Source organism: Lagenorhynchus albirostris, chromosome 18 (assembly GCF_949774975.1).
Source record: "Lagenorhynchus albirostris chromosome 18, mLagAlb1.1, whole genome shotgun sequence".
NCBI classification, from domain to species: domain Eukaryota; kingdom Metazoa; phylum Chordata; class Mammalia; order Artiodactyla; family Delphinidae; genus Lagenorhynchus; species Lagenorhynchus albirostris.
Window position 1 is genome coordinate 76,741,540 of NC_083112.1, and position 113,043 is coordinate 76,854,582.

Sequence of the window (113,043 nt, forward strand, 5' to 3'; positions counted from 1 at the left end):
ATTATGTGGAGCTGGGAGGTCTCTTGTGGACCAGTGTCCTGAAGTTGTCTCTCCCAGCTCAGAGGCACAGCACTGACTCCTGGCTGCAGCACCAAGAGCCTTTCATCCACACGGCTCAGAATAAAAGGGAGAAAAAGAAAGAAAGAATTAGTAGAAGTAGAAAGAAAGAAAGGACGAAGGGAGGGAGGGAGGGAGGGAGGAGGGAAGGAGGGAAGGAAGGAAAAAGAAAGAAAGAAGATAAAGTAAAATAATATAAAATATAATAAAGTTATTAAAATAAAAAATAATTATTAAGAGAAAACAAAACAAAAAAAAAACCGACGGATAGAACCCTAGGACAAATGGTGGAAGTAAAGCTTTACAGACAAAACCTCACACAGAAGCATACACATACACACTCACAAAAAGAGGAAAAGGGGAAAAAAATCATAAATCTTGCTCTCAAAGTCCACCTCCTCAATTTGGGAATGATTCGTTGTCTATTCATGTATTCCAGAGATGCAGGTACATCAAGTTGATTGTGGAGCTTTAATCCGCTGCTTCTGAGGCTGCTGGGAGAGGTTTCCCTTTCTCTTCTTTGTTCTCACAGCTCCCGGGGCTCAGCTTTGGATTTGGCCCTGCCTCTGCGTGTAGGTCGCTGGAGGGCGTCTGTTCTTTGCTCAGACAGGACGGGGTTAAAGGAGCCGCTGACTCGGGGGCTCTGGCTCTCTCAGGCCTTGGGGAGGGAGGGGCATGGAGGGCGGGGCGGGCCTGCGGCGGCAGAGGCCGCCGTGACGTCGCGCCGCCGTGACGTCGCGCCAGCCTGAGGCGCGCCTTGCGTTCTCCCGGGGGAGGTGACCCTGAATCCTGGGACCCCGGGAGCGGCGGGCCGCACAGGCTCCCGGGAAGGGGGGTGTGGACAGTGACCTGTGCTCGCACACAGGCTTCTTGGTGGCGGCAGCAGCAACCTTAGCGTCTCATGCCCGTGTCTGGGGTCCGGGCTTTTAGCCGCGGCTCGCGCCCGTCTCTGGAGCTCCTTTAAGCAGCGCTCTCAATCCCCTCTCCTCGTGCACCAGGAAACAAAGAGGTAAGAAAAAGTCTCTTGCCTCTTCGGCAGCTCCAGACTTTTCCCCGGACTCCCTCCCGGCTAGCCGTGGTGCACTAACCCCCTGCAGGCCGTTGGTGTTCACGCCGCCAACCCCAGTCCTCTCCCTGCGCTCCGACTGAAGCCCGAGCCTCGCCCCGGCGGGCGAGCAGACAAGCCTCTCGGGCGGTGAGTGCCGGTCGGCACCGAACTGCTGTGCGGGAATCTCTCCGCTTTGCCCTCTGCACCCGTTGCTGTGCTCTCCTCCGCGGCTCCGAAGCTTCCCCCCTCCGCCACCCGCAGTGTCCGCCCGCGAAGGGGCTCCTAGTGTGTGGAAACCTCTCCTCCTTCACAGCTCCCTCCCACTGGTGTAGGTACCGTCCCTATCCTTTTGTCTCTGTTTTTTCTTTTTTCTTTTGCCCTACCCAGGTACGTGGGGGGTTTCTTGCCTTTTGGGAGGTCTGCGGTCTTCTGCCAGCCTTCAGTAGGTGTTCTGTAGGAGTTGTTCCACGTGTAGATGTATTTCTGGTGTATCTGTGGGGAGGAAGGTGATCTCCGCGTTTTACTCTTCCACCGTCTTTCCGGCTTTTTTTTTTTTTTTTTTTTTGCGATACGCAGATCTCTCACCGTTGTGGCCTCTCCCGTTGCGGAGCACAGGCTCCGGACACGCAGGCTCAGCGGCCATGGCTCACGGGCGCAGCCGCTCCGCGGCATGTGGGATCTTCCCGGACCGGGGCACGAACCCGTGTCCCCTGCATCGGCAGGCGGACTCTCAACCACTGTGCCACCAGGGAAGCCCAATGTATTGTTTTAGGGAGGATGAAAAGGTTTGCCGTACCATAAATAAATAAAATAACCCACAGTTATTTTAGAGCATTATTCGTTTAATCTTTAACTCAGCCTTTAAGCATGTTTATTGTTGTGTAGGTTTTAAAATATAGGTAATATGTTAGCACGGCCATGCTTATATATGGTTTAAAAATACATAATTATGTAAGGAGAGTTTGCTTAGCTATTTTCACTTTTGGGGATGTGAGATCAAAAGTATTCTTAGACCACGGCTCTGAATCCAGGATGACTTGAACCTCAGAGCAAATGTTTTATATGTGTTACTTCATTCAATTCTCACAACAAAAAGAGGTGAGTCTTCTTTGTGAAGTGATAGTTGTCCCCAGGTTTTAGTTCAGGAAATGGGAGGCTGAGAGAATGTAGGAAGTAAACGTGTGGTTTAAAGTCAGGAAGGGATTTGCCAGAACTGAGAACCAGCCTCGTGTGTCTTCCCCCCCGCGCTCTCCCTCGGCGTGAGTCTGTCCACAGGCGCCACGGAGTTTCTAAAATGGGCTTCCCCTCAGTGTGGAGGCTGAAACCGTGAAATCATCTTTCATCCTCACGGGCACCTTTGTTGATGCCCTGTGTGCTGTGTCCAGTAGATGTGGAACTGGGGATCTGAATATCAGGACGTGTAAATATTCACCAAGGACAGTGGTGAACATTTAACTGTCTGCCTGCGCCCCGAGAGAATCAGCGCTGTGCTAATCTGTGTATGAGGTCGTTCGGTGCCCATGTGCGACGACACTATTATGCTTACCTTCCGCTTTCTTTTGGGGAGCCCCTGCACACACGCTGGCTCATAGCATTACCACAAGAACTCTTTAGACAGGTATTATTTACCCCACTTTTCCTTGTGTGCAGGTGGGAGCGGGCAGCGTGCTGGGGACTGAGCGAGGACCAGCCTCGTGGGGCGCCGTGGCCACTCCAGGAGCATGAGAGCGCCGGCGTTTACACCAATGAAGTTGGGGGGGGGCGGAAAGAGGTGATTCTGAGTCCCCAGTTTGCAGAGAATTGACTGAGGCTCCGCAGGGGAAGTTAAATGACTTTCTCAGGGTCACACAACTTGTAAGTGTGCCCCAAAATCCATTCTGAATCTACTGTATCTTTCTGTCTGTTACTAAACGCTTCGTTCAGTGGTTCTTACCAGGGGAGGTTCTGCCTCCGAGGGGATCTGTGGGGACGTTTTTGGTTGTCGCAGTGATTGCTGGTATTTAGGGGCAAGGGCCAGGGATGGTGAAGGTTCTGTAAAGTGCAGGGGGTCCCACACAGTAAGAAGTGTCTTATGGCTGCCCAACTTTGGTTTTACGACATGTTTGTCGTTATCTGGACGCAGAATGTAGCACCACATTGCGGTGCGGAGCTGGACAGCCATGGAGGGGTGCCCATCCTTCTCCCGTGGTTCATGGTCAGGTACCAGGACTTCCCAGGGAAGGGATGCTGGGGCCCAAACTGCTGGGGAAGTGGGTGGAAAGCTCTGTGTATATTTCCTCTTCCACATTCTCCTTGGAGAATTTGTTCTTTGGAAGTATTTGTTCATTACCTCTTCGCCCACATGCAAAACACTTTTAAAAAGTCATCATGGTGTCTCGGGATGTTTTGTAATCAGACGTCTCTGGTTCTAATGCTGGTCTTCCCCCTTGGGGGCAAGTTCCTAAACCTCTCTGGGCCTCGGTTTCTTTGTAAAATTGAGTAGAATCGCAGCCTCGCTTGGTCGTCCAGGAAACCAGACGAGGCAGAGCCTGTGCCTAAGGCACATGGACCATTCGTGCCCCGTCCGCTCCCTTCCTTCCCTTTTCTGCTACACGAGGAGTTCAGTTTGCCTCCTGTAACGTATCCTTCATTTAAACAGAAGAAGTGTTTTCTTCATCGAGAATGTCTTTCTTTCTGCAGTTGTTCTTGTTCAAAACAAACAAAAATAAGTAAATGCATGGCTACTATTCTGAGCATCACAAGGACTGTGGCCTACTTTGAGATTCTAACACACATCTCCCCGCAGGTGCACAGACACACCTGCCCATGCACTTCTACAGGTAAGCCTGGCTCCACCTAGAGAGGCAGGGTGGGTGTGGCTCCAAAGGATGCCTGAAGGCTGCTCTGAGTCGTGCTGAGCTGGGGCTGCACCGAGACCTGGCGTGGAACCGGGCCCCAGGGCACAGGCAAGATGGCCTTTGGGCCGACGGGCTGCGGGCCCGCAGCGTGGAGAGACAGGCCGCTCACAGACGGACAAAGCTTTCAACTGCACACGCAAGCACCCGCAAGTGCCCACACTGCCACCTTGATTGCCAGGGCCGACCCCCGTCGTCCTGTCCTCCCCTGTTACTGAAGCATCTTCTGGGGCAAAGAGGAAGCTGCTGTGGTCAGGGTGTGTGAGAAGCTAGCACCTTCGTTGTCAGTTTCACCACTAAAAGACCTCATTAAGTCAAGCATTTGAGAGTGACCAAGTGGAATTATTAACTTTGGGGATTTCCAGTTTGGTCTGCATTAGACCATGACCAGAGAAATTCACGCCAATGACAAGCCAAGAGCTTGAGTTTTCCCTCTTAAACGTTACTTTTAGGCAGAAGCCATGATGCTCTTTCCACGGAACTGTTACACGATACTGTGCAAACTGCAGGAGTTTTCCAAGTGAACACTTGAAAGCAGTGGTGCCTGGTGGGTTGGGATTGCTTGGACAGAGAAACAAAAGAAAATGTGTCCTAAAAATAAAGCCCAGATAGGGAACCTGATTTTCCACGTGGAGGTCGCCAAAAAGCATGGTTACGAATCTGTATTGGTTTTTCAAGGTCTTTCCAGGGAAAGAAATGGAGGAGGGAGGTGAGCTTTTGCTTCAAGCGGCATCAGAGTCCTTGCTTCTCTTTTGTCCCAGGTCTTGCTATGATCCCTGCAAGTTTTCACTGGTGGTTTACAGCCCAGACTGCCTGGCCCTCGGGGGGACGCTGAGCTGATGGGATCTGCAGGCAGGACCCGCGCATGGACGGCGCTATCTTGCCCTGGTCACACTCACACACAAGGTGAGTCTGAGAAAACAGCCAGGAGAGAGAGGGGTGTGCTTCCTCATGCAGCGTGACCCCCGGAGAGGCAGCGAAGGGTCCTGGGTGAACAGACGTCACCTGCAGGGCCGGGATGAAAACTCCTGACTTTTAGTCCCAGTGGGGAACTGGGGGTAATCAAACCAAATCCTGTTCTGCCCTTTTCCGATGTTGCAGAGTTGTGGCAGGTCACATGACCCAGCAATGGCCCTTCGGCGATGACCGTGGCCAGAGGGATGGCTGAGCAATGGCTTGGAGGGAACCCGGGCTCCTCCTGCCCAAGCGCAGGGAGCACAGCCAGTGTTGTTTATAAAAGCAAAAATGATGGCAATAATCTAACACCTGTCAGTGGACTGCTTCAAGAAACGTTGCTGCAACCGAACAATAAAATATATAAAACTATTTCAAAGAATGAGGATGCTCTATATGTACTGAAATGAAACCACTTCCAATATATAAAACAACGAAACAAAAGTACTGTGAGGAAGTTTGATTCCTATGCTCTCGTTTGTGTAAAGTAGATGGCACTCGTGTATATTGGGTATGGAGATGAATATACTTTTACACAGATGATGCAGTACGTAATACTTGAGATGTCAAAAAACCAGTAACAGAGCTTGTCTCTGGATAAAAGAAACACGAGCCTGAGGAACAGAAGTGATATCAGTGCTCTTATTACATATGCAAAGAATGTCACAAAAATAAAAGAGTAAAACAATGGAAAACTTCTCATTTTTCCTTTTGACCATGTTTACTAACTACCCCACAGCTTACCCTGCGTTAGCTGATGGGATGGGACAGAGAGTAAGACACCAGGTTTATAGCGAGCATCGGGCCAGGAGGCGAGGTTGAGGCCTGGGTGGAAGGGCTTCCCCGTGCAGCCGGGAACCCAATGCGGTGCAGCGTCGGCCCTGGGACGCGGCTCCAGGGGGAGGCCGTGCAGGTCCCTGCTCCCGTGGGCTGTTGGGAGGCCCTGGGCTGGCTGGGTGGCTCTGCATCCATGGGGTCCTCACCTCGGGGTCCTGGCATCCATCGGGTCGCCTTAGGGATCAGCTGGCTGGCAGGTGAGGAAGCTGAGGCTCAGAGACATTGAGTGATGTGCCCAAGGTCACACAGCCGGCTGATCAGAGACTGGGATGCGGGCCCCCGTCGCCGTGTCCGTGGCTGAAACAGCACACGCACGTTTCTCTGATTCTGTGGTCGGGAGGCTGGGCACGGCTTTGCGGGGCCTGACCACGCTGGCCTCTGCCTGCAGTTTCTGTCTCCTTTCCCAGCCTCAAACCTCCTGCCACCCTGATCCTTCTTCTTTCATGCCCCTCGAGTTGCTCCTGTAATGCTGCTGGGTCCTTTGTGTAGTAACAACGTGATTCTTTCACAAGCAGACGTGTTTTTACAGCGCTGCTCAATAGCCCACCTCCTGCATGGGACTTTCCATCGATTCCTGTCGGGAAGTCTTCAGGGTGCCTTACAGATAAGTGGCCTTTTCAAAAACATCGCAAAAGACAGAAGGACTAGTGAACGTATTGCTTTGGGGCCCTTCTGTGCCCTTGTTAAAAAGAGAGGAAAGAGCTTCATTTCTGAGCATCCCAGGTCCTTTTCCTGTGGCCACAAGGTGCAAATGTATCCGTTTGGATTTACTTAAGGAACGGTGTTGCTCTAGGAAATGACACAATAGCATTCCAGAAACAACCGGTCACAGATCCTTCGGGAAAGCGATGTCCTTCCATCCATCTAACCTACACATGAGGTTCTCAAGGCAGGGGAGGGAATGAAACAAAAACAAGAAAGCCCTCTACACTGGAGCATTTCCATAATCAGGCTACACCAAAGATGCGTGGCATTCTCACTCCCCAAGTGACAAAGCTTGGACACACAGACAGCAGACATACAGATAGCAGGGCCCACCAAGCTCCCGTTCTCTCGAGGTGGCCTTTACATCAGCCTGGCTCCCGAACGACCTTCACCGATTTACCTAATCCCTCTGCAGCTTCATCCCGACGGCACACTGGGAACAAGGACCCGTCGGAAAGGTGGAGGGCAGGCTGCTGTCCCCTGGGACACGCCTGTGTTGTGTATGACCTTGCTCTGATGGGACCTCCACGTTTCAGGGTCTCCCCAGTCTTGTAGGCTCAGAACATCAGTAGTTATTACAGGAGACAAGGAACTGATGTCAAATGAGCTCCCCCAAACCTGAGGTCACGTTATTAGTCTACAGCAAAACTAAATCCAGTGGGCAAAATGCAAGTGTTTGCGGATCCCATGTTCCCTCCTGTCTCCATTCCAGACGGGGTGGCTTTTGACAACAGGAGTCTGTCTCTCGCAGTTCTGGAGGCTAGAAGTCCAAGACGAGGTGCCGGCCGATTCCATGTCTGGTGAAGGCCGGCTTCCCGGTCCATAGACGGCTGTCTCTGGCTGTGACCTCACATGGCAGAAGAGGGGAGGGACTGTCTGGGGTCTCTTTTAAAAGGGCACAAGTCCCATTCATGGGGGCTCCACCCTCATGACCTCATCACCTCCCAAGGGCCCACCTCCTGACACCATCGCATTGGGGATTAGGTTTCAACATATGCAGTTGGGGGGACACAGATATTCAGTCCACGTCAGCTCCTTAAAGGCAAATCTATGCGTGGAGACCAGGCACAATCCGCGGGCTGCTTGGAGCATTGGACGGAGCCGGGCGGGGCTGGGCGGGGGACGGCGGTAGTGGTTGTGGTCCAGCTATAAGAACGGGGCCCCCACTGGCCTGGCAGGGAGGTACCACCGCGCACTTCGCACGTTGTGGTGCCCCCAGGGGGGCCCCCTGACTGCTGGCCTGTGACTCTCCCGCAGGGCAGGATGCGTCCAGCTGACTCCTGCGAGCTTCCACACGTTTGTCCTCCAGGCAGGGTGATCTCCATGACTTTTCCTTAGAGGTTCACCAGCTACGTATGTATCACCATAGACACACAGCGTTTGGTTTTGTCGTTTAGGACCCCTAAACAAATGGAACTGCACATTATGTATTCTCCCATGATGCCTCTTGCTCAGGACACATCATGTTAAATTTGCACAGCTTTGTCTCATTCTTTACGACAGCTGCATAGTATTTTTTTACGTAACGCACCACAGCTTACTTATCCATTTACTCCTGATGGATCGAGGCCCAGCCCTTCCCTCCCACCAGCGGCTGGTGTTGCCTGCCTTCTGACTGTGAAGTGGTAGCTCAGCTGGTTTTAAATGCTCTCCATTGCTAGTGAGGTGGAGACCTCCACGTACGTTTATGGGCCATTTGTGATTCCTTCTCTGCACACTGTCTGATAGTGTTTTCTGAATATTTTTCTATGAGGTTATTTGTGCTTTTCTTGTCTGTGTGTGTGAATTCTCTGCATATTCTGAATAGTAACTGTTTGTGAGGTACATGTGTTGCCAGCATCTTTTCCTAATCCGGGCTTGTCTTTTTATCTTTTTTTTTTGTTCAAACAAAATTTTTTTTTTTATGGTGGTAAGAACTACCCTCTTAACAAATGTAAAGTGTACAATACAGTATTGGCAACTATGGGCATCATTTTGTAGAGCAGATGTCTAGCGCTTACTCATCTTGATGGTAGCTTTTGATGAGTAGAAGTTTTTAATTTTAACATAGTTCAGCTTATCAGTTTTGTTCATGATTGTGTGTGTCTTCAGATGCAAATGCACCCCATGGTTGTAGAGTCTTTTTATTATCTTGTAAAAGTTTTACAGTTCTTTTTTGTATTTCAGTCTTTAATCCACGTGGAATTGATTTTTTAATATGGTGTGAAATAGGGATATGACATCATTTTCCTCTGTGTTTAATGTATTGCCAGGGTACTGCTCATTAAATGGTACTTACTATTATCAAATAGGGCACACCTGCGCCAACACAACTCTGTTTCAGGTATGAAGGGGCTTGGTTCTTGGCTCCCTTTGCTGTCCTGCTGTCTCTGTGTGTCCTCTTGCCCACCCCACGCTGTACTAGCCACTCAGCTCCCTGAGTTGACCTCCTCCTGGGAGGGTACCTGCCCCAACCTTGCTTTTCTTCCACACAGTCTCAGCTACACTGGGTCCTTCATTTTTCCATATAAATTTGAGAATCAGCTTTTCAAGTTCCATAAGAAATAAAGCTCGTTGTGATTTAAGTGAAATTCTATTGAATCTACAAGTCTGTTTTTACGTTTTTATTGTTATTTTCTAAACATTTCCCCTCAAAACCGGAATTCCAGTTCCATGTAGAAAACTGGAAAACCCAGTAAAACAAAAACAAAGAAAATCACTAAAGCAAATCTCACCACTAGAGATAAGCACTGCTACCGTTTTAATATGCCATTTTATCATCTTTTTACATACAGTCTATTATATACAAAATACCTATTGAATACATGTATACGTATACAGAACATATATAAATATAACACATATCTCTATATACAGAATATTTATATATGCTGCAGACCACATATTATCAACCCCCAGTGCCCATTTTTTTCTCTTCTCTGGACTCAGGACGCTCTGTCTAGTCGCCCTGGGCCAAGCAGACGTCTTGCCGTGTCCTCTCCTGCATAGGACCTTGCAGGCAGAAACACTGCAGAGGCAGGGCTGGAATGCCCTTCATTCCATAGACGCGGCTTCCCTGCATTGCTGCCCTTGTGGAAGTGTCCTGAGGAGCCTGACGTGTGCACCCCGGGGTGGGATGCGGTTTGGAAGACAGACTCTGAACTTGACAAAAGGCAAAGGAAGCTTAACCACTTGGTTTTGCCTTATTTCCCTACTTAGGTATCCAAAGAAGTGATATTTGATAAAAACCCATGTCTAAATAAGACAAAAATAGCTCTTTTGACAAGTACAAAATGAAGATTCTAAATGTTGGTACAGCATGCTTTTTCATTGAGTTGTGAACACTTTTTTCCCTCTTAATTGGCCATAGAATGATGGGATGTACCGTGTAGACTGTGGATGGGCTGGTACAGTCCACCGGCATTAGCACTAGGGTCAGCTCCTATGGGGCGTGATCCATCCGCCTAGTCGCCTGGTTCACAGCAGGTGAACAGATGGAAACCCTTTCCTCCCTCCCAGAACTGGGAATCAGCTGTGGTTCTGTTTTGACTCTGACATGAGTTATCAGCGACTCCCCCGAATTATCGCGTCCAGATTGAGGTTTGGTGTTGTGTTTTAAGTACCATGTGTGTTATCAAAGATGCACCCTGAACTCCCCTTGCCTTCTTTGGGATGGGAGTTCAGTGGACATCACCAGGTGGCCAGGAAGGTGATATAGAGGGTGCTGCTGCCCCCTGCTGGTGGAGATGGACATTGCCAACCATCAAAGCAAAGGCAACCAGAGTTTCCCATCCCAGGGTTATCTTTTTCCCACAAGCCACACAGCTAATTTGATGCAGAATCTGGGATTTTCCTGTAACACTGAAGTAAAAACCACCTGGGTACACAACTCCAAAGCAATGGTGGCATTGCTACTAGAGTTAAGCTATTCTCAAGCAGAATTTATTTTTTTCCTACTGCTCACCAGGTATTAAATATTTTTGGTGAAATTTTGCTTTTCCTGGACACTGTAACTATTTAAAATGTATTATTTTGTTATATACTGTGTATTCACTTCTATTAGAGTATTTTTTAAACATGTACTATGGCTACCTTTTAAAAGAATCATTTAAGTTTTTTTTTAGTCTGCCTTATATTTTGTACCAATTTTTAGTAGTACATTTGCTCTGTCGATAGGAGTTTTATATACATTTATTCTAATTTGTTTCACGTTGTGGCTTGCTTTTTATTTATTGGTATTTCTTGAAATACAATTCCCATGTTGGCTTTTAATGGTACGTGAAGCATTTGTAAATTTACTAGTAAATTTGTTGTGTTTACTTGTGCCCTATTTAACAAGACTTCAAACACAATATATTTATGTTTGGCTCTATGGCTTTCCATTTTTCTTCGTCAGGTTTAAATCACTGTGATTTAAAAAGTGTCATCCCAACTGGACTCTAATGCCCAGTATAGCTTTATGTAGGTTTGCTCCTGTCATAACCCTTGAAAATAGTGTTCCAGACATAAATGATAAAAAAATGCTTAAGATTTTGTTTTTCAAAAATGTCCTTGTTGGGTTAGGAGCCCATATTCTGGGTATGGGTGGACGGGCCTGCCTCTCCGCCTGCTGCCCCGTGGGGTTACGATGGGAAGGTGATGTGTCGCCTGAGTATGGCGCTGTAAATGACCTTTGCGGATCAAGGGCTTTGGGGGCTGCCTCTCTGCAGCAGATGGCCACTTCCTGCCACTTTCCCTAGGGAAATCCTCGGAAATAAGGAATTATTGTCTCCAAGAGTTTGTTCCATTCAGAGATAAATACATACTGGACTGGGAACACAGGCGTGCAAAGGGCCTCCGCATCCCAGGGACCTGCTCTGGTTTCTCTGAAGTGTGAGGTGTGCAGACCCGTGGGAGCGCTTTCTGGCTCAGAGTTCCCGCTACTGAATGTTCTAGCCACTTCCCACCCGCAGGGGACGGCACGGGTGGACCCTGCTGGGGACTGGAACAGGGCTTCCCCTTCTGCCGGTTGGTCTCTGCATGTGGTTGAACCAGTTCGTGTAAATCAGAGACCAGCGAAAGCCAGTTTGGGGAGAGATGGAGAATCCAGCAAATGGGGAGAGAGGCGGAGACTGAACCCTGAGCGCTGTGTTCTCAGCAGCGTCTGGTTGCAGGGGCTTCCCGAGGCTCCGGTGCGCCCCAGCGTTTGTGTCACCAGCCAGCCCTGTACGAAACGTCATTGCTGCCTCGTCTTGCCTCCGGGGGCCTGAGCTTGCCTCCAGTTCTGACAGCCCCAGTACACGAATGGATACAGTGACTGAGGCTTGTCTGACGCTAAAGAAACATGCCTTGTGCAAGAAATCAGGTCGTTTAAACATCGTCAGCTCCCACTATTAGGTATCACAGGTTATTTTCATAATGGATGATCATTTATTATAATTTGAAAAACTAAACATCAAACCCCCAGTGAAGTGACTCTGATATTAATGCAGTAGCATCATTGGGTGGGAATATTCTGGAACCTTGGGCTGTTTGCTTTTTGTTTAACACAAGAAAGCAGCTGAAGGAGTACGGACTTATTCGGAAGATGGGCCGGCCAGCAAAGGGAGCAGAAACAAGGAGGTTCAGAGTCCAGCCAGTGCGTCCTGCCCAGGTTCCCTGGGCGTGATCCCCCTCCTCTGGACAATCTCCCCTGACGACCCCACCACCCGTCCTGGGGGAGCTCATCCCCCGTGGGCCCTGTACTCCCCCCTCGTGGCACAGAATCATAATTCCCTGTTTACTCGTGTGTCCCAGAAGCAGGGTGAGCTGCTGGAGGTTAGGGGACACTGTGCGCCCTTCGCCCTGCCAGCCCGCACCCGTGAGGGCTGAGAGCAGAAGGAAGCCTGGCTTTGTGCAGCCCTCCGTCCTGGCCGTCTCCGTTCTCTGTTAAATATATCCACATCCTCAACACAACCGTGTGGGTCACTCACGCACCCACTGGCTAGTCCGGCCGTGCGTGGCTCGGGGCCAGACCCTGAAGCAGGCGCCTGGCCCCAGTTCACACGTCTGGGGCCGCCCGAGGCGCCCAGGCCACAGGCCTCTTTGTCACGTCCAGACCTCCCTAGGAGCTTTTCATTTGAACTTCCACCAGCTTCCAGGGTTTCTTTACGAGCAGCTCGGGTTTCTGACAGTGCTTTTAGAAATGTGATGAGTAATTATCACGCTACCATACATTCTGCGCTGTTCTGAGAGGAGAAGCCTCAGAACAGCCTGAATGGTTTATTCAAGGCCCCGTCCAGCCCCAGGCTGAGGCCAGGATGGTGCCCAGGAGTCTGAACTGTACAAATCAGGGTTCTCTGGGAAGCAGAACCAGCAGGATTTATACACACACAGAGACTTGTTACCAGGAGTTGGAGAGGGAGGCAGGGCACCAGGGCAGATCCTCCGAAGCCCTCATGGTCATGACCAACCGTTGATTTGCATGTTCGGTCTGGGGGTTTGATTTGTTGGTGGTGAATTCCACAATGTGGTGTTTATTGGTTAATCCATTTAAAGGGGGATGACCCCCAAATCCTGAGACTAGGTTAGGACCACCACCTGTGACAGGCTGATTATGACTAGTGGGGACGGAGGCTAGCGTCGCTGGAACGGTGTAACCCACCAGAACTTGTGGTGGGGGGTGGCCGCCTTTCCGCCCGGCACCCCGCTGCACACCCACGTGCCGGAAAAGGGCACCCAGGCCCCGCTCCCCCGGCCCCGCACGTCCGCAAGTCCTCACATCCCCGCCTCCTGGGCCTCCTGGGGAGAAGCCGTCCTTCCTCCTGGGGCCCCCAACAGCCTGGCCTGAGGACAGCCGAACCAGAGCCGTGGGCGTCGTCCCGGGAGGAAGACCCAGGGCAACGGGCTGCGGTGCGTCCCTCTGTCCCCCAACCCAGGGGCATCTGGGGCCGGAGGGGAGGGCGGGCGTCGAGGGCAGAAACTCAGACCAGCACAGGGGCCAGGACTCCGGGCCGGAGCAGCCAGCAGGCCCGACTGGAGGAAACCGAGTCCACACAACAGCATTCGCTCGGAGGGCCCTGGTCCTGGCCCAGATGCTCACAGCAGGGGAACGGGGAGGGGCTGGTGACCTGACCTCCTCCTCACATCACATCTGGGACTCTCCCGAGGGACGGCGACACGGACAGCCTCAGCACACAGATTTTGTAAACTCGTGACCTGAATTGGATTGACTGTGACCAAAGGTCTAAGTGTCTCAAATGTAAACGGTAATGGATGGGCTGCTGTCTGAGGTGCAGGAATTTGAGGGCTTCTTTCTCACGGCATCTCCATAACTGCCTGGTCCCAAATCTCTCTTGGCTGTATTTCTTTTTCTTTTGTTTTTGTTTTTGCGGTACGCGGGCCTCTCACTGTTGTGGCCTCTCCCGTTGTGGAGTACAGGCTCCGGACGTGCAGGCTCAGCGGCCATGGCTCACGGGCCCAGCCACTCCGCGGCACGTGGGATCTTCCCGGACCGGGGCACGAACCCGTGTCCCCTGCATCGGCAGGCGGACTCTCAACCACTGCGCCACCAGGGAAGCCCTTCTTTTCCTGTTTCTTTATGGCCATGCGGTGTGTGGGATCGTAGTTCCCGGACCAGGGATCAAACCCGTGCCCCTGCATTGGAACGCGGCTTCTTAACCACTGGACTGCCAGGGAAGTCCCTTAGCTCTGTTTATTTACATCAGGGCATTGGGTCCCTCATTAAAACACGGTGATTATTGGACTTAGGTTGCGTTTTCCTAATTTACAAGACCTGGATCCATCAGCTGTCCAGTCTGTCTCCTGTGGCTTGGAGTCCCCCCTCCCTACCGCCTGGTTCCCCCCAGGTAGAAGCCGGCCAAGCCCTCAAGTCCTGAAGGCCAACTCCTCCCGGCCCCCTGCCCGTCTGCACTCGCACCACGTGGCCCTTTCTGTCTGAGGTCCCCCACGTCCCTGGGGAGTTAGTGTGAGTGACAGCTGCCCTCCCCTCCACGTGCTCTGCAACCGCGCTGCCTGACTTTGGTCCCTTCCTTCCACAAACGCAGCCTTGCACGCGCATGGCCCCTCTGCCCCCCGGTTTGATGGGGCACTCCTCCCGTCTGGCCCTCCTGGACCTTTCGGCAGCTCTGGGCCCCGCCGGGCGCGCCTTGCCTCCTGAAAGCTCACTCCCCGTGTCCACAGCCAGCGCATGGTGCTCCTCCGACGTGCCTGCCCAGTCTTAGCGCCTTCTGCCCAGGCGCCTCTTCCTCTGGCCTCCTTTACATTCTCCTTCCTTTCCTAGCCTCGCTAGGTGAACTCACCCATTCCCATTGTCACCTAGAATCTGACCACGTCTCAATCCATATACCTTCTTAGGTCTTCTTGAGTCTCAGGCTGAAACGCCCATTTACTCCCCGTCAACTAGATATATATTTTTCTGTTTTATTGGAGTGGAGTTGATTTACAATGCTGTGTTAGTTTCAGGTGTACAGCAAAGTGAATCTGTTACACATATACATGTATCCACTCTTTTTTTAGATTCTCTTCCCATATAGATCATTACAGCGTACTGAGTAGAGTTCCCCGTGCTCTACAGGGAGGTCCTTATTAGTTATCTCTTTTACATATAGCAGTGTTCAACTAGATATTTCCACACGGCTGTGTTATGGGTTCAGTTGTGTTCCCCCTGAAAGAGGCTGCAGCCCTAACCCCTGCTACTTGTGCATGTGACCTTATTTGGAAATAGAGTCTTTGAAGATGACCCAGTTAGAATGAGATCATTAGGGTGGGCCATGGTCCCATATTTCTGTGTTCCTATAAAAAGGGGAAATTTGGGCCCAGAGACAGGTCCACACGCCCAGGGAGAACACCATGTGAAGATGAGACAGAGATTTCTGAGCCGAGGAGAGGGGCCTGGAACAGACCCTTCCCTCACAGTCTGCACAGAGTACCAGCCCTCCGGCACCTTTGTTTCAGACTTCCGGCCTCCAGAAATGGGAGACGATCTTTTCTGTTTTCTAAGCCTCCAGGTTTGTGGTATTTTGTTCTGTTGGCCCCAGGAAACAGGCAGTAATAACTAATGCTCACATGGTGCTTTCCAGGAGCCAAGCACCTTTTAAGGATGTTCCAAGCATTAACTAATTTAATTCTACACCAGTCCGTGAAGCAGATACTGATTCCCCCATTTCACAGCTGGGAAGATTGAGGCGCGAGCCCCGGCTGTGTGGGTCCCCAGAGCCTGTGCCGTAGCCCTTCCGCTCTCCCTCTGACGCTCCAGACCACCCTGTCCAGGTGGCTCTGAGCTCCCGCCTTCTCATGCCCCCTCCCCACCATTGCCTGGGAGATGAGTCAGGTGACATAGCCCTCAGTTTCACAGGAAGGGAATCTGCACTCAGCTCTTCACCAAAAGGCCCGAATCCACCACTATCACAGCTGGACTTGGATGTTAGAACTCTCAGTGGTGTGGAAGTTAGGTCGACGGTTCAGGTGAAAGAGAGACGCAGTCCGAGAAGAGGCCATAAAAGGCTGAACGAAGGCGGCCTCGTGGGACGGAGGGGAGGGGGGTTCCGGAATCACGCAGGATTATCATCGCTGTGACACGGCGAGTGGCTTGAGGGAGGGGGTCAAGGGCATGCACGTCCTCCAGCTTCAGGAGCTGGTCCATGGGGTCCCCATTGCCAGGACAGGGGACAGGAGGATGACTGGGTTTGAGAACCTTCTAGAAGGCTGATGAATATTTGGAACTGAAGCTCAGGAAGGGGTTTGGGCTGGTAACCAGAATTCAGAATCCTAAGCAGTGTTCGCAGATGCAGGGTAAAGTGTCCAGGGAAGACGCTGCCTGACTTGTTACCCCTCCTCTTAGCTTCTCCGCCAGCGTGCAGAGGGGCAGGCAGCTCGTAGGGACGGCGATGCTGGCCACTGCCTCCGTCGAGCAGCCCCACCAGCGCCGAGAGCCTGTGGAGGGGCCCCTGGCACACGGTGGCGTGGGCGCCCCACTTTTCCATCTAGAGAAGGGGAGGGGGCTTACAGGCCAGGGGTGGTGAAGTTGGCTGTTGCCCAGCTACTTAAGAAGAAAGAAGATTTCTCCTCCGTGCTGGGCGGGTGATGCCCCTCCAGATGGGACCGGGGATGCTCCCTCTACCCCTGGCCGCCCTTCTGCCCTTGGATTCATGCTCATGCCCGCAGGGGCCCCTGTTATGAGTCTCTGAGGCCAGCAAGTCCATCCCGCTTTCAGGACACTTCCACAGAGGCACTGCCCCTTCTCCGGACCCTCCCTGCCTTGGGCCGCTTCCTGGAGCCTCCAGGCTTCCGCTGGACAGACTCTGATGGTCGGAAGAGGCTCCCTGGGTGCACCTGGGCACTCTGCTCTGCCCAGCCTCCCAGATGGGGCAGGTAGAGGCTGCGCCCGGTCCTGGGTCCCCTGGCTCCGCTCCAGTCTTCACTCCAGCCGAGTGTAAGGTCCTGCTCGCTCCTTGACCGTGTGACTAAGTCAAACATTTCTCAGATGCTGCTTGTGACTTTACTGAGGAAAGAATATTCCTTCTATGAGCAGCTTCCTGACCTCGCGCTGAGGCAACAACGGGACCTATTGGGACCCTGAGGAGGACGGCGCTTTTTGCTGCTCTGTCTGGGGATCCGTCAACGTCGCACAAGAACTGCACCACCTTGGTTCTGTTTTCACATTTTCATCGAATCGCAGCACATGTGAAAGGCGCAGACCACCGTTGTGTGGCTTGAGAACAGCAGCCAGGAGACTCGCCTGTGAAGCCATCATCCTGGTATAGATGTAGAACGTGTCCCCAGGAGCCCCCTGTGCATCCTCCCCGTCACTCAGATTAGATTAAAAAGAAAACAAAATGAACCTGAACTATATTATTTTTATGAGACAGTCAAAAGAGTAGTCAAGAAAGAAAGGAACAGGCAAACGCTAAACAAAGAGGAGAGGCCAAGTGGAATTCAAGGTCCTGTTAGGGTGACAGGACACGCACGGATGGCAGCCTCGGGTGTGGATCGCTGGAGGAGGGCTTAGGGACAGGACTGTGCACCAAGGTGGGACAGTGTCTTGGGCACCACGGGGGACACTCGGTGGCTGCCGACCGCAGGACTGTGCTTTCTCCAAGTTTTGAAAGGGTGGGGGAGGGCGGGTTATGGGGCCCAGGGGGACAGAGTCAGTGGGAGGGGCCACCGAGAGGGGGCAACCCGAGGCAGACCCACAGGCAGGGGCTGCGGGATCAAGGCGGGGCCGCCACCCCCCGAGGCCCACCCAGGCCGGGCGCAGAGCCTGGAGGCCGTCCATGGTGGGTCACTTCCACGGAAGGGAGGGGGGCCGGGGGGGCTGGACGGATGCTGCATCCACGCATCCGCTGGGCTAAGGGGTGTGTCGCGAAGTTAAAAAGAATGGTCCACTTAAGAAAGGAAACAGTCAGTGCACCAAGCCAGACACATCAGGCAAAAGCCCCACAAATCCAGGGAGAATCTGTAAAATCCCAATCCCAGGGGGAAGCTGTTACCCCTCTCTCAGAACCTGACCAGTCAAGAAGGAAATAAACAGACATTCAGGATTCAAAGAAGAATCAACGAGCCAGGGTCTGTGTGAGCGCACATGTGTGTGAGAGATTCTCTTCTTGTGAAAATAAAAATTTCCCAATTTCTTTGATATCAAAGGAGTTTTTCATAAATTGTGAAAAGTAGAGTTCTTACAGACCACACTAATCTGGAAATGAATAATAAGAGGCCAAACTATTTATCCACTTGGAAATTTGAAAAACACTTTAGGAAATGATTCCCAGATCAAAAGGCAAATAACTTCTAAGTGACTAGTTATGTAGAAATCTGTAAAGGGAGTATATTTCATCTTAAAACCTTTAAGATGAACCTAAAGTCATAATTAGAAGAAATTTTGTAGCTTTACCCATAATTACTTTTATTGTTGAGCAGGAAACGTTTGAAATGAACAAGTTAAGCATTCACTATTAGAAACCAGAAAAAGAATGAATAAAAGAGAATAAGAAGGATAAAATTGAGAGTGACTAAATTAATAGAGTACAAAAAAAACCCTGGACTAATAAAAAATACCAAAAGCTGGTTATTTAAAAAAATATATATTTGGGAAAGACAAGTTCCTGGCAAGCCTGACTTTTAGGAAAACCGAGAGGGAATATACACAATCGAATTTAGGAGTCAGAACAGGGATGCAACGCCAAGAGATGCAAGAGACGAAAAGAACTGTAAAAGCTACCTGTACAATTTTTTTGTCAATAAATTTGAAAATATGGATGAAATTAATGACTTTGTGGAAAAATTCACCCGCGGAGTGGGAGTGAGCCCAGGTAGATAGCCTGATAACTACATAATCCCGTGAAAAGCATAGCAAAGACTCACCACCGAAAGAAGGTGAAAAGCTGCCCAAGTCAGACGATTTTTCAAGTGATTTTACCAGATATACAGGGAACATGTAATCCCTGTTCACACAAACTGTTCTAGAACAGAGAAGACTCGAGTACCAGTCATTTCATAAAAGCTTCACAAACCACTTAATAAAGATCCCCCCCATACACAGTAGAGACATTCCTTCCTCATGACAAGCAAACACACCACGTAAGTCACGAGCAGACTGAACCCAGCAGTGACACGTTAAGAACTCAGACTGCGGTCAAGAGGGGTTTATTCCAGAGCGTGGGGACTGCTTCCCCCCTGAGAGGTCTATCAACACAGCTTATCACATCCCACGTTCCAGAGAAGAGAACTCAGGGGATTTTATCACTGCACGACCAAAATGCAGCTGAGAACATCAGATTTCCTAATCACAAGCTTGGTGTAAATAGAAATAGAATAGAATTTCAAGACTGTAACAAAAAGTGTCTTCCAGAAACCAACAACAAACACGACCTTAAATGAGGAAATACTGAAGGTGTTAAAGGCAGAAACCATTTAGAAATGCCCATTCATGTAATATCGCTTCAGACATGTCAATCAAAGCAACAAAGCAATAAAACTGAGTATACAAATATTGCCAAAGAAAAGACAAACTATCGTTACTCTCATTTTTAAATAATGGCTAAAAATTAACTTTATTTTTACCAGATTTATTGAGGTATAATTGGTATATAAAAAACTGGACATATTAATGTATATAATTTGGTGAGCTTGGACATATGTATAGACTCCTGTCACCATCACCACGGCCAAGGAAATGAACACATCCATCGCCTTGGAAAGTTTCCGTGTTTCAGTTTTGTGTCTTTTGTGGTGATGACATTTAACAGGGGAGCTACCCTCCTCGCAGATTTTTAAGTGCACGATACCTTTTTTTTTTTAAGATGGAAGTGCTGAATTTTATTTTATTTTATTATTGTTTTAATAAATTTATTTATTTATTTTTGGCTGCGTTGAGTCTTCGTTGCTGCGCGTGGGCTTTCTCTAGTTGCGGTGAGCGGGGGCTACTCCTTGTTGCGGTGCGTGGGCTTCTCATTGTGGTGTCTTCTCTTGTTGCAGAGCATGGGCTCTAGGCATGTGGGCTTCAGTAGTTGTGGCACGTGGGCTCAGTAGTTGTGGCACATGGGCCTAGTTGCTCCGTGGCACGAGGGATCTTCTCGGACCAGGGCTCAAACCCGTGTCCCCTGCATTGGCAGGTGGATTCTTAACCACTGAGCCACCAGGGAAGCCCCACAATACCTTCTTCTTACCTTTTGGCACAAACTGTACAACAGATCTCTGGAACTACTCATCTGGTGTAACTGTAACTTTACACCCATGGCGGCCCCGCCCCCTTCCCCATAACCGCTGTTCTGTTGTCTGTGTCTATTTCAGGTGCATCTCAGCAGAGGAACATGAGGCTCTTATCTGGTGGCGGGTTTATCTCACTCAGCATAACATCCTCCAGGTCCGTCCACATTTCTGCCAATGGTAGGAGTTCCTTCTTTTGCAAGGCTGAATAATATTCCATTGCATATATATGCCAGATTTTCTTTTTCCATTCACTTGTCAATGGACACTTGGTTGTCTCCATACCTTGGCTCTTGTAAATAGTGCTGCAATGCACATTGGAATGCAGACAGCTCTTCGAGATACTCATTTCAATTTTTTTGAATATATACCCAGAAGTGAGATCGCTGGATCGTACTGTAGCTCTATTTTTAAGTTTCTGAGGAATCCCTACACTGTTTTCCATAGTGGCTGCACCATTTTACATTCCCACCAACAGAGTACAAGGGTTCCAATTTCTCCACAACCTTGCCAACACTTAAAAAAAATACTAACAAAAATACTCATCTTAACAATGTGAGGTGGTGTCTTATTAAAGTTTTGAATTGCATTTCCCTGATGATTAGCAAAAAAAAAAAAAAAAAAAAAAGAGCACCTTTTCACATACCTGTTGGCCATTAGTATATTTCCCTTGGAGAAAAGTCTATTCAGATCCTTTGCCCATTTTATTTTTTATTCACTTAAAATTTATTTACAACTTAATTTGAAAACAACTTTTCAAGCATGGTAAGTTCTGGGGATGCAAAGTCAAGGAGTTTTTAGACTCACAGTGGATACAAGTAAGTAAACAGTGTGACAGTGCTGTTGTATCTACAAGAGCAACCCAAATAAAATGGAGAGATGTAAATAAAATTTACCTAAAATATTTGTACATTTTTTCCTGTGATTAGATTCCCTACCTCTACCTTCTACATGTACACAGAGTATAATGTATGTTATCAACAACAAAATTATGGGCTCACTCACAAAGTCCCATTTTTAGAATGCATCTATACATGTAATACAAAATTAGAAAAACCAATTCTCTTTTGTGTAATGTGAGACAAGCAGAAAGCAGTCCTGATAGGTTATTTTTATGTGTTGCTACTTTCATCTCTTTTTTTTTTTTTGCGGTACGTGGGCCTCTCACTGTTGTGGCCTCTCCCATTGCGGAGCACAGGCTCCGGACGCACAGGTTCAGCAACCGTGGCTCACGGGCCCAGCTGCTCCGCGGCATGTGGATCCTCCCGGACCGGGGCATGAACCCATGTCCCCTGCTTCAGCAGGTGGACTCTCAACCACTGCGCCACCAGGGAAGCCCCCTTTTATTTCTTTTTCTTATCTGATTGCTGTGGCTAAATCTTCTGAAACTATGTTGAATAACAGTGGTGATAGTGGGCAACCTTGTCTTGTTCCTGATCTTAGTGGAAATGGTTTCAGTTTTTCACCATTGAGAATGATGTTGGCTGTGGGTTTGTCATATATGGCCTTTATTATGTTGAGGTAAGTTCCCTCTATGCCTACTTTCTGGAAGGTTTTTTTTTAATCATAAATGGGTGTTGAATTTTGTCAGAAGCTTTCTCTGCATCTATTGAAATGATCATATGGTCTTTCTCCTTCAATTTGTTAATTTGGTGTATCACATTGATTGATTTGCGTATATTGAAGAATCCTTGCTTTCCTGGGATAAACCCCACTTGATCATGGTGTATGATCCTTTTAATGTGCTGTTGGATTCTGTTTGCTAGTATTTTGTTGAAGATTTTTGCATCTATGTTCATCAGTGATATTGGTCTATAGTTTTCTTTCTTTGTGACATCTTTGTCTGGTTTTGGTATCAGGGTGATGGTGGCCTTGTAGAATGAGTTTGGGAGTGTTCCTCCTTCTGCTATATTTTGGAAGAGTTTGAGAAGAATAGGTGTTAACTCTTCTCTAAATGTTTGATAGAATTTGCCTGTGAAGCCATCTGGTCCTGGGCTTTTGTTTGTTGGAAGATTTTTAATCACAGTTTCAATTTCAGTGCTTGTGATTGGTCTGTTCATGTTTTCTATTTCTTCCTGGTTCAGTCTTGGAATGTTGTGCATTTCTAAGAATTTGTCCATTTCTTCCAGGTTGTCCATTTTATTGGCATAGAGTTGCTTGTAGTAATCTCTCATGATCCTTTGTATTTCTGCAGTGTCACTTGTTAACTTCTCCGTTTTCATTTCTAATTCTATGATTTGAGTCTTCTCCATTTTTTTCTTGATGAGTCTGGCTAATAGTTAATCAACTTTGTTTATCTTCTCAAAGACCAGCTTTTAGTTTTAATGATCTTTGCTACAGTTTCCTTCATTTCTTTTTCATTTATTTCTGATCTGATTTTTATGATTTCTTTCCTTCTGCTAACTTTTGGGGGTTTTTTGTTCTTCTTTCTCTAATTGTTTTAGGTGTAAGCTTAGGTTGTTTATTTGAGATGCTTCTTGTTTCTTAAGATAGGATTGTATTGCTATAAATTTCCCTCTTAGAACTTCTTTTGCTGCATCCCATAGGTTTTGGGTCATCATGTTTTCATTGTCATTTGTTTCTAGGTATTTTTTGATTTTCTCTGATTTATTCAGTGATCTCTTGGTTATTAAGTAGTGTATTGTTTAGCGTCCATGTGTTTGTACTTTTTACAGATTTTTTCCTGTAATTGATATCTAGTGGTCAGAAAAAATGCTTGATACGATTTCAATTTTCTTAAATTTACCAAGGCTTGATTTGTGACCCAAGATATGATCTATCCTGGAGAATGTTCCATGAGCGCTTGAGAAGAAAGTGTATTCTGTTGTTTTTGGATAGAATGTCCTATCAATATCAATTAAGTCCATTTTGTTTAATGTGTCATTTAAAGCTTTTGTTTCCTTATTTATTTTCATTTTGGATGATCTGTCCATTGGTGAAAGTGGGATGTTAAAGTCCCCTACTATTCTTGTGTTACTGTCAATTTCCCTATTTATGGTTGTTAGTATTTGCCTTATGTATTGAGGTGCTCCTATGTTGGGTGCATAAATATTTACAATTGTTATATCTTCTTCTTGGATTGATAATTATGTAGTGTCCTTTGTCTCTTGTAATAGTCTTTGTTTTAAAGTCTATTTTGTCTGATATGAGAATTGCTACTCCAGCTTTCTTTTGATTTCCATTTGCATGGAGTATCTTTTTCCATCCCCTCACTTTCAGTCTGTATGTGTCCCTAGATCTGAAGTGGGTCTCTTGTAGACAGCATATATATGGGTCTTGTTTTTGTATCCATTCAGCCAGTCTATGTCTTTTGTTTGGAGCTTTTAATATATTTACATTTAAGGTAATTATCAATATGTATGTTCCTATTCCCATTTTCTTAATTGTTTTGGGTTTGTTATTGTCGGTCTTTTCCTTTTTTTGTGTTTCCTGCTTAGAGAAGTTTCTTTAGCATTTGTTATAAAGCTGGTTTGGTTGTGCTGAATTCTCTTAGCTTTTGCTTGTCTGTAAAGGTTTTAATTTCTCCGTTGAATGTGAATGAGATCCTTGCTGTGTAGGGTAATCTTGGTTGTAGGTTCTTCCCTTTCACCACTTTAAATATGTCCTGCCACTCCCTTCTGGCTTGCAGAGTTTCTGCTGAAAGATCAGCTGTTAACCTTATAGGGATTCCCTTGTATGTTATTTGTTGTTTTTCCCTTGCTGCTTTTAATATTTTTTCTTTGTATTTAATTTTTGATAGTGTCTTGGTGTGCTTCTCCTTGGATTTATCTTATATGGGACTCTCTGCACTTCCTGGACTTGATTAACTATTTCCTTTCCCATATTAGGGAAGTTTTCAACTATAATCTCTTCAAATATTTTCTCAGTCCCTTTCTTTTTCTCTTTTTTCTCGGGGACGCCTATAATTCAAATGTTGGTGCGTTTAATGTTGTCCCAGGGGTCTCTGAGACTGTCCTCAATTCTTTTCATTCTTTTTTCTTTACTCTGCTCTGCAGTTGTTATTTCCACTATTTTATCTTCCAGGTCACTTATCTGTTCTTCTGCCTCAGTTATTTTGCTATTGATCCCTTCTAGAGAATTTTTAATTTCATTTATTGTGTTGTTCATTATTATTTGTTTGCTTTTTAGTTCTTCTAGGTCCTTTTTAAATTTTTCTTGTATTTTCTCCATTCTATTTCCAAGATTTTGGATCATCTTTACTATCATTATTCTGAATTCTTTTTCAGGTAGACTGCCTATTTCCTATTCATTTGTTCGGTCTGGTGGGTTTTTATCTTGCTCCTTCATCTGCCGTGTGTTTTTCTGTCTTCTCATTTTGCTTATCTTACCGTGTTTGGGGTCTCCTTTTTGCAGGCTGCAGGTTCGTAGTTCCCGTTGTTTTGGGTGTCTGTCCCTAAGGTTGGTTCAGTGGGTTGTGTAGGCTTCCTGGTAGAGGGGACTAGTGCCTGTGTTCTGGTGGATGAGGCTGGATCTTGTCTTTCTGGTGGGCAGGTCCATGTCTGGTGGTGTGTTTTGGGGTGTCTGTGGACTTATTATGATTTTAGGCAGCCTCTCTGCTAATGGGTGGGGTTGTGTTCCTGTCTTGCTAGTTGTTTGGCATAGGGTGTCCAGCACTGTAGCTTGCTGGTCGTTGAGTGGAGCTGGGTCTTGGCATTGAGACGCAGATCTCTGGGAGATTTTCGCCGTTTGATATTACGTGGAGCTGGGAGGTCTCTGGTGGACCAATGTCCTGAACTTGGCTCTCCCACCTCAGAGGCACAGCCCTGATGCCTGGCCGGAGCACCAAGAGCCTGTTATCCACATGGCTCAGAATAAAAGGGAGAAAGAAAAAGAAAGAAAGAGAGAGAGAGAGAGAGAGAGAGACAGACAGAGAGAGAGAGACAGAGAGAGAGAGAGAGAGCGAGCAGGAGGGAGGGAGGGAGGAAGGGAGGGAAGGAAGGAAGGAAGGAAGAGAAAGAAAGAAAGCGATAAAATAAAATAAAATAGTTATTAAAATAAACAATTATTTAAAAATATTAAAAATAAAAAAAAGAAGAGAGCAACCAAACCACAAAACAAATCCACCAATGATAACAAGCACTAAAAACTATACTAAAAAAAGAAAAAAGACAGACAGAACACTAGGACAAATGGTAAAAGGAAAGCTATGTAGACAAAATCACACACAGAAGCATACACATACACACTCAGAAAAAGGGAAAAAAAAATATATCTTTGCTCCCAAAGTCCACCTCCTCAATTTGGGATGATTCGTTTTCTATTCATGTATTCCCCAGATGCAGGTACATCAAGTTGATTGTGGAGATTTAATCCGCTGCTCCTGAGGCTGCTGGGAGAGGTTTCCCTTTCTCTTCTTTGTTCTCACAGCTCCCGGGGCTCAGCTTTGGATTTGGCCCTGCCTCTGCGTGTAGGTCACCGGAGGGCATCTGTTCTTCGCTCAGACAGGACGGGGTTAAAGGAGCCGCTGATTCGGGGGCTCTGGCTCACTCAAGCCGCGGGGAGGGAGGGGCATGGAGGGCGGGGCGGGCCTGCGACGGCAGAGGCCGCCGTGACGTTGCACCAGCCTGAGGCGCGCCGTGCGTTCTCCCGGGGGAGGTGACCCTGCATCCTGGGACCCTGGCAGTGGCGGGCCGCACAGGCTCCCCGGAAGGGGGGTGTGGACAGTGACCTGTGCTCGCACACAGGCTTCCTGGTGGCGGCAGCAGCCTTAGCGTCTCATGCCCGTCTCTGGGGTCCGCGCTGTTAGCTGTGGCTCGCGCCCGTCTCTGGAGCTCATTTAGGCGGCGCTCTGAATCCCCTCTCCTCGCGCACCCCAGAACAATGATCTCTTGTCTCTTCGGCAGGTCCAGACTTTTCCCCGGACTCCCTCCCGGCTAGCCGCGGCGCACTAACGCCCTGCAGGTTGTGTTCACGCCGCCAACCCCGGTCCTCTCCCTGCGCTCCAACCGAAGCCCGAGCCTCAGCTCCCAGCCCCGCCCGCCCCGGCAGGTGAGCAGACAAGCCTCTCGGCCTGGTGAGTGCTGGTCGGCACCGATCCCCTGGGTGGGAATCTCTCTGCTTTGCCCCCCGCACCCCTGTTGCTGTGCTCTCCTCCGGGTCTCCGAAACTCCCCCCCTCTGCCACCTGCAGTCTCGCCCGCGAAGGGGCTTCCTAGTGTGTAGAAACCTTTCCTCCTTCACGGCTCCCTCCCACTGGTGCAGGTCCCGGCCCTATTCTTGTCTCTGTTTATTCTTTTTTCTTTTGCGCTACCCAGGTACGTGGGGGTTTCTTGCCTTTTGGGAGGTCTGAGGTCTTCTGCCAGCCTTCAGTAGGTGTTCTGTAGGGGTTGTTCCACGTGTAGATGTATTTCTGATGTACTTGTGGGGAGGAAGGTGATCTCCGCGTCTTACTCTTCTGCCATCTTGAATCCCCTTCCTTTGCCCATTTTAAAATCAGGTTATTTGTTTTTTTGCTATTGAGTTGAAGGAGTTCCTGACATATTTTGGGAATTATCCCCATATCAGATACGTGGTTTGCCAATATATTCTCCCATTCCATAGGTTGTCTTTTCACTTGGTTGGTTGTTTCAGTAGATGTGTAGATTTTTAGTTAGATGCAGTGACCCTTGTCTGTTTTTGCTTTTGTGCCTGTGCCTTTAGCGTCATATCCGAGAAATCACTGCTGAGACCAATGTCAAGAAGCTTTTCTCCATGTTTCCTTCTAGTTTTATGGTTTCAGATCTTACATTTAAGTCTCTAATCCATTTTGAGTTAATTTTTATGTATGGTATAAAATATGACTACAAAATTTAAAAGCCTTAACCAGGACTTCCCTGGTGGCGCAGTGGTTGAGAGTCCGCCTGCCGATGCAGGGGACACGGGTTCGTGCCCCGGTCCGGGAGGATCCCACGTGCCGCGGAGCGGCTGGGCCCGTGGGCCATGGCCGCTGGGCCTGTGCGTCCGGAGCCTGTGCTCTGCAATGGGAGAGACCGCGGCAGTGGGAGGCCCGCGTACCGCAAAAAAAAAAAAAAAAAAAAAAGCCTTAACCAAAGAAGTATTCGACTAGGAACCTTCAGCAAGATAACTGGGTATGAGACAAATTTATGCAAAAAATTCTTTCATATTTACAGTATTGTTAGGAAATGAAAGGCCCCACCCGGCCTGCGGGGGTGGCCTGGCCCAGTTTCACCCCCTCATCAGCCAGCACCGGCAATCGCCCCACCACTGGCTGCACTTATGCCCCCATCCGGAGCCTGTCCCTCCTCCCCCGAGGGTTTGCTGCCTGGATCACCCTGGCCCTTCACTCTGCTCGGGCTGTTTCACTGTTCACGGTGACTATACCGTCTTGTCCCCGCGGTGCCTGACTAGCCAACGCCATCACCTCCATCAGAACTGCCCCCCGCCCCCACCACCCCCCTCCTCAGCTTAAATCCCAGCCACTCCAACCGCTGCTTTGTCCAGCTGGCTCAGCTGAACTGTAACGTGGTTCAGCTCAAAGTCAACTCGGCCCTTCTGCCCAGGATCACCTATGGCTGCAGCCACAGGTTGGGATACCAGTGTCTCTTAGAAACCACCTGCCCAAGCTGGGGGCTCACAGTTCACCAGAAACGAGCACCATCAGGGGACCCACCCCTTCTCACGTGCTCACCTGGGCCTCCAGCCTTCCCTCCTGTATCTTCCTTCTTCAAACTCTCTCTTGATGTCACGTCTGCTTCTCCCTACAGCCTACTTCCTGGCTCCTCTTTTCAGGAAAACTCTTCAGAAAGGTTTCTACGTTTCTGTCTCCAATTAGTCTTCCTCCATTCTCTGTTGCTCTGTTTAAAAAATTCAATCTACAGAAAGGCCTAAAGAGCAATTCAAAGAACCCTGTCTAGATCCCAGCATTTATCCCTCAGTTGCTGAGGTCTCATCGGCCCAAACGCTAACGGCACAGTTGATCCAGCAGTTCTCAAACTGGGATGAGCAGACTCCCTGGGACCCGGGGACCATTTCAGGGACCCAAGAGGTCACAGCTATGTTATCAAGATGTGAGTTGCTTTCTCCTGTGTTGACATTTGCACTGTGGCTCAGAAGCAACGGTGAAGCCTCAGCAACGACTGTCCTGACTACCACTATGTTCTTCACTGCTGTGCAGTTAAAAAAGACCAATTTCACTTAAAAATGTCCTTGATGAAGCAAAAAATACATATTACATCTCAACCACTGAGTACATGTCCTGTGATGAAATGGAAAGCACGTGGAACAAAGTACAATATTGCCTCCAGGGAAAGCACTTGCCTGGGTGGTTGTGTTACAACGTAACCAGTTGCTTTCTTTCTAGAAACATCATTTTTATTTAAAAATAATTGACAATGGTTATTAAGACTTTATATGACTTTTTATGTTTGGCAGATGTGATTTAAAAGAAGATTAACCAAGTGAGCCTGTCACTTCAAGGAAAACAAATGACAGTATATGTGGCGAATGAAGTCAGCTTCGGACTTTTATAGTTAGTGATATTAATGAGTTTTTCTAAATATTAAATGAAATGTTTCAACATCTGGAAGGTCTGCGGACCTCAGTTAAAGAATATTTTCTGGAATTCCCTGGCGGTCCAGTGTTTAGGACTCCGTGCTTCCACTGCAAGGGGCAGGGGTTCGATCCCTGGTCGGGGAACTAAGATCCCACTAGCTGTGCAGTGTAGCCAAAAAAAAAAAAAAAAGGAAGATTAAAAAAAAAGAATATTTTCCAGATAGCTAAGGCATGATGTTATAAAATCATGCATGATTAGCCGTCCATTCAAAGTACAAGATAAACAGATTTAATGTAACTGAGTACAAGAAATTCATCCATATGGTTTCTGATTCAACATTGAACCTTTATGAAACCATTGCCGTAGAAACCACCTCTGCAGAGTTTTGATTTTGTATCTAATACCCATGATCAACTGCAAAGGCTATTAAAATACCTCTCCTTTCTCAATTACTACATACTTCCACACATTTATAGAGACCTTTCTCTCACAAGTGTTTTATAGTTTCCAGTGTAGAGGTCTAGAACACCTTTTAAGACATACTCCTAGGTATTTTATGGTTTTGATGTTACTGTAAGTGGACTTATTTATTTCACTTTCCAGCTGCTTGCCACTAGTATTTAATACAAGCACCTAAAAGGCTCTTCAGACCAAATGTTAAGAACCAGTGAACTACCGTGAGAGTTCAGCATGAAATGAATTTTGGTAAGTTGAGCAGAGCAAAATTTGAGCTTATTCTTGGTCAACGTCAAAATGATGTCTGCAGTTTTTAAAAGTATTAGAACAGTTGTTTTCTTCTTAAAGTCCTAATTTAAAAAATTCTTCCCCAATTATATATGAAGTAGACAGAATAACGAACCTTCATGTACCCAATGTTGATATCAGGTCAGCCCAGATCTTGTTTGAGTTTCGTCCCATTCACTCTCCAGTCCTACATTATTCTGAAGCAAATTCCAGGCAAGACAGAATTCCAGCGTAACAGTCTTATGTATTTCTAAGCACTTTATGTCAGTGACTTTGAACCACAATGTATCATGCACCCACTGAATTACAGAGGTTGCCGAAATATAGATTCTATGCAATATTCTTATCCCCAAGAAGCAATCATATTCTCCCCAATTCCATGGCTAACCAAATGTTCTGACCTTTAGCGTATTTTAAGAGATTCATTTAATGTTTTCCAGCAAATATTAGTTCACCAGGAAGCCTCTGAGATACCTTCAAATACAGTCCACGCAGGGAATGAGAGAACGGCATTAGGTTTCCTCTGTCTTGAAACTCAGCCACTTGGGTGGCTTCATGATCAGTCCCTTAAAAAGGTTTCCGAGGTCACCTGCGTCCGGGCGTGATGACTGACCCTGCACGGGAGAAGGCGGGGGTGACACGGCAGATGTTCTGACTTCTGCTCTCAGCACAGAGTAATTTTTGTGACAATTCCAAAGGCTCGTGCTCCTTCACTTGGTCTAGCAGGTTTTTCCATCACGTACAAAAATAAACGTTTTAAATAACATACTAGGCATGCCAGAATGGCTATTCTGTTGCCGTTATTAACTCTAATTTATATACTTAAGGTTGTGGTCTTTTATGAAAATAAGCATGCAGGGACAATACTGTTAGCTGACAGCAATTTATACCTCCCCCTACCCCCAAGAGAGATCCAGTGAGAGTGTTCATAAAATTAGAGCATGTGAACGAACCAAAAGCGGTGAAAAGGACTACATGGGAGGATCAGAAGAGTAGATGGAATCTTACAAGCAAAATGAAAGGCAGCAGTAGAAGTCGACCTCTCCAGTTCCTCCCACGGACCACCCTCACGCAGGAAGCATACCCAGAGACACATCGGGCGTGAGCGTTTGTTTATTCCATGTGTAAAGGACAATTTAAAAACAAAATGTTAGTAACACTCTGAGAACATTGGTTTTGTTCATCTGACACATCCTCTATCTTCACCAATTTTTATTACAAAAATCAGAAAAGTAAAAATTCATGACAATATTTGCACAGTGTAACCACTAGTTGCCTAAACAAAAGCTAATTTCTATAAAACCATAAACTTAATGCAGCTTTATTAAGAGAGATTCAAAATTCCCTCAGTTAACTGGATATACATAGTGGTATATATTTTAAAGCAGAAAACCCCAAAAAACAAAAACAAGGAAAAAAGAAAATATATGTCAAAAGAATCAGTTAAATATTTTGACCTGACAGTCCCCTACAAAGAGTAACTTCCACTACATATAGGGGAAACCATTATCTGTGGTAAAAATTCCTAGAGTCCAAGTAGGAAATGTGGAATAAAAACACATCAAATCAGAAGTCAGTCCCAGGCTGCAGGTGCTTTCAGTGAAATCCAGGGCAGTGAGCTACACCATTAAAGAAGGGACCACTCATGTCCCCAAACCAATACGTGTGTCTACAAGTAAGACCTTCACCACACGGCACGTAGCAAAGTTATCAATGAAAAGACTTTGAAAAAGACAAACGTTCTTTTCTTCATACAAATCACTGCAAGAAATCTTTGTAAGGCTGTACCTTGCATAGGGAAAGAGTTGTCTTCTGTCAAAAATTCTACTGGAAAGAGTAAAAGCAAGCTCTTCAAAATGATGCCCGCGTGCAAAGGGGTAAATTACTAGGCACCTCATTCACTGTCTGCAATCTATCCTGATCAGATACGATTTAATTTGACGGAAGGAAAAATGGCGATTTACGGTGATGGTATTCAAGAGAAAATATTGAGATTGGCAGCAGAAAAATTAAATTTCAAAAGTGCACCCTGAGAGAGGCCCCCACTGTCCCACGGAGAGACACGTGTGTGCTAAATAAGCCTACCTGCGCTCATGCTAGGACTCAGCGAGAACCTGCCGAGTAGAGTGCACTTTCTCAGAAAGCTGAAGTGTAAGAAAATAGTACAAGTTGTGGCATTCTTTCAGGTTGACGCTACACTAGCATTCGGAGTTGGTTAGCAGGAGGCCTCATGTGTCCAAGCGGCGGCCTCGGCCCTAAGAGCCGTGGAACAGGTGCATGGTGCCCAGGACGGCGCTGTCGTGCCCCTCCTCCAGCTTCACGGAGTTGGAGTGCTCTATCACACTGCTCAGCTCAGGGATGCTTTCGGCAGTGTCTCCAAACCCGTGGTAGTGTCCGTAGTGCAGGTTCTCCCCGATATCTTCCACCCAGGAAGGCCTGCTGGCTATGCAGCTACTTGGACTCCCATTCAGGTGCAGAGAGCCGCACATCTCGGGGTTAACGCTCGTGCCCTTTTCTGGCTCTTCAGTCCCATTAACACAGGGAGAACCCTGGCTACTCGGAAACGGCGGTCCTGGAACTAGTCCACCGCCAATTCCATTAGGTCCTGTCAAGCACTGGTCACTCCTGCTCTCCATCCCACTGAGCTGTGTCGTGGAAGGGAAGTCCAAATGTCCATTGATGAGACATCCATTTGTCAGTGTATTCGATACGGAGCTACTGTTTTTCGTATCTGCATTAAGAAATACACCTGTCACCAAAATTCAGAACCAGAGGGGAGGAGACAGTATAAAATGCTTCATTCCTGCTACTGTTTTAAAGGATTTATTTAGTTTCCTTTCTTTAAACAAACCAGTTCCTCTTGCAAGGCAAAAAACGGTGCATAAGTGATTTAAAAGTAAAACACAACAGAAGCGTTTGCCTGGTAAGATAGGAAACATTTATAGATTTCATTAGTGCTGGGGAACCAAATGAAAGAACTTCAGCTGACAAACATACCGCATGAAAAACACCAACAGCACTGAACTGTTCTCAGTTTAAGACTACTTTGGAGAGCAGTTTTAAAAATCGTCACGTGTGAAAAAGTCCATCAGAACTGAACGTGTTCCCACAAAGGGTTAAAATAAACCAAAAACTTCTCCAGCTTTTAAGAAATTAAAAAAAAAAAAAAAGAAAGAAAAGCAGTTGATGAAGTATGTGAATTAAGGAGGCTCCCGGGACAAAGTCTGACAGCGTCACAGGAGGCTCCTCAGAGCGCTTCCTCCAAGCCAGGGACGCGCACACAGGAATAGGAACAGGGAGCGCTTTCCTCAGCAACACTCGAATCCCACAGCACTTCTGCAAAATGCCACACAGCACTGTGAGACTGCAGGAAGAACCATGAACCCTAATGATTCCATGCATACAGTCTTGGGCCAAGAGCACAGTTCTGAAGAGTTTCTTCTGAGTTCAGCAATTACAGTGACTATGATCTCCAAGGTTCCACTTTCAAAAACCATAATCTGCACATATAGACATCTGTTAAGAGGGAGATGTCTTATGGGAAAAAAATGTCAATCACAAAACGTTTGGACACATGGGAATAGGCAATTACAAGGTATTTTCTGTATAGTGAAACTCAAGAATTAATATTCATGTTCACAGGAATTCACAGAACAGTACAGAGAATGATCTAAAATTATGACTTGCTTAATGATGTTAAAATTTACCCCAATGTTCTGCACTATTCAAGTAAAGTGTGACATTAAATACAGAAGCACTGACTCTGTAACCTCTAGAATGAGGACACACAGGTGTGTGTCCCATGACCCTAACACCCCGCACACTATGACCCCCGACTGGCACCCAGACATAGGTTTCTGTGTGTCCTGAAAATCTTTCTGATGACAAAAAAAATCACATCTTGTTCAATGAACAAAAACATCTTCTAAACATTCTATTAATCATCAATTTTCTGGCAGTTTAAGTGACACAGTTTAACAGCCGCTATAAATTCTTCAGCGGATTATGGATTATTTCTTTTCAAATTGAACGACAGATTTTCTATTTAGTTAAACTTAAGGCTGGAGAACAAGTGTTTCAAGAACTAAACATGAGGTAAAATTAAAAATAAAACAAGTTATTCCCAGGGAAATATTTATTTACTTTTTCCCCAAAATAAACAGCTTTTCCTGGGTAATAAAACTCATGAGTAGGATGTTGACTTTGATAGTTAATAAGACAACTATACTACTACTAACAAAGATAGAAACTATATTTTTAGGTGACTGGGCCTCAGAAATCCGAGTTAACTAGACGGATGTTTTTTTGTTTAATGGTCACTGCATGTGTATCTTTCTTCTCTGGTGCCCAGCTAAAGTAAATTAGCTCCATTATGCGTTCTCAAAATCAAGGCTAGTTGTAACCCCATGTCATTATGAAGCATCTAGTAAAACTGAGCATGAGAGCAGCAAACCTCCCAGAGACTGGCTAAGACCTACGGCTGCTTGGTCAGACCTGCACCTGCCGACGGACGGTCTGCAGGACCGCCCAGGGCCGCCCATACACTCTGTTCCAACGTGCCTTCCAGGACTCGCCTCTTGCACCCCAACCCCTCGCCCACCTACTGCAAGTGACCGCTAGCAATTCCATACCTTTTGTTTATTCAGTCAGAGAGTGTTACAAACGAAGTGATGAAAAACACGGGGAATGCTTACTTGGCACCTATCGTATGGGATGAGTTGAGTTTAAACATTGGCCTTTTCAACGTTAGGTTCAAGAGCGGCATTAAATTTAATCCGAAAACCGAGGGAATTAATGTTTGAAGATTAAAGAGTGATTACTTCTGCCTTTTTAAAAGCATGTAGCAATGACATTTTTTAAAAAGCTGGCTTTGAGTTATTTATCTTTAGCCAAGATCTTTAAATGTATTATCCAATCAGTTTCCCTTGGAAAATCTACCCATTTAAGTATTTGGCAAAATGGTGACTCCATCCGTAACAATTCTGTAGCTTCTAGAAAGATGTACACATTTTCTTTTCATCTTAGTGAACAAAAATGATTTTTTTCATGTACCTCTGGGAAACAATATATATAATCTTTTATCCCCAGTAAAGAATTTAGCATACAGATATAATAAAACTTTAAAAAAACCAGTATCTATTTCCAAATATATTAACATATTAAGAGAATGGCTAAAATGTTTTCATGGTCACCTAGATAAAAGAATGGTAGAGGGCTTCCCTGGTGGCGCAGTGGTTGAGAGTCCACCTGCCGATGCCAGGGGACACGGGTTCGTGCCCCGGTCCGGGAAGATCCCACATGCCATGGGGCGGCTGGGCCCGTGAGCCATGGCCGCTGAGCCTGCGCGTCCGGAGCCTGTGCTCCGCAACGGGAGAGGCTACAACAGTGAGAGGCCCACGTACCGCAAAAAAAAAAAAAAGAATGGTAGAAAAAAGCATTAGCTAAATGGCTAAATCTTTAAATAGTAAAAGAAACAAAGCCCTTACTTTTTAAAAACCAAAAATGACTATCAAGTGTTTTACTATACCACCAATTTTAGTGAAGAAGTGTGTTCTGTGAGACACAGTGCTCAGCATCTTAGCAGATTCAGAGTGAGCGCCACACAGACCAAAGCAACCAGGAATGCTGAGTTAGAGATTTCACAGTGGCCTGACTCGTTAGAAGTCAAAACCACAACATCTACTAGTTCTCAGTGTTTACAGCCAGACATTCCTTTTGCTGTTTATCGCTTCGAAATTACTAGCAATAGATGTTCGTTTGGTAGAGTCACCCCAAGGTCCTCTGTCAGAAAATGAAAAACGTGAAACCTCATTAAAATTAAACAAGGCACATTGAGCAAGTCTCAAATCAAAATAGGAAGATTGCACTTATATTTGTCATATCCATAAAATGCACCAAAACACTTCTCCTTATAGCTACAAACTTGTCCAAGATATGCAGATTATAGCATAACATTCTTTAAAACACTGGGCAAAGTGCAAAAACTGCTTGAGCGAACGCATGTTAGAAATAACACGCATACTGGTTCTTGCAACGGCAGGGGGTCTGCATTGCTGAAACAGTATAGATTTCTATTTCTTTCGGTCCAACAGAACCACCCTCCTGCTGTTTGGTGTCTTCGACCATTGGACCGCTGCTGTGGCTAACAGGAAACTGTCCACTCCCACCTGTTACAAACTCTCTATCGACGTGCATGCTGTCAGCATCGTCTTCCGCCTCGCCATTCAGGAGCGGCATGGGGTCATCCGAGCTTTGAGCTGCACAAAAAACAAAGGCAATTTTAGGTTCCCTACACCAAAGCAGAGGACTTTAACACAGATGCTTCTCATTCCTTGTTGTCTGAGCACTGGAGGCTCCAAAACTGTCAGGTAACTTTACAATCTACGGATTATTAATGGACTTGGCACACTACCAAGAAACGTACTTTTCCCCAACAGAAAACAATTCCTCAAATGTGCAGTTTCGATGAAAAGTCATGGCATTTCAGATACCTACTTGAGATTTACTTGTCGGCATAAATTTTCATTTAGGGCTGTTATTTAGACAATGTAAAGCAGTTATACAACTCAGAGACATTTCTAGCTAGTTTTAAAGATTCAGGACACTCTACGTTATGCCCCCACATGTTCCTTCAGTTGTTTTTCATAAAGAAATGACAATTCTTGAACAACATAAAAACCATTAAAACTGTCCTCAAATTTTAAAAAAAGTTAACTTATTTCATTAACAGAAAATAAAGTAAAAGCCGAGATCAAGACAGGTTTGTCCAGTACCACCCGAGAGCAGCTCTGGCCCTCTGCACCAAGATGCAACGCAACTGGAAACACCCACTAAACGTCTGGGTTCCAAGACATTTGGAAAGGACGCTACGCACGCACCTTTCTTATGAGACTCCCAGTCCCGCATCTTGGAGTCATGTGCACACTTGGCCAGTCCTCCAGGGGTCACATACCCTGTGCAGCAATGCCTCCTGCGCCCCCGGGGCAGCCTACTTCTCGGGAGCAGCCACTCTCATGCAGCGTATGGCTCACCAGTCTTAAGAAGCACGCATTTTTACAAAATTGGATCCAAAGAAAATCACTTGCATGCCTCGCCTTTATTCACTTACCATGGCATGAATGCATCCCATCAAGTAAATTCAAAAGGATCTTTCAAGTTGAATAATAACCCACTGTATGCCTGGATTACAGTTCACCCACCACCCAGCTCCCCACTGCGGTGTGGGTGGCTCGTTTTCTTTCCCATCATGAATATACCATAACTAACATCCCTATAAACGCACCTTTGCATACACTTCTGGTTCTTTTCCAAGATAAACTAGAATGATTTCTGGGTCAGAGGGTATATACAACAAATAAGTAACAACTTTCAGTGTAATTTCTTTCAAATAAACATTTAAAAACAGAGAGACCTGAACTGTGCAGCTTCAATTACTTCTAATTTTGGACACACACGAGTCATTTTCAATATAGGAATGAGCATATCAGTTCCAGAGTATTCTCCAAACGGTTGAAACAGTTTTAAATGAAAAAAAGTCTTAATAAAAGAGAAACACAAATTCTCAATGATCAGTATATGGAAGAAACAGAGCCGTGTAATTTGTGCAGTTGAGGAAAAATCTGCACAGGTATGAAGCCAAAAGCACCCTACAGACGGAGGTGATTTAAAGCCAGAGGCAACAACTGAGGACTTCAGTCTTGTGAAGCTTTTCTTAATCCTCCACAGGCCCCAAGTCAGTGATAGGCTAGGCTCCATCTTCGCTATGAAACAAGGTACTTTCAAAAAGTCAGTGGTAAACAGGACGTCTTAGAAAATGGGGGTGGGGTGGAGGGCTGGGAGAGGGATGTTCCAGGTACTGGTTGACAGAAGCCTCACAACCTTCAGTGCTCGGTCAGTCACCGCGGAGATGAGGGGCCTGCAGTAGCAAGGCCCACGTTTGATGAGCCAGACCAGGCAGTTTACTGAGAACCAGTGCAGGTTATCGGGGCAAAGCCACAGACGTCCTCATACAAAAGGTCAGACTTCACTGGGGATACGGTGCAGATAGCTTTATGTAGCCATACTCATAACGCCTGGTTTTGTTCAGGAATTCAGGGCCCGTGTTCCTTGGGGAAAGTGACATCTAGGTTACAGCGGCAGTTTCAGATCTCTGAAAAGCAGGTTTTAAAAAGAAAGCTGACAGGTGAGACACGAGGACCCCCCCCTCCTCCCCCAAAAGTGCAACAAGAAAACAGCTTCATGAAGGCAGGGAATGTGTCTCTTCACTCCCCAAGCCCAGTGCCTGGCAGTGTTCCATCGATGAATGATGCCCAGGCTCCAGCCAGAAAAGGCACACACACAGAAAGCAAGCAAAACTATTAAGAGTAACGAGAGTAGTCATCTCAGGTCAGACTAGCTATAAAATGAAAAAGGACAGGAGGGCAGACCTGCCACTAGGGGGCCAGACGAGTCGGTGGCAAAGGGAGGGATTTTCAAAATAAAAGCGGGTATAGAGGAGCGGGCACAATACCACCTTAAAGCAGAGACTGATCCCTTAACCAGAGGCCTACGCAGTGCACGAGGGACGCTATCCTTCTACACGTGTCTTTTGTTCATGCAGGTAGCTGCTCACCAATAGAGCGGGATAACAACGAAACACACCAAAGCTTTCGGATTCTAGTAAAGAAAACTCTTGAACGTGGGAGGCATATGCTAATACAGACAGCCTAGAATTTAATTACCCTCTCCGTAGATATGCAATCTTTGCAAGGCATTTTTCCCATACAGTCTCCATCTGCCGGGATGTGCAGCCACCTGGCTGCTAACCTAGATGCCTAGAACCCTGGGTGATGTATTTTATACCGACACCTTCATGTCTTTATTTCTAGCACCTGGAAACGGAAGGGCTGAAACAGCTCAACGGGAGCACTGAGGTGGTAATCATTTACCTTTTAAAACTGCACTATAAGCCATGAAATTAAAATTGGCCTTTCAGAATTTTGAAGGACACTGCATCTGGACTCGACTCCTTTCTCCACAGCCACGGAGCACGCCACCTGCGGCCTTTTCTCCCAATACACGTATCGTCATTGCCAAAGGAACTACCGAAATATTCCAGGCCGCGTCTGAGAAAAGTGGCTTGTAGACATCTCAGAAAAAAAATTTTCTTCCGAAAGTATCCATTTTGATTCTATTTGTTTTAGAAAAGCAGCACTTTCCCTTCCCATTTTCCTATTCCAGTTAAAAGGAAAAATTACCGAACATTGGTTAAAAGCGTCCTTATCTTTTACTTTGACTGCCAAAGCAGGTATTTGTTGACTAGACATGACTTCAATACACGTTAGACGATGCGTATTTATGACAGAAAATCACCTAGGATTGGCTCAAAATAAACCCTCCCAGTTTTCTTCCCCCAGAGGTGGAGTCATGACCAGGTGTGACCACTGCCTAAGAAGCCCCTCATCCTTGACCTTGGGGCCAGTAAAGATGCTCCATTCAGGAAGGTGCCCAGGGCAACACAGAAACCCGCATCTGAATTTTCATCTAAGACTTGAAAAAAACTCCTAAAGCCAGATACCAGTGAGATTCTAAAACTAAACAATTTCTGATCAAGGAGTTTTAAAACATAGGAAAAGCCTTAACTTTTAAAGACAGGGAGGGTCTGCAGCATTCCAGAAACGGTACCATCAAGGAAGCTTATTTCCGTGCTGGCTGTGGGTCAGCTTAGGAAGACGTGCCCTCACTGTACAAGCGGCACGCCGCTCATGCCAAGATGCAGAACATGCACACAACAGGATTTCGACTGCCAGGCGCACTTACAATGCACATCTAGGGCTCGTGAGAAACGCCTCAGCAGACTTAACTTTTAAGGCAAGGAAATCTCTTACGAGGCAAAAACCAGTCTACACAGTCCTGTGCTTTAAGATGTGAACACTTAATTAGGTAACAGGGCGCCACTACCTAGACACAACCCACACAGCTGACACCATGCGATGTGCGAACACTGTCAAGCACTTTCACTCAGCGTGTCAAGTGCAGCCTGGGGCCAGGGGACCGACTAGTGGCTCACGGTCCTCTGTGCCTCTTGAGGGGGCCAGTGCGGGAAATCCTACGTGCTGACCCACAACCAAGGTTACCTCACACCCCTCTGGCCTTCCCACTGAACTGGGAGCTCTGACCATTGGGGAACCCTGTTCTCCATGAAACGAACCAGGAAGGAAACGTTTCCTTAGTGGTTTCCCTGCATTACTAATTACAACTTTTCTCTTCTACTATACAGTACATTTTACCCAGATAACTACCTTCGCAAAGAAAGGTCCTGTTAAAATCACACCACCACATAAAGCCAGTAGGAAGGTGGTTCTACCACACGGTGACCTTCCGTGGGACTCCTGCCATGGCCCCAACTGCAGCAGGCTGGGGGTGGGGAGATTCAAGAGGGCAGGTTAGTGAAGGTGCCAAGGACACGGAGAAGCAGTGACAGTTGTGGAAACACTAACGAGGGATCTGGGGTTCTGCTAAAAGAACACGGAAGGGAAGGTGCATGTGACACAGACCACCCGGAACAAAGCGTGCCAGGCCCTGGCCCTGGCTGGTTCCCCCTGCAGCTGCCAGTGTGCAGAGGACGCGGTGCATGAGGTTTGCTGAGCTCAAGACTAACACAGACAATCACCTGGTTCTTAAATGTCATTCATTCAGACTGTATTTATAAAATGCTGTGTCTTTGGGGACTGAGATAAAACAATCATTTGTTACTGCAATGCAATTAGGAATGTTCTCTGGTCAAATTTTTAAAAGTAAATACAGCCATTTACTGCAAGTTTGAGAACACTGAAGATACACGAGACGTTACTAAGTCTTTTGTGTATGTCACATACATGGAACTACATTACCAATTTGATTTCTATCATCTAAAGTTTTAAGTCATTAGCTAACCTGTATCACTTAACAAGCTCGTTAAGCCACACCCATCCTCCTTTCTCGTCTTTTTAAGCCTGGTCAAAAGGAACAATTCGGAGCAGAAAGTGGAGGGAGATTCTCTATGTTAAATTCATCCTGGGGATCATCTGCTGAGCAACTTCCTACTGCTGACTTGAAGCTAAGGCATGCTGTACTTTTCCTAAACGGTGTTTTATATTAAATACCTAACACGTGACATATGAGATGCTAAGCTCAGTAATACATCTATTTGACTAAAACAAAACCGTGAAGTCAACACGTGAGGTCTGGTACCACCACAGCCTCCTACTGATGGCAACTGTTAACCCCAAATAAGACTGTAGGTTCCTGGGTCAGTTTGTAACTCACACTGCCTCTCCCCAGTGAACACCCTGGAGCTGCACCCCAACAATTATGGATTAAAAACAAGATGAAAAGTTTCTCTCATGGATGGGAGTGGCATTCTTCTCTATCCTGGATCACTGATAATTGGGACAAGTTTTCCAGGAATACATTTGTGAATAATTGCAGTTACTCCTGAAGATTAACTAGAATGCTAACAGACCTAACACAAATTTTACTGAGCAGCTGAAGTCCCGAGGTCCACCTGTCATACCATCCTGAGCAAATGGTTGGTAAACAGGGAGGAAAAGAAAACCCAACCAACCCAAAACCTAGTTATATACTGATACTTCCTTGCACCATCTTAAGTGAACAAAATCCATACCGGGGAAAATACTACCCCAAAGTACTTTTCATTTATATCAACCACCCACATAGCTTTGGATTTTATTTCACCTTCGAGAGGTCGTAGCCACAACTATCACATCTGTGTTCTGACCAGAGTGCATTCTGATACTGGTGTGAATGACCACATGAAAGGCATTTAAAGTATATCTGTAGTAAAACTTGCTTCCAAGGACAGTCTGTATTTGAGCAGAACAAATTATCACTGCATTACATTCTTTTACATCAATAAGGTTTCCATGGGAAAAATTACTCCGATTACCTTAAAATATCTGAAAACAGTTTATTGAGAGAGATCCTACTCTCTATGGAGAGGAGTAGGTTAACTTTCACATTCGTGATTCCAAACTTAAAGAGTCAATTTTACAGGACACATACATCTTTAAGAGTTGGCTTAGCCAGAAAAATTTCTGAAAGTGATTGCTTTTGTGAATATATATTCCACACTAAAAACATCAATATGTGTAGTTATTAAATTCTAGTAAGACAGAATAGACTAAGCTTATTGATAAGGTCCACGCTATGCATTTATGTTGCCATTATTCCAGGCATCTCTTTTTAAAACAGCAAACTTAAATTGCGCTCCCCGCAAAAGATTTAAAATTTCTCTAAATACTTTTACATGTGAAGTTATTCAAAGATGTATTTTATATGCATATGTTACACAAGGGAGTAAACACATATTTTTTTACTCTGGCATTAGAACTAAAAACTTATCTACAAAATGAGTAATTCAGAATGAGCAAAACCTCAAGCTCACACATTTATACAGCAAATCAAAACAAGATGTCAGAAATTAAATGAAAATGAACTAAAGCAACATACACACACACAAAAAAAACCCACACACATACCAAAAAACCCCAGTCACAGAATGTAAATAACTATACAGCTATTGAAGCCAACTATTATTTCACTTAGAAAATTCAGGCAGTTGGAAAGAAAAACCTTGTTTTAGTAATTGAGGATTACTGCCCCAATACCCCATTCACAGTATGTTGTGGCAAAAAGAAAAAAGAGAAACCTTCTCCCAGAGAAAAGAAAAAGGAGTGCAGCGGCAAGGGTGGGACGAAGGCCCATCTGTTCTGCACGCGCATCCACACATATGCACAATCCTGAGTGACGTGTGGGCTGAACCTCAGGGGCCAGTAGCCACGCGAGGGCCCGGAAACAGGAGCTGAGAAGTCAGGCGCACGTGCTGAGGGTGAGAAGACCCCCGCTCTCTCCACGTGCACTGGAGCAGCACTGAGGCTTAGGTGTGCGTAATCATCCCCTGCAAACTCAAACGCCAGGCTGCAACCCCATTTTCTTCTCAACTGGCATCCTCAACCTGAGCACTAAGGGATGGGCACTTTGGGAAAGCTGCACTGTGAGTTTCATGTGCAAAACACCAATCTCTAACTCAGTCAGCCAAGATGAATCCCTGTCTAGAGGAGGAGAATAAAATCTCCCAAATACCTGCATGATTATTCAAGCCCTATTTGTGCACCCCCAGGGTCTAGGAAACAAGTTCTTAAGTTTTAGGAATCCTTGGAAAGGCATGAAAGAGATACTTCAATAAGAAGATGCTGGCCAATTCAACCCAACTTAAAACCTGATGAGACTAGTTTAAAACTCTTTAGGTACATTAGAGTCTTCTTAGAATGTTAAGTGACATCCTTATTAAAAAACTAAACAGAATTTAAGATTTATCCTATACACTAACATGATATGGACACCCGTCCAATTCTTGCATGAGGTCGTAGAGTGAAGCTAACAATACCATCCCGAAATTATTAACCAGGCATTGAACAAAACAAGGAATATTTTTTGAAGTTTAGACATACCTTCAGGTTGTGCATGTGATTTTTATACCTTTCTAAAATCTATTAGGCCCGTAACTTACAAAAGCTATGAATCTGAGAAACTATTACTTTTAAGTTCATACATTCATTTCTATAGAAAAGTCACATAATCACAAGTTTTTATACTGACCAACATTTTAAAAGTTGTGAAGGAGATGATACAATTTTACTGACTCTGTAGGAGAAATGTTTTTGTTTGGATAGACTCCAGTTACACAAAAGAGGCACAGCACTGGGAAGAGGATAAAGCTGACACATTAAAGTCAACTGAATCTAGCCACTCGGGTTTTGCTCAGACTATACATGTATAGTTGTTGTTTTTTTAAAGCCAAAGGGCACAACTTTGTAGTTATCTCCGGCAAAGTTATCTGAGTGCATAATTTCACCATGATTACTTTTCACCGTCATCTCTAAATTTCCCTTTCCATGTAAGTTTGCTAAATATTCCTGCCAAGCTAGTAATTCTTAATTTTTTCCCCCTAAATGAAAGGGAGAGTTTTTTCCTCAACCATAAAGAGTGACTAGCTGACTCTGCTTATTTACAAACCCCGAAACCATCTAAAGATAAAAAGGTGGAAGAACACTTAAAACTAAAGTAACTTACCTTAGAGACGTAAGTCCTCAATGTCAAAGTGGCACACCAGGCCTTGCTGTGACAAACACACACCACACTGTGTCCAATGCAAACATCTACCTTCCCAGATGTGAAATTATATTTTACTATCAGACCAACAATTGTTGTAAGCCCAGGAAAATTCACAGGAAAAAAAAAATGAGGCACAGGGGCAGATTTTTTTTTAATAGTTGTATTTCAAACAGGAACAACAAACGAGAAAAATCTAATTCATGGCAGGTAAACCTGGGTGTGCAGAAAGTTATATACACACATTTACACTTCAGCTGTCAACACTGCCCTCTCATATCCTCCCCTTTCGTTAAATGGCCAATCTTCAAAGTGGCAACACAGGAAAAACTCCTCCATCACTGCACCAGAGTCCTCCGGGCACAGTACCCCTTACGTGAAGGAGTCGTCTCGAAGGTGCTTTCAGCCATAAAAAAGAAAACATGTTAAAGAAAGGAAACAAGTTTGCTCTTTCCCACCCACAAAGTGGTCTCACCTGTGGTTCTAGCTTTCTTTACTCCAAAGGGTTCCGAATCTTCCAAGCATCTCTTGCGATTTGTTCCCACACTAATGTGATTAGGAAATACATTCGGATGGCCCCCATTGAAGGGGCCACCGTTATAGAAAGGATTCAGATGACAATTCTGGAGGTTCAAGAGAAACTGGGTACACTCTTGGAAACCCTGGGTTTGAGCAATGTCTGCTGCCGTCAGGCCACTGGCATTTCTCAGGCTGTACGACACAAAAACACTGAATTACATCCCATTACCATTTGCATCTGGTCTCTGTTCCTGCTGAACTGACTAACTATCTGCAGGTGATATGAAAGAGCATACAGATTTACAGCAAGTCTGAATTAAAGAAGGAGTTACTCATCCTAGCTCTGTAACTAACTTCTCTCTTATGCACATTTGATTACTAAGCAAGATTTGGGAGATAGTAATTTAAAAATCAATATACTAAACTTTAAAAAAAAGGCATCTTCCTATTTAACTTCTCAAAATCATTTTTTATGTTAGTCTGAAGAATATAAATTTATGCTAACTTCAGACTTAACCTGAAACTGAATTCTATATTATCTGCACTTAATTTTAATAATCCATTCCTTTAGCTCGAGTAAAATCATAACAAACAAACATGTACTGAATTGTCCATGGCATTTATAACAACTGGCTTCCTAACAACAAAGGCAACTGGCTTAACGACAAGCCAGAATTTGTGCTAACATGTGACACTATAAGTGGAAGTTTAGAAGGATGTCCTGAGACTAATTTATCATCAGACTGGAGATCTGAAAAGCTGAATTTTTTGGCCTTAGGAAAACTTGCAGAAGTTCAGAGCATTTGAGTGGGTGTTTCCTTCTAATACTGTCCTAGGAACTCATCCCCCTAGGCTGAGTCCTACCATCAGAAAGAATCAACATCATCCTGCGTGGCTAATAACATTAACAAGTAACGGTCCGATGTCCTCTGCATTAGCTAAGAGTCAGACTAAATCAGAAGTGGTGGCAGAATATAAATGAAAGCTCTAAATGAGATGAATACGAAAGAACCAGTTGAAATTGTAAATCTTAATTAGGAAACAATAAAAACTGAGGGAACAAAAGCAACTCCACGTTGAAGTTCCCCTGGAAGACAAGAAAATACACTGCTCTGTGAAATAAATCTGTAAAAAGCAAGACAGGTTGTTAGCTGCACACTGATCCACTGAAACTGGAGAAGCACTGAAGGGCCGAGGCAGTACCACACCTCCCAGCGAGCTCTGCCACAGACAGTGCAGCTGTGACCAAACACAGGCCTCGTCTTGTTCCCGAAAGAACAGGGCACAACCCTGGATGCTTTTTCCCTAGATTAACGTGAATGGAAAAAAAAAGCCATTTCAGGGAGAAAACTACAGAATCAGGGACAAATAAGGATTTTCCATTTTCAACATAACAATAAGCCCTGTATTCCTATTTCCAGCCATCATACGCAGAAGGTTCCAAACTCAGAAATGAAAAATCTATATACTTTTGGACAATCACTAAATATGTTCCCACTTTTAAAAGCATGAGATAAAGAAATGTATCATACATTCTGAAGAAAGGCAAAAGCCCAAACTCAATCTGATCAAATATAAAAGAGACAAAACTTGAAAATCCCCAAAACCAACAATATTTTCTTAAAAATATAAGGCAGCTGTGTGCAGGGCTACTGAGAACTAAAACTGACATTTTTATTTGATTTCATGGCTATGACTTCTGATAAACATTATTCTAAAATTTCACAATATTTTGATATATGAATTAAATAGAGAGGAAACATCAAAGTTTGGGTAGAGTGAGTTACATTAGTTATGTGTATAGAAAATGATCAGATACTTGATTTTTAATATCAACATGTTATAGAAATTTAACATTCAAGCAAGTGTAAAACTGGATAATTTTTTTAAATGGTGTATTACATTTTCAGAAGATATCATGAGTGAATGGTCCAAAAAGGTCTACTCTATCAAGAATGTGAACAGAATAAGTAGCTGCAATAAAATTAAAAAAAAAATTTAACTCTACACAATTTGAAAAGACAAAGACCCAGAACATAAGCAAAGTTTAAAAAATGATCATTTCTACAAATATGAACTTGCTCTCCAAAAATTAAAGAATACAGAAATGAGAAGCTGCTGCTTAAAATCAGGACAAATAACGCTGACAGTAAAGATTACTCCTCAGTGGATGATAAAATAAAGAACAGCACACAGATTTTTTAAATGGCATTTACCACCCTAAATGCCAGTTCACTGAAGAAAGCTGAGATGCTCAGGGAGCATGCCAACTTTTCTAAGTCACTGAAAACAAGAACATCCAAACTACACTCAATTCTCTTACTCTTAATTCAGAAACTGAACAGTAGACTGAATCTGAGTTAGAATAGCAAGTTTACTGTTCTTCCAAGGAAATACAGCCTTAAAGAGAAAGAGCAAGTGCGCGCCAATATCCAGAGGCCACAGAGACTGTAAATGTCTGAGTGGGAGCGCCTGCCTGCACCTGAGAACACAGGCAGCGTCTCCTGCCCGTCTCCAACTACCACAAGTGGTCCCAACACGTGCACATCACTCGGCTTGGACGAAGCCAATCAGATTTCCAGGTGGTGTGAAGTATTATCTTCAAAACTCGAAAGAACAGTCACTAGAGTCAACTCATGCTATGTACTCATGTGTGGACCAAGCAAGTAAGAACAACCACAAGCCGAACTGAACTTCAACTGGTTCCTCATATAACTCTGAGGGATCCAAAGAGAGATCCAAAGGGGAGTTCAAAACATTCCAGAAAATGTATGGACAGATATCAGAATCTGGGACGTAAGGTAACTGGAAAAATTACCTGGGAGATTATAATTTTGGCACTATCCCTACAGTAGTAATATTAGAAACAGGAACATACAGTATCCCTTCTCCACTTCTGGTGAAACTACAGAAGTTTTCAACTATATTATTTCTCAGTTACTAAGGACTGAATGTAACATTCAGTTTAACAGTGTTACGTTCCTCTAAAGCAGAAAGATCCGTTAATACCTGACCCTGGAACAGGCCAGCAGAACCGCCCACTTCCCTCTCCTACCTCCGAACGTTTTCCTTCCCATCTCCTTTCCTACATACCCACACTCATTCCTCCTTTCTTTACCTGTAGTTTAACACGCTAATTCTGCTCTGCTCATATTTAAAACCTTGCAAGTGGCTCTGCAATCGTATGGTGCACAAAAACTGGGTGGAAAGGAATGACTGGGATCACCAATCCGGGGCAGGCACTTTTTCTGTAAAGGGCTGGACAGCAAAAACATTAAGCTCTACGGGCCACAGTCTCCGTTCTCTCGTTTTAGCCTGAAAGCAGCCTTAGATGATGTGTGAACACAGCATTGGCTATGTTCTAATAAACCTTTAGTTACTGGCACTGAAATTTGAATTTCATATATTTTAACGTGTCATGAAATATTATCCTTTTGATTTTTGTTCAACCCTTTAAAAACATAAAAATCATTCTTAGTTTATGGGCCATACAAAAACAAACAATGGGCTGGACCAACTGAGTAACATTTAACCAATAGATGATACTGGTAACTAGTCCTCTACTCTTTTTTAAAAAATTTTATTTTATAGAAGTATGTTGATTTACAATGTTAATTTCTGCTGTACAGCAAAGTGATTCAGTTATACATATATATATATATACACACACATTCTTTTTTATATTCTTTTCCTTTATGTTTCATCACAGAATGTTGAAGATAGTTCCCTGTGCTATACAGTAGGACCCTGTCGTTTATCCATTCTATACACAACAGTTTCAACTGCTAACCCCAAGCTCCCAATCCTTCTCTCCCCTGTTCCCCCTCGCCCTTGGCAACCACAAGTCTGATCTCTATGTCTGTGAGTCTGTTCCTGTTTCATAAAAGTTCATTTGTGTCATATTTTAGATTCCACGTGTAAGTGATATCACATGGTATTTGTCTTTCTCTTTCTGACTAGTCCTCTACTCTAAATAACAGATACCTATGGGTTCCTGAAAACTGTCTCTCTGGTAATTTTCTGCACTATTCAATTCAAACAAAAAAAAACTTTTTAGAAGTTGCCAAATCTGTTAAATCACAAAATGTTAAATATCAAGAGAATATCTAAAGGTAAACTTTAGAAGAATGTAAATTAAAAGACCTTGAGAGAGCATGCAGAAGAAATAATCATTCCTACTCCATCTGAGTGTTTTCTGTTAAAAGTTCTAAGTGTCTTACGACTGAATGAGGCGACGTGCTTAATATGAATGAGGCGGAAACTGTCTTTACAGGTCTGAATTCCTCAAGTCACTTCTTAATAAGCAGAAAGGGTTTTCAAACGTATTACACAGAGGCTGAAAATCACGTGGGTTTCTAGGTGAAGAGCAGCATAAAGAATAGTTATGCGGTATAGTTCTTAAAACACTTTAACAAAACAGGCTCAGGCCTTTAAATGCATTTTTAAATATATGCTCTCCTATTTGTTAAGCATGTTTCAATTTTAACGTTTTAAGAGTTGAAACAGTTATCCTGGTTAAAATGTATCATCAATTTATTAAGCCTTCAGCTCTATTTAGTGTTACAAGTTTAAGCAGATATTCAACCTAAGCAACCTTCCATGATTTTCCTAAAATCCAATGGGAGCTGGGCACATGAATGTGATTTAGGATTTTACAGGTTCTATGATAATTTAACATTTGAATTTGGTCTTTTCTTCTGTTACAGTACTTTTAAAACAGTCAAGCCTTCACTCTTCAATCCCGAGGTATTCACTGCGGGTGTGATATGGCCACACTGCACACTCTGCTGGCTACTCCTACCAACCCGAAGTGAGGGGCTGCTAAAGACACAGTTAATCTGAACTGTGGTCTTCACACACTAGTCCAAATGGAAATTTTCAGTATCTGGAGGATACTGTTCAAAATTACTCTCAAAAACTGTATTTTGTATGAGAATTGGGGCACTAATGAAAGTGTACACGATATTTTTAGACTAAGTCTTTAAAAAACACACATGAATTTTGTGCCTTTGGTTTACTGCACTCGGGCAGATGACGCCTCATCTAAAATGTACCTCTGTCCATTTCTGACAGCAAGAAGCCCCATGGGGGACGTGCTGTGAGGTTGTTCTAAAGCTCCAGTTCACCTTTCTGGTCCCCTCTGGTATCCGTTTGAAAAATCTTTGTAAATGGGCAGAGATTTAAAAAAATCAGACACCAGTCAACTTGATGTCCAAACTGGGTCTAGTCTGTTGAAGTTTTAAAGCTGACTTTCTTTAAGAGTTGACATGATCAGATTCTTAGACTAGTAAAAATCAACTTGCTCCAGTTTGTCACGGAAGCTATGACAACCTTCACCGAGACTATGAAAAGTCACTTTGGGCAGGCTACCCATTTTCTCCCAGTAGTTCCTAGTGTTCTTTCAAAATTGCAATATGAAAACATGGGAAAGCATAGATTAATATTTACTGTGAATTATTTATCCTGCTGAATAACTGGCAAAATAAACTTTTTTAAAACTTTACTAAAGTTAAAACATAAAGGCTCATATACTGTATTTTCTGTAATAAAATTCTGAATAGAATGTTAAGACTTATTATACCTAAGAGTGTCTCCCCAAAGAACTTTAAAACAAAACTCCACTCGGCCGCCAGCTAATCCCCCATCTATTTTCCACTTATAGTGTCACAACGTCAGAATATGAGAAGCCGTTCTAATAAGTTTTTCTTTCTTTTTTTTTTTAATTTGCAAAACCACGGATCAGGAAGTATCTGAAATATACTTTTCAGAATCTGAGTTGTCACATCACCTTCAGGATGTTTTCTTTTTTGTTAATGCCATGTGACAATAAAAGATGACCACAATTTTCATATAAAGAATATTTCTGTTAAAATTCTGATCTCAACTTAACTATTGTTAGTTTACAAGTAAATAGGTAGATATCATAAATTAGGGTAAGCAAAGCATGCAAATCTAAAGAATCTATATCTGAACTCCTAGATTAGCATTAAAACCAATCACCGCAACAAATACCTCAACAGTATGCCTCGAGTGGAGAAAGGAAGCCATACTGAACATTCAATGCCACAACTGTAAGGTTTTCGGAGAAGCACCTGTGGCAGTTTCAGCAGTTTCTATATGGAATGCTCCCCCTTTCTAGGATTACTTGAAAAAATCAAGTCAATTCGAATTACGTAGCTGTAAAACATTGACATGTGTAGTTTTTACAGATTCAGAATCTTCTGTGTGATTTAAAACGGGCAATGGTTCATAAAACAGGAAACTTAAATAATAAGGGATCACATATTTGCAGGCAACATTTTGATTAAAAATACATATACATACATGAGGTGCAGAAGCACATTTACTGAGCGTAAGCCATTGTCATGTGACCACCTTGACCAAGAGCTATTGCTCTAAAACACTGCCTTTTCAATTACTTCTAGTAATTTTTAGCATGAAGCCAATTTAATTATGTCAGTTATTTCAACAAAAGTTTAACAGTATGGACTAAAAACCATTAACTCACGATTCTGGTTACTTTAAAATTTGGTATGCTGTATCTCAAATACATTAGTAACTATTCCTAGATGGAAATAAGCAAATACATGGAATCATTAAAAAAAAAAAAAAAGATAAAAAAACATTACTAAATGTCCATTTGTACAGACAAAACATTACAAACATCTAAAATTTCTTCAGTAAAAGGAAAACGTGTATTTTTAACCCTTTGGTATCCAAACTCTTAAATACGTAATTATGAAGACTTTCTTAAATATATTCTTCAGGTAACAATAGGAAGAAACTATTTTTTAAAGTTTCTACTTGAATAAATTTGGTGCCAAGTTTTCAATTCAAGTTCAACATTACTGAGGACAGTTTTATGTTGCAACTGAACCCCAGCTATGTTTGCATACATTAAAATATAACAGCATCATTCAAAGAGTCTGATGAAATATTTAACCTGCTCCCACTATAATTTAGCAAAGGAAAAGACATTTGAATTTAGAAATCATTGGTTTTACTTGAAAGCACTATATAAAAGCAGTGCTTAAACAAATATTAAAACCTATATATTATTCAGGCTGTTATGAAAAACAATCAAAATTCTAAACTGAATTTGTCAACAACTCTAGAATACTGTCAGCCTGCTATCTATCTGCTCCTTTCCAGCAGGCAGAACTTCATCAGCTATCTCGGGAAGTAATTCCTCCACCTTGCCTGCAACAGTTTAATAAAAGGAAAAATGAGCCAGGAAATTGCAAGATCAGACAAGACTGCTGTAGTGACAAGTAGGTCAGGGAGGGAACACTAGGTCAGGACTGGAATGCACAGGATCCAAGATCAGAAACCACTAATTCAGAGTTACACTGCTAATAAATTTCATGGTTGGACTATTATTCTGAAGGGCAAATAGGTGAACAAATGAAAAGAAACCACAAACTTCAAACATGAATAAATGTCTAATGAAGTTTGCCAAGGGCAAAAGCTGCAAAACAACTTCCGGCACTAATATTACATATGCTCATCACATGATTTGCCCTAATGAAAATTTTGCTTCTAGACAGAGCTCTACGGGTAAGCAAATAAAGGTGGGTCATAAACATGGACCAAACTAAACCAACTCCATTTCAATTAAGAATTTTTAAAAGTTCAGCAAAATACTTTTTCCTGCAACATTCAAAAGCCTATTATGACCACATTTTAAGACTTCTGTTACTAAAGCCAACTGTGTCTATTTTCTAAATTAGGCAAGAAAGATTTTTTCAGAGTGAATCACTGAACTTGCTTATATATAAGGTTACAGATGCTTCTCCAGCTATCTGATGATCATAGTTAAGCTCCTCTTGGGATGAAAATAATTAAGTTAAAATATATGTAACCCACTGGAAGATCTGGTTACCACAGAATCAATGGCTTCTACAGAAATGCTCTCCCACAAAAAGCTATGGGACTTTGCCACAACATAAACACTGGCACCTGGTATAATGTGGTATTAAAATGGACTAGCAAATTGGCCTTAGATGCAAGCAATTCTGAATCTCTAAATCCCACTAAATCCCTTTATTTCTACTCTGAGGCATTAAAAAAAAATCTACTTTTATATCTGGTTGATATGGAAACATTCTCCACTGCATCTCTCAAGAAAATACAGACAAAAATAACCAAAATCAGTCAGTGCCAAAATACTAAAAGGAAAGATAATTCAAGGCTAGAAATGTGTACATTACAGAGTTGTTTGTAAAAGGTCTTTTTAAAAAAATTTATTTATATATATATAAATTTTTCTTTTGTAAAAGTAAATGCAACACATAAACATTCAGGATTGATCCCAATCTTTTGGAGTCAGGGAGGAAACGTTTGATTGAATCACCATGCAGGTTACATTCATCTTCCACTGGCATGACTAGAGCCCCCAAGTCACCTGAACAGAACAGTGCCCAGCTGGCCTGTGGGAACACAAATAGGTTCTCTTGCTTCTCCTCACTGGTCACACAAAAGGTGGTCTTAATTATCAGCAGACAGCAAATTTTCAAGAGTCCTTCTCTGAAATCACATTAAAACTTAATTTTATATTGTTACTTATTTGATCATCCAAAAGAAAAATAAGGCAACAACTTTTCCATGTTACTATATGTCCTTCCTCCAATCAAAAACCCTTTGTGTGTAGCAAGTAGCATTCAAATCCTGGCTGCAATGAAGAACTGAACCGCCATATAAGCGAAGTTAAGGATGATGACAGTTTAACTTACTTAATAAAAACTCCCTACTTGAGAAAAAAATGAGAGTGAGAAGCGTCTGTAGAGGTTTAGATCATTTAAAGTATACAAGCATTCAGTCTGGTCACAGAACTGACACTTAATCCTGTGTGTTTTTTATTTTTAGATGTAAACGGTGGCAAGTAACAATGACAATCATATAAGGAGAAACAAAACCTCACATGAAAAAGAAAACTTGGCACCAAAACTCAAGATGTAAAATAAGAGAAGAAAAAGAAACTCCATCAACATACTCACGTGTGGTGCTAGAAAATGTGCTACGATGCACAGCAGCTGACATGCGTTATCTTACAGATGCAGCCTACATTGACAAGTAGGTTATGTAACAAACCATTCTAGCCACAGATGCCTGGTACGCTTGCCCTCACCATTATCTACCCCATGACCAAAAAAGCAGCAACTTCAGATTTTGGCCACTTTACGTAGCAAATATATAAAAAGCAAAGTAGGAATTAACAACAAAATTATTAATTACCACCAAGTGTGATAAAATACTGATACAAGACAGCTTTTAATCTGGTCACGGAAAAAGGAAAAATTTCCACCAACTCCTAAACACTATAGCATGTAATATTAAAATTAATAATCTGGCTCACTTTGAACTGGGAACAAAATAAGTTAACTTCAAGTAAGTAAATTAATTCTGGGCCCCTTGATGACCTTAAAAGAAAAAGGCATTTTTATTTGCTAGGACTACACTTTACCATATGAGCAACATAACAGGAAACAAATAAAAGAGATCTAAGTACCATAATTTGGGGGAATCAAACTATCATTTGTTGGTAGACTAAACGTGTTAAACTATAAAAATGTGCAGAACAGATATTAAAAAGCAATGTACAATTTAGCTTACTGGCGAAACTGACATTTTATCTAGATGTTAAAACTAAATAACCACATATACAATAGCAATAAATAATGATTACTTGTGCTCTATCTCCAGGCCAAAGACATATAATTTTAAAAATTGCTTTTGGCTAGGTGGCTCAGGCTAAATATTTCTTCTAAAAAATATCTGAAAGTTCAGTCAAGGGAAATCACCATATGCAGGGTCTTGAGGGAGTGGCTCTTATACTGAGAAGGGAAAACAAACTGGCACTCGAGGCCATGCTCAGTCACACTTGGTGGGAAAGAGACACTCGAGGGTCCTGTAACAAGGACAGAATTGTAAATAAAATGATCTCATTTTAAAAAGACACCTATTAAAAAAAGGACATAGCGCAAGAAAGATATTTATTGGTTCAAAGGATTAAACTATCCATTAAAGTGAATAAAACTAACATCTTAGTAATAAAATGCTCAGGACCAATTAGAGTACTGTTTAGAAAGATAAGTCACTGAAAAGATCAACTTCTAATTATTCATTATTTCAATAAATGACAATTAAGGAATTTAATCAATTATTTTACGACTCTGTATTTTATAATCAAAGCTTCTGTTGTTAAAATTAAAGATTTAAGTTTTAAATCTAAAAAACAGCTAAGAAAACTGCATCTACAACGTTGCTTTAAAGCAATGCAATGAGAATCATCTTGATGTTTTCTAAACTGTGTAATATATATTCATATTATCAATTGTTTTTACGTTACCTTAAATTATAACTACATATGAAGTCGCAAGGTTCCCTGCAATGTAACAGTTAACACAGGTCATATTTATAACACTAAATGGCTACATAAGTAAATGATCCAAGCCCAAACTAATGTCTAATCTTAACAATAATACTTAATGAAACAGAAGCTAAGATACTAAGAGCCTAATGATAGCCCTTGGTATCAGACAGGCCTTTCATTAACCTATATGGTTCTGCTGTCCAGGATCTGTTTTCAATATTTATTATAATACAGAGTCAAAACAATGAAGTGGAAACCAAAGGGTTAAACTAAGTCAGTTTTGTGGGTTTTATTTCTCCCAAAGTCTAAATTTTCATATTTCCAATTAGAATAAAGTGGTTTGTAATTAATTTTTATGAAATATTCAAGACACTCAAGGTAAAACAAAAAAGCTGATATTATCATAGTTATTTTGGTTATTACAGCTCTATAGCTTACACTCAATATTTAAGGGTGAAAACCGCATCCATTTTGTTAATGCTGTGAACTGCAGAAGAAAAATTTTTACAATGAATCTTCAAGAGAAAGTTAATACAAATGAATTAAATACTGAAATAAACGTATAATGCCATGGCTAGCTAATGATTTGCATACAAGATCACATTTTAAAATTAATACACTTAAATGTTAATATTGTTCTCTCAAGCTAGAAATTAGCCAGTTGATGTAAACTGGGCTAAAACAAGGATATTCTAAAATAATGCCATCAGTATCAAAAACTCAGAGTGAGTTTTTAAGTCTTTAATGTGTACAGTTCCATTTTACAAGGAATTATAAAATCACTGAACAATCATAACAGGTTTTAAAACATAAGATGTTCTCATATCTGCTAAAAGATGAGGAAGCCATCTTTTTAGCAAAATTAAGAAAAGCTAACTGTCTGCAAGAATTTTTTTGAGCCAGAGAGGCCTGAAAAGATATTCTAATCCAATTCGAGGCACTCATTCTGAAATTAAAACTTGGCAAAGTTTGAAGACTTGCCCACAGTGACACAATTAGTCAATGGTAAAGTCAACAATGCCAGGCTCCAAATTTAATGAGTTAACTGTTCCTTCCACCCTAATATACTCTCTCTCTCACGGCAAGAACGCTGAGGCTGCTGGGATTCAGCCCCTTCTGCTAGTGGTCAGCTCAACTCACACAACAACTTGCTCACTAACGCCAACTGATCTAAAAAGCAAAACTCTACTACCAATATTGAAAACAAAGCTCAGAACTTTTGCTTGCTCTAAATCCTGTCTCTAAACACGACACCCTTGACCACATCTTTGGTTGGCAAGAATAAATGAAGATGCTTACTCGGCATGAGCCCCGTTAGCCACCAGGGCACTAATGCAGTCCAGGCTCCCAGAGCGAGCCGCCTTGTGAATAGGAGTCTCGCCCTCACAGTCCTGAAACAACAAAAAGGAAAGCATTAAGATCCATACAAGACTTCCACATTCTAAAGTTAATTAACAAAGGCCACGTACCATCTCATTCCTCTGAAATAGAATTAAGGTGAGCCAGATCTGAAGCAAAACACAAAGAAATGTAGACATGAAGAGAAAATAAAAGCAGACCAAGGAAGGAGCACGTTCTCCTGAATTCTTAGGTCAAGAACAAAAAAATCACGGGGCCTCTCCAACCATGACAGCACGTACACTCTAGGTGGCAATTTAGAAATAATTTTTATGATGGATCACAGCACAGATGCATATAACACCCAAAATTATTATCCTCAGACCAAAAAATAGTAATCAAGGCCTAATAGCTAACGTCTGGTCTAGTCCACCCACGTTCACCTATGTCCACCACAGGAGAGCCTGAGTCGATACACACCAGTGCCTCCCCCTGGATTTTTTATCTCGAGCCTGAATTAGGACTATACTTTAGACAAGACAGCTAAGGTTAAAGGATCAAGAAAAAAATGGGAAGGGAGAACATAGGGTCAAACACAGGCAGCTCTGTATACAACTCAGCCTGTTCTGTGATAGGGGACTTTGTTCAAGGACTTTTAGAAAGGATGCATCAGAACCTGACTGACCCTTCAGGAAACAATGTTGAAGGAGGCATAGGAAATGAGCAGACTCGGGGAAATGACTCTGAAGACTCATACAAGAAAAAGAATTACTTTACACTGTATGAATGGACCAAAAAAAAATGTGAAACACAATTTCATTCATAGGCTCTCAGGTAAAAAAACAGGTAAAGAAAGATACAGCGATTAAGAGAAGGAAGTTGTTTCCATTAGAAAAACTGATTTAGGACTTTCTGCCTCAGAAATGCCAACTGACTAAGCAGCAACAGTTCCTGAATCACTCACATCCCATCATCACTGAATGCGAACTTGGCAGTAGAAAACTACACATAATTAAGGGATAAAGACATAAAGCAGGAGTGGGGCAATGGTGCACAGTGCATGGCACTTGAAAATATTAACTCACAGTGGGGGGGAAACTGAGGTGAGGACTAAACTAGAAAGGAGTGGTAGAGCATTTCACAGAAAAATATAATATGAAAGACTCAACCACTTACTGGAGGGAAAAGTTATGTATAAGCTCAAGTGATGTAAAGTTCCCAACAGAATAGTCCCAATTTTGAAGAAAGAAACAAAATCATGAGGCTATACAAGGAACTATCTAGTGAAATCAGACTTAAAAACGAAAAGAAAAACCTACCCTATTGTCTGAAAAGAGGAGGGAAGGGAGAGAGGAGGTACATAATAAGGACAAATAAAAATTACGTACACGTATTGCCAGGAAAAGTAGAACTAAGATTTAGGTGAGATTTTGACAAACACCACAAAAACTCAAGAAAACCAAAAAGGATTTTAAAAGCTATCTTTGGTACAAGAAGAAAAATGTTTTCTATACTATTTCAAGAACAGGGTGGGATAGCAATAGATGCCAGAGAAAAAAGCAAAACTACCCTGCTCCTGTTTTGTGTTATACGAGGAGACTATTTAAGCTGGGAAGGGCAGAATAAACACTATTTAAAGAAAACTGCAACCAAGAGAATGAGAGTAAAGAGCCATTTTAAGGTTACTCACATCTCAAGTTCAGACCAGTCATATTTCAAAAATACCAATAGTCTGTAATATGATTCTAGAACTATTGCTGGCAAACTCTGAGTCATAAAGGACAGGGGGAGAGGTGCCAGAAATCTGAAAACGGACAAGTCACCTTGAATTTTAATTAAAACAATCTTACTTCTAATCTAGTTACAAGGAACTAAAGGCAATACCAAATGCCAGCCCCATTCTAGAAGGGTCACTAAAGAGATGACGTACAAGAAGTGACAGCCACGGGCAGCCACCACTTAAAATCTAACTTCACTTCCTCTCTGGGTAAACTTAGAACACCGAGCCTCCAGACAGCACATCTGAGCTTCAGTAACCCCTCATGCCAACCTTAAATATGGCAGAGAAAGTCTCTATTAAACTTGAGGAAAAGGAACTTAGAATGGTAAGAAACTAACATGCCAAAAGAAAAAAAGGTATGCTAAGGTTCAAAAAATTATAGGCACGCAAACAATAAGAAAAACCTGCGTCTAGTTGCATAAGTTTATGTGGGAAATGAGAAAAACTGTCCACCTTGAGATGAGCCAACAGAAAGCCTACTGGGGCCTCAGGGTCAGTGAGTGCCTGTCGCAGCAGTCCAAACCGACAGCCGAGACTCGGACGGGCCGAAGCTCCGCACGTGAGACCACAGCTAACCAAGGCCCTTCCGGGAGCAGTGCCAAGACACTTAAGAAACCCAAGTGATACCCTCATACATGAGAGGACGTGGGGATGCTGAGCCAGGTGGGCTGTTTAAACACAAGAGGAGAGCTGTAAGGAGAGTGGGATCTGGGGACTCTTGCCCTGGGAGCAGAGTTGAGGAGGGATTTCCACGTGGTGCTGTCTCGAGCAGCTGGGGGAAGGAGGAGAGTCTCAAACTTTTTACCTGTGGAAAATACTGAGCTGCTATAAATCATTACATGAAAAGGGGGCTTCTGGGTTTAAAAAGATTTGAAAAGCAGCGTTACACAATTTCTTTAGATCTCTCTAAATGTTATGTAACAATTTAATGAAAATCATCATATAGAAAATTTATACTTAAAACTCCACATGAATACTAAATATTAATTACTGCTACTCATGGGCTATCCGTATTCTATTGACAGGGAGATTGAGTTACAACCAGTAAACCACTTGTCCAAAGCCAGAGAGATGAGGAAGCAGGGCGTGCCCCTTCTACCAGGAGAAAAGGGGGTGGGGGGAGAATCCACGAGCAGGAAGGAGACTAGTGGGGACAGGCAACGCCTAGCACCACAATGGTACAGAGTCGCCCACTTGTAACTCCTGAATTCACGGACCAAAGCAACAAAGCAGTAGAGGAGCACGCGTGAAAGAAGGAAGAGTGGAGGGTAGCAGGTGACCCAAAGAGCTGTCCCACATCCAGCTTGCAGCTTAGTAACAGAAACAGGCCTAAAATCCAGGGTTCTCCTCACGCGCCCTTCCCACCCAGTCTCTTAAAGAGAACAAACTGCCCCCTTATCCCTCACCCCCCCCCTTCTCACTGACCCTTGTTTTAAACCACTGCTAGAACACCCTTCCTCAATTCGGTGTCCAGGAGTCACTGCCTACAGGACACCTGGCTACTTCTCTGCGTCTGACCATCATCCCCACCCCGTACCTGAAGACAACTCGTGCTGCTCAACCTACTAATGCTACCTGAACCACACAGATGACTGCAGATGACTTAACTGCCATTCTCTTGCTGGAACAGATGTGTTCTCACAATTATCTGTGGAAACGGAGCTAAGGCAGCTGTGAGCAGAGGAGCCAGGAAACCGAGGCTCAAGGCCAGGCTCCTTCACTCACCAGCTGTGACCTTGGGCAACTCACCGTGGGGCACAATAAGTCACATACAGGCGAAAGCACTCTGAACACAAGACATTGCTATGTGACGGGCCAATTATCCACAAATAACTTCATAAACATAAGTTCCAGTTAGCCCACAGATAAAGATATCAAACTCTAATTAACGCCTCAATTTAAAACTCAACACCATGTAATTAGAACTGGAAGAAGGAAACAAAAACCAAACACGTCAATCATGGGCGCTCCCTTACCGACCGCGTCAATCATGGGCGCTCCCTTACCGGTTTGTTAATGCTGGCTCCTGCTTGGATCAACCAGACGAGGCACTGAGGATGTCCCCCAAAAGCGGCGATGTGGGCTGGGGTCTGTGCGTAACGGGTGGTGGAGACATCCAGTGCGGCTCCAGCTCTCACTAACTGTATTAAGCACTCCACCTTGGAGAACAGCAGGAGGGGGATGCAACAGGCATACACGTCAGTATACTATTCAACGTTACACAGATAATCTAAATTCTGTAATGGAGATGAGTGGCATTTCTTGTTAAACTTTTTTTCTGTTTAAGAAAACAAAGTTAAGTCATTCCTTCCCAGTATCATACAAATTTTAAAAGCCTTATTTAAAAGAACACTTTCCCTCGTCCTTGTAAAACAAAGTTGGTACACAGGAATAGAAAGTCGAAACAACTGACACTATACAAGTTTAAATATTTTGTTTTTCCTACAACTGAAAAAGCCCAAATCAATATAATACTGTAAATCAACTATACCTCTGTGTTTAAAAAAGCCAAAGTCAGAAAAGACTAGATTGCATATTCACAGACTTTTGTCAGAACTAAGCTTTGCCACTTGCACGCTCTATTCTAAAGAAGAAAACCGTTAAAGTGATTGGTCGGTAAACCCTTCCCAGGCAAAGACAATTTTCTGCAGCCTGCACTGGCCGCACTGGCTGAATACGATTGAGGCCCAGCTCCAGATCAGCTCCTTAGGGAAAAGATGTATGGAGCCAGGGAGAGGGCAGCGCTTCGGCTTTTCATACTGTTTGTACAGACCGCTCCCTCCCATCGAAGATGAAAAGGCCTAGAGCACAGGTGAGCTGTGCCCCTAGCAGGTGACTAAAACAAAAAGGCACAGGAGTCAGGACAGGACTGTGCAGCCAGGCATCGGTACCATACTAGCTTCTGGAAGAACCAGCACACTCAACAAATATTTAGCAAATGCCTCCAGTGTGCCAAGCACGGCGGGAGAAGGCCTGCTGTCCTCAAAGGTTTACACTGCTCCGCCCAGCATGTCCTCAGCGTCCCGTTTCCCTCCCAAAGCACAATGCAGCTGGAGAAAAAGCTCTTACTGCCAACAATTCTCCTCCTGAGAACAGACCTCAAGCGAAGAACAGCTACACTCGGGTCTCAACCCGTGTCTCTTATCCTCTTTCAGCAATTTAAGCCTTTCTCTGTAAAGGACAGATCACTGCCATCAACGTTTGTGAGATGAACGCTCACAGTTGGTGGTACACTGATTTTTAAAACATGACCTGTCCTCCAGGAGTCTGAATCTGAGAGTAATGGCTGATAAAGAGGTACCACTTTGGTATATTTTTATCTATCGCCTTTATCAATGTACTGAGCAAAAAATGACGGCCAATCCTAGTGATAAGGTGAGCAGGTCTCAAGCCCAACAAAAATGAAACAAGGATGAAAATCGCTTGGTATGCCAGAAGCAGTTAGTCTTAACATCAACCGAGAGCTCCCTGGACTTAAAATTTGTTACCTGTGGGTTGGATGTGGAAAACCCGGTTTGGAATTCTGTACAGATACCGTTCAGTGCGACAGCTGGTAAAGGCAAGGCGTGATCAGAGTTCCTGAGTAACGTGCAGTCCTCCGGGAGCGGGCAAGCCTCATAAAGAGGTGAGGACCCTTGTGCAGAGCTGGCGCGTCGCTGGGAACGCGGCCTGAGGGCTGGGAGGGGTTCACAGCGCGGAACGCTCGCTCGGCTGTCGCCCAGGCTGAGCACAGCGAGCGCGTCCAGGCCCACAAACGGAGGGAAGCTGTGGGCAGGGTGCAGGGGCACAGGACCGGGAGCCTGCGCTCAGCCTTTTCGCACAGACCGAACGATACTTTCTGCGGCCCCTTCTGTATCCAAGACTCTCCGCTCACTGTGACTAACGACAACTGAACGCCCTGAAGTAAAGGCCTCTGGGTGCAGCTTCTGGTCTCCGGGGTTCACCTACCGCTCGCCTTCTACGGAAGCAGAGACTCCGTGAACTCTTCCCGTAAGATACACAGGCGTGAAACCGACCGCTCTAAGCGCTCTCGGCTACTGTGAATCCCGGAGATGCCCGAAGCAGCCTCGGACTGGGACACAGTCTAAGTAACCACTTGTCACGAGGCCGACGCACTTCACAGGACGTACCGGATGGTCCTACTGGGCGTCCTTCTCACCCAGGGTTGGGAGGATCGGAATCCCGAGGGGAGCCGTGCCTCTGCCTTTTACGAGGGCGCCTGTCCCCAGGACACACAGGCACAGGCGATGCTGGGAAGCAACGCTCTGAGCGTTACCTGCAGCTTACTGTAACAGTGCACACGGCGCCCTCGGCGGGGAGACCACCCCTCGGCCCGGGGAGGCCTGCGTTCAAGGGCAGGGGCGAAGGGCGGCAAGGAGGGCGCCCTCCGCCTTGCGCGTCGAGGCTGCTTCCCCGAGGGCGCTCGCTCCCGGCGTCGGGTACCGAGGGGAGCAGCGCCGCGGGGCGCGCCGCGGGCTGTCGCCCAGCCCCTCACCGCTGCCGTCGCGACTCCCTCGCACTCCCTTCGCTAACGTAAACCCGGCTTCACTTCGCGAGCGCGCTCAGCCCCTGCGTCGCCGCACCTCGAGCAAAGCGAAGCGGCCGCGTCAGGTGCAAAAAGGTAACTAACCACAACACAACCATTTCACCCCAAGACGGGAACACGTTTCACCACCATCCTGCCTGTGTCTCCGCAAAAGCGTGTCCTGACTTCAACCCAACCCCATCCTGTCAGGGCGAGGGCCCCGAACGGGGGTCTCCACGTCTTCGTCACGAAAGCCACCCTGGACAACAGCACCGTGCACCTCCCTCTGCGGCCACCGCTCCCAGCGAACAACCCCCTTTACCGCACGGATGAGGAAAACGCTGCCGCAGCTCCTCACAATTCACAGCAGCACGCTGCCCTTCCAGTCTCGTGACACTTCAAACACCACAGGTTCGCCTAAGCCGGGCGAGCCGAGTCCCCAGCGCACGGACGACATTCCACACGGAAGCCCCCAGCAGCTCGGTCCGAGCGTCACCTTGCCCCGACCCAGCCGTCGGGGGAAGCCGACGGGCTGACCACGGAAACCCTCTAACGCGACCTTCGGGCCGCGGCGGCCTCACGCCCGGGCGTCCCCGTCGGAGGGGCGTCAGGAGGCCCCGCGGCCTTCCTCACACAGGTTTTCCTCAGAGAAGCTCCGGACTCTCGCGCGCCGCCCCGCGGACCGCGTCTCCGCACCTCGACCCGAGCCGGCCGCCGCGGGAGGCCCGGCCCTCAGCACCGCCGGCGGCGAGGAGCCCTCACCCGCCCGGGCGGCGCCTCCGGGAAGCCGCCGGCGTTCGAAGCTTACGCCGCCGCACATGCGCCCCGGGCCCCTCCGGGCGCCGCCGCCGCCGCCGCCGGGCCCTCTTCCGCCCGCGCTCCCGGCACTCCCCGCGCGCCCCTCTGGGCCCAGACCGTCCGCGCCGCCGCACATGCGCCCCGGCCCCTCGGGGCGCCTTGGCGGCCGACCCAGCTGGCGCCCCGCGTTCCCGACACGCCCCGCGCCCCCCACGCCTCGGCCCCCGCCTTCTCCGACACCCCACGACAAAACCGCGGAAGATGGCGCCTTAAAGCGCCCGCGCCCACCTTGCCGAAGTGCGCGGCCCAGTGCACGGGCGTCCAGCCGTAGAAGGAGTCCTCGGCGGCCAGGTGGGCGCGTGGCGTGTGCTGCAGCAGCGAGCAGAGCGCGGCCAGGTCCCCGTCGCGGCAGGCGCGGTGCAGCGGGAAGCGGAGCGACAGCAGCTCCTCGCTGGAGAAGCCCGCCTCCACACCCGCGCCCGCTCCCGCCGCCGACATGGTCCGTCACCGGAGAGCGCGGGCTGGCGAGCAGAGAAGACACGCCAGTCAGGACCCGAGAGGCCGCCGCCGCCGTCCGAGCACAAAGGAGCGAGGGCAGCACCGCCGCCGCGTCCCGCCGGCTGCCGAGCAGAGCGCGCACAGGGGCGGGGCGGGGCGGGGCCTGCGGCGCCAGGACTGGGGCTGGCGCCGGGAGACGCCGGGCCAGGAGGCGGGGCCTGGGCCGTCGGGGGCGGCGACCGGGGGCCGTGGGGCGGGGCCTACTCCTGGAGCGGCGGGGAGGGGCGGGGGACCGGGCCAGGAGCAGGGGGCGGGGTAAGGTGGGGTGTAGGGCAGGGGACTGTGCCAGGCCGTTCCCGGTGCCCTGCAGGCGGCGTGGGCTCTGCGCCGCGCCTCCTGTCCAGACCCCAGGCCCGACAGTGTCCCGATCCCCCTTGATAAAAAGCTCCGGGAGGCGCAGGTTTGGGGTTTGGGCCCGGCCCTCTGAGGTTTTGGCGGCGCAGCTCCAATTCGCTCAATTAATCAGGCGGGGCGTCTGCGGGGACCCGAGGGCAGTTCCCGCGCTTTCTGTCCTGCTTGTCTGGCGAGGTGGGCTGCACGTTTTCGAGAACCCATGGCAAAAACACTGAGAAACATGGCAGCATGCAAGGAAATACTAAATTCTCTTTCAATGATCGAGGATCACAGGTTTTTTTTTTAAGGTATTCTTTTCTGATTATCAGTAATTTCACTGTCAAGGGATACCCACTATTAACGTTTATGGCTATTTCCTTACAGTACTTTTGTAACCTTATGGTCTGTTTCACTTGTATATATTCGTTTTCCTTGTGTATATTGCTTTCCTTTTTTCTTCTGCAAAATTCTAAATCACTGTAATTCAGCTTTAAGTAGGTAACCAGATGTCTGGGAAGATATTGATGCATACGGTAGCACATTGCAGCATTGGTTAATAAAACAAGAAATTAGAAACCTAACGCCTAGCAAAGGGAAATTGTTAATTTATGGTATAAATATGCAACACGGTCATCTACTCATCACACAACAACTGTGGGTTGAGTACAATAGTGGATGAAACACTGGGAAATGCTCCAGACACAGCAAAGGAGAAAACGAAGCAGGTATCTCACCTTAGTGAGCAAGTACTCATGGATCGGAAGTGTGAACGTGACTTAGAATCTGTCTCCCATCAGTTAGATGAGGCAAGAAAGGAAATTTTAGTAATTCGAGCAATACTTTTTTGTTTGGACCAAAAAGGTAGAAGTATGCTATAAACCCCATTTCGAGCTTGGTCCACTCCAGAATTCAATTATTTTTCTTTGTAAACACCATGATGCTTTTAATCTAATTATCTCTTTAAGAGGTATACCTGGGACTTCCCTGGTGGCGCAGTGGTTAAGAATCCGCCTGCCAATGCGGGGGACACGGGCCCGAGCCCTGGTCGGGGAAGATCCCACATGCTGCAGAGCAACTAAGCCCCTGCACCACAATTACTGAAGCCTGCGCACCCTAGAGCCCGTGTGCCGCAACTACTGAGCCCGCGTGCTGCAACTACTGAAGCCCGCGCACCTACAGCCCACGCTTGGCAAGGAGAAGGCACCGCAATGAGAAGCCCGCACACTGCAACGAAGCGTAGCCCCTGCTCGCCAAAACTATAGAGAAAGCCCGCACACAGCAACGAAGACCCAAAGCAGCCAAAAAAAATTTTTTTCAAATAATAAAATAATAAATAAAATTTAAAAATTAAAAAAAAAGATATATACCTGGGCGATGACTTCCACCCTTCCTAGGAAAGAGGCAGCCCATTTTGCAGAAGGACATAAGCACATCTTGTCATCCATAATAATGAGAGGGGAGTAATATTCCTTACCCTACCTTCTGCGAATGATGAAGCCGAGGCAGAGATAGGCCAAGGAACTTGCTCAGGGACAAGCTGCCTGCCTGTGGCAGAGCTTAGAATAATATCCAGACCAGTTTCCAACCCACAGTTAGACTTTTTTTAACCTTGAGATTTATTTTGCATAAGGAGTCCTAAGGTCTCAGAAAACAAAGCAGGTTACAGTGATAGGGTGCTTAGAGTTCATCCTTCCTCAGCTAAGATGACTTTTCAGTTTCTCAGGGATACTCGGACCATATACATATTGAAGTAGCTATCTAGAAATAGATTAATATGATGGTGGACCTCTAAAATATGCTGCATGGTAATTGTGGGTATGAGAATGATAAAGGGCAGTCTAGGGAGTACTGCTACAGTCAACAGTCCAATTGCTTGGTCCCAGGTTTTGCCCAACTCTTATAATTATTACTAATTACAGATTTTCTTTAGGACTGTTGTTTTTAAAGAGCTCTAGGGAAAAAGAGTGCCTTCATGACTCACATCCTTTGTTTCTTATTAGATAAAGCAACCATAAATAAATGACAAAGGTTCTCTCCTTGACCGAGCTCTACTCAGGATCCCCTGAGTTTCAATGAGGCCTCAACTTTTGGACTTGAGTCTTCATCTCAGCATTGTCCAATTCTAGCAAGAATCCTGCCAAGTTGGTTTGGCTAGAATCCCCTGGCCCCCATCTCTGCTAACCCTCCAAATCTAGTTGGGTTCTTCGCCCTCCAACCACCCCCAGATGACCGCTCACCCTGGCTTGCCTTCAGCCAGAGTCCTCTTAGGTAGATTTAGCCAGAACCCCGGATGTTTAGTTGACCCTAATGGCTCCTCTTAATAACTCTCCATCCACTGACACCCACCCTGCTCCTTGGCTGTGAGTTCCCGCTTGCCCGTGTGGCATTCAGAGTTCAGTCTGAGCTCTTTCCTCTACTGCAAGAAAAAAACAAGGTCTCACCAGTCCCACTGCAGGGGTCCCAACACCCATACGAGGCCCCCTCTTGGATCAAGTCCGCCTTTCCATGCTTTAACAAGTGTCTCCGAATAATGTCGTCTTTAACAGCGTGAAATAATTTTTTTCTTTAACGTAAGCAAACTTGGGTATTTGAAGATATGATTCAAATACATGATGGAAAAGAGAAAGATTCAAAACTCAATATATGTATTAGAAACAAAACCCAACTCAAGCCTGCCTTTATGATTGGCATTGTGTTTTCCAAAAAAGGATTGTGTGGTGAGGAATTGCTCACGTGGGCAGCACTCAGTGGAAGGAAGCTCCCGTGAGAAATGCACAGAGGGGTCCACACACTTGGTAGATGGCGGCGGGACTCTTCTGAGCGTGGGGAGGAGGGTCCACTCTGATGGTGCCCTCAGCCTGGCCTAAAAGCGGGACCAGAGCCCAACTGTTCTGTTCTCTCTGCTGCCCCTTCTCCCCGCCCCTACATCTCCCACCACGCCGCCGAATCCATCTGCGAAGAAGGCAAATCTGCTTAAAATTGGACGTAAGAGTCTGGGTCCACTTGGGCTACCGTCAAAAGTACTGCAGACCAGATGGCTCAAACAACAGAAACGTGTTTCTCACAGCTCTGGAGGTCCGTGATCAGGGGGCCAGCTCTGGGTTCTGGGGAGGCCTGTCCTCCTGGTTCACAGTTGCCTTCTCTTGTCCTCACGCTGTGGACAGGGGGGCCCGTTAAACCCTCAGTGCAAATTTGCTGAGTGGTGATGTGAAATGCAGGCTAGACTCAGATCCGTTGGGCACTGCTTTTCAGAAAGAGAGACACGCCCTGGACCAGGGATCTTGGCCATAACCAACTTTAAGTTTCTGGAATCCTACTGCTTGTCCTGTCTTACTTATATCTTGTTAGAAAAGTGATTAGCACAAACGTTCTTAAAATGAAATAGAAACAGAAGGTCTGCGCTCCCTTCAGAAGCAGACTGTGAAAGCGGAACCATGGGGACGGAGAGTGAAGGTTTGCAGAAGGGAAAGGAAACAGCGGGCTGGCCGGCCAGCGCCCAGAGATGGGGGCAGCCGGGTTGCGCTGCTGCTGAGCAGGGTCCTGCTGGCCGCTGAGGATGACCGCTCGCGCCTCCTGACCCCATGACCTTTAACTTGGCAACCACACAGGCTGTTAAAATGTCTTAGCTGATTCCTTCATTTCCCAGTGTTATCACTGGAGAGAAAAGCCCCAGTGAGTCATGGCTAATATTAAACGTGCCCGGCTGTCCCCGTGGGCGGGGTTGGTGGCCCCCCCGTGGAGCAGGTTGGGAAGTCCCTGCGTGGCCACCCTGAGGCTGGCCTTCCAGGCAGAACCACAGCCTTTGGGCGGAAGCTGCTGACAGCTGCTCGCTGGACCAGACCCAGGCACCTGGTGCAATGGATGTTTGTCACGTCTTCCTCGCCCATCCTGACACTCCCACTGTTGAATTTATTCTTTAAGAATGTTCCAGAAACAAGAGCATGTAGCCAGACAGGAATCTCTGTTACCGAGGAGAGTATAATCCTAGCCCCCTGAGGAAATAACGGGAGTTAGGTTGTCAAATTAAAAGTACTCTTGCCCAGGAGGCCAGGTGGGAGCAAAAAGCTCTAGTCACTTGGTCCCAAGGTGGTCTCTACCTGGAAGACCAACACGTGGGTGCCTCTTTCATCCTGCTTCCCTGGAGCCCTGCACCCCGTTCCTGGGAGCATGGGGGGGAGGGGGAGGGAGGCCCGAGCAGCGGTGGCCCCGGGCACTGTGGCTAGTACTCCAGCCCTTCGCCCTTTCTCTGTGTCTGTGGGCGAGGACGCGTGAAGAAAGTATATTAACGGGTCTCCTTACTGGGGGAGCATTTCTCAGCCAGTTGGCTTCATCTCCTCATTCATTAAAGAAGATAAACGTTACCCGAGCTTGGCAAAAGGGTCTTTGTCAGTGGAGGTTGTGGATGTGAAAGCGTTTTCAGATTGAGAAGATCTAGGTTACTAACTGTTCTCCAAAGTACCTTTATTATTTTCCCCACCGCCAGCAATTTATAAACATTTCAGTTACCAAGTCTTCCTGGTATGAGGTATTACCTACTGCTAGATGTTTTGTTTCTCTTGAAGACTAAATTACAGTGTCCAGGCCCCCGGGGGTCTTGTTGTCAGAAACAGGAGCCACTCAGAATGTGCGCCCGCTGCCCTGAGTGTCCCCTCGGAGCTTGCCTGTCTCCCGGGCACTGCTGTCCTAGGGCTGCTGGTGTGACAGCACACTGACCAGTGGCTGAGAGACACTGCCCTTCCCTGGCCCCTTCATCCCAAATGTAGGGTGGGCCCTTGCTCTTAGCTCCTCAAAGCACAGCAGAGAGCAGGCTGTCGCCTCCGTGGATGAGGGACGAGAAGAGAGGTGAATCCAAGAGCTCACACCACGCTCAAAAATCTAGTTCCTGTGGATCAGACAGAAATGTGAAAGCAAAAGTGAAAATGGCTCAGAAGGAAACAGCAGACCATCTTTACTGCGTTAGAGTAGTGAAGGATCTCTTAACAAGACTCATGAAGCAACCCATAACAAGAAAAGGACAGCTCTGACTATATTATAATTGCTAACTTCATTTTGACAAAAGGCACCGGAAACAAAGTGAAAGATAAGTGGCAGACCGGAGGAAATAGTTTGCAAGTCTTTCAACAAATAAAGCATTCGTATTCAGCATAAAGAGTCTACAAAGGAACGAGAAAAGGTGAACAACAAAAGAAAGCAGGCAGAGGATGTGAAAAGGCAGTTCACTGAAAGGAAGTGTGCGTATCCAGTAAGCCAGTGATCAGGGGTTTCTACTGCCCTGCTGCATGGATCACCACCGTCAACAGGTGAGCTGGCTCAGTAACGCTAGCGTGATGCTCTGCCTTGGGACAACAGCTCTCTTCCCCATGCGTACCTTGTCAGCCACTGCTCGTCCCTCTGTTTCCTTTCATAACCTAACTTCAAAGCATTTGCATAGTTATTGCTTCAGGTTCCCTCCTCAGCCCATTCCAGCTGGGTGTCAGCCCCCAGGACCCCCTGGAATAGCCCTGGTCAAGCTCAGCACACCAACCTTCCTGTTGGCCAAGCCTGTGATCAATCCTCCATCCTAATCTTACCTACTTGGGCGCTCAGCGGGTTGGCCCTCAGCGCCTTTTCCAATCACCCTGATCTCCTGGCTTCCGTGACTCTCCAGCTCTTCTGTTCCACCTCCAGATATTCAACAACCCCAGACCTGGGTCCTAGACCTTCTGTTCCTCTCCATACTTCCTTCCTAGGCAACGTCGTCCCATCCCACACCTCCCTATACTGTTTATGTCTTATGATCCTTAAGTTCACATCTTCAGCCCTGACCTCTCCCTCAGCCCTGTCTTATAAATTCAGTTCCCGTCTGCATTTGGATCTCTGCTAGGCGTCTCCACGGATGCCCCAGATGAGATGCTCGGGTCGCCCCAGACCTGCTACCCCCGCTCACCCCCACTGGGTTCTCTGCAGTGGCTCACGTCCAGCACCAGGGTCAACACTCTCCACTCCCACACACGCCCTCGCGTGGGTCCTGGTGGCCCTGGCTCCAGGGGCCCCCCTCCCTTCCTCTTCCCCTCCTACCACCCAAGCCATACTCTCTCACTTAAACCAGTGTGACAGCCTCTCCGCTTTTCCTGCCCAGCAGCCAGATGATCTTTTCAAGATGTAAATCTAACAACAGCACTGCCTTAAAACCGGCCAGTACCTTTTCCTTGAATTTAAAATCCAAATGGCACAGACTTGGAATGTTAAATTGTATTTAATTTATTTAAATTTGAAATCTCAAACTTGATTCAGTTATTGGGAAAATGCTGAGTATTTTTAAACAACCTGAAAACAACTTGGTTACGGGTAGCTTCTCTTTCGACTACAACTATCCTGAAATCTAAAGGCAGATCAGATATTCCCAGTGAAAATCAAATTCTACAACTGAGATGTGCTGCAAATGCAAAGTGCACCCTGAACTGTAAAAACTTAGTAAAAGAATATAAAATATCTCACTAATAACTTTTAATATTGGGTACATATTAAAGTTATACTATTTTGGACACATCGGGTTAAATAAAATAGATTATTCAAGCTGGTTTCACCTGTTTATTTTAGTGTGGCTAGTGGAAAATTTTAAACTACATATATGTACCCTGCATTTCGTGCCTGTCGGTCAGCTCTGGCAGGTTGGAAGCTAATCTAGCAATAAATCAACGGAACTAGCTGAGGATACTTTTCTACTGAGGGAAGACTACCGGTTCCTTTGGTTAAGCACCAGTCTTGACCGAAGGCCCATTTTCTTCTTGGGAAAACTGTCTGTTCAGAGCCTTTGCCCATTTTTACTGGGTTATTTGTCTTTCTATTATTGAGCTGTAATAGATCTTTTTATTTATTTATTTTTAAATTTTTTATTTTATATAGGAGTATAGTTGATTAACAATATTGTGTTAGTTTCAGGTGTACAGCAAAGTGATTCAGTTATACATATACAAGTGTCTATACTTTTTCAAATTCCTTTTCCATTTAGGTTATTACAGAATACTGAGCAGAGTTCCTTGTGCTATACAGTAGGTCCTTGTTGGTTATCTATTTTAAATATAGTAGTGTGTATATGTTAAGCCCAATCTTCCAATTTATCCCTCCCCCCCAATAGATCTTTTTATATTCTAGATACAAGTCCCTTATCAGATAGATGATTACAACAAATTTCTCCTATTCTGCGGGCTCTCTTATTTTCTTCATGATGTAGCTGTAGATATACATTTTAAGGTATTCTTTTTTTTTATTGTGGTTAGAAAAACCATAACATTGAATTTACCATCTTAACCATTTTTAAGTGTACATCTCTGTAGCGTTAAGCATGTTTACATTGTTGGACAGCAGGTCTCCAGAGAACAGGAGCTCAGCTCTCTGCCGGGGACCCAATGCGCTGACTCAGCTGTTTTGGGTGCTGTCGCTTAGACTGGGGACACTTTTGTGTGGTCAAAATATTAAATCATTACACTTTCAGGATTTGGAAACTGTTGTACTTAGAGGAGTTATAAGGTTCAGAGGTGGACCAGGGGAAGGTCAAAGTCAAGCATCTCGTTAACCTACAGAAGGTCATGAAAAGGACTTGTAATATCTCGTCTTACCTGGGGACAGCAGGGCTGTGTAAATTGATTACATCTATACATCCTGATTGGCAAAGAGCGATGGTCATGATTTTAGAACATTTAGTGAGAAGACCCTGGCCTCTGGATTAGAAGGCCTGCTAAGGTATTGTGTCCACCACAGGCCATGTGATGATGTCACTTAACGTCTCAAGTAGAGGTGACACCTCCCTCTCAAGCACTGTGGTGAGGGTTCAATGGCATTGTGTGCATGGAAACAATTCACAAAATACTCTAAGAATGTTGGCGAGGCATTCTGGGCAGAACTGTGTCCCCTCGAAATTCACATGTTGAAGCCCTAACACCCAGGAACTCAGAATATGGCTATATCCGAAGATGGGCTCTTAAAAGGATGAGTAAGTTAAAAATGAGGCCATTAGGGTGGGCCCTAATGCATTCTGACTGGTGTCCTCTAAGAAGAGATTTGGACACACACAGAGGAAACACCTTGTGAGGACACAGGGAGAAGACGGCTGTCTGCACGCCAAGGAGAGAGGCCTCAGGAGGAACCAATGCTGCCCTTGATCTTGGACTTCCAGACCGCAGGCTGGGAGACAATAAATTTCTGTGGTTTAAGGCACCCCATCAGTGGTACATTGTTATGGCAGCCCAAGCAAACTAATACTAGGGTCAAGTAGAAAAAAAAACAGAAGTAACGACTCTGAAACATCCATTTATTGATAGGGAGCTGCAGAATGATGCCATAGAAATAGGAGAGGCTGGAAATCAGAGCTATTTGTTTCCTGCTCGGCCACCGAGTTACTTGGTGACTCGCGAGTCTTAGGACCTCTCTGCGCCTCAGCTTCCTCGTCTGGGGTCTCGGGGTTGGATTAAAGGCCTCATTCTCTGATTCCAATCCCCCAGTCCTCTATTTTACAGTCATATTGGTGACATCAGGGAACGAGGGGAGAAGGGTTTTGTCTGTCCTGAGAAGTGTGCACAGCCGGCAATTACAAATAAGATGGTTTAGTTTGATCCAATCTCCAGCTGCCTTTATAAGTGGGGTTTTAGAACAAACACCAATCCATTGCCAGGTCTGCACCTCAGAACAGAAGTTCTCTCTCCTTGGTTGTTTCTAAGGCAGGATTCACGACCTTCTCCAGACCCACCTCTCTGGAGAAATGGGGGCAATCTCACATTTTAACCCAAATATCACTTTCCAGCCTGCTCACCTCAATGTGCTGAGCTCATCCACAACCAGAACCAGTTTGGATAAGAAGCCATGGAAGACACGCTGACAGTTGCTGAACGAAATTTTTCATCTTCTCCCAGAAAATGCTGGTGGGCCAAATCCTCTGCAACTAAAACACTGATGGTGCAAAGTCGGGGCCAGCCCCTAGAGCATGTCCATCTCTCTGTGCCGCAGCCAACGTCATTCTGATAAACCAGAATTCCGGTGCAGTGAAAATTACTTGAAAGTGGGTCATTCCTGGGGATTGGAAGGCTTTCTTCTCTGTAGAGATCTTGGTTTCACTCAGGGATCAGGTGCAAAATACTTAAGCACCCTCGGGGTCGGACCGTGGCCACGCGGCCACGGGGAGGTAGGATGTCAGCCCCGCCTCTGTGAGGGTCAAACCACGTGGCTCCCTGGACAGCTGGTTCAGCTCCTCAGGACAGAAACCCAGTGTGCGCTTTCTGAGCCTTCACAGAGCAATGGAACGTACTCTGTGTGTCTGCGTACTTCGTACACGTGCTTGTGCACCTTGCACGATGCTGCAGCAGGAGGGGGGCATGGAAGGGATGGCTGGCAGGACTTCATAGGCTCTGGTTCTTCACGGACAGATCGGACAGACGTGATAGTTAATTTTATGTGTCCACTTGACTGGACCACAGGGTGCCCAGATACTTGGTCAAACGTTATTCTGGGTGTTTCTATGAGGTTGTTTCTGGATGAGATTCACATTTAAATCAGTGGGCTGAGTAAAGCAGATTGCCCTCCCCAATGTAGGTGGGCCTGATCTGAGCAGTTGAAGGCCTGAACAGAACAAAAGTCTGACCCTTCCCCAAGTAAGAGGGAACTCCTCTTGCCAGATGGCCTTCCAACTGGGACCTCAGCCTTTTCCTGCCTTTGGACTTGAACTGAAACATCAGCTCTTCCTGGGTCTCCAGACTGGAACCGCACCATCTGTTCTCTTGGGTCCAGATGGCCAACTGCAGCTCTCAGAACTGGTCGGCCTCCGTAATCACGTGACGCAATTCTTCACAATTATTGTACAATCACTCTTTCTGTATTTATATGCACATCCTGTTGGTTCTGTTTCTCTGGAGGACACTGGCGACTGCACAACCTCTGAGGTTGTTTCTCTCAGAGCTCATCCTGGTAGACAATAGAAACTTCGGACACATTATTCAGGCTCAATTAGATTTTAATTTCTTTTTTTGTTTAAGGAAAAAAAACACACTGCCTCTAACTTAATAGTTAAATAGGTTCATTTTATTTGGCACTCCTTGAATAAAACGATTCTCCTTCACACAGAATGGTTAGTAATTCTATTTTGTTTTTCTGCCTGGAGGCGGCGGGTGAGTGAGCAGTCCTGGTTTCTCAGGCTAGGTTCCGCATCCCCTTGTGGTTTCTGCCTCCCTCGAACAAACTTTTACACTTCTTTCTTCTTTGCTGGAGAGAATTTCCTGTTTGGAAAGAGGAGATTTTCTTGAGAAATTCTAGGTGTCCCTATAAGCCTGCATTGCCTCCCTGCATAGGCTCCCACGGTTCACTCACCCCTGTGAGCCCCAGTGAGGCTGGGGAGTGCGGGGCAGCGCTGATCCCCTCTTTTGTGGTCCTTGACTCAGAACAAATGCCTTCCTAGGGCCGCTTGAGGTGCGGCCCTCCCACAGGTCCGGGTGGGCGGGTATGTGTGCAGACCGTGGGCTCAGCACTCAGCTAACATCACCTCGTTCAATCCCCTGCACCCCAATGAGACGGGTGCTCTGAATACCTCACTTTGAGGACGAAGACGCTGTGCCTTAGGATGTGCCCAAGGTTACCCCAAGGTCACAGAACTCACTGGGGGCCCGATGGAGATTTGAACCCAGCTTGGGGCGCTCTAAATCCTGCACTCTTAACTGTTACCCAGCCCCACCAGCTGGGAGTCAGAACAGCACCTTAGTGAGTCCTTCTCAGTTTCCCCAGAGGAGCCAGGGGACTGGAAGGACACGGGAGAGGTGGGCATCCAGTGGGGGAAGGAGGCCGGCCGGGGAGTTCTGAGTTTAAGGTGCTGGGCGTCACCCTGGTCGGGCTCAGAGGATGTTAAAGATGTAAGACAGGGCTTCCCTGGTGGCGCAGTGGTTGAGAATCTGCCTGCCAATGCAGGGGACATGGGTTCGAGCCCTGGTCTGGGAGGATCCCACATGCCGTGGAGCAACTAGGCCTGCGAGCCACAACTACTGAGCCTGCGCATCTGGAGCCTGTGCTCCGCAACAAGAGAGGCCGCGATAGTGAGAGGCCCGCGCGCCGCCATGAAGAGTGGCCCCCGCTTGCCATAACTAGAGAAAGCCCTCTCACAGAAACGAAGACCCAACACAGCAAAAATAAATAAATTAATTAATAAACTCCTACCCCTGCCCAAAAATAAAAAAAAGACGCAGGACAGAGCCCCAGGTGACCCGGGCGTGTTTGCATGGAGGGAAGTGGGGCGCGTGGGCTGAGGGGAGACGTTCAGTGAGCCAGGAAGGGAAAGAGCCGGCAGGGAGGTGGGGGGCGCCCCAGACGAGCTCTGGCCCCAAAGTCCAAGGTGGGGAGGCCCCACTTCGGAGCAGCTGGGCCTGTGCCTGGCGACACCTTGAACCCCTGGGAGGTCCCAGCGCCGAGCCTGGAACCCCGTTCCTAGGGGCGTTGAACCGAGGACAGGATGGAGGCCCTGCTGTCTGAGGATGATGGGGGCCTGGGGGAGCAGCCGATGGGAAGCGTCAGGACCCAGAGGCTCCCACAGGCTGGGCCGCTGAGGCCCCCTGAGCCTCCCCAAGGCCCTGGGACGAGAGCTCGGCGAGGGCGGGGCCCTGGGTCGGGCTTGGAGGTGGTAAATGCCGGGAACTGAGACAGTGCCTGGCGTGAGGCAGGTGCTCGGGGCTCGTCAGGTGAGGCCGGTTGCGGGTGACAGGTGCGCTGGAGGAGTGGCCTGGAGCCTTCACGCGGCTGCCAAGTCTACCTAGGAGAGGCCGGGGGGACAGGAGGCCAGCCTAGGGGAGAGGCTCATAGGAAGGCTCCGGTGACAAGTGTGGGCCCAGGGCAGGAGGCACGGGGGAATGCGGGGACCGACTTCAGCGGTGAGGGGGTCGTAGCTGGAGAGGCCTGGGGGGTGGGGAAGCGGGGTCCCAGGCGGGGTGGGGGGCGCCTGCAGAGGAGGGCGCATCCGACAGGCCGCGCGGGGCCTCCCTGGGCCCGGTCACGGGGGCAGGAGACCACCGCACGTGGCTGTGTCGTGGGGCCCCGCATCCCAGTTCTTCCTGGGAAAGAGGCACGGCCTCGCTCGGCTCAGCGGGAAGGGAGGCGATGCCCGCAGGTGGCCCAGGACTCCTGCAACGCGCACGTGGTGGGCCAGGAGACCCCTGCACGCCCACGCTGGTGCCCCCGGGACGGCGCCGCCTGCTCCTCCAGAGCTGCTCTCAGGGCACGCGGGGCCCTCGAGTGGACGCCTTATGTCCCTTCTCACCAGGGAAGAGAATCCCAGCACAAGGACTCGTCCTCCACACTTATCCATCGCCGGGTGGCCCCCAGTTCCCTTTACCTAAAGCCTTCTGAAGACTTGCAGTGATTTTTTCCAGAGCTGCTAGGCTTTTAATCTGATAAAGTATTTCTTGGTCCTCTTCTGTAGGAAAAATTAAGCACAATGATCAAGATCAAGAATTATACACAGGGCTTCCCTTGTGGCGCAGTGGTTGAGAGTCCGCCTGCCGATGCAGGGGAACGCGGGTTCGTGCCCTGGTCCGGGAAGATCCCACGTGCCGCGGAGCGGCTGGGCCCGTGAGCCATGGCCGCTGAGCCTGCGCGTCCGGAGCCTGTGCTCCGCAACGGGAGAGGCCACAGCAGTGAGAGGCCCGCGTACCGCAAAAAAACCAAAAAGCTGACTTGGGCTGTGGGAGGAAGTAGGAGGTGGTCAAGCAGTAACTGCAGGTAAAAGGTCCCCAGGGGAGGTGACACTATGTAGCTCAGGCTCCATTCTGTTGGCACTTTCTCATGGCTGGAAGGTCTGCATTTCATGAAACTTTAAAAAAGCCCAAGTGGGAATTAGGTATCCTCTTGGTGCTCTAAGTCCTGTGTAAGGTCTGTGTCATCTCTCCCGACGATCACAACCGAAACCTCCGCAGAGTTCACATAGGAACGACCTGAGGCTTTGGAGAAGAGAGCAGGTGTGGAAACATTACCCATGACGGGATGAATTTCATGTGTCTGTGTTTGTTTCTCTCCTGGCTTTGCCCCAAGGCTCAGCCTCAGTGGTGGTGAGATGCTGTGTCATGAGAACCAAAACTCAGATAGAAATCCATCATCCTGGCCGTAGGAAACAGGCTAGGAGTCCCTGGGAGCAGAGAGTGCCTGAGGGAATTCAGGAGGGGAGAACGCAGGAAAAGTGGATTTCCTAATTCTATGTACGGAACCCCGCAAGTCCCAGCCTCATCCTCGAACTTGTATATACACAAGACACTCAAACCACCAGAGCAAACACTTTGAGAAGTGAAAGATTTGTGGGACTTCCCTGGTGATCCAATGGTTAAGACTCCGAGCTTCCACTGCAGGGAGCACGGGTTCAATCCCTGGTTGGGGAACTAAGACCCCGCATGCTATGGGGCCAAAAAAATAAAAAAGTGACAGATTGAACCACCACCCACGCACGGCAAGACAAAATGTACCATGTGAACCTAATCAGGTGGAATGATGGCTAAAATAAAAACATCAATGGTTCTCCAGAGGATTAAATCAAAACAACATAATATTAACAATGTCTAGGTTTGATACCCGACATATAGGGACCAGGAAAATATCACCTTGCTGTCACAAACAGCACATTGTTAGGATGGGAACAGTGTTCTTGGTAGCTTTCTGTAACCTCAAAGTAAGAAAAAGTTCCGAAGCATGCTCATTCTACACTGTGAAGTTGTTCCATTACCTGAGTTTCCTGTCTGAACCTGCTATTTTTACTCTCCCCCGTGGTGCACTGCCTCCTTACATGTTTCGTATGTGAATTATAAGCTCATCTCTGGCGGTGCTTTTGGCTGAGGAAATCACGTGTAGCTTGGTTGAGGCTGTTTCTTCAAAGTAGTTTTGCATTTGTTTCTACCAAGTGTCTCAGCAGTGTCAATGCCAGGGCTCTAAAGCTATGTTTCCCAGCTTGACCAGAACATGCTGAAAGGACCAATTCAAACCATAACCCCCCCACACAAGCCTGTGTTTATAAACTTTCAGGCAACATCAAAAGACAATTGACCAACTGGGAGAAAATGTTTGCAACGTACATCACAGACAGAGACCAATATCCCTCATGTATAAAGAATTCTTAAAAATGAAGGTATAGAAGAATGAGAAAAAGATGTCAACGGATAATTCACAAAAATATATAAAAATGACCCATGAACATGAGATGTTCCCACTCATTTATACTTAGAGAAATGTGAATTTAAACAACTCCGAAGTACCATTGCTCACCTGTCAGGTTGGCAGAGATGGAAATGTCTGATGATTTACTCTGCAGCCCAGGCTGTGGGGAAATAGGTTCTCGCATATGTTGCTGGTGGGGACACAAACCGGCACAGCCTCCTGTGGGCTGTTTGGTGGTTCAGACACAACCACACACGCACTACACTCATCTTTTGACTCAGCAATCCACTGTAGCTATCTATCCTGAAGATACCATTCCAACAAAATGAAAACACACACGCTTCAGTTATCCATCTCGACACTGTTTGCAAAATATTGGAAATAAGCTGAAAGCCCGTGCACAGCGGGATGGTTGAATAAACTGTATTAACGTCCACACAGCGGGGAGCTATGCAACTGTAAAAAAAAGTCATGAGGACGCTTTCTACAAACTAACACGGAGCGCTTTACAGTATATATTGTTAGGTTAAAATAAGGAAAGTACAAAATATCTACAGTGTGCTACCTTTCATGTAAGAAAGGAGAGGTTATGAGAAAACATACATGATCATAGCTCAATAAAGTGGCTTAAAAAACACTGGATAAGAAGATATATACTATGATGGTATTATGCTAAGTGAAGTAAGTCAGACTGAGAAAAACAAGTACTTTATGATGTCATTTATATGTCGAATCTAAAAAACAAAACAAACAAACAGAATGAAAACAGAATGAAATATAACAGAATGAAAATAGACTCCTAGATACAGAGGACAAATGGGGGGTTGCCATAGGAGAGGGGTGTGGAGGATGGCAAAATAGGGGATTAAGGGGCACAAACCCCTCGTTATAAAATAAATAAGCCACAGGGCTGTAATATGCAGCATAAGGGATATGGTCAATAATACTGTAATAACTGTTTAGGGACAGATGGTTAATGGACTTGTCCTGATGATTGTTTCATAATGTACTCAAATGTCAAATCACTATGTAGTACACTTGAAACTAACATAATATTGCGTGTCAACTGTATTTCAATTAAAAAAGAAAACATACAATATAAAACAGTAAACAGAATAACCTTGTACCCAAAAAGGAGCATTTTCATGCACCTGCTCATTTGTGTCCAAGACAATACAGGAAGGACAAGCCAGGAAGGAGTGAGGCTGCTTAACTACAGGAGGCAGGAGGGGACGGGTGGAAAGCAGGGGGCGGGGTGGAGTGAGACTTCCCAGTGTCCTACGCTTTCTGTTAGAACCAGGGTCACGTTTCACACACTCCAGAATAAATAAGTGAGATCAACCATGATGGAGAGGGACCCAAAATGGAATACAAACCCCAGATGGAACATTATAGGTAAATAAGAGAACCGCATGGAAGGGGATGGGAAGAAAGGAACCAGTAAGGAACTTTGGAAAGCAGTACATGACGGTATACTGTAAGGCTGGGAACAAAAGTCTGTACACAGCTCTTGTCTGATAGGAAATTTGTTTTTCACAGGCGTGGGTATACGCTAGGAAGTCAGCAACTATTTCCTGTGATTCTAGGACTGAGCAAGGGGGTCAGCTCTTGTGACGTCTGAGAGCCAGGTTTCTGGCTCAGTTAAAAGGAGAGGATGAAGCTCAGAATTGCCCGGTGGTACAGGCCTGGGGTCAGCGGGCTCATCTGAACAGATGGATGTGGAATAGATGGATCTGTACGCACAGAAATCTTCCTGGCTCTGTCCATTGGAAGGGCCTGGAAACGATGACACGCCAGGAGCAGTGAACACTCCCAGCCCCAGATCTTGACTTCTAACTACCATTCTCCAATACAAGAGACCAAGGCTCTTTGGAGACATGGCTGGTCCCAGGGCTGGGCCAGGGAAAGTGAGGGAGGGGCCTGGAGTTTCTTGTGTTGCCAGAAAGCTAGAAAGTACTCAGAAGCGATGGCAGCATGCCAAGCCCCCAAGAACCAAATCTGAGAGTCCAAGAGACTAAATATTAGTGGTTTGTTACCCACTATCAGTATCAACTATCAGTAAGTTCACACTGATGTAAACACATAATGGAATAAACAAGTAAATAAAGGGAGGAGAAAAAACAGTTCTTCCTTACAATAGAATCCTAACCAATAAATGTAGAAGGAGAGATGACAACAGAAAATCACCTTTTGGCAAATACTACAGTAATAATTTTTGCAGGTAAGAAGCAAAGGATGCTAAATAGGTGAAAATAGGATGAGAAATAAGATATTTTCACAGTCTGAAAGTATCTCGCCGCAAGATACAAATTATTTACAAACGCAAAAAATATTAATTTCATTATGGAGGAACCTGGTATTCGCCACCTTAAACAAGTGATGAAGTGAACATCCCTGGTAATGAGATATGTCTGCATCACATCTTTAACATTCTTGACCAAAAACTCTCTGAGTCTCTCTCTTCAGAGAGACTCAAATTGAAAGAGATTCTACGAAAGAACTAGCCAGTTCCCTTCAAGGTCGTGAAGGGCAAAGATAGACTAGGGAACTTCCCAGATTGGAGGAGGCTAAAGGGACATGAGAGGTAAATGCAATGTGGAATCCTGGATGGATCCTGGAGCAGTAAAAAAAAAAAAAAAAAAAAAAAATTAGTAAGATAATTGGCAAAATTCGAATCAGGTCTATAGGTTATTCGATAGTATCACATTGATGGTAATGTCCTGGTTTTCGTGATTGTATTTGAGTTGCTTAAGATGTTCACAGCAGGGGAATGCCATGTAAAGGGAGCACAGGAAGCTCTTCGTGCACATTTGCAGGTTTTTTATGTCTAAAATGATTTCACAATGGACACTGTTTTAAATGCTCACATTGTCCTTGTTTTACCCACGCTATTGTTCCCCAGACACGCTGCCGCGCGCGCGTGTCTGTACACTCGGGATTACGGGCGCGCACACAGCAGCAGCCCACTTCCATTTATAAATAGCTGGAGACAATCTGCCTATCGCCGAGAGCACTCTGCAAATAAATACCTCTGTTCAGATGCACCATCATAATCTCTGCTGAGGGTGACAGCCCTCCATCCTGCTCAGCAATTTCCTGCTGCTTCCGCTCCAGCCAGGGGGCTCTTCCATGAGCCTCGGAGACCTCACCTGCACCCAAGGGTCACCCACACCTCCTGCCCAGTGTCACCGCGCCCTTCTTGGAGCTCTCCAACCAGGCTTCTACTGTGACCAAACTAAAATGCTAATAAGGCTTTTATCTCCTCTTGCAAACCTCCAACTACCTCTTTGCACCATCTCCTGTCCTGCCTGGGGGTCAGTTCCCTGTCTACCTATACCCGCTACGGATACAGGGTAATCCCTCACTGAGCAGTGCCTCCTCTTCTCCACCTGAAAAATTCAGGATACAGCTGAATAATTTTATTCTCTAGCTGGGAGAGGCGCTGTCTACTTTCACCACACCCAAGCTCTTGCTAATGTAGGAGACCTTCACTAGCTGAATCGCGCTTAAAATAGTCTAAACGATGAAGATGAAAATGCCGCCACGAACACAGTGTCCGGGCAACCTTGGTGCTTCATCTGATCTGCCCTCCACCAATGCAGGACTTTGCTCTCGTGACACCTTTCCTCACGTCCTGCAGCTTTGGGCAGGGGGGCAGGACATGGCTTACAAAGAGGAGGGGCAGTGGCTAAGGGACGGGTCTGCCTGCGTGACGGGGAATCACCAGCGCTGCCTGTGTGCTTCTAAATCCATCAGCTGCACCTTGCAAGTGGCCGCTACATGCACGCGCTGTTTGCTTGCTCCAAGAAAGCCCTCATGCCGTGGACACGGGTCCTTCGAGGAGCACAAGCTACAAGCCTTTCCAAAGACCAAGGGATGGACCCCTTCGCCATCCCGTCCAAGCAAAAGCATTTCCAATGTGCAAGGAGGGGCAGGCTGTTGACCCCGAGGTGCCTGACTTGCGGTCCCCTGGCCCGAGCATTCTTTTAGGAGCCAGAACAACAAAGGTCTAGGTACCCAGCCTTGTAACACGAGGAGGCTGTTCAAAGCCAGTGTCTCAGAACCAGACGCGCCATGGCAGCTCTGCCGGTGACATCACTCACTGGAACGTGGCAGAGGGACACGGCGTGGCAGGAGGGGGACGCTGGGTCTGGCCCCCTTCCCTTTGTCGTACGTGGCTGTCTGTCTCACGTACACGTCGCGGCTGGCCCGGGCTTGTGCCAGTGAGCAGTCCCTGACTCTCACAGGACAGTGGCCATTTGTCAGGAAGCTTGTGGACCCAACAGATCAGTGGGCCACCAGCTGCCGCTGCTCACAGGGAAACACCTGAAGGGCAGCTTCAGGGTCTTTGCGCAGCAAGCACAGTGAGCAGCCCTGAAGTCGCCGCTCAGAGCTGCTGCGGGGATGGATGGCTGCCCCCCGTGGTGCCCTGGGCCCTGGTTCCATCGGGGGTCACATGCCAGGACAGAGTGGAGCGGCTTCTTCACAGTGTCGGCCCAGGGCCCTGCCCTCTGCCCCCACGTTCCCTCCTAGGCCAGCCTTTGCCTGCCCTGCTCCAAACTCATAACTTATCTCCACCTTCTCTCGGTCACGCTTGGCGGTTAGGAGCAAAACAATTCCATTAACAGATCCGCTGGCGGTAAAGCCTGGCAGCCGCCTCAGGGTCTGGATGAATCTACTGTGGTCCCAGCAGCTCAGGGAGCTGCACGGGGGGGGGGGGGGCCCAGGCCCTCAGGTCGGTCTCAGGATTGAGGGGCGACCAGGGACGAACACAGCGGGGGTGTGGTCCCCTCTGCAGCCGTCCGCGCCGCGCGACGGGTTTGGGAAGTTCATGGTCGCTCTGAGGACCCTGGCGGGCCTGCGCTTCCTCTGATGCAGGCTCTCCCCCTCACTCCTGACCCCGACTCAACCCCTCCCTCGACTTGATCTCAGCCTGTCCCGGGACGTTAGGTCCGTCCTCACTTCCTCCCACTTCTTCAATGAATTCGATGCGTGTGATGCAGAGACGCTGTGTCCCCAGGCCAGTCCAGCTCGCGGCCGGACCTGACTCACCCTGTAACCTCTCCCAGTGTGGGCCCACCACCAAAGACATCCAGCTGTATTTAATTTATACCCATCGGGCTCTTTGCAGAAGTAACGGAGCGGGACGCACCCAGAGGTGTGAGGAATATTAGCTGGAACTGGAACCCTATTCCTGCCCAATCTTCCAAACACCAGAGGCTGGCTCACTGGAGAGACTGAGGAACAGACTGAAACGCAGGCTCCCGGGCCCTGCCGACGGAGAAGCTCGGGGGGGCTCGGGAATGAGAAGCTGAGCCAGCTCCCCTCCCCCGTGACCTGGTCTCGCCTCCATGGCCCAGCTCGGGACCCAGCCGGGAGCCCCAGGAGCTGTGCTGTGCCCCCTTTCCTGTGCTTGGTCTTCAGGGCAAAGGGAAGCTCTGTTATCCCGCAGGATGCTGGCCCTGCAGCCTCAGAGCCTTGGCTCCCTGGTCTTTATTCCAGCAAGTTCATTGGTTGGGGAGACGCTTTTCCCATTCCTTGGGGGCACCCCTGGGGGACACTGTGGGCTCTCCCTGTCCCGCCCACTCCAGGGAGGAGCAATGACCGGAGTAAAGGTCTGGGGAGGAACGGGCAGAACCGCAGCACCCTCCTCGGCTGGGGCGTCCACCTGCTTGCGGGACAGTATGTCTGTCCAGTGGTCCTGGGTCAGACCCACAGGCAGGAGGTGGAGGCTTGGGTCCCTGAGCCCCGACAGAGGCGGGAAATCTGCCCGACCCGGGGGAAGGAAGCTCGCTCTCTAATCATGTGTTCATCCCCAGTGAGGGAGGCGTCTCTGCCTGCATCCTCCTGTCTTCCCACCTCGTCGGAGCTCGGGGCCGGGGGGACCTGCCCGGCTGCATTTACCATTAAAGAAGAGTTCATTTTCTTTCCTGGCAGAGAATTGATCTTCATGTTGCATCGTCTTAGTGTCAGTCCGATAATTAATTTTAATACGGGCGTCTTTGATGAACAGCATGGGAAAAAAATGAGGGAAAACATAAATGTACACTCCCGCGAAAGTTTTCATCCATACTGTACTTTAAAACATTAGCTCGGGATGCTAACACAGTTTTCAACTTCTACTGAAAACGTGCTCTGGCCACCTAGTATGTAAACAGTCAGGCTTCATCTGACCTCCTTGAACCCAGCTGTTTAGCAGATGTTCCATGAGGTATTGGAACTTCCATCTGGATGTAAAATTTCAAGAAAATGCTGAACGTCCCTGCTGCTGAATGTGTTTTCACGCGCTGCGTGTAGATTTCTGCCATGCTGCTCTCTCCTGAGCGAGGGTCAAATGCTCCGTCTTGGGTCTCAGGGTGCTATTTGACTTATCTGTATGCATTTGGACCACATGAAGCTGCACTTTGGGAAAGCACATTGTTTTGTTCACTACTAGCTCTGGGGCCTCGGGCCAGTCCTCTTCCAGACCTTACTTTTATCCCCTGTCGGATGGGGTCGTAGTCACTGCCCTGCTCTCAGAGGTTTAGGTGAGCATCAAATGTGCTGGGTGGTCGAAAGCTCCTATTTCCGTATGCCCCGGGTTCCCGCAGTGGCTAAACCCCACCTGCATCCCAAGCACGAGGCCCTTCTTGCACGTGCACCCAGAGACCAGCCGGGATAAAGGGACTTGTCTCTGCCTGTCTAGGTGTGACCTCCCCAGTCTAGGGGAGATTACAGCAGATGTTTGGGACGACTGTTTCATCCACATTTCCATCTGCTTTTGCCCCAGAAGTAGCTGGCCTCAAAGAATGCGACCATGATGGGATTGTGCATATGTACCACAGACCTCTAGGAACACATGTAATTAGGCTTTAAGAAATGTGTACTTGCTTTTTTTCTTTGTCGGAGTCTTTGTCGATGTTGGTGGGAGGCTTTGTGTTTGAAGAAATGATGATTTATTTGGCTCCAACATCTCTCGGACCAGAATTTCATCTTGGAAAAAGCACACAAGGACAGTTAAACCAGCAATGCAAGACCCTACCTACATGCTTCTGCTCTACGCAGACCTAAGGCAGGCGGCGAATGCTGGACTGGACCAGGGACTCAAGGAGCTCCGTGGAGATGGACCTGGTTTCTAAAGAACCTTGTCTTGGGGGGGAGACCACCGCCTCCCTAAATAAGTTCTGAAAACCTGAGATCATCCAGGTACCCTGGACAAGAAACATGCCGCCGGAGATACGATGCTGGAAACCCGGCCCGGGCGTCGTAATTCTCCTTCCTGCCCCTGCTGCCGTCTGTCCCCTCTCTGAGACTCCTCCCTCTAGCCGTCCCCCGGCAGGCAGGCACGAGCATCTTTCCTGATTTCTACCTGATGCGGCAGGGTTTCCTTCCTGTACATCCTCTGACCTCTGCCAGGGAGCTTCTAACATAGGCGTCCTGGACTGTGTATCGGGCAGCCCTGGACCACACTCTGGTTCTGCTCTCACTGGCTGTGCTCTTACACATGTTTCTCTTGAACCTTGGGTTTTCACGTCTGTAAAATGGGGTCTGTGCTTATCTCATCGGGACTTTTACGAGGTTCAAATGAAGCAGGGCATGTAGGGAGCACTTAACATGGACTGGGATGGGGTTGAGGCTAAATGAATACACGGCAGCGCTGAGCCCCAGCTGCGAGCCCGGTGGTCATGTGACCGGCCATCCACGTTCTGGGTTTGTATTGACTCGAGCCCTGATTTTCCTGGTTCAGCATGAGAGTCCCCAGTCCTGGGAGCCCCTCAGTCCCAGCGAAGTTGAAGCTGTCAGCTGGTGCCCCGGTTCCAGCTCACGTGGAGACACACGGAAAGGGGAGAAGCCCGCAAGCACCACAGGAAGCAGAGACTTCGCCCCACACATGGGGCCAGGCTCTCCCAGTTCTGTGGCTCCCTCCCCAGAGAGCCTGAGCCTGGCCAGGGCCTGGCTGTGTGCACCCAGGGGCGCTCTGAGACCCCTGCAGCCGGGGTGGGGGGTACAGGATGTGCGGAGCGTCTGGACCTGCAGCCCTGCTTCTTTCCGACGACCTGGTGGCGGCCCTGATGTCTGGAGCTGTGGACGCCCCCCGGGACCCCGGGGCACAAGCTGGAGGGCCGGCCAGGGCGACCTCAGGGGCGCGGCCTCCTGGTGGGGCTGCTGGGGACACAGGACAGGACCCCGCGGGGCGGGGTTCCCCACCCCCCATCCCCCCACCCCCGGGCTCTGCTCGAGCGGCCGCTGCAGCTGCTCCGCAGTACCTCCCCCACCTCGAGCCGGCCTCGGCCCCTTTGCTGGGAGCTACTGTGCAGAAGGACCACCGCTAAGTCCCGAAGACGTCATGGCGTCAGGCTAGACCGGGGGTCACGGGGAAGAGTGGACACTCAAGGGAACCACAAGCATTTACTGAGCACCTAATGTGTACCAGACACGGTCCAGGTGCTGGAGGGTCAGGAACGGCCCAGCCCTGGTCCCTGGTCTCTGTCGCGAGGCATCCAGCCGTGTGTGAGGGCAGGACGAGGTGTGCACAGACCTCCGGCTGTCACAGGGCCCCTACCCGGGGCTGGCGCGGCGGCCAGGCAGGGGACAGGGCTCGGCCGACCAGCGCAGAGAAGCGAGGCCTCCTGCGGTCAGTGTGACGCGCAGGACGCTGGGGTGGCCTCCGGGGACACCGCGCCATGACCCACAGACATCCTGAGAGGTCCCCGGAGAGGGTGGTGACAGCCCAGCTGCAGCACGACACACTCCCTGCCGGCGGGCAGGGACAACCTCGGGTGAGAGGGGCCGAAGTCGCCCTCAGGGCTGGGGGCTGGGGACGCCCCAAAGGTGGGCAAACCAAGACCAAAAGCTGCCGGAAACTTCCACACCTCTGTAAGTTGTGCGTATAATCGTAGCTGGAAGAACCCTCAGGTAGACATGAGCCGACCAGGTGTGCAAGGTGAGAAAGCTCTGTGGTTTTAAACCTTGTCCTTTTCTACTTAAAATTTTCCTTTTTGAGAAATGAGATATTGAACGTGCAATCGGACGATGACCTACATAACATAGAAAACACTCTGGCCGCTGCGTGAGCGCCCTGCAGGGCAGCCAGCTGGCCACCCAGACATCGCAGGAAGCTGACGCTGGAGGCCAAACACCCGCCCGCAGGGATCGGCGCCCCCCTGAGGGCCGGCCGGGCCTCATCAGTGACTGATGGCTTCCCGTGCTCCTCCCTGCTTCCAACTCAGGATGCGAGAGAGTCAGACGTGCTCCCCTAACCCATCACACGGACCCGCTTCTGGTCAGCACCTCCCCCAGGACACCCCTGAGCTGTCCCCCCAGCACCTCCCCCAGGACACCCCTGAGCTGTCCCCCCAGCACATCCCCCAGGACACCCCTGAGCTGTCCACCCAGCACATCCCCCAGGACACCCCTGAACCCCCTTTCCCACCATGAGCTCTCCCCGCCCCATCTGCCTGAGTCTCTGCCACACGCCAGTGACGGTGGCTGGCGCTGCGCAGCGAGCTCTGAATCAGCACCTCTGCTGTTCTCATGTGGGTCCCCTTGGCTTATTCCCAGACACAAGGATTTCTCACTTCCAAGGCTCTCCACTTTCTGCCTGGGATGTGAGGGCAGGGCAGGGGCTGCAGTTCCCCTGCAGGGTTAGCTTGCTGAGCCCAGAAAGTCATCAGAAATCCCGGTGACTCCATTGTTTCTGACCTTTTCCCAAAGGTTGTCTGGGGCTCTGGGTGGTGGGTCGCCCGGACGGAGCGGGTGCTGGTGTCGGACTCTAATTCTCCGCTACAGTAACTGTCAGACCCGCCGGGCAAGTGTGAGTCCTCTTCCCAGCCACTCCCTGACCTGGTGGAGCCGGATTCTCCCCGAGAGCTCAGCTGACCACCGTCCGGCCCCAGAGCTGCGCGTCCTAACCAGCAGCATCCTGAAGCGGGTCTCACTCCGCCGCAGCTCAGGCCTGCGCGGGCCGTGGGAACGTGATCCCAGCCTCAAACCAAGTCACCTGGCTCCACCTTGCGCGGCTGCCCCAGCTTATCTGGGACACACCCACCGACGGTCACCCACACCCTTCAGGCATGGACCAGATGTGTGATAAGAGGAGCCTCCTTACCAAATCCTGTATCCACATCGTCATCCAGATTTCTTAAATTTGCTGGCTGTTCAGTGCCTGAAACTGGGGGGAAAAAAACCAATAGTTTAACAACGTTCCCTGAATTTGCACCGACTTGTCCGTCGGCCGACTGGCTTTTGCGGGGCCGACCACCTGCTCGAGGGGGAGGGGCCCTGCACGGGGCTCCTGGGACTCGGGGCCCGCCGGGAGGGAGGGGTGAGGACGGGTGGCGCGCCGGGCGCTGGAGGTGACACCCGCGCTCCCGGGCCGCGCTCACTGGCGCCGCCCCTCGCGGGGGGAAGGAGCGCCGGGCGGGTGAAGAGGGACCAGCACGTCCTTCCGTAAAAAGCCCACGCGGCTCCCGTATGACCGGCGGGCTGAGGATGTGACGTGCGGAAGGGACACCGTCACGGCCACCTGCCCTGTGCCTCTCTGGACGGGGGGGCAGAGGCACTGGCCCCGCCGGCTCCTCTTCCGTAAGCGAGCGATTCCGGGCGGTCCGAGTTCCCTGGGGGAGCTGACCGCGGGCAGCCAGTCCTCCGTGGGGCCCCCGGGCTCCTGGCCGCCGGCTTCCCCGGCCTGGCCGACCTGAAGCAGCCTCGCGGGCCGGGCAGTGGGCGGGGACTCTGAGTGCCGGCCCCCCGGCAGCCCCGCCCAGGGCTCCTCCCCCTCTTCTTAGGGCTGGGTGTCCGGCTCCAGGTCCTCCATTCAAGGTCAGGGTCAGCCCCTTCCTCCAGCCCCTGCGGAGAGCAGAGAGCAGGCAGCCGCCCCCAGGGGCCGGCCGGGCAGGGCCCCCGTCCCCTCGGGGCGCACAGAGCGTTCAGGTGGCGCCTGCAGGCGCTCAAGTTCCAGCACTAAAGCAGTGACGACGCTGATTTTCCAAGTTTTAATGATGGGCAATCTGCATACCGATCGGCTCATCTGCGCGCCCGCGGCTTCGAACAACACAGGAAACCGGCATAAAGAGGGCCGTGCTGTGATGACAATGGCTTCCCAGTGTGCTGACCTCCGTAAACGCAGCAAACAAAAGTACAGTCCTCTTTGGCTGCGACACTAACGAGTCATTACGAACGGGCACAGCTGCTCGTGCAAGCACTTTGTTAAAAATATTCTTCTCGTTTTGTGTCTGTCCCCAATTATAGCGGAGCCATTGTACCAGCCAGCCAGCGAGCGCGAGCAGAAGAATCTTTACGTTCTGCGGTCTCGGCCGGTTTGCGGAGCGCACTGTCAAGGGTAGCCGCCTCGCCGAATCGTGCCTGTTGACGCCTCCTCCCCTGACATTCTCAGTTTCCCACCCGCCCTGTGCCCGCGTTAGGAGAACAGAGCTGGGAAGCCCTTGACGGTCACCTGCGGACGTCTCTGTCTGCGCGAGGAGACGGACCGACTTGGGGCTGCGTCAGGAGCGCTTGGGTCAAGCCTGTGCGGGAGCAGCTCCCGCGGGCACCGGGGGCCCGACAGTCGTGAAAGGAACGGGCAGCCGGGGGAACCTAGCGGTGTGGGGTGACCGCACGTCCCCACCTGTCACAGACCCTTCGACACCCCAGCACCCAGAGGATGCCGTCCTTGGTCGACGCCTCAAAACTCAAAGTTTCTTGCAGGAAAGCAGCTGGAAGCAGTAGCTTCTTCGTGACGAGGTCAGGCAGGGTGACCTCCAGACCCAGGCTGGGCTGGCCCGCCCCCCTGGTAACTCTGGGCCCGGCCTGGGCCACGTCCTGCTCTCAGGGGAGCCGCATGGGCCCTGTGCTGACTCGCTAGGGCCTGCTCGTCTGGCCTGGGAGCTGGGCCGGGGGTCTGTCGGGACCCCTGTCCTCGAGCTCGCCCTTGGTGACCTCTGAGGGGGGCAGGAAGGGGAGGGGGGAGCAGGGGACCCGGGTTGCAGCCTCCTGCCAGGAAGAGGGGGTCGGGGGGCCCCGCCCCTGTCTGCACCTGCGGCCTCCTCGGCCAGCGAGTCACATCCCAGCAAGGGGGGGCGCGGCCACTGTCCCCTTCCTCAACTCAGAGGTCAGGACACAGCAGCCGGAGCCAGGTGGGGCCTGCTTGGGTGGGGTTCGAACCAGCCGCCTGTAAAGGACATTCTGAGACCTGGGGGGAGGCCTGAGTGTGGGCCAGTACTAGCCCTGCACGGGAGTTTCGTTAATTTCGTTAGTGTTTCAATGACACTGTAGGTATGTAAGAGAAAAATGCCTTTATCTTAGCAAGAAGGCGTTTGCATAAAATCATAAGACATCTTGGACGATGCTAAAATGCTCCAGTAACAACTAAAGTGTGTGTGTGTTTGTGTGTGTGTGTGTGTGTGTAAAACAAGATGGCAAAACGTATACGATTGAAACCGGGTGATGGAGTTTCCACGATTCTCCCACTTTTGGGTGAGCTAGAAATTTTCCATAATTAAAAGTTAAAATATATAATGTATGCTACTCTCCCATGGAGTATTGGATCTGAAAAAAAGCTTCAAATATAGAACAACACTTCAACTTGCTCCATTCCCCCAGCAATAAACGGTAAATCTGGGGAGGCATGAAGGGGAGGGACCCCAGGAGAAGGCCATGGCCCGCCTGACTCAGCCCGGGGAGGCACCCGTTTTCTCCCACTCACAGCAACGCCCCATGACTGTACCCGTGGTCATGTTTATCGGCTGGAACTCAGCTCCCTGCCCGCAGCAAAGCAGCAGGACGAAGACGGCCACTCCTGTATTAGCCGCCATGTTCCTCCAGCTGCGGAAGGAGGACGCTATCCTGAGGTCCCCTCAGATTCTCCCGCGTGGTCTCCAGGACACTGTGGAATGTCCAGGGTGTGTGACATCACGGCAGGAAGCGAGCCTGGTCCTGCCCTGGCTGTATGGGGTGACAGAGAGTTGTGCTCAGGGTCTGTAACTGGGAAGGAGATGGGAGGCTGGCTGGGGCCTTGATCTAGTGGAGATCGCCTCTACTCACACCTGTTTCCTGTTCTGGTTCCTTCTTCAATCCTGGAGATCATTTGGCTATTTCCACAGCTCACCTAGAAGCTTGTTAGAAATGCAGAGCCTGGGACCCAGCTCAGATCTCCTGAATCAGAATCTGCGTCTTCACCAGAGCCCTGGAAGATGCATGTGCACAGTGAAATTCTGACTACAGGCCATCTTTTTAAGATGCTACTATGGCTCTTGGGGGTGAGGAAAAAGGTTTCTTCCACCCCCTTAGGTCTGAAAGTTAAACTGGGTCTGAAAGTTAAACTGACAAAGACAGCATACACATTTATTCAATATATTTTACATGAAATGGAAACCTTCGTAAGGAAATGAAGGTCTGAAGAAACAGTTGGACCTGAGTGTTTTCATGCTGTGTTTGATGAAGAATGGAGAGTCGTGGAGGAATGTGGAAGGTCAAGGGGTGGGAGGTTAAGTGTCATGAACAGGGAGACTCAGCAAGGCCTGTTCGCTGGGATTCTTCTTGGGATCCATTTGTCTTCAGAGATGAGGATACTCCTTTCTTCTGGGTATGGGGTGGGCCCTGTTTCAGGGAGGGAGGGTAGAGAGGAGCTCAGAAAAAAAAAGCTTCTGTCTTTTCCTCAAATTCCTCAGCTTAAGCTATGCAAAACGCCATGGTGCCGTGTTTTAGAGTAGCATTTCCCGAGCCCCATCATTCTCCCATCTGGAACTTTCCCAAGAAGACTCATAGTCCAGAATGGATTGTCCCCTGCACGATGACCCAGTCTCTCAGCCCTGCACACGTCTGTGGAAACAAAACAAACCGAGAAAGGCTAACGGTTAGAATAAGCTTTAAATTCGCGTCCAGAGGACAGTCACTGGAGAAGATTCTAGATGTCGGGCTCAAAGCATCTTCAGATGGCGGGAAGGCAGGCAGCCCTGACAGATTTTCCTGGTCTGCAGTGTGAATGTCTCTGATGATGTCATCAGATACTCTGGCGAACTTGAACTGAGTGGCCCCCAGAGAAACAGGCATGGAGGTTGTCCACACGTGAGCTGCTGTGGTGAATTCTCTGAAGTTTTTATCAAATTGTCCAGCTTCAGCTGGCGGAGCTTTAGGAAAAGGGCCGTTTTTATTTTAGTGATTCAAGTTTGAGGGATGGGAAAAAATTGGAAGCATTAGTTTGGAAAGTTGTAGCCAGATATCGCAGGAAATGAGAGGAATTTGGGATCCAGTCCAGTTTTTATTTTTTCCAGCTCTGTCGAGATATAACTGACATATAATGTTGTATAAGTTTAAGGTGTACAGCATGGTGATTTTATATATGTGTTTAGTCCAGTTTACAGGTAGGTAACAAAACCTTAAAGACAGTAAAGTAATAGAAGTTAATACCCACAGGGGTGTGCTATAGTTTTCCACTGAAACATAATTTTTCTTTCTATAATCACCCCCGTGTCTATCAAAGAAAATCAAAGTAAGACTAATTTGTTTGCAAGGTAAGACTAGTCTCATTAAAATTGGCCTGATTACTTGCAGAAATACAGCAAGAAGAGGGATTTTGAGTTTACCTCCCTGGGACTTTTCACAAGGGATCTCCGATTGGGCTGTTAAAAGTCTCTTGAGGCTAGCAAGCGAAGCCAAGGGTCACCATCCAGTTTTGCCTGCAATATCTATAATTTGGGTGAATCCTTTCTTCTAGATGTCCTCCAAACCTTCTGAGTTTCCTGGGCCTGCGAGGAAGTGACTCACCTGGTAAAGTTGCTGGAAACCCTGTAAGAAACTCACAAGGCTTGTCTTCCAAGGATGTGTATTGGCTCATAAAATGAGCCTCAGTTCCTTAGAGCCGTCCGGCTACATCTGATTGCACGTATCGTTTGCATCAGTCTCAGCTTACTGAAAGTGATGCTGTTGGCTAGAAGTGCCTGGGGCGCTCACCTGAGCCCATATTACCTGTGGCAAGGACCCCACAGATGGTTTCCCGACTGGAACCGATGTTGCAGCTGGACCGGTCCTTGTGGTTCTTATTATGATCGCAAGATGCACTTCAGCAGAATCCATGAAGGAACTTTAAAAAGACAAAGTTTATTGCTCGCAGGTCCTGGTGGGTACATGGCCACACGTGGTCCCCCTAGGACCGCGCAGTGAGGTTGTGGGTAGAAAGGGAGAGAGACTGAGCACATGTGAACCTGGGGCTCTGCCTTTGTTAGGGTCCAAGGGTGGAGTGCTTGGGGTTTCCTGAGTTCACTCTTTCTTGGTGAATTGAAACATAGGAATCAGGACACAGGACGGGAGAAGCAGGTCACTCAAATGGTCAGCTATCCAGGTTACGCGGGACTTTTTAGTAGGGACACTTGATGGGCGGGATGGCCTGGCCCCTTATCTAGTTGTTTAGCTAGTGACTGTGTCATATGGCTGGTAATATGTTTATTTGAGATGAATGTCTTTGAAGTGGATGCCTTGGCAATGAATATCTCAGTGTCATGCGCTTACATTACAATCAAAAAAGCTTAATGTCAGTCACTTACACTACAGTGTACATTCTCAAATACTACATCCAGTCAGTGCTTTGTAATATAACCAGTAATTCCTACTGTGTCCTGTTACAAGAACAGATTCTTTCTTTCTTAATTTAAAAAATATTTTTTGGTCATGCCAGGCAGCAGGTGGGATCTTAGTTCCCCAACCAGGGATGGAACCCACGCCCCCTGCATTGGAAGCTCAGAGTCTTAACCACTGGACCACCAGGGAAGTCCCAGGAGAACACATTCTTGCTGACCTTATGCAAATAACCAGATTGCCATGAAAATAAGAATACCCACGAAGAGTTTCAAATTCTGGAGAGATCAGGTAGAAAGAAAAGATAAATGATTCAACTCTCTTTACAAAGGTATACTTCATCAAATTGCTGTAAGGTATAGATAGCTTAAGATACAAGAGGAAAAGGTTTCCTTAAATCTGGAAAAACAAAACATTAAAGAACCTGCAGTTTCAAACAAAAAAAGCCATAAAAATCATAACCACTGTTCATCGATTCATTTAGTCCCACGTAATTGATTCTTGTTCTGCTTGATCTTGGGTTAGCAGTTTTATGAATCTGTCAGATTCTCCATTAGTTCTGAAGATTTTTACCCAGTCCAATGGTATGATCTTAAAGTTATTTAAGCAAAGGTCCCTAGGAGCCTGTACTCCCAGAGTACCTGTCCTTCCCACAAGTCTAAAGGATGGTGCTTTTTTGTTCAAGATGAAGAACTTTGGCCTGTAGTTGATTGCAAGAGCATTTGGGAAAATATCAGAGTCAAAACTAGCGGCCTGTGAATGACAAAAGGCTTAAAATGACCACAGTTAGAGATGTGATGAGAGTTTGCAATTGACAAGGTAATCTGGTTGTTCCTGCGGAGTACAACATGTTAAGATAACTGGAATGACTGATAACATTATATTAGGACATACCATGGAAAGCAAGGATATTGCCAAATTTCTAGGAACTTCACACAATTTCTGAAACAAACTTTTATCCGTATAAATATAACCGAAGGAAGACTAAGCATCACTTTTTTTTTTTTTGCAGTACGCAGCCCTCTCACTGTTGTGGCCTCTCCCGTTGCGGAGCACAGGCTCCGGACGCGCAGGCTCAGCGGCCATGGCTCACGGGCCCAGCCGCTCCGCGGCATGTGGGATCTTCCCGGACCAGGACTCGAACCCGTGTCCCCTGCATTGGCAGGAGGATTCTTAACCACTGCACCACCAGGGAAGCCCAGCGCTAAGGCTTTTTTGTGTGTGTGTTCTTCTTTCAGTCTGAGCCATAGGGACTAATAGAACATTTGTTTTAGGGCGAGCTGTCACTAAAAAATCTTTTTAAATATAAAAGCTTTTCCAATTCCAAGTATGTCCTCTAGCCATTGATAATTTAAGACCTCCAGAGATACCTGTTCCAAAATGGGACTCAAAACCAGCGAGCCTTCTGATGGCTTAATCCTGGACGCAAGAGGTGTCCTCACAGAGGCTGCAGGAGATGTGGGCCCCATGATCCAGGTCCCTCCCAAAGAGCGACCTTCTTTATTTCAGGACAGGCAGTGAGAATGGTGTTTGTGAAATCGCCTGTCTCTGGTCGGCCACAGAAGTGAGAAGGGCCAGCTAGTCTGTGATGCTGGGCCAGCAGCACTGAGATGGTACTTGCAGGGCTGACAAGGGAAGGAGGGAAGAGGCAACAAGGCAACCAGGGCTGAGAACTGAGTTTAGACGAACACCCCTGAGAGCGGGCACCGTCGGACGGAAAGCGCTGCTGTGCGCCCGGCGTCCCGAGGCCCAGCTGATGGCTCATCTGCTGCAGGGGCAGCCCTGACAGCCTGTGCCCCCCCGCAGGTGGAAAACCAGAGAGAGCGTCCTCTCGCGGGATTCCAGCCGAGCTCTCAATACACTAAACGAGAGGGAAGGAGAAGCTGCTTCTGCTTGTGAATTGCAGCAAAGTCTATCCAAACAGGTGCTGGTGTGGCGAAAACCGTAAACTCGCTGGGCTGTGAGGCTGCTTCCAGGACCTATGTCTGTGTCCTTCCCTATGATTCTCCTTCTTACGACAAACGACACAAAAGACAGAGACTAAGGAAAACGATGGCTCTCCTTGGGAGGGAAAATAGCAATAACAAGGGTGCTGAAACCCGAATTCATAAGACATTACACTCCAAGGACTAATTACCACAGACGTGTTCTCCTTCTGATCCAGATTTGGAAAGGAAAAGACAAAGGGTGGCTCTTGTCACCCACACTCGACCAGACTCTGAGCAGGAATCCGGGATTCTTACTTTGCCAGGTTTTTCAGATGTCCCACGACCTCAGGGACCGCCTACAGAGTGACGGAGAAGTCCCAGCCCATGCCAAAACTGTTGGGGAGGAAAAACGTTTCCTCAACCCTCTTAGGAAATGTCACGAAGGCCTGCAAATTAAACTATCAAAAGACAGACCAACAGGAGGAAAGGTATGCAATTTTTATCAATATTTATGTGCACGGGAGTCCAGAGAAAAGGAGCAATACTCAGGGAAGCAGTTAGCCTTAGGGGCTTAGATACCATTTTAACAAAGGAAAGGGCGTTTGGACATCAGGGGATGATAAATCATGGAGAAGCAACTGGGAGATATTGGTACAGGGCGGAATGAATGGAAGATGAGGGCTGGTTCGTTTGAAGATTTTTTTTGATGTGGACCATTTTTAAAATCTTTATTGAATGTGTTACAATATTGCTGCTTTTTTATATTTTGTTTTTTTGGCTGTGAGGCATGTAGGATCTTAGCTCGCCGACAAGAGATCAAATCCACACCCCCTGCATTGGAAGGCAAAGTCGTAACCACTGGACCACCGGGGAGGTCCCTAGATGGGGGTTTTTATGGTGAAGTCTCCAGTATGTTTCTCTACCTCCCACGATAAGAGTGCTGTCCTCTTCCTGGTATGGGGGAGAGAGTTACCTTCACAGAGGAAGATTTATGCCCTGACTTTAGGGACTTAAGGAGAGGCCGGAGAGCTCTTCCTGCATCTGCGGATTCTTGATCGTCTTCAGCTTAAAATAATCCTTCTCCGTAAGTGGCATGTTCTGCTACCCTTCAACCACTAGACAGTATGTCTGTAGGTCACCAGATTCATCAATTAAAGATAACTCTCAAAGCACATTTGCAGTTGTTTTCACTTATGAAAATGTCCAGTGGGTCCATAATTTGGCAATAGCCATATAATCAATTGTTTTAAAACAGAAGTGATGCTGGCTATTATAATGTAAACTGTTCTCTAAATGAAAGAATTAAAGGACTGCAGTTGGAGAAGTGCACGAGCAGCGGTTAACGTGCTGCTTCTGGCAAAGACGTGTCCCAGCTTACAGCCTTCTTCCGGGTGTGTGTTGCTGTGTTTAATCAGGCGCGTGCATGCGCTCAGGTGCTGGGCTGTCGTCCTATCAGCTGGGACGCTGCCCTGTTAACTGCTGAGCTGTGCACTTTCCACTGTGGTTGTGTCTCTCCGAGCTTCTCTTTCTCCTGCTCTTTCTCTGGTCTCCGCAATCTGTATAATTGTCTTCTTACTTTTGTCCTCAGAAAGCTTTAAACAGAGTTGCTGGGAAAGATGAACTGTGTCAGTCACCAAGTTCTGATGCTTCACGGATTAACTGTAGGGACTGGTTATGTGGATGCTGTAAAGGCAGGAAGGGACCTGGGTCTTGCACGGAGGCCACGTGGGCCGTGGCCAGTGACCTTTACTACCTGGGGAGGGTCCACGGGAGGCGAGTCCGAGCAGACCAGCCCTGTGACTGCCCAGCCCGAGGCTGCTGGTGGTGCCAGGCGCTTGCATTTGGGGACCCCAGCCTTGACCTCAATGGGCCAAAATAGCTCTGCATTCCCAGGACCCCTCTACAGGGAATTCTAAGTGTGGGCGAGAAAGGTGAAATGCCACCTCTGCTGAGGAAGCAGCAGGGAGGATTTGCCTGAGTAAGGGGACCCCTGAGAACACCGCTGTATCCATCCATCCATCCATCCATTCGTTCATCTGTTCATTCATTCATCTTCTTTGTCTCCACATGGGCTGCATTATCTGAGAGGATCGTGTTTCAGTGTTGCTGTTAAGGAAATCAGATTGGTTACATATTTCTAATCACAAGACATCAGAGCCTCTGACCCCTCCCTTTTGTTCTCAGCAGCTAATCAGCTAAGAAGCTCAGCTTTGAAACGAGTGGCATAAAATTGCCAAGCAGTTTAAGGAAGCCAAGACTTGCCCAAGTTAGTGCCAGTGTGTTGGCCAAATTCAGTGTGAGGTTTTCAGATTCTGTTTTGAATCGGTCTCTTCCCGTTAACGAAAAAAAAGGCAATAAAAACTGAACAAATTGTTTTTTTCTGCAAAATGGAATATAATACATAGAACACATTTTGAGGCAGCTTCAAAATAAAGGAAAAAAGAAAGAAAAGCGTTGGAAGAATTAGGCACTAATTAGCACTAGGGGCACAATCACCAGGGTCAGGTATAAACCTTCTAATATCTGGCCAGAAACATTTCCTATGTTAACCCAATTCTTTCTTGTACATCTTTGTGGCTAAATGAGAAAATCATGCATTTAAAAATCACATCACAGTAATGTGATGACCTGGAGCAGAGAGAGGAAGCTGAGACATGGTCACAAATGAATCTTTTTCAAGTTGAAATCAAACACTTAAAACCAATTTTGAATTTTCTAATTTTTTTTTTTTTTTGCGGTGCGCGGGCCTCTCACCGTTGTGGCCTCTCCCGTTGCGGAGCACAGGCTCCGGACGCGCAGGCTCAGCGGTCACGGCTCACGGGCCCAGCCGCTCCGCGGCATGTGGGATCCTCCCGGACCGGGGCACGAATCCGCGTCCCCTGCATCGGCAGGCGGACTCTCAACCACTGCGCCACCAGGGAAGCCCGAATTTTCTAATTTTTTTATCTAGTAGTTCTTGGAGGTAAATAGGCCAAATGATCCCATTTTAATAGACCTTGTCATTAACGTCTGCTCATAAAAGTAGCTTCGTTACATTCGTGGCCTGAAGCGGGAGCGCAGCACTGTTCTGGAGTCTCCAAGTGGTCCAGAGGGTCGATGCAAAGCTGCTTTGCACAAAGCGAGCTGCAAAAATAATTCTGGCCTTTCAGTTTTGATTTCCTTTCTATTGATTTACCCTCGGTACATCTAATTCCAAATCTTATTGATGGCCGAGTCATTCAGCTGAAGTTTTGTAGCGAAGGAACCATTAAGAAAGTGGAGAGGGAAGGTCATACAATTTCCACCTGGATGAGGAGTCGAGGGATAATTTTATTCTGAGATCAAATTCATGCCGAAAGCTTAGCAGAGCGTTGGTCAATGCCATCGTTTAGGTATAAAGAGACTGAAGTTTTAGGCAGGAGAAGAAAGATGCTGAAAGGGTCCAGATTTTGCTGCCCCCAAATATGCCACTTTGGCACAATTATTTCGATTCAAGGCAATTGAGAATCGTCATACACAGGAAAATTTCTCTGCCCTCCCGTTTTCTGCCTAAAAGCAGGGCATAAGTCTCCCTTGATGAAGGTGGCATAACTCCCCGCCCCATCATGGACCAGGACAGAGGGAAGCAGCCCTGTCACCAGAGACAGAGCCACCGTGAGACGAGTCTGCACAAACAGGTCTTGCTGAAGTAACCCCTGTCTTCCGTTAGTTCCCCATATACCTCCTGGTCACTTTTTCACAATTTATCACTCTTTGTTCAAAAGATATAGAAGCTCCCAATTCTAACCACTTCTGTGATTTTTTTAAATTTCCTTTTTGCAAAGCCCTCGTGCATGTTAACTTAAAAATATTAGTAGAATTTGTATGTCTTTTCTCTGGTTAACCTGTCTTTTGTCAGTTTTGTTTGCCGGCCCGAAGCCCTGAACCTGAGAGAGCTCCTAGAAACACAAACTATCAAAGTGACTCATGGGAAATAGAAAATCTAAATAGACCTATAACAAGTAAAGAGAATAAATCAGTGCTCTAAAAACCTTTCCAGAAAAGAAGAGTCCAGGGCCAGATGGCTTCACTGGCGGATGTGACCAGAGTGGGGCCGGGGCCATGTCTGCCCCTGTCTGCCTGGCGGGGCTCCTGGACCTGCTTTCTCTGGCCCGCCGTCCACTCCTCCCCAGTAACTTCCCTGCGTGCAGCTCCTGTCGGTCTTTGTTGACGGCTCTGCAGAGCTCACTTCCTGTGTAACGTGGCTTCATCCTGTGGTCCTTCCAGGAAGCTCTTTGAAACGTCCATGTTTACCTGGTTCCCCGGAGGCTTTTCTCTCCCCCTCCTGCTGCAGAGCGACTCTCAGTGTCCCACCGTGGCTGCCTCTGGGTTTGACTGACTTGCAGCCCAAGGATGAGTTTTCAGTCCTTTTATCTGAAAGAAAACTTCCAGGTGGCCTCTGAGCTTTGCTCTTTCTGTGGCGTCATTAAAACTGCCTCTGCGTCCACCAGTTGGGATTTTACTTTTAATTGTTAAAAAGATATGATCCTTTAGTCCAGTGGTGCAGGGACTGGCATGCAGCTTTTATTTTATCTCGTATTAGGTTGAAATGCAAAGGCAGGCAAGAAGAGACCCCTGTAAGAACTCACAGATGTCCTGAACCATTAGTGTAGAAAGTGCTTGCAATGTTTGGGAAGAGGTTTCCAGATAGTTTTGGTAGGAAAAGCAATATTATATAACAAAGCTGTATTTTCTATCATTTGTTATTAAATACCCAGAGAAACCATATCCTAACGCTTCTTTGTGGCTAACAGGGCTTTTAGCCCCACAAACTGACGGAGGTAAAGAAGTCTGCATCCTGTGGGTGAGAACAGGTGCGCTCAGTGTTAAGTGGATGGGAGGGTGGAGAGGTTTTTGGATCAACTAGCGAGAGCTATAAAGGATCTGAGCTTCACACAGGGGCAAAGAGAAGGGCACAGTTAGGATAAGCATGCCTGCTTTCCAATTAGAAAATTCTCACTTGCTTCCAATGTTAGCTGAAACGCTCTGCTGAGGTTCCCAAACCTGCATCCTTGGATCGGAAGGTCGGTGCACTAACTAGAGAGAATGCAGGGGCTGCTTTTTGGACTATCTCTCTGGACGCCTTCAGCCCTCTCCTTACTTTGTTCCGCTTACACTTTTGCTGGATTTAAAGGTTGACCGTGTACCTGTCTTACGCTTCGGCACTTTGACGCCCGCCCCTGAAAGCTGTCGTCTGCCAGGCTGCCTGGTCGGCTCCAGGGCCTTCCCCTGGTCCAGAGCCTCCGGCTTCTCTCTGCGTGGCCAGAGGCGGGTCTCTTGGTGGCGGCCTGCCTGTTGACCCGTTGAAGTTGGGGTCCTTTGTGGTCTGAATGAATGGATCTGGTCTTAGAAGATAAGTTGCTTGCTGAGGAAATTACCCTCTTTATTTCTGTGCTTAGCAGGAAGACCTTGGCGTTCGTCCAGCACTTCATGAGAAATCATGGTTCAATTATGCTTTATTTTTCCCTCACTTCTTTCTGTGTTTGACATAGTGGTGAAAATTAAAGAACCTTGAGTGGAAAGTGCATCAGTAAAATAAAAGCATATTGCAATTATATTCTGACCTTGATTCTTTTCCTCCGTAGCTATATTTTTTGCAAGATTAATTATATCCTAAAGTGTGCCCAGGTCTCTCGGTGTTTGCTTCTAGATGTTTGCCAGTGGGGTGATTGAGTGCTACTTTGCCCTCGGATGAAGTGATGCTTTCATAACTTCTAAAGGTGACTGAATGACTGAGACTTTATATATTAAAAAATTAAATTTTCTTGTTCATACTGATAAAAATCTGGCTGCATTCCCATTATCAGGATAAATTAGTGTGTTGTCGGTAGAAACCAGATCTCCTGTTTAAATGAAGAACAGATAAAAACTATACATTCAATTCATCTACTCTGTTCAGTGAAGATGACAGAATGATGAGGCTTAGCGTGGTGGTGAGGTAACCTTTTAGATCATTCATGTTGCACTATAAAATGTTTGGTTTCTATCAGAAATGTTTTCATTTAATACTAAAGGGATGATAACCTCATTCCAGTATTTTTTTTATTCCTCAAAGCAGTCATTAGTTATATGTTTAAAAATTAAAAACGAATGTACACCCAGTAGTTACAATTTTTAAAAAGAACATCAGCTAATAATTTAATAATTTTAATTGCTCTCTAAGATTAGATACATTAATTGAAAGTAAATGTAAAAATCTCTTCCCTGTGGTCATAAAAGTTTTGACGTTTATCCATATGCCCACTGATAAAGTAGGTTGATGGTACATAGTTGATAACATCCAGTTCTTACTTAAAAGATCGAATGTAAGAACTGGACATCATTAGTTTTGGCTGAACACACATAGCACCTGCCACTGTGCACGTACACACACACACACAAACACACACACATGTGCACAGACACACACACCTTCAGAACATTTCTGGATGAATTGACCCATCTAAAGTGGCTTCTCCCCACTCTCTCTGTGTACTTTCCACCTGATTTACTAAAGCATATCCCTGGGTAGTGCTGAGTGCATCCTTTGTTTATGTGTGGGTCTCTCTCCCCTCTCAACAGAAGCTTCACAGGACAGGGACTGTTCCTGAGTTGCTCACCTCTGTATGCCACCGAGGACACAGAACAATGTCAGCATGAAGTACGTCATTTGGGGAGTGAAGGAAGAGTGACTTTCCTGTTTGCAATCAGGTCCTTTCTCTGAACCTCCGCGATATTTAGCTTTCACAGTGCCCATCACCTCGTCTTATTGCCACGATTCATGTGTCCACTGCATCTCCTGGGGCTCCTGGGAGTGGGTACCGTGTTAGATAGATTTGTTGTTCTTCCGGCCCCCAGCTCAGGCCCTTCACCATGGAAGGTGCTTAAACATTACTGACAGGATGAGTTCCCCTACCCAAGTCCTGTTTCCTACGGACCTAGGGCAGGCTAATGTGTGAAGATGTTCAGATGTAGGCTTGTGTGGCTGTATGCTTGGTTATAGCCAGGAGCCTGTGGCCTCATGGGAGGATCCATTCACGAGATCCGTACACGTTTTAGTAAAATCAGTCCTGACACGCCCAGTGTGTGTCCCAGGAGTGATGGTGAGTGAGAGCTAGCCTGCTGCATTGCCCTAAACATCTGCCCCATTGTCCCAAATGGGGAGGCCACCTCATATTCACCTCGACTTCTCAGGCTAAGTTCTCTGTGTCTCTGGAACTTAGATCATTTTAGGCCAAAGGGAAAAGATGAAAGAGGCAGAGTTTCTCTCTCTCCCTTTACTTGCAAGGTGTTTCTATTTCAATGGTGGTGTCGTGGGGATACGACCTTAAGCATTGTCTTTCCTTCGGATTTACATCAACTAAGAGGAGAGAGTGACTCTGTACGGCCCGGCCCTGGGGGAAGCGATAGGGCAGGCTGGGCCTTCCTGCATCCTTCAGCTCCCCCTATGAACCGTCTCCCTGCTGAGCAGGTGTCTAGGGAATTCCGTGGTTGTACAGCAAAACTAATTTTGATAAATTTGAAAAGCGTCTTATGTCGCAGGTTGTTTTCTAGGAGGGATATGGTGAAGACGGCGGTTTCATTAGAACGTTAATAAAGTCCTGTGTGATGTGCTGCGTAGTTCAGTGTGGTGTTTTTTATGGTTCTGTGTTAACTCCCTAGATTTCAGTAGTAATTTTAAATGTAGGGTAATCATAATACTGATTTCTGTACCAACCAGTAATTTTATGTTAACTTGGGTTGTTTTTTTTTTAATCTCACATCATGGAGACAGTATTAGATAGTTTCAGAGAATTGACCATGAGGCCAAGAAAATGAAAGGCTATTTTTTGAGTCATGTTTTAAGGAAACTTGAAAGAAAACAAGTAGAGTACTAGATCCATTTGGAGCAAGTGTCCTGTGACTTCTAAGGTCATAGAGTTGGTCTCAGCTTGGAGAGGTTGACGTGCTGAAGGTGACTTAGATGTGCACAGGGCCAGTCTGCTGAAGATCAGAAAATGGTACCTAAATTTTGGATTCAGTTGCAGCTAACAAAATTGTTAAAGAAAGGCCTGGGTTGATGGATCCGGAATGCAACACTTAGTCCACTGGTACTCTAAAGTTAAGATGTAAGACTCCATTTTCTAAGCATTTTTAATCCATGTAATCATTGTTTTGATCAAAGTGTCTTTATAATTGAGCCTTACTTTAAAACATTTGTTTTCTTAAATATTTACCCTTGGGAATAGATTTCTATGAAAGAAAATAACTCTCTTTTTCTTGGCTGCCCTTGTTCATTTCAATCGTGGGAAAATCATGTTAATTAAAAGAAAATTGATACCATGGTTCTCTGGCACTATGAGTTACTATGTTTGACTTACTTGATTTAAAATAACTTTTTCCCCTAATTTTAAGATACTGTGCATTTTAGAAATTTTCAAATATAATAGAAATACAAAAGAAAAATTTTAATTCGCCCAAAATTCCATGACATCACAGGTAATCTCTATTCGTATTTTTGTATACGCCCTCCTTTTTTCTGGGTCTATAACATTTTTAATAAAATAAGATCATGCTGTGCAGAGTAAATATGTAGTGTTTTGTAAGCTGTATTATTTTAAAATTGAAGTAGTTAATGAAGATTATTTCATGCCATTGAATGTTATTCTTCTGTATCGAGGCATCACAACACATGGTCTATGAACCCTGTAAGGAGGTGATGTGGCCGCACTCTGCCCGCCCTAGGGGGCAACCACAGTCCAAAGCTCGCAAAGGCATTGGGACTCCGAGCCATGGTTTACATCACGTGTCTGTTCCTGGTGTTCTCAATTTGTCCTCCCGTCAGGGCTTTATGATTAAATACTCTTTCATAACTCATGTGAAAAATGTCACACTGAAGTTATCTACTCAAAATTTTAAAAATAGGGTCTTCCCTGCTGGCGCAGTGGTTGAGAGTCCGCCTGCCGATGCAGGGGACGCGGGTTCGTGCCCCGGTCCGGGAAGATCCCACATGCCGCGGAGCGGCTGCGCCCGTGAGCCATGGCCGCTGAGCTTGCGCGTCCGGATCCTGTGCTCCGCAACGAGAGAGGCCACAACAGTGAGAGGCCCGCGTACCGCAAAATAAAAAAAAAAAAAAAAAAAAAAAAAAAATTAAAAAAATAGGAATGTTTTCCCACCAGTTGCTTTGCTGTTTTGCTAATTCTTATAGAACTTAACGGCAAAAAGGAAAAATCTGTTGGTTAGTTCTTTTCCATGAAATTACTGTTGTGAATTTGCATTTGTAGAAATGAGCATCTCTTCCCCGTGGGGCTGCCCTTGACTAGGTGAACTCTGGTCCCAGGAACAGCCGTTAGGGTGGGTGTTGGTGGAAATAACCCCGGAGGGGGTTAAAGGCGGGGCGGTTGTGTGGGCAGCTCCTTCCTGGACCTGAGATGGGCGTGTGTCCCCTGCGTCTCTCCAGGGCATCGTGCAGCAGTTCCTGGTGTTGCTGACGACCAGCCCCGATGAGAGCCTGCGCTTCCTGAGCTTCAGGCTGGATTTCAACGAGCATTACCGCGCCCGGGAGCCGCGGCTCCGCGTGTCGCTGGGCGCCAGGGGCCGGCGCAGCTCCCACACGTGAGGCCCCGGCCCTGCCTCAGGGCGGCAGGTACCGCTGCAGGCGTCGTCACGGAAACGCTCGCATCGCACCCTCGGGGACCGCCTGCTGCCCTCGATCCTGGCAACCTCGACAGCCCGGCGTCGGGCCGGCGGCAGAGTTGTGCTTTCCTACGTTGGAGTTGAATATATTTGTAATATCACTACGTTAAAGAGGCTGGCTTGCACTATTCAAATTTATTTTTTAAAGTCTTCATATTTAAAAGATACCACACTTTATTGAGGCTTTTAAGCTCTCCGTGATATAATTCATATTTGTCACTTTTTGAAAAAAACCACAGTTTCTTTTAGAGAAAATGAGGGTGGTGTATATTCATCAGTTAGGGTGGTAACATCGTTGCTGTTTTCTTGGCATCCTCTTCAGAAGGCTTTTTTGGTGATATAAAAATAAACTGAAATACATAGAAAAATAGAGAGCATTTTATCATCTTGGTAGTCAAGTTCATCAACTGTTATCTGTGTGAGAACCTTGTAGCTTAATGCACCATGTTTACATAATTTATTCTTTTTTCTCTTCTTTCAAGGTCTACATTTTCACAATTAACTGTTTTAGATAACTTCAGAAACTGTGTAGAAAAAGAGCAGGAGTGATATAGAACAAAACATCCTTAAGCCTAGATTTCTTGAACCATCAACTGAATCAACATGTAAATATGGATGACTAAGAAAGGTAATGAAGTATTTTATTTTCAAGATTCTGAGAAGCATTGGAAAGAAATTGTCTTGAACCATGAAGATTTCCTTTTTCCTTGCCTATGTTTTCATTGTAAATATTTATATACTACTGCCCAGATGCTGGGGGGACATTTTTTGTAAAAATGTCATATCGAGTCGCATAAATCTGCCTTTATCATGTTGCGTAAGTGAACACTTAGAAAATTAAAAGCGATTATCTTTCCGATGTGTTGGTTCTTTCCTGATTGTCTATGAAGAGACATAGTTCACTTGCCAGGTTCGGGGGCTGGGGGTTGGCAGAGTTCGTGCTTCAGTACATGAATTATTGAATCAGTGAAACCAAGACATCAGACCGTGTGCAACTTCCGGTGCAGATCCAGAGGGAACGCCCCCCTTGCCGCTTGCGTGATGCGTCCTCTCAGTTTTTACCCACGTCCGATTCCTTTGGGTGCAGAGTCCCCGTAGAAGAAAAGGGGCATCAGGGGCGCTGGCTGTGCAGAGATGGACCCAGGGCGAAGGTCGGAACTTCTTAGGATGTACGTTTAACTTGAGTTTAAAGATTCATACGATCAGAATTTTGAAGCAGGTTTCTGTACTGCAGAGCTTCCCGGAAATGACGATGTATCGTGTATCTCCCGGAGAAACTGCCCGAAGCTTTTTGACCTTGGAGCCTGCTTTTAATTTATCTGAAGCGTTTCTCCAGAGATGACTCCTCAGTAGAAGCCACTCTAGAAAACGCCACTCTAGATTTGGGGACAGAAATGCCCTTTGACTTAGGAGCCATCAGGTAATCAGGCCGAGTCGTGGGTTGTGGAGTCGCTTCCGACAGGAGCCCGGGCCAGGCCGGGTCGAGGGGCTCACTCAGGAGGGGCTGTGGGCCTGGAAGATGGGGGCGCTGACTGCGGAGGGTCAGGCAGCCTGTCACCCCCGAGCAGGGTCTCATCAGTCAGAGTCGGCAGCGGCTTCGGGGAGCGGGGGGCTCCGTGCTGGGGTGGGGAGGGGAGAGCCCACTGCAGGCTGAGCCATCTCTGGAGGCAGGTGCCCCGCGAGGCCCCGAGAGGGCAGGGCCGCCATTTCACCCAGAAGATGAAGGTAATACAACACATGACTCCATATTTGCCAGTGAATGGATGGATGGCTTAGCCAGGATGACAGTTCATGTGTAGGAAGATAGTCTCTGTTTCCCTCGCCTTGATGAATGGGGCTGTTAACTGTCCGGATGTAGGGCTGGCCCTGGGATAAGGACCATTCTGGAAATCACTGTCTGTCTCTGCCCTGAAGTGAGCTTCCAGGGGAGGCTGGAGAGATGGGGTGCAAGTGTGGCGGCCCAGGGGGCTTCAGAGCAGTCCCCTCGCTGCCCCTCTCTCTTTTCTTGTAAAGGTGCTTGATCTGCACTGAAGGCACCTTCTTCCTTTTCCAGAGTGATGGGCAGATAACCCGAGCCCTGGCCTCGTCCTGACCAACTTGGGCCTTTATTAGGGTTCTCAGCAAGGACCCGCCTGGACCAGAGCATCAGCATCTTAGAAGGAAAGCCAGGGAGTGGTCCCTGTCCCAGGGGAGAAATGACACAGCTCCGTGAGAGAGCGGAGTGGTGGGGACACGCCCCAAGCGCCTGGGACCAGGGTCCAGCCACCCATCAGCCTGCCCTGCCCATGGACTCACAGGGGAGCCCAGTGTTCCCCCAGGACCCCCCTTCTGCTTCTGCTGGTTGGGGATTGCTGGACGTCACCAGCAGGATGTCTGACAGATACGGCTCTGGCATCACTAAGATTTTGGGAAGGGGCAGAGCCTCATGTAAGCCAACAGGCTCATTCTGAACCCCCAGAAAGACCCATCTGTGTTGCAGCAGGAACGTGCGCCCAGGCTCTCCGGGGCATTTCGCCACTAAAGCTGAGGCAGAGCAGAGCTGGGTGGGAGTCTGGGATTAAAGGACAGGAAGGGGCAATGAGCTGACCCCTGCTTTGGAGAGGTCACTGCGGCCGGGAGCAGGGTCAGGGCGAGGCCTTCACTCCTGCGCTCACTGGGGACCCCGAGGGGAGTTACTCCAGTGACCCTCTGGGGGAGTCAGTTTCAACCACAGATCTGCACGTGGTGCTAGCCTCTTTTCCCTTCCTATAGGAAACAGATACAATATAAAAATATAGGGAAAGTTCAAAGGTAAACATTTCCAGTTAAAAGTCCCATAATATGGAAAGGATTCCAAAGTCCATCTCCGGCCTGGATTTTTGACTCTCTTGTACCTTTCCAAATATGATCCTCTGCACATGTACACACACACACACACACACACAGAGGCTTCCCCACTGTGGGTGACTTTTCAGAGTTTCACAGGAAGGGAGCACACCTATTCCTGTCAGAAGAATTCAGGTGACATTCATTTTCTTTCTTCTGTGTTGGTGTCTGAGGTCTGGTCTCTACCCCGTCAATCTGTTGGTTTCCGGTTTCCAGGTTTCTTCCCTTCAAGGCCGTGTCATTGTTCACCCTTGGACCACAGATGCTGCTTACAAGAGAAAAACGCAAACACCAGTTCTGCTGCATTAAATGTGAGACTGGGTGATAATAATCCCAGACGTTCCCCGCATAGCTGCTTCCTGATAGCTGGAGTTAACCGTGGATCTAAACACATCCCCAGCTGCCCCATTTCTACCCTGAACTTCGAGTGTTTCAGACTCTGAAGAACTTGCCAGATATTAAAACTTATTGCTAGGTATAAATTTTCTTTGGCTTTCCTCGAAAGTCAAACAGAATTAGACGATAACTTTCATTTTCAGAAGTAACTTTCATCGGCCCCCATCCATCCTTTTGGGTTCCTTTGTCACTACTTTCAATTTCTCATCTTTCTTGGTGTCGTATTTCTTTGGGGGCATAATTCTTCACAATGAATGTATTGAATCCAAGTTTTATTTGTACAGATTTTGACTAATTCAGGGACCAGTAGGTTGTATTTACAAGGATAATTCCTGTCTTATATTCCAATGCCATAACCACCGAGTTAGGCTGGATTCCTTATAAAGAAAGTGTTCCTTCTGATTAATGACAATTTGCTTAACTAATAATCTTTTTATAGTAGAGCCCCATTGAGAATAATCAGTTTCTTTTGCACGTGTGACATTGTGACTCTGGAATTCATTAAACAAGCATTGATTTGCTCAGCGGCACATGTTGGTGGAAGGCCTACCACGCCCCACACGTTGGTTTCGGCACTTAGTGCAAACGCACACAGTTCCCTTTAGAAGCCAGTAGGCTAGACACCAGCTCACTGTGGTTTCCTCCCTTGCTCTTCCTTTCAGTTGCTTTGTGCATTTCTCAAGCAGTTATAATCATTCAAATTAGGTGGCAGTGGATTTTCTTTAGCTCCGGGGGGCCAGGGTCTGTATCTGTCCTGTCTGTAATTATTTCCACGGACCACATGACCCTCATAGACACGCCCGCCTCCCTCCTGCCCATCCTCCCCTTAATCCCCAGCAGTCATTCATCGTTCTCCATTTCTGTACTTTTGTTGTTTCGGGAACACTTGATAAATGGAATCACGCGGCGTGTAACCTTTTGGGATTGGGTTTGTTCACTAAGCATCGCTCTCGGAACATTTCACCCGGCTAGCTGTGTGCGCTGGTAGCTCGTTCCTGTTGATTACTGATGACCCTTCCGTGACGCGGATCAGCACGGTATTTAACGTTTGGAGGATACCTGGGTTGATTGCAATTTAGGGCTATTCTGAATAAAGTTGTTATAAACACTGGTGTACGGGTTTTCTTGTAGACACACATTTTCATTTCTCTGTGGTAACTGCCCAGGAGTGAAATTTCTGGGTCACATGGTAGTTGCATGTTTAATTTTTTAAAGAAACTACCAAGCCATTTTCCGGAGTGGCTCTATCTAGCATCTGTGTAGCTATGTATCCATCTATCTTTATTAAAGTATAAGTCATATGCTGTAAAGCTCACTCTTGTAAAGTTTACTATTCATCAAGTTGTGCGCCATCACCACTATCTAATTTCAGAAGATTTTCATCCCCCCTCCAAGAAGCCTCACACTCATTAGCAGTCACTCTCCACTCCCCACTGCCCCCAGCCCCTAGCTACCACTCACCTGCTCTCTGTCTCCATGATAATGTCTCTATTCTGTCCATTTCATGTAAAGGAAATCATGCAGTAGGTGACCTTCTGGGCCTGACTTCCTTCACTTAGCATCATGCTGTCCAGGCTCATCTAGGATGCAGCAGGTGTCAGTACTTCACTCCTTTTTCTGGCTGAACAACATTCCTTTGTATGGAGGGACCAGCCGTGTCTATCCATCCATAAGCTGATGACATTTGGGCTATTTGCATTTTTTGTCTGTTATGAATAATGCTGCTGTGAACATTAGTGTACGCATTCTGGGTATGTGTGTGTGTGTGTGTGTTTCAGTTCTCCTGGGTCTGTACCTAGGAGTGGAATTGCTGATCGTATAGCTGTTTAACATTTTGAGGAGCTGCCAAACTGTTCTCCAAAGCAGCTGCACTATTTTACATTCCCACTCGTGGTGCACAAGGGTTCCGATTTTTCCACATCCCCGCCAATGGGTTACTAGTCATCTTTTTGGTGATAGCCGTCCCAGTGGGTGTGTAGTGGTACAGTACCTCATTGTGGCTCTGATCTGCATTTCCCAAATGGCTAAAGATGTTGAACATCTTTTCAGGTGCTTATTGGCCATTTGTGGATCTTCTTTGGAGAAATGTCTATTCAAATACTTTGCCCATTTTTTTTTTTTTTTTTTTTTCGGTACACGGGCCTCTCACTGTTGTGGCCTCTCCCGTTGTGGAGAACAGGCTCCGGACGCGCAGGTTCAGCGGCCATGGCTCACGGGCCCAGCCGCTCCGCGGCATGTGGGATCCTCCCAGACCGGGGCGCGAACCCGTGTCCCCTGCATCGGCAGGCGGACTCTAAACCACTGCGCCACCAGGGAAGCCCACTTTGCCCATTTTTAGAGGAGTTATTTGCCTCTTTATTTTTGAGTTGTATGAGTTCTTCATTTTTTTGGATACCCATCCCTTATCAGATATATGACTTGCACATATTTTCCCTGGCGGTACCTTTTAAAATTCCCAGCAGCAATGTATGTCTGAGTGGTCCAGTTTTTCTGCTTCCTCACCAGCATTTAGTAATGTCACTATTTTTTTTTTTTTTTTTTTTGCGGTACGTGGGCCCCTCACCGCTGTGGCCCCTCCCGCTGCGGAACACAGGCTCCGGACGCGCAGGCTCAGCGGCCATGGCTCACGGGCCCAGCCGCTCCGCGGCACGTGGGATCTTCCTGGACCAGGGCACGAACCTGCGCCCCCTGCGTCGGCAGGCGGATTCTCGATGCGCCACCAGGGAAGCCCCAGTAATGTCACTATTTTTTAATCTTAGCTATTCTAACAGGTGTGTTGTAATATCTCATGTGGTTTTAATTTGCATCTTCTACAGAGACTAATGATTTTTGAACATCTTTCCACGTGTTTATTTGCCATCTCTTGCTCATTTTTTAATTGGATTGCTTTTTTACTGTTGAGTTTTGAGGGTCCTTTATATGTTCTACTTAATCCTTTGCTATATATGTGCTTTGCAAATATTTTCTTCTTCCACTCTGTAGCTTATCTCTATCCTTTGAACAGGGTTTTTCGTAAAACAAACATGTCTAATTTTGATGAAGTCCAATTTGTCAATTTTTCATTTTGTAGATTGTGCATGTGATGTCAAGTCTAAGAACTCTTTGCCTATCTTTTGATTCCAAATGTTTTCTATGTGCTCTTTTCCCTGAAAGTTTTAGAGTTTTCTGTTTTTTACTTTGAGTGGATTTTCATACAAGGTTTGGGACTTCGGCTTAGTTTTTGTTGGTTTTGGGTTTGTTTTTTGCCTCCGGATGTCTGGATGCCTACCGATGTTTCGGGGGGCTCTTCACGTGGGAGTATTCCTCGACTCTCCATTGGGCTTGCTCTGCTACATATGTCCGTCCCCTGCCAGAGGGGGCTGTCCTCATCACTATCTCTACCTAAGAAGTCTAGAAGTTGAATAGGCTGGGTTGTTTAGTCACTTACTTAGTTCCTTGTCCTTTCCATATACCTTTAGAATAATCTTGTCTGTATCTACGGAAAAACTTGCTGGGACCGTGATTTACGTTTAAAGTTACTCCAAGTGTGCTTTATCACAAAGGCACCTCTTCCCAAAGGAGGGAGGCCCTGCGCAGTGTCCGAGACTCACCCACCGGTTCTGGCCCCGCGATGCCACACTTACCACCGTCGTGATTCCAATCGCTTAAAAAATTTGCGTCCTAGTTAACTGTCTGCCTGTGTGACTAAAATGAAAACTCAAGGCAACGCCTTGTTTAAGGAAGATGGGAAAGAGTGAATAACTGAATGAACTCTGGGTAATTAGCTAGGATGACAAGCCAGTCTTTGAAATAGATTCATGAGAAGTAATATTGTCTTTCTTTCTTGCCTGTGATGAATTGAGTTTTTATTTTTTAATAGAAAAATTCATAATTGTATTTAACTTTTAGGCTATTAACTGGAATAAGAAAAGGATAGAAATTTTTTAAAAAGGTCATTAAGTAGATGATTATATAACATTTGAATTAAAATTGCTTCTTACAAACTCTACTCCTAGGCTTTAAAAAGCCCTATTACCATAGTTTCTTTTTTCAACCTGTACTTTGAAGGGAGAAGAATGAATAAATATTAAAAGATTTTTTTTTACACGCCAGTTTTTTAAAATTAAACTTAGAATTCCTACTTCTATATGCTTTCTAGGTAACTTGTTCCACACCTGTGAGTAATTCCAAACATCTAGTAACATTTGGGAGAACAACAATATTGCACTTTAATCCTGGCCTAGTCCCGGTGGCGGCCAGTTGTCTGTAGGGGGCGCATGGCGCCAGCCCGCGGGCTCGTGTTCTGCTGCGGGCCTTCGCTCGGGCCTCTGAGGCCGGGGTCACGGCAAGAGCGTTTGGGAGGAAGGAGGAGGTGAACTCCATCCCTCGCCCTCTCGGCAGCTCACCTGTGAGCACAGGTGCACGGTTAGCCGTGGAGTCCGCAGGCCTCGGGCTCTGCCTCTCGCCTTGCTCTCTCCTTTGGCTTCCTGGCCATGTGAGCGGAGGGCCCTGGGCGTCGGCCTCTGATGTCCAGCAGATACAACTGTTCCTTCTGATGGGGGTCCCGATTTCTGGCTGAGCCCTGGTGGTGGGTGAGCGGCACAGGTTGGGAGCTCAGGCCACAAAGGTGTGATGGGGGGACGCGCCCGAGGGTGGCGGAAGCGCCGGCGCTGCAGCTTCTCCCCTTCTCCGGCCTCTTCTCCCCGCCGACCGGGACGACTTAACTCCCCTTCGCCTCGGTTTT

General features: G+C 47.0%; 2 protein-coding genes across 4 annotated transcripts; both read right to left on the reverse strand.

The window, feature by feature from the left end:
- Positions 1–30,488: 30,488 nt before the first annotated feature.
- Positions 30,489–63,525, reverse strand: ANKRD10 (ankyrin repeat domain 10). Of its 3 annotated transcripts, XM_060129340.1 has the most exons (7): positions 62,839–63,010; positions 61,040–61,227; positions 59,558–59,710; positions 55,733–55,824; positions 44,018–44,253; positions 35,559–35,648; positions 30,489–32,122 (listed from the first exon to the last, which is right to left on the reverse strand). In XM_060129340.1, exons 1-7 carry the CDS (start codon positions 63,008–63,010, stop codon positions 31,647–31,649), a joined length of 1,407 nt encoding a protein of 468 aa, XP_059985323.1. In that variant the 3' UTR covers positions 30,489–31,646. The 3 variants fall into 3 exon arrangements, with proteins under 3 accessions (XP_059985323.1, XP_059985324.1, XP_059985325.1); XM_060129341.1 differs by lacking the exons at positions 61,040–61,227; positions 62,839–63,010 and adding an exon at positions 63,163–63,509; XM_060129342.1 differs by lacking the exons at positions 30,489–32,122; positions 35,559–35,648; positions 61,040–61,227; positions 62,839–63,010 and adding exons at positions 45,110–45,186; positions 63,163–63,525 and having other exon boundaries at positions 41,325–44,279.
- Positions 63,526–73,793: 10,268 nt separating this feature from the next.
- On the reverse strand, positions 73,794–90,701 carry LOC132508742 (proline-rich protein 2-like). Its single transcript, XM_060129094.1, has 5 exons — positions 90,614–90,701; positions 89,756–89,828; positions 87,998–88,737; positions 84,781–84,882; positions 73,794–74,009 (listed from the first exon to the last, which is right to left on the reverse strand). The coding sequence occupies exons 1-5, from the start codon at positions 90,699–90,701 to the stop codon at positions 73,924–73,926; spliced, it is 1,089 nt and encodes a 362-aa protein (XP_059985077.1). The 3' UTR covers positions 73,794–73,923.
- Positions 90,702–113,043: the final 22,342 nt, after the last annotated feature.

Coding starts and splice junctions, on each gene's coding strand:
- ANKRD10 (XM_060129340.1), bottom strand. CDS start 63,010: ATGTGCGGCGGCGCGGACGGTCTGGGCCCAGAGGGGCGCGCGGGGAGT. Junction 44,254..55,732: donor GCTAACGGGGCTCATGCCGA/GTAAGCATCTTC, acceptor TGTGTCGTACAG/CCTGAGAAATGCCAGTGGCC. Junction 32,123..35,558: donor CGATAGAGAGTTTGTAACAG/GTGGGAGTGGAC, acceptor TTCTTAATGCAG/ATACGAAAAACAGTAGCTCC.
- LOC132508742 (XM_060129094.1), bottom strand. CDS start 90,701: ATGGCGGCTAATACAGGAGTGGCCGTCTTCGTCCTGCTGCTTTGCTGC. Junction 89,829..90,613: donor GCCGATAAACATGACCACGG/GTACAGTCATGG, acceptor TGCCCCCCTCAG/AGGTCACCAAGGGCGAGCTC. Junction 84,883..87,997: donor CGATGTGGATACAGGATTTG/GTAAGGAGGCTC, acceptor GCTTTTTCCAAG/ATGAAATTCTGGTCCGAGAG.